Source organism: Haliotis cracherodii, unplaced genomic scaffold, assembly GCF_022045235.1.
Source record: "Haliotis cracherodii isolate W230 unplaced genomic scaffold, xgHalCrac1.p SCAF_8, whole genome shotgun sequence".
Classification (NCBI taxonomy): Eukaryota; Metazoa; Mollusca; class Gastropoda; order Lepetellida; family Haliotidae; genus Haliotis; species Haliotis cracherodii.
In genome coordinates, this window is record NW_027266341.1 from 18,894,737 (window position 1) to 19,038,915 (window position 144,179).

At 40.2% G+C, this 144,179-nt stretch overlaps 5 protein-coding genes across 6 annotated transcripts; 2 read left to right on the forward strand and 3 right to left on the reverse strand.

Annotated features, from left to right (window-relative positions):
- Positions 1 to 209: 209 nt before the first annotated feature.
- LOC139449984 (F-box only protein 8-like) lies at positions 210 to 10,370 on the reverse strand. The gene is made up of 6 exons (XM_071231595.1): positions 10,254 to 10,370; positions 9,494 to 9,773; positions 8,265 to 8,394; positions 7,827 to 7,945; positions 6,595 to 6,779; positions 210 to 5,274 (listed from the first exon to the last, which is right to left on the reverse strand). Exons 2-6 carry the CDS (start codon positions 9,706 to 9,708, stop codon positions 5,069 to 5,071), a joined length of 855 nt encoding a protein of 284 aa, XP_071087696.1. The 5' UTR covers positions 9,709 to 9,773; positions 10,254 to 10,370; the 3' UTR covers positions 210 to 5,068.
- A 4,665-nt stretch (positions 10,371 to 15,035) lies between these two features.
- LOC139450420 (small integral membrane protein 20-like) lies at positions 15,036 to 19,790 on the reverse strand. The gene is made up of 3 exons (XM_071232112.1): positions 19,616 to 19,790; positions 17,903 to 17,959; positions 15,036 to 15,264 (listed from the first exon to the last, which is right to left on the reverse strand). Exons 1-3 carry the CDS (start codon positions 19,773 to 19,775, stop codon positions 15,224 to 15,226), a joined length of 258 nt encoding a protein of 85 aa, XP_071088213.1. The 5' UTR covers positions 19,776 to 19,790; the 3' UTR covers positions 15,036 to 15,223.
- Positions 19,791 to 20,151: 361 nt separating this feature from the next.
- LOC139449353 (probable protein phosphatase 2C T23F11.1) lies at positions 20,152 to 45,582 on the forward strand. The gene is made up of 10 exons (XM_071230683.1): positions 20,152 to 20,219; positions 27,184 to 27,288; positions 29,225 to 29,308; positions 29,770 to 29,835; positions 31,543 to 31,608; positions 32,704 to 32,777; positions 34,832 to 34,973; positions 35,335 to 35,418; positions 36,933 to 37,078; positions 41,985 to 45,582. The coding sequence occupies exons 2-10, from the start codon at positions 27,186 to 27,188 to the stop codon at positions 42,180 to 42,182; spliced, it is 963 nt and encodes a 320-aa protein (XP_071086784.1). The 5' UTR covers positions 20,152 to 20,219; positions 27,184 to 27,185; the 3' UTR covers positions 42,183 to 45,582.
- A 5,445-nt stretch (positions 45,583 to 51,027) lies between these two features.
- LOC139450148 (GH3 domain-containing protein-like) lies at positions 51,028 to 63,762 on the reverse strand. 2 transcript variants are annotated; one of them, XR_011652220.1, is made up of 8 exons: positions 63,681 to 63,762; positions 63,362 to 63,411; positions 59,518 to 60,791; positions 57,572 to 57,699; positions 56,599 to 56,753; positions 55,211 to 55,308; positions 52,322 to 54,150; positions 51,028 to 52,221 (listed from the first exon to the last, which is right to left on the reverse strand). XR_011652220.1 is itself a non-coding variant. In XM_071231813.1 (7 exons), exons 2-7 carry the CDS (start codon positions 63,387 to 63,389, stop codon positions 53,929 to 53,931), a joined length of 1,905 nt encoding a protein of 634 aa, XP_071087914.1. In that variant the 5' UTR covers positions 63,390 to 63,411; positions 63,681 to 63,762; the 3' UTR covers positions 51,028 to 53,928. The 2 variants fall into 2 exon arrangements, 1 of the variants encoding a protein (XP_071087914.1); XM_071231813.1 differs by having other exon boundaries at positions 51,028 to 54,150.
- A 283-nt stretch (positions 63,763 to 64,045) lies between these two features.
- LOC139450425 (fucose-1-phosphate guanylyltransferase-like) lies at positions 64,046 to 75,504 on the forward strand. Its single transcript, XM_071232119.1, has 3 exons — positions 64,046 to 64,134; positions 71,534 to 71,707; positions 73,255 to 75,504. The coding sequence occupies exons 1-3, from the start codon at positions 64,068 to 64,070 to the stop codon at positions 74,829 to 74,831; spliced, it is 1,818 nt and encodes a 605-aa protein (XP_071088220.1). The 5' UTR covers positions 64,046 to 64,067; the 3' UTR covers positions 74,832 to 75,504.
- The last annotated feature ends 68,675 nt before the right edge of the window (positions 75,505 to 144,179 follow it).

Genomic DNA, 144,179 nt, shown 5'->3' on the forward strand with positions numbered 1-144,179 from the left:
TAGTCCGATCAAAATCGTGTAATGAAATCGACATCCAGTTCATAAACATGAATTTCAACGTGTAGATTTCAGTCAACTGCAGGACTGCCAAAGGATGTGAACTGGGCATTGACAGATATTTTCCAAATCTTTTCATGTTTTTAATCAAGGTGCTCATATGATTTGATGCTCTTCACGAGGTAAGACACGTTTTTTTACAATATATAGATCTTGATCATCGATCAGATCGTTATGACTGGGCACCACCATTTTCTTTGAAGCAAATGCAATGATATGAGAGGTGGAATCTGACTGTCAATAGGAGGGGCATAGAAGGGACATCACTCGTAATAGCCACTGGTGATGCTACAATCGAGCCCCGAAATTCCAGCCTAGTTTGGAAAGGGTGGAAACTGGACTTTTAGAGATAACTCCCTTGCCACAGGAAGATGCCCACGAAGGGGAAGGTTGCCAAATTCTCTTTTACTTGAAACTTCATCAATATATTACTAGATGTTCCCTGGACAGTTTCTTGAGGCATGCTTGAAGAAAGATTTTAGTTTTCACCAATGCATGCCATGACAGTGTAACTATAGTAATATGAAAGAATCAGGTGGTCCTTAACTTCTTTTAAATAGTATACAAAGTTTCTGTAGCTGTTGTTATTTTACATGAATAACACTACTTGTTTTGGTATTGTCTCTACACATTGAGTAGTATACATCAGAAAATAGTAATTAATTATCATTTCTATACCACATTGTCCATTTAATATGCATGAATAACTGTGTACCGATGATCTTACCATATGGAAATAGTATCATGGCATAAAGTGCAGATACTTTGGAAATTTCTTACAGCCCCCTAAAAATATTTAAACATTCATAGCCATATTTATTTTTGCTCATGACAGTGTATCATTATCAAGTGAATTGCATACTGTTGCACAAAGCAATGTGATGCTGCGATAGTTCGGTGAATCATTACAGTCGAAGGATAAATTGTGAAATACTGTTAGCCTTATTTTCCCCAGTTCGTTGCAGTAGGGAAACATTGTATGGCAATCTGAGGAACCAAACAGGTGACATAGCTTATAAGCCTTCTTAGAGCTAAAATGGATAGAATTATAATTAAACTGCCTGCATGTTATCAGAAATGAGCGTGCCACTGTAACTTGATAACGCCCTCATATTGCTTGACGACCGGCCCTTGTCACTCCCTTTATTAGGAGATGTCATAGAGAGTCAGCTTTTGACGTCATCTGGTTTGTTCTATGACGTTTCCATGTTAGTAAAACTTTGGCAGTGACATTCGTTGAGTGTTGATTGCAGTAAATGTTTCAAAACCAATATTGTTGTTTAGTTTTATTTGATAACCAATTCTATCCATTTTAGCTATAATAACGGTAACTCTATTTTTGCAGAAACCCTCGGTCTTTTCAACTGCCTTCCTTTGTTGGGCATTCAATGGAAGACCTCAGGCTTTTGCAAATGATAATGCCCTGAAAAATAGTGTTACCCTAATATTATTTCAACAAAACCAGTGCCATAGTGTTAACAAAACAAGAGGATAAAATCCCTGTGTGTACATCTTAAACATACTAGACAACACCTTCTTTTGAAGAAAGCTGTGTCCGAAAACAGCACAAAATGCTAACAACATTTGCAAACATTCCATATAAATTAGTAATCAACAAAAACAAATTATCCACACCGGATAAGGTTTTAGGTTCGCATTTCACAACAATCAGCTGAGCTTATATCAGTATTAAATACATCTGGAATATACACAACTATGGGTGTGATTACGAAAGGTATCTAATGCTAGCATGGTAGCATAAACAACAAAGCAGTACATGAGGTCAAACCTATTAACTTGGGTTACATCAGTTCCGAACTCTTACAATGTACCATTTTCAGCAAAACATTTCATAGAAACATGTGCATTTTCTTACAGAAAACTTATGGTGCCAAATTGCCTGGATTTTCTCTGCATGCATATGACCCAGTACATGAATCTTCAGCTACGTGGTAAAAGAAATAGGTAGAGGAATCAGAAAAAAAACACAGAATTATCAAGGCACAGGACTTATAAGTAAATTCATGCATATTCATCAACCAAACCTATGAGGCCTCGAAGGGTGGTTGGGCCCATGAATATGCATGATTTTCACTAAAGTCTTGTGATCAAGGCAATTTTCATACTTTACATGAAAATGCATTTGAGCCTTGATAACTGTGTCACATGCTCCCAGCATTTTCTAGGGCTGCTAGATTACATCATTAACCCTGTATAAATATGCATATCAAGCAAACATGAGACAAGAAATTGAAAGTCACATCTATTCCTTGGTCCTTCAAGGCTTTCTTTATAAAACAACATATATTAATTAATCATTCATGAAAGGCAAGATTTGACACAGATCCTCAACGAAATGCTTGGAAAGTATCACACGATTACAACACAGGTATGGAGGGCTCTTGACAGAATAAGACAAGATGTTACATCAGTTGCATAGCACAAACTTGTAAGGTGTAGACAAGTAGTATTGACATGTGGTGTTGTGTCAGTATCTCAACATCAGTACCAAAGTGGCTGTTACAGAGGGGGGTGTAAGATTCAAGCCCAGCAAGGGACCAGCCATTTTAAGTTTCGTCACAATAATTCGTCAGTTACACTTTAAATGCAAGCAATAATTGTCCCCTCATATGGGAAGATTGATGGATTATCTTTTACATAAAATGTCATCAACATGTATCTAAATGTTCATTGGACAGTTTCTTAAGGCATGCTTGACACAAAATTACTTTTCACCTATTCATATGCTGGAATATTATTTGCCTGTGAGTATGGTTTTATGCCGCTTTTAGCAATATTCCTGTAATATCACAGCAACGACTGCTACACAGATGACAATAGCATGAAATTTTAGTCTCCAAGCATCTGTGTGAATGGTGCGGACTCATCACATATCCAGGGGCGGTCGGGTAGCCTAGTGGTTAAAGCCTTTGCTCGTCACGCCGAAGGCCCGGGTTCGATTCCCGACATGGGTACAATGTGTGAAGCCCATTTCTGGTGCCCCCCGCCGTGATATTGCTGGAATATTGCTAAAAGCGGCGTAAAACCATATTCACTCACTCACTCATCACATATCCAGGATATACCCAGTAGAAAGGTAGGTCAAAAGCTTGCAATCTATCACTATATCACAGCCTATCACAAAATGTACCATGTGAACACATGACTAGTTGTACTTTTGAAACGCAGGGATCTGTTCGTGTGCCAAATGACAAATCTTAAATGGTAAGGTTTAGTTTCTTCCTATTTGTGATTTCATGCCATATCTGACACAAGTATACCAGACATTTGAATTGAGATACTGTCCAACACAAACACAGTATCAACAAGTGTCTTGTGACCATACTGTCAACATAAAATGATTCTGGTCCTCCAAATTGCATATCTATCTATTTTCAGGGCATTGATGAATAATTCAAGGAATATTCTTCAATCAAACCACTTTGTCCATGATAAATATTTATGTTGTGACCTTCACTGTAAGCGTGTTTGGTTAAAAGCCGCTATGAACAGTATTTCAGTTCAATCGTGATGACCATCACTGTCATGGGACCTGACCATGTTTCCATTATTATGTCCATAAATCTATCACCTATAGCTATATTTTATCACCATCTTGTGAATTCTAATTAATATCTCATTCATGACCAGTATGTACTAACATTTTAATGATGAACTGACAAACAAAATGTTTACTTGACTCTCTACAACTCTAAATCTTACTTTAAGACACATTTGTAATTTTTTACAATATGTTTTTCTATACACCCTAAAGGCAGTAGGCAAAATTTTAAAAAATACCATTTGCTGTCAGGGTTCAATTTAGGTAAATATAAAAAACTCTAAAAATAAAACTTTTAATAATAATAATAGAAAGATGCATTTTCAATCAAACACAGCATTATTATTGTTTTATCGTGTACTTTTGCAAAATGTATCACAGACTTGTCCATGAAACAAGAAAAATCTATAAGCCTGTCCTGAATATCTAATGGTTTGGTTGGTTGTGTAACGCCACATTCAGCAATATTCCAGCTATATGACGGCGGTCTGTAACTAATCGAGTCTGGACCAGACAATCCAGTGATTGACATCAAGACCATCGATGCACGCAATTTGGATCGATGACAGGTATCAACCAAGTCAGCGAGCCTGACCACCCGATCCCGTTCGTCACCTCTTATTTAATGGATGAGACTTGAGTACAAAATCTAAACATAACAAGCACTTTAGTATACAAAATACTTCTTTTCCATAACAATTAAACAAGTATGAAAACCAAAAATACAAACAAAGAGCCACTCAAACAAAAAATGTGGTGGCCAACACAATCAGCAGAAATTAACTACACTAAAGAAATGTAAAATGGCACTGTTAACAGCTGGGTCTCAGCATTAATTGGGTGACACAGCTAGAGAGGGAGGGTTGCCACAACGTATCACAACGATATCGTGGAGGCCAGGAAACAATGGTACAGTTGAACATTATTTAGGGACAGGTCATTTAAAATAGGGAGAGGGAGGGTCATGAAAAAAAGCTCCAACAAGTGCCCCCTGACCACCTTGTTGACCAATCTCTAAGTTGTCTTTATATACGACCTCATATAAGACTGAAAATTTACAAGACAATATTTTCTTGTGTATATTACACATCTCTCACAGAAAACATCAGCCCAGGAGTGCACAAAAGCCAATATAAAAAAAGTTTGTTCTCTACTGCTCGATCGCTGAAGAGATATTTAACTTGTTGTGTATATGGTTTCATAAGCACCTGTGGTGCTTATTAAAGCTTATGTGTTAACTGAATAGCCCAGATTGTCCCGTCAAAATGAAACGTTATTATTAAATTAATTGTAATCAGTGATATTCTAACGTGAAAACACTAAATAATCATCCCTCCAAAAGGAACAGAAACAGAAGAGTAGCGATTCCTCTTGAGGTCCTCACAAACTTGACGAAGGTACCGGTATTTGAAAGCTCTGTTGAGTATGTAGTGTTAGTATAAATCCCATCTATACTTCACAGTGCGAGGAAGGTGCCACATGACCTGCCAGATATATGTTGTCATAGAGATGACCTGCCAAGTCATTACTCACTTCGCCTGCAGCTCGACATGTGTTTTTGATAAACTCACGCTTGGACATCTTGTTCTTGATGTGCGGTGACGCTAAGTCCACAGACAGCATTATGAGAGAGAAACACAACATGAACACCGTGTCTGCAATGAAACATACAAGGATTACAGTGAGTGAGTGAGTTGGGTTTAACACTGCTTTGAATAGTATTCCCGCTATATCATGGTGTGTCAGCTGTAGGAGGAAAGCCAGAAGTGATGCAGGTCTCAGACGTTTACCACTTTGGTGAAACCCACAAGCACACAGGTATAGCGCTGACAAACCTAGAAACATAATCAGAGCCAACATGAATTCAAACCCACGATCATAGGTTTCTGGTGTGCCGAAGGAACGCAACGAAATGTGGCATCTTAGAAAACTGGGCCACCTAGGCCCAACAAGTATTACAAAGGAACAATAAATTAATAAACGTACTGGATGACAAAACTATAAACCATATAAACATTGGTACATATATAAGATTAATGCACTTATATAGTGACGTGCATGCATGTATGTGTGAGTGTGGCTGCTGGTACTACCGGTAGTCCAGACTGATGCCAATTTAAAGTGCTAGTTCACTGAGATACCATGAGGCAGTTTAACATGAATATCCCACTCAGACACAGTATACTGACTCTGAGCCGACCAGTCCTTGGTTTGGCCCCTTAATGCCGAGCGCCAGACAGGGTAACAACAAGTACCATCTTTTAATAACTTTTGGTATCGGGATCGATCCACAGACCTTTTGTTCTCCGGGCGGACGCTCCACTACTAGACTACGGAGGCGGTCAGCTTGAGCAGGGAGTAAAGCCCGAGGTGATGCAGGTCTTAGATGTTTACCACTAGACCATGCTTGTTCAGGTGGTCAGAGTCATAGTGATTTGGTTGATGCATGTCACAGTATCCCAAATGTGTAGATGATAGATGATCATGATGTTAATCACTGGATTGTCTGGCCCAGACTTGATGACTGGTATTTACATAACACTGTCACATAGCTGTGAGAATGCTGAGTTCAGCATTAACAAACAAACATGTATAAGAACTTTGTATTTCTGAAATTCGATTTCTCTGGTCCAAAGGGATGCATGATGAAGTGGTCATTGGGGTCAGAGATGTATTTTGAAATGAAAATCCATCAGAAATACATGGCAAAACAATAATATTGTTATCTGACCTAAAATTTGATAAGTAACACCTAATGAAAACAAAACCTGAAAGTGTTAATGCCACAGTCAACAATATTCCAGCTGTATCCCGGTGGCCTATGGATCATACAAACTAGTGATTGATATTTTGAGCAACATCGCATGCCATCAAGGTATGATGGTACAAAACCCATATAGTCGCCTCTAACAACAGGCAATGTTGCTTGGCACCCACACCAAACCTGACCTCCCACAGAGTAGAGAATTGTTTACCTTGACTGAGACCGATCTGAGGGTTGCAGGCAAGAAACTGTTGGGAGAATTTCTCAATGACTTCTGTCAGGTAGTTCCCACGCTGAGTAGGGGCAGAGAACTCTGTGAAGAACTTCCTCAAAGCATTGGGTAAAAACTGGCCTTGGAAATTCTGTAGTTTTAGTAAATTATCCAGAACATCTCTCCTGAAATATGAGTTGAAGGAAAATATTATGTTAGCTCAGGATCACAAGAACAAATGAATATTTTCTTGAAGCAATTTAAATGCACACACACAAGCACAGGCACCTGTTGAACAATGTAGAATATTATGAAAACAATACATTTCCTGTCTAGACTAAAACCTGTACAAGGCATGAGAATAGATTAACAATTAGTGTCTGAAATGAAAATCTTTTGAAACTTTCCTTTTTTAATAGTCTTTTAATACATAACAGAAAAGAGCCCAGAGAATCTCATCATTTTCTGAGATCAAAGAAATCTAGACTTGCTGAAGGATTGTAGACTTGATGGAGTTTTCGGATATTTTGTTTTTGAGTCTGTACAAGAGATTACCATACAAATAACGTACTTATCTGCAAACCACTCACTCCAAAGAATTTTTACAAAATTCTTTCCAAGTCAGAAGAAACAAATAAGTAAGCTATGATGAAAACAGGAGACAGGATACTCAAAGGCTATTCTCTACCTCATTTCACCAAACTTGTAAGAACAAGATATTAAATTTACATTTAATACATAGAGGATATTATATGAGTGTTCATGTCATACTATGTTCATTACATGAGTGTCTAAATTCCGGTATTTCCCGAGCAAGAGCGAGTGTCATAAACACAGCATGACATGAACACTCATGTAATGTTCTATTTAGTACCGAAGAAGATGTCAACATACAGGGACAAATTTTAGTGTCAACCTATAAGGACAGCAAGTCGCAACAGCAGTGGAACCAATCAATGTCAACAATCTTCAGCTATGACGTCTTTTCTATTGTGACATCATTCCGACCTTATGTCACAATAAGATTCTAATTACGTCAACAGTGACGTCCAGATGACAGAAACGATACACTGATGTCTCGTGACACGATATGACCCTAGGGCACATATGATTTTTATGAACCCTGATATGTTTGCCCTCGTAGGTAACAAATATGTATATTTGTAATTATACACAGTAGTCAGAAGCCGACACTTGCAACTTTTGGGAGCAAACAAGAACATAGTACTGACCTGCCATCGAGAAACTGGCGCTTTCGGACTGGCCATAGTTTCTTTGTGGTGTGAAGGAACCGGGCTATCTCTTCAGGGTCATCATCTAGAATCTCATGCTCAAACAAGTAGTTCATTCCCTGGTAACACAAAACATGAGTAACTTTAACAAGATGGGTCCTATCACATACAGTAATGTCATTCTGCAGTTGGTCAGCCCCCAAATAGGTGTTTTGGAAGCCGATTATGGAGCGTGTGAGTTCAGCACTTTCACTTGGACATTTAAATACTGTCTATGAATATTAGGAATATTTCTCTCTCTCGGATATTGACTTAATGTATTTCGGAATATTGATATTAGCATCAAAATCGCCATCATTTTTTTCACCTGACTTGCCCTTTAACAAACATGAGAAACAACAGTCGTCACAGCTCTGAAGAAATGTTAATATAACTGACCTCATAAGGCTCCCCATTAAAAGTGAGAGAGGCTTCATCCAGCAGAAGAAATAATCTCTTAAATGAAAAGTCTGGAATGTTGCGAGCCCGCCTGTATACACTGGTGTATCCCCACTGACCCTTGCATAGGCTGAAAACATACATTGAAAATGATCATCAGATACCGACATCACTAACTTGAAATCATTACAATATCCAGCACACTGATGATACAGATGTGTCATCCATGACAGCCTGCAACAGAGGGAACATTGAATGGTTTGTCTCATGTGCTCAAACTGAGTCAAAGACGATCATGAAATAACAACAACAATAATACTCCACTTGTTAAGTGCATAGCTCCACATGAAATGTGTGCTCAAAGCACTACATCATGTACATTATTATTACCCCGGGCAACAGGATCAATGTGGACTTGACTTTCACTCTCATCTTCCTGGGGAGCATACAGCCCATGCTGCCTATAACTTATATCATTGATATCTTCATCAAAACAGTGTTCACTTTCATGCTTAAGTTACAACATTTCACCTTCATCTATGTAATATCTTATGCTTGTGTACAGTTTATGTTAAGACAGTTTTATTCAAGCCTGACTCTCTCATCTGTTTTTAATGATGATGTATTGCTTGATTAAAATTGGAAAATCAGATTGGAATTGGATTTCCACACATGTATAATGGCATTTGAAGATCTTAAATTTCCCAGATCAATAAATCAGTTGTGTCATCCATTATGATCCAGTGTCACAAGTTTCTCGTCATTGATGCTTTATGTACAAACTCTGCTACTTGTTAGTGTAACCGTCAATGATGTGAGCCTTGCCTAATTTAACTTATACAATGACAGAGTGCAAACAATATTCACCAGCCAAACACATCAGACATTAACATGATTAAGGCTGAGACAGGTAGAAAAACAAAGTTTAAAAAAGTGATGACTGGTCATCATGGGTCATATTTTGATCTAAACAGCACACAAGAATGAAGTCTTTTCTTTTTAATAGTTATCATTTTTAAGATACACACTGACATTAAACACAAGTAAATGTACAGACTAATCATGAAGCCAATATATGCTCTAGTGAGGTTGCTGATTGGCTATATCACTACATGTACCATACAGTATGCAGTAACATCATGTCTTCATGTTCCAAGTAATCTGGTCGCCTGACCCAGCCCTAGTCATTGCTTGTAAACATTGTAGAAATTATGTAGTTCCATACTTACCCTTGCCATAAGAAATCATCATTTCCAAGGTGTCCCCAAACACAAGAGGCTAAACAGAGATCAGTCGGGTTCAGGTAGGACAGAACAGCCAGCCCCAGCTCAGGAGGTAATGAGGCAAGGTCTGGGAACCCCTCACATTTCAAGATGCTCCGTCTCTTCACCCCGGCACAATCAAACTGATTCACCTCATTCAGGCGCCTGAGCATCTGACCCATGTCGGCTTTCAGTGGACCTGTCTATTTGCCGAGTCAAGAGATTTACACACTTGTTAGGATTCCATCTGAAAATAAGGGCAAAGTTAATGAAGTTGCCACTGAAAGAAACAAAATATAGGGTGGGTAGATTGTACTTTGAGATCCCTAACTTTGTCTATGCCACGTTACGACATGGCCTATATGATATTTTCTTATGGACATTATCAATATATTTGTCTATGACTGGGATGAATGATGTACAGTAATGGGGTATACTAGACTCTAGAGACATGGGGTACACTAGAGACAGGTAACATTTATACTTTTTACACAGTCATAGCGTCATAGTTATCAAGGGCAGAGATCATGATATGCGCACATGAAACTTCATACACAAATAACATTTCTATATAGCAATCTCTAAAATCAATCGATAGAGGTGTGTGGAATTCCAGACAAACTGTCAGACGGTTACAAATATTTTCACGGTTCTTACACCGTTAGTAACCGTTTTTCGGGAAGATAATCTTGGACAAGACACGACAGCGCGTCTGAAGTTTACATACTTTCCTAATCTTTTCGTTCCATGACTGCTAAGAGTAGCTGTGTTTGTAGAAATGCAGACGATTCATGATTTATTTCCAGCTTTTGGTTTGTAAACATTTCCAACAACCTCAAATTGACGTGGAACAGTGCCGAAGTCGTAGGCAATACGTTCTTCCCATTGGTCAAAATTTTCAAGGGAGCAGTCATTGTTACTCCTGGTTTGTTTACATTTTCTTCACATCGTGAGGTAATACCAGTGTCGTTCTGAAGGAAATACTTTCATCATTCTGGTCACAAAATACAATATTCAAACACCGCCCCCCCCACCCCCCAAACAAAAAATGCAACAAAGTATTATTTTATTTAAAACGTGTCTGTAAATATTGTTTTAATTTCTTAATTCTAACTGTGATACAATACTGCAGTATAAATCTTTAGAAAGACCAGATAGCAGTACATAGAGCTAGCTGTTGTAAGTAACTTCCCTGAAATGATCATTTAATACATACATTTCAAATCTTTACTATCTTCCATCGAAAATAACTTTGTCCAGATAATCTGGACATTTGTAGATTGTCTGAAAATATGTTTGATTTAGTTCATTAATTGAATAATTCTAATTGTAGTAACTGGCAACCACAAATGAGATGAGTGTTGCAATGGGTTTATTCTGTCTTGTTATCTTTCTTCATTGTTATTTTGTTTAGGAAGCAATTTGTGATCGAGTTTTGAATAGATCCAATCAGTATGACAAATAACTCAATGACATTTTCAGGCCATTTGTAAAAGACAGTTGAATGTTTAGTTATTGTATGTACAAAAGGACTGAAATGTAAACATCGCACAGAATATTTTCTGAAATGGCGTCTGCCCAACTTTTAAGTCTTTCAGTGAGATTTCATACCTCTACAGCTAATTCCGTCATCTTCTCACCTTTCACTTAATTAAAGTAAACAAAACGTATCTCGAATTTTGTACCAGCCCGATAACTTTAAACTTATTGGTCCTCATAATTGTTTGAACAGGCATTTGTCAAATGGACCAAGGCAATCGAAACTCGTGATCAGTCAGAGCAAAGGGTCGGGGTATGACGAGGTCACAGGTGAGTAGGTTTGTTCATTTGTTGTTTAACGCTGCACCCAGCAATATTGTATATGGTGGCGGTCTGTAAATACTCGAGTTTGGACTAGACAATCCCGTGATTGCCATCATGAGCATCAATCAACACAATTGGGATACGATGACATTCATCAACCAAGTCAGCGAGCCTGACCACCCGATCCCGTTAGTTGCCTCTTACGACCAGCATAATCGGCAAGCATTGGTTGCTGAGGACCTATTCTAAATTATTAATCTGTCAAAATTTACAAGCATTAATTAACATACGTCTTGCAGATAGCTCAATATATATTTGAACTGTCACAAACATATAACAAGTAACGATTTCCAGATTTCTTTTCAGATGGTACCCGATCCCGTTAGTCGCCTCTTACGACAAGCATGGTCTCCTTTAACTACAAGCTTGAGTTGCTGAAGATCTATTCTAACCCGGATCGTCACCCTTGATGAGATTTACAATTATACTGTGTGTTCAATGTAGATCTATAGGTTACCTGTAGAGCCAACCGTTCTAAACTGAAACTGGTACCGAACACACAACGTGAGGTTTGAAATGTTATATCCTCTTTGATGCGGCCACCAACCCGTCTGTTTTAATCATTGGGGGGTTATTGTGGTTTTGATAACCTTTGCCACAGCTCCATATCAAAATACTTGGTGGATGGAGCTTCTGGCCGGCGAGCGTTAGGTCGGTGGTTCGATCCCCCGTCTGCGTCAGACCAAAAGAGATGGTATACTTCTTGTTACCCTCCTTGGCAAGGACTGGTCGGCTTGGGGCCGGTATACTGTGTCTGAGGGATGTACCCACGTTCAAACTGCGTCCTGATATTTCATTGGGCTGGCACACACGTATGCTATTTGCTATATAAGTAATCAGGGACGCGGCATTAAAGCCTTTTTCACCTCACCATATCACATAATATTATTATTGAACAATTCAATATTCAGCATTGGTGTTACAATGTCCCTTATGATGTTCCATACTTGCTCCGCCGTAGATTTAGGGAAAATAGGCAAGTCCATGTGTATTCAGTGTTGCATTATTAATGAAATCATTTGTCGAACCTTTATGATCAACCCCTGACAATGTGCATGGTGCATGCCTCATTCGGAACACGGGTTTCAATAATATGTGCATGATATTCGATATCGCTTCCAAATCTTATGTTCAGGGTTCGTGACGATGTATTTATTTGTACATTAACGTGAACCTTCGGTTAAGGTAATGGAATCAGTGCAAGGTAGCTTACAAACGAAGTTATTTATAAGGAATCATATGCAAGTCGTTTATTAGTCTAAGGCTCACTTTATTAATGAAGCATTCCTCATTCGCTTCAATGAAAACATTTCACTAGTTATTCAAACAGAACAATAGGGCATAAAGAAGATCTCGAACTTTAAAGTCACAATTCTAAAATACCCGGGCGCTCTACAAAGCGGTGTTGGCGCTGCGACTACCAGCAGTGCAAGATATGTACGGGACAGTAGATATATATGATTTGTTTTGTTTGTTTGTTGTTTAACGCCGTACTCCGCAATATTCCGGCTGTAAATAATCGAGTCTGGTCCAGACAATCCAGTGACTGACATTATCAGCGTCGATCTACAAAATAGGGTTACGATGACATGCATCAACAACGTCATCGAGCCTAACCATCCGATACCGTTAGTCGTTTTTTACAAGTATGGGTTGGTGAAAACCCGGAGACCCGGCTTCGTGGAACGAGACCCAGGATTATTGAACTGACGAAAGCGCGGACCGTCAACATAAGGCCTAATGACACTTGTTGGAAAGGTGAGGTGAGGTGAAATTGGGTTTAACGTCGCGTCCAAGATTATTGCACTTATATGGCGACGTGCATGTACGTGTGCGTGTTTGTGTGGCTGCTTGTACTAGTCCGGGCTGATGCCGATTTATTGTGCTAGCTCACTGAGATACCATGCCGCAGTTTAACATGAATATCCCACTCAGACACAGTACACTGACTCCGAGCCGACCAGTCCTTGTTTAAGCCCCTTAATGCCGAGCGCCAGACAGGATAACAACAAGTACCATCTTATAACGTCTTTTGGTATGTCGCGGCCGGGGATCGAACCCCAGACCTTCCGCTCTCCGGGCGGACGCTCTACCACAAGACCACGGAGGCGGTCTTGTTGGAAAGGAGGTGTCCATCGTATATAGACTGTTGGAATATAATTGGCCAAAACTGTATCGTAATAACATCGTGTCAACCCGGAGTCGGGGAAAAGTATTACACGGAGCATGTTTTACAAAAGCACACACACCATCGCTACAGCCGGAAGATTTTACGAGCGCTCTCTTAACTTACCTCTCGTCGAGAAAGCACGAGCAGCAGTGAACTGTCATTATTCTTTGTCACTGTATATATAATATTTGATCGTGATTAACTTTGAGAAAAATACATCGAATTTCAAAAGCAACATCGTTCAATTTTAAGCCTATCACGTAGTACATATATGTCCTTTCCCGGTCATTATAGGTCGGGACTTAAATGACACACTGTTCAAAACAGCGTTAAACCACCCTCACTTGAGAACGTTCAGATTAATGTACATGTCTGGGAATGGTGCGTTTTCGTGTGAAATAAATTAGCACACGCAATGCATTAATATTTTGTTTGTTTTTTCTTGATATCACTTAATCCTCAATAACCTAGTGTGTTATATCTCCATCATATTTGCATGTCATCATTATATACAATAAAATGATATACCCTGGAAAATCCAGGATGCCAAGACTTCAGGGAAAATGCAAAAAGTCACACATATCTAAGTGGTCACTCCACATACTAGTACACTTCTTAAAATATGTTAAAGAGTGAGTGAGTGAGTTGGGTTTAACGCCGCTTTTAACAGTATTACAGTTATATCACGGCGTGTCAGCTTAATGTGGGAGGAAAGCCAGAAGCGATGCAGGTCTCAGACGTTTACCACTTCGGTGAAACCCACGAGCACGGGTATGGTGCTGACAAACCTAGAAACATTATCGGGGCGAACCGGATTCGAACCCACAATCATAGGTTTCTGGCGTGCCCAAGGGACGCAACTCTGCACAGCGAATCGCGGCGCCTTAGACGACTGGGCCACCCGTGCCCCCATATGTTAAAGAACTCCTGATTCTTTCATGACACTATAGTTGATCTGTCATTTAGTGGGTGGGCCTAGTTGTGGCATGTTTAAAGTCCATGTTGAGAACATCCTGTTAGAACATCATAGGAATTGCTGGCATGGTTTAAAAGTCATGTCAGTTAGCAATCTCATTAAAATCAGATCTTAGTTCTCGCTGCCGTGGTTCAGCCATAGTGAGAACCAAGATCTAATCTTAATGAGATTGTGTCAGGTAGTTGGTTCACTTTGGCAATAAACACAAGAGGGTGGCTTTTTTACCTGGAGGTGATGTTTAAGGTCGCTGTCAAGACAATTGCACATATGAAAGTGCATGCACTTGTAGTAGTCCGGACTAATGCCGAATGTATAGTGCTAGCACACTTAGATACCATTCCGCAGAATTGTATGGATAGTATTGGATACCCCACTCAAAGTATGCTTGACTCCGAGCCGACCAGTCCTTGTTTCATCCCCTTAATGTCAGGTGCCAGGCAGGGTAACAAGAAGTACCATCATTTAACGTCTTTTGGCATGGCACTGAACTGAAGACAAGGTTCTCAATTCATGAATAGTTTATTTCATATTTACATAAAGATATAAATGTTCGTACAAAGCTCACACACATATTTTACATCATTGTCACAATGGGGGGGTGGCACACTGAAATACACATCTCACAATAGTGTCCTTCATGTCTGGTGTCTCTTGCTCACAGCCTGAAATCTTGGTACTTGCAAAGCGCTTAATTCTTCTTGTCGAAAGGGTTACTCCATACCTTCATTCCTGTAAATAGAAGATGAAGAATGAGAGAGTAAGTGAGTAGGGTATAAGCAATATTCAAGCCATATCACTGTGGTAGAAACAACAAGTTCCAGTCTACTAGTCCTTATAATGATAACATATAGCAAAACCCTTAAAAATGGCAAATGTCTACTAGTCCTTATGATACCTTAACTATTGGGCAGTTTGGCAAGGACTACAGGACTAGTGCCAATTTCTAAAATTGTATCAGTGCTGGGACACCAGAAAAAGGCTTCACACATTGTACCCATGATAGGAACTGATTCCAGGTTTGGGGCATGACAAGAGGACACTTTGGTTTGGGTTGGTTTGTTGTATAACGCTGCTCTCAGCAATATTCCAGCTATATGAAATAATCCAGTCTGGACCAGACAATCCAGTGATCATGATCATCGATCCACATAACTGGGTTGCGATGACATGCATCAACAAAGTCAGCGAGCCTGACCACCCGATCCCTATAGTTGCCTCTTATGACAAGCATAGTCACCTTTTACAGCAAACATGGGTTGCTGAAGACCTATTCTACCCTTTGACCACTTGGCTACCCAATCACTGCTTTTACACAATACTCCACATTGTGTAGCCTGTTCTATATGTCCTATGTCAAGATTTGATGTTTCCCAATGATTTCCTTGTGCAGGTAGGGTTTATGGCCTCTTTTAACAGTGGTAATTAAAAATCAATGTGGCAGCTAAATAATGTTAATGTAGAATGCCTCAATAATTACTCATAATCAAAGTGTCATAATCAGGGCAATCTAGGGTTCATACCCATTTTCAACATATCCTTGTTTGTCTAAGGGACACAACTCAGCAATGTAAATTGTGGTGCTTTCCTAGTCAAGAACAGTGAGAACATTCTAGTGTTCATACCTATTTTCAACGTATTTCTAAGGGACACAACTTGGCACAGCAAATTGTTGTGCCTTACACCACTTGATGTCCATTGCCTTCCTAGTCGAGAGCAGTGATAAGATTCTAGTGTTCATATCTATTTTCATCTCATCCTGGCATCTCTAAGGGACACAACTTGTCACAGCAAATTGTTGTGCCTTACACTACTAGATGTCCATTGCCTTCCTAGTCGAGAGCAGTGATAAGATTCTAGTGTTCATACCCATGTTCATCTTATCCTGGCATCTCTAAGGGACACAACTTGGCACAGCAAATTGTTGTGCCTTACACTACTGGATGTCCATTGCCTTCCTAGTCGAGAGCAGTGATAAGATTCTAGCATTCATATCTATTTTCATCTTATCCTGGCATCTCTAAGGGACACAACTTGGCACAGCAAATTGTTGTGCCTTACACTACTGGATGTCCATTGCCTTCCTAGTCGAGAGCAGTGATAAGATTCTAGCATTCATATCTATTTTCATCTTATCCTGGCATCTCTAAGGGACACAACTTGGCACAGCAAATTGTTGTGCCTTACACTACTGGATGTCCATTGCCTTCCTAGTCGAGAGCAGTGATAAGATTCTAGCATTCATATCTATTTTCATCTTATCCTGGCATCTCCAAGGGACACAACTTGGCACAGCAAATTGTTGTGCCTTATACTACTGGATGTCCATTGCCTTCCTAGTCGAGAGCAGTGATAAGATTCTAGTGTTCATACATATTTTCATCTTATCCTGGCATCTCTAAGGGACACAACTTGGCACAGCAAATTGTTGTGCCTAACACCAATTGATGTCCATTGCCTTCCTTGTCGAGAGCAGTGATAAGATTCTAGTGTTCATATCTATTTTCATCTTATCCTGGCATCTCTAAGGGACACAACTTGACACAGCAAATTGTTGTGCCTTACACCACTGGGCCTCCAGTGCTCTCCTAGTCATTGGCAGTGAGGGGATCCAACAATTAAAACCCTGTCTAGGTCTTGTTTTGACTGTTGGTCCCCAAAAACGCTCTCCACTAATGCCTCCTTGATTCTACCAACAGCATTTTACATTATATGATATGCCCTTAATTGTCCACACACAAAAAATCAAATTTACTATGCCTAAACATACAGTGACTTGTGTCACATTTTCAAAATTACACATTGCCTGGCAACATAGCTCAGATGAGATATGTTAAAATGGTGATCACCAGGAAGTTGAACAAAAAGAACTTCTTAAAAACATAAAAGCCAACATAACCTGCATATTTGTTTAACTTTGTGACTTAAGCAGTGTTATGGAATTTTTGAAAAATAATGTTAAAATTTTCATTGAACTGCTAAATGAACCTGCATGTTTTTCAATCGGCAAAGACTATTAATACTAGAGAAAGTTTTGGGGTAAACTGTTCCAATTAATAATCATCATATAATGTTTACAAACAAGATGTCTATTTCATTACGAGATTTTGATTTGACTATGCAAAGACTCATTATTTCAGCCTAAATAGTCTCCGGAATTCCAGCCTAGTTCGGCAAGGGTGGAAACTAGACTTTTATATGTAGGATAAAACATGTCAGATGTTTTTTATGAGATTTAAAACCCGAATCCAAGGGAAAACATCGTTAAAATGTTGTTGGTGAAAGTCTCTTGAATTCTGCTTTATCTAAATCCTATGATGTTAACAAAAATCCACCAATGTTACCATGGTAACACGAAACTTATATTCACCTCCAGGCTGTATAGACTCCCGGTCAATACCTGCTCTTGCAGTTTTCTGTATTTTCTCTGTAAAAATGATGATGAAAAATTAATTTACCACAACACTACTGCAGACCTTTAAAATCCTCATAAATTCTCATTAAATTATCACATAAGAAGTATTTTAATAATCACATACATAAGGATGGCTCTAAGCATGTTAAAAGTGAGTGAATGAATTTTGTTTAATGCCAGTCTGCTGATTTCTAGTTATATGCAAGGCTTGAAAAAAATTAAGTTCAGGCCAGACAAAGCAATTGTTGAAGGCATGAGTCACAGATTGTAAGCATATGACCCCGTTTAGTCAAATGTTATGGCAAGCAGGGAGTATTGGGAACCTATTCTAATCACAAATCTCATTGGGACTGATCAATAACAACAATCCAATAAAAAATTAATTAAATTACACATACTACATATATTGCTTCATGAACTCAAACTTCATTAATTACCATCAATACTGAAAGATGGCAGCCAAAATATATTAATTATTACATTTTCATTCACATTTTCAAAAAACTGTAAGGCCTAAGGCATTAAATTTTTCACATTTTACTTTCCAAAAAAAGGCAAATGAGCACATATACTTTTGACTAATGTGATACACATCAACAAGTCTATTCAAAATGCGGGGCGGTCGGGTAGCCTCGTGGTCAAAGCGTTCGCTCGTCATGCCGAAGACCCGGGTTCGATTCCCGACATGGGTACAATGTGTGAAGCCCATTTCTGGTGTCCCCCGCTGTGATATTGCTGGAATATTGCTAAAAGCGGTGTAAAACCATACTCACTCACTCACTATTCCAAATGCAAACACAATTTTGAAATGAGGATTGAGGAACAATGACTTGTCCGATGTTTAGGGTACCGGGTATCTTTTTGTATTTTGATTTTGGCTAGGGTAAATTTCTGTATACAGACACGTACCTGGGGTACATATCTGTAGTACTTGTGCCAACAATGACCCCTTAAGCACAAATAGACCATGAATGTTTGTTTGGACTACCTATTCTGTATTGTGTTTCTTTAAGAGAGAAGGAAACACACCTAGTGACTTTCTTCGTCTAGAGGTACTTTGGGGCAGTACAACAGTGTACAAGGAGTTCAGGTCCGAGTGATTCTCACACAAATTGGTTGCTTGCCTCAGTGACATGTAAGATATAGCACAGATCGTTTTCACGAAACATGTGGTGCTGGATTTAAATTGAAAGAGCTAGTATCCTTAAAAAAACTTAGTTATTTTAATAAAAAAAATTATGAAAGTGAAAGCGATTACGAATAAAAAATGGTCTGTGTTATTGATATGCTTTGGTGCATACATTCAAACCGTGAAGATCAAGGTTAGTATATCGCTCTTTAGAAGCCCATGCTTGCCGTAAGGGGCCACTAATTATAAAGGAATCGGAGGTCAGACTCGCTGACTTTGTTGATGCATGTCATCGTTATGCTTAGATCGATCTCATGATGTCAATAACTGGATTGTCTAGTCCAGACTCGATATATTTACAGACCGCTGTCATATACCCGAAATATTGCCAAGCGAGGCGTTAAACAATAAAGAAACCATACGTTAAACCAAGGACACGGACAAAACAGTAACAGGTGCGCGAAATCCGAAGTAATTATGGCTTTCCACATCATTTTGCAAAAAAAAGGCACATCACTTTGGTTATATAAGACACGTACGCCATTCTTCCGGGTGCATGAATGGTTGAACCATGATTGGATAAAGCGTAACACAAATTCCGCCAACAAGGGCCCCCAGAACCAGGACATTTCGCACACGATATTTTAGAGTCATTTTGACTGACCCTCGTAGACCGGAAGGAAGTGGCCTAGATGACATTTCGAAGTAAATGAATGTTGTCAGGCACAAACCTACAGACGTTTTTCACTTCAAAGTTTAGGGACTAAACCCATATGTATCTTTTAATTCAGTTCAAGTTGACTAAATCATTTCATATGAATTGATGTCAACATCTCAAACCAAAACGGCTCGGAAGTGAATTTTTATTCATGCCTCTGTATATCCCTACGCAAAAGCTATTTTCCCGAAATAGTGTATTGGTGTATGATCAAGTAATTTATAGTTATAAACTATTAAATGTATGATACATAATGTGTGTGTATACCATGGAGACTATACATGGCTTCCACAGATTTTACTTGGGTTAATGTGTGAAGAACTATTTGTTTTTGCGTATTAGTATCAATGTTTTGGAAGTGCTGTTAGGTCATGTAATCAATCGGCAAAGCAGAAGACGCAGTGTACGGTGCCAAATTGAATGAGGTATACATTGTTGTTACGCCTTGAATTGTATCTGAATAGAGTATACATAGGCCAGTATTCGTATACAACTATCGTATTTATGGTTTAATGTTATTTTTATTTATTGACAAAACCTGATCGCAAAGGAATAGCCTTATTCAGCTAACCACCTGCCTCCTGAAGTCAATGTCATGAAATCTGTATATGGTGTTCACTTCTTGTCATTATATCACACGGATTTTATTAATGATCATTAGCATTTGTGGTAAGTTTGCGTGATTATGCTTGATACAGTTCACAAGTCTTCATGTAAAACAGCAATCAACAGTAAGTGGTATGTTTTGTTTGCAAGGGAACAATTCTTTCAAGTATTTGTCAAACACAAACACAGAAATGGATAGCATCATCGCAAGGGCAGTGGGCTGAGTGGTTTATTCAGATATCAAAGATGTGTAAGATTAAGTTGTTATATTTAGATATCATGTGTATGAGCGAAACATATTGTTCATGTTACTTTTTTTTTAACATGTTCAGCACATGTCAGCGGTTTGGCAGAACACTGATCCTAGACATGTTTCTTTCTTTGGTAAGAATGCATTTTACCCCCTACCGATATCATTTCCACAATGTGCAACCTTTTTCCAGCCACAAGATTTGGATGGCTTGCTTAAGTTTTGTCGGGGCATGTCGCCCTCACGACAACTTCTAAGTGCTTTCTAAATAAATGAAAATTACTAAATTGTCGGGTCATAGGTTTTCAGACATCATACGTTTTCGGACAGCAGTGTTTAATGCGACTTCACATGCTATAACAAAGGGTGTGGCGTCACACAGATATTGTAATTCCTCAGATGATGACCCGTTTTTAAGATAAAGTCGTCTTTTATAACTGAGTGAGATGTTTTACAGTTGTTCTTGTGATTAGCGAGAAAATTACAAATGTTTCTTAAGTGTCCCAAAACCCATAATACTGGGATATGTTCGTGTAAAGGGACAGGATGTAGACCATTCTGAAGCTTTGTTTGTAAACAATAGCCGACAACCCCCAAGCATACTAGGCTTCGTTCGCCTTATGCCATGACAGTATATTTCTACTCCACTGTCCCCAACGCGGGTGTACCTGATTTGCAGAATAGCACATTCATAACATACCATGTACATTTTTTCATATATCAGGGTCTGAGAGCAATGCTATCCTGTTTGCCCGAGGTTAAACTTTTAGCGGTCCTTGTGCATGTGTGCAAAAATCTTACCTAACTATCCAATTGAAAGTAATTTACTTTAATAAACTTAAAATCTGAAAGCTAGGCTAGTAAATTGTCTTCAGGGCTAGTTAATTAAGTGAGTGAGTATAGTTTTACATGGCTTTAAGCAATATTCCTGCAATAACACGGCATGGGACACCAGAAAGGGGCTTTAAAAATTGTACCTGTCTGGGAAATTGAACCCGGGTCTTCAGCATGACAAACGATCGCTTCAACCACTTAGTTACCCCACCGCCCCCAGTTAATTAAGAGTGATCACTAGTGTTTGAGTCTTGTGCAAGAAATATCAAGCTGTCATTTCTTGTATTTTGATTTCTAATTCAGCTTAAGATTTTTACATTCTTGATCACATGGCTACCAAGGTGAGGGGCGGTCGGGTAGCCTAGTGGCTAAAGCATTTGCTCATCACGCCAAAGACCCAGGTTTGATTCTCCACAAAGGTACAATATGTGAAGCCCACTTCTTATGTCCCCCGTCGTGATACTGCAGCAATATTGCTAAAAGCAGCGTAAAAACATACTCACTCACTACCATGGTGAACTACATCTACTTTTGGTTTAATAGTTTAAGAAAAGATTGATCATGTCATATACATGTATGTCATTTTTAAAAACTCAGCGTTAGAAATTGGCACTAGTCCTATAGTCCTTGCCAAACTGCCCAATAATTAAGGTATCATAAGGAGTAGTAGAAATTGGCCATTTTTAAGGGTTTTGCTAAATGTTATCATTATAAAGACTTGTAGACTAAAAGTGTTACTTTCTACTGCTGCATACTGTACAGAAATGACTTTTACTAGAGATGGGTTTTGAAGGTATTCACTCATCACCATATTTTACCATGCACAAGGCCGTATTTTGATACGAATCACAATATATTACATAATTCTAAATTTTGAATTCAGAAGACATTTGAAACACTATTGTGAATTGAAGTTCTTAAATGGAACAAAATTTAAGATGCTGGAACAACATAATGTTTACTAATTCAATAAACATGCACAAATGCACTATCGGGATACACGCTCTGGGTATTTGGCAAGGTCTTAACATGAAACACATGATAAAAACTGGTATTTGAAATAACCCAATGTACCGAGCATTGAAAAATGATGTTGTGATACAGTTGAAAGAGTGAACCTCAATATAAGGATATACTGGTAATACCTCCCACCCTTTACTTTTATCCAATCCATTTCGCTTTTGTGAATAAAGTATGTTAAGAACACAACTAAAATGACTATCCTTAGCATTCACATGAATATATGGTTGCTGATTATGTTCCCCTTACTGAATTTTGCCAACTACAGACTGTTCCAAGTACTTTTTAGAGGTTTTATTATATACTGGGGACACACAATACATGTTGCAATATGCACGAGAGCTTGGTCACAATTGTCCAGATTCACAATATGCCAGCTATCTTCTCGTCTTTCAGGGTAACTGGGTTAGTCCACTAACATTTCTGTATCTCTGTGTCAATCAGTGTTTGATATTAACAATAGACAGACAGTTTGATATGAAACTGACATCTTTATGATTTATGCATTAGTTTATTATAATTATTGGTTCCATAACTTGATATGGGCAACAGAATGATGTTAAAGCGCAGTTTCTGTCCAATATGACAGCACGTTGCACAGTGAAACACAATCATAGGGTGTCATGGTTCACCGGTCAGGGATTTATCAAGATTCTAAACTAAGTGCCCTTGGGAGACAAACTGGGGAAAAAACTTGCTAAACATTAAAGCCTCTTCTTGGCTATTGTCCCTGGTATCTGTGAAATGCACCTCTGCAGCACAATAAAATGAGTTTACAAATTTATAATTCTAATCTGGGAATTGTTACTGAGATTTGAACAGCCTTAGTGCTAAATTTTTGCCTCTGAACAGGTCTAGATAAATCCCTGCCTGTACATTTGTGAAACTATTAATGATCATTAATTTGTATGTATGACAGTATGATATGTGATATGCTTTTCTATGTATTCATTCATATTACAATTCTTTACTCCTACATGATATAAACTGCTGATAAGCAGTAATGACTGTTGACAAATACAGTGACCTTTCACCTCCACATTGTGTCCTGCTCCATCTTCCGGAGGCAAGTGAGTTAACTGACTATAAAAGTCCAGTTTCCACCCTTGCCTAACTAGGCTGGTATTATGGAGTTACATTTTGGCTGGACTAACGAGTCTATGCATAGTCCAATCAAAATTTGCGCTCTGAAATTGAAACCCGGTTCGTAAACTGTCATACATATTTCGGTAGATTGCAGGATTTGCTAAGCAAACTCGCTGACTCTTTGTCAACAGATATCTTCTAAATCTTTTCATGTTTTTAATCAAGGTGCTCACATGATTTGATGCACTTAACAGTGTAACAGTGTCACAATATATAGATCTTTATTATCGATCAGATCGTCTTGACTGGGCGTCACAGTTTTGTTTGAAGTAAATGCAAGTGATATGAGCGGTGGAATCTGATTGGTCCATAGGAGAGGCATAGAAGGGACCCATGTCCTACAAGGGGTACATAAGTTATCATGTTTATGAAAATTGATATTTTATGGGCATTCCTTGTGGGCTTAGCTTGCTTTGAGACTTTCTAAATATGTGTGTTCCACACTGACACAAAATCCTGTCTCAAACACTGATGTTGAGATCAACTTGATCAAGTCATGAATATTTGTTTGTAGTTATTATGGTTATCATAGTTATGGTCACATTTCAGTGAGTCCAGTGGATGCTATTACAAATATGACATATAAAAGAAAATGAAATTCAATTTATCATGTTACCCCAATTTGATAATCAAGATCATACATCATGACTCGACTTACAAATGCTAACAATTCTCATTATATATGATCATATTACTGCTAGTGCTTTTCAGTGAACACTGACATAGACGTTTCCTTCTTTTCAAACACTGAAACTCATTCCCTCACAGAATGTTTGGGCCCCCAACACAAATGCCCACGGTACCCCTTTTTCTTACAACCACAGACAACTGACTTTTGAGTTACACAGTAGCTTTATTGTGCAAATTAATTTACTAAAATCCATTATCATCAGGACTTAGAGTTTGATATTCTGATTTAACGTGAGTCAATTCTTGTTGCCTTCAGCAAGTTCAGCAGATCACATGAAATGTTACCATTAGCAGCATGATAAAGAACCTAAGGGTACAATAATGGGTTTGTATGTAGTGTTCATGTAAACACCATAAGGCACTACCCACTGTTACTGTAGTCATAGCTGGGCCGCTGTGTGCCGAGCAAATTACATGAATCATATATAACTTCTACTAGCTGCCTGGTTCTATTCAGCATGCAGCAATTATTTGTGACCTTTCTCCTGTTTGATTTAATGAATAGCGATAATCATTCCATTGAGCAACAAGTTTCTGGATGACACATTCATGCATTTGTCTGCTTGAAGAAGACTATGTGGCATCAACTTATTGTGATATATCATTTGTGAATTGGATATATTGCAACAACAATGGGACAGTTTCTTGGTATGTTGTTTTATTCCTCTTGATCAGATCACATAGTGTTTGGCCTGGTGTTCCACATATTTCTTGTATGTCATGTGTCGTCATGTTTTATTTGATAATGGTAGTGTAATCATGGTAATGGTGATATTGACATAATTTGTAGATGGGCTGTTTCAGTGCTTTGTAATATTCCATCTTTGTTAAGTTTTAAAAGTTACTCTGATTATACACAATATTGTTTGTTCATTTACTTGCTTTTCTGTTCAAAATAATTTTGTTTATGTTAGCATATTGTTAGCAGTTAGATTTATAACCATATATGAGACTTGCATTGATGTAGTGAAATCACATTATCCTCAAACTTGAAAACTTCACTACACATGGAATTAATGGTCCTGTTATATAAGTAGTCCCTTTCAAAATTGTGTCTCCCTGTAATAGCTTGTTTGTCTGAATTTGACCACCACATTTGGCTGCCTCACTTGGAGTTGAGCCATGTGCCATGAGCTCACTACACATACTTTATATCAATTATCATACTTCATACTCAATATACTTTCTGAGTACCTGTGACAGTTCTCTAAATTAATTTTGAAAAGCATGGATCCTCAACATCATCATCATAAGCCTAATAATCCTACGCTTAAATTTATGGGGTTGCTAGATTCAGATATTACCCCCATTTATCAAGGAAACATGGATTCTTTGTGGTGACTAGGCTAGGGAAAATTAACAGTTCTTCATGCAAGCCATTCAAACACCACTTTATTTGTGTGACACTTAATGTTTGTCTTACATCAATCTCACCGTTAATGGTAATCCTAAATTCCTGATCATGCTAATTATGCTGAGACAGTATCTCAGTTACACAAAGGTACTTAGTGTGACAAATTACAATGCCTAGACATATGGGCTGGAAATAGAAAACATGCCGTGGAACAAAACCTGTATAATATTTCAGACCAGACCTGTTGACTGGAAATTGGATAGGGAGGTCAGGCTCTGTGACTGGGTTGATTGAATATCATCCTTACCTGTAGGTGTGGGTAATTACTCATTCTATCAGTCACAAAATGCCTTGTTTACCTGGCTGAGACACAGATTTTTCATTGGCTGCTGTGATAGATGGAATATAGCTGATTTAGGCATAACAGAATAAACAGCATGGTTTTGCTTCTTTACAAATTACCTGATGTATTCATATAAGTATGTGTTCATTTGCTGACACAACAAACTGTCATTTGTCTGAAGTTGTGGATCTGCAATGTACCTGATAACTATTTGCAGTAGAAATTGCTGAAAAAAGCTCAGACTGATGAATAACTGTGGGCTTATTTTATGTAAAAAGGCAGAATATAAGAAAGTATTACGTTTACATACCCCCGAAAAATGTACACTGCGTTAATTTTACCCTTTTTGACATGTTACACTGTTGACTTGTAATTTGATAGATTGTTTTGAACAGATGTTGTTTTGGGGTTGGTTAGGCAGTGATAATGAATATGTTCATTTTTTTATGACAATAACTGGCATGAAATAATGACATGCAAACAAATTAAAGTTTATTCAAATAATGATGCTTGCTATTGAAGTCTGATTTCTGAAAATACCCCACTGGCATCAGTGTTCTCCATCCCAATTGTGGGGTAATGGATTACTGTGATTATACTTGTCATGAGCTCAATCGTTAAAAGTGAATTAATTAATCAATACAAACTAGCTTGAAACTAGGTAAACTGGAGCTGATTGTAATGAGAGAATTCCATCAGAGTATGAAAAACGCTCAGTGTTCTGCATTCTGATCATTGTCCTAATCAATAAGGCATGATAAGCCACTATTTGCAGTCATTTGCAGGTTTGTTTTTACTATTTAATCTATAATCTCATTATTTCAACATGGTATGTTGATCAGTTGGAGCTGATTTTCACACTGTAATCTTGCATTGGAAATATTTAACACTTTCCTAATTCTGACTACCGTAGTAATAACATCTGAGATTTATTTCTGATTGTGTTTGTTTACGATCACAAACATTGACGTGTTGACTTGATCATGCTCATGGGTAAGTCAAACTACTTTAAGCTTGTCATCATCATATTGGAATATATCTATACACTATTCATGTTTTATTTTTCATGTCAATAATGAGAGACATATATTGTATTAGCCACCAAACCAAGTATCATTTGGACTAACAGGACATATTTTCTTGCAGGCATGGGTCAAACGTTATCAGAACCAGTGACTACCAAAGAAACATCTAAATGTGAAAACAGTTATGCCAAAGTCGCCTCATCATGCATGCAGGGATGGCGGATCAGTATCCTTTATAATGCACCGATTATTATTGGGCACAAATTGGCTCCTGAGGTACTGTTCGCTTATCAATACACAGTCATGTAGTGCAATTAACAACAGTGACCAGGAGGCACAATCTCACATCTATTTATTTGCACTTATTGATTTTCTCTGTCATATTGGTTTCGTGGAGCTAGAGGACACCATCTCTGAATATTCTTGTTTGTTAAATGTATGAAAGTTTTACTGGGTTTTTTTTTGTATTGTGTTTACTTAACCTAGCATAATCACTCTAATAAGCACCCACAGCGATATTTGCTAATATATTGGCAAGTGAACAATCCCAATTAGCACCCCTTCCGATTGATCAATGTACACAAGACTTATTTTTTCGCATATAATACACACTCATGTGTTATGTGCACAGTTAATTATGGGCAATTAAATTCTGGAAAATATATCTGTCGTACATAAACATTTCAGGCTGTCAGCATAAACCATGATATTTATCTTTCAACTCTGTTTTTTTCACTAAAATGATATTCCAATAAGCATGATAAGAGCCCCCTATTTCTAATTTTGAGAGCACCCTAGGCGCTTATTACGTTGAATATGGTATTTAGAATTTTATATCATAGGATGGCTTTTAGTACATGTATATGCTGATAATTAAATTATTCATACACAGAGCTGTAGATTGATTTGAATACCTGGGGGAAAATTATGGGCCTTATTAAGGAAATATAAGACAAGAAAAATCAGAAATGAGGTGTCATGTGTTGTTTTTCTGGGGTGGATGACCCAGCATGACATGTAATCTGAAGCAATTCATTATCACCCATGAAAAGTATGAACACTGTGAACAAAATGTAACCTCTTACATATTTTTAACAATTGCCAGTGCTTATCATGTTTATGGACAGAGACAAGTAGACATGCTTGTACTTTTGAATTCATACTTATACAACTAGTCATGGTTGTCACTGTTGTGGTATGTTGAGTGTGAAAGACTGTTCTACCAACAATTTAGATGATGTTTGTACTTCTCAAGTTGATCAAGATCTAGATACAATGTCCCCACAGAAACCATAACTAAACAAAAGTGAGAAATCAGATGAGTGACTGAAAATTGTTTTTAACTGTAGTCCACAATAACACAGTTGTCATGTCAACCAATGAAGTAATCAAGTCTTGGGCTGACAAACCAGTGATCAAGAGTTGTAAGTGGTTGTGCTGTTGAGTAGCATGTGGGAGCACAACGAAACACAGTCATGCAGATCACAGTTGAGAGTCTGTCCCAGTAACCACCAATGGAGCTTGGGTCATACGCATCAACAATTGACCCTTTTGGGATTCTGGGTTAGAATTGGTCCCAGCTACCTATTCTGGTCAGATGATGATCAAACTCGCTGACGAAGTTGCTTGCATGTATGGGAGTGGATCATTGCTCATAATATCAATCACTGAATTGTCTGGTCCACACTTGCTTATTTACCAGCTACCGTTATGGGAATGTTGCTTAGTGTGGCTTCAAACAACAGACAAACATGAACCGCAGTCACTGTTCTAGAACACAATCTTTAGGCATACCCATATTGGTAAGAACAGACTAAAACGGGACAAGCTGTGACCTGACTAGAGTGTGTCATTGTCATTGGTTTGATTCATTGTTCATGCTGTCAACCACTGTATTGATCAATTACTTTTAAGTCTATGTTAGTGTGGTAAAGCTGAAATATTGCTGACAGATCAAATAAGCATTCACTCACCAAATCAAGGCTTAGGCTTTGCATGTTTCACAATAATATATGTTTAAGATGCTGTGTTTAGCATGTTTTTGAGATGGCTCATGCAGAGATGCCAAGGTGCCTGATTTAATTGAATAATGCCTCAGTGTAAATCTTTAGATAGGAGCACAAGCATGATGTGTTAAAGGTTGTTGACTTTAACTGTGTAAGACATGGAAGATGCCCACGTCCATCTCTTGTCACTGCCAGGAGACAAGGATTCCTGCTTCTTTGGGGTGTTCGATGGACATGGAGGTAAGATCTGAAATCATGAAACACTAGATGATGCAAACTGGTCTTGCACTATAACATGGTTTAGTACATATTAAATACCCACAATCCAAACCTGTATGCCTCCTGTACACAACACAAAAAAGTGGTACCATAAACCATTTCAGTCAGTTTTATTAGGTAGTATGTCAGTTAAATATATGAGTGCGTTGGCTGTAGATATTAAATTCTGATTTTGTAACTTGAAATAGATAACTGGTTGTATTGCTTTGACCATGTTGACAAAGATGTTTTTGTGAAGATTTGACAATGATATACTTTTATTCGTGTTAATAAGTTATATCTGTCAATTTTTCCATTCACACTGACCACATTGAATTTTTTCATGCTTTGGTTATTGTGAAGTATTTTTTTATTTATGTTTAATCTGTGTCAATTTTTCCATTCAAACTGACCCCATTGAATGTTTGTACTTGTGTTGGTAGGAGTGAAAGTGGCTCAGTATGCAGGCATAAACCTCCACAAGAAGATAGTAGCACAATCAACATATGGTGAGTTCATTATCCTTACATACACAATGGATCTTCTGTAGCGAGGGAAGCATTTTGTAGATAAGCTGTCAATTGACAGCCATTTTTTATCATATATGTTCTGTCATGACTACTGGTTGTACTTTATTCATGATTCAGCTGATATTGTATATCATACTGGTAATTGATAAAAGGAAGGATTTCCGCACCACTAGTTATTCATTCCATTGGTTGATCATATACCATGGTGGATGTATGAATCACTTCATAATACTTCATAGTCTATCATATTTGCATAATCAAGTCCAACAGTTTATATTTGAATAGAGTATACACATGATACAGGTAAATTTTAGCAATGTATTGATTCCAGGCAGCAGTATGTGTGAAAAGGGGTTAAGTAAGCAAAAGATCAGTTTACTGTTACATGTACTGTACTTCTGAATCTTCTGAATAATGCAGATCCATGTCTGAGAAGCTTTTAAAAGATAGTTCTGCGATAAATCGCAAAGAACAATAAAAAACTAGGCATGGTTTATTTCACAATTAAAAAACCATTGTTGTTTACATAAGATGATTCATAATCGTATATCTGACAATAAACATCAACAAAAAGTCATATGTTTCTTAGATGGAGATGATGCAGATTAAAATAGTAATACTCATACACCAAAGATGTAAGGAACCGTCACATGATCATGGTAAACCATGATTGCTTCATATAGGGCAAAAGAATATCATATTTAACATTTATATGTGACTGATAGGTATGAATAATATATGTGAATAATTAACTTCTTTAGATGTCATAGTTGGGTGATGTTTTACTGCTTCAGTGATCCAACGAATGACACATGTGGAGGAGGTTATTCCCATTTAATTAATAGAATCAAGTAATTTCTGCTACTAGTACCTGTACACAATGTATGAAGTTCCTCAACCCTATCTCGGACCATTATGCAGAAAGGTGTTTTGAGACTCATTGAATATATGTTTCGTGTACAGGGTAGTCTTCAGTTGGTGAGCCTGGAGGGTATCAAACTGATGTACATAGATTTGCTCACACAGTCTGCCCTTGATAACATGCACACTGGAGGCTGCTGTTACTGAATGCTGGATTTAGGTATATGATTTTTGTTGTGACAGTTACAACTGTGTGCAGTGTCTGATCAGTACAATCTTATTGAAATCAGATATGATACCTCTCTGCATGAAGATGTGAGGATACCCCCATAGGTGGTCACGTCAGGTGAACTTTTCATCACTGATGAGGCTTCTAAATTCTTAGTTCGAACCAATTATTCAGGCAAGCATATCTTACTTGTCTCTCAAAATCAAAAATAATTGTGGATTTCCGAATGCAAAAACATAGAGCCGTGCAGTTATATATTGTTGTGGATAGTTTGTGTATCCTGTCATTTCTGAACAGTTTGCTATACCAAAGGTATATTTGTGTTCTGTGGTAGTTTCTTGAAATTTCAAGATCAAGGTGGTCAAGAAATGAAGCCAAATCATTTTAGAAAGGTGACATCTGATTGGCTGAAGAACCCACACATCCTCCGGTTAGATTGGGGTGGTCAAAGTTTTCCTTGGGTTCACCTGAGCTCTGAGGTGACCTTCTATGGAGATGCCATCAGATCTTGATGAAGAGGGGTATCTGTTAGGGAGTAAGAGATCTGACTTAAATGAGGTAGTTATTATCAGATGTTGAATCGTTGAAATTTTCAGCTCAGGGTAATGTAGCAGAAGCTTTGCGGTCAGGCTTCCTCTCACTAGATGAAGAAATGATGAAAGGTAACTTCCACTAATTTGTGCTTGGACATCACTGTCATTCATAAGAAAAGTAATGTGTAGATGATGTACTTACAGCCTTAGAAATTGGCACTAGTCCTGTAGTCTTTGTCAAACTGGGGGGCACGGGTGGCCCAGTCGTCTTAGGCGCTGTGATGCACTGTGCAGAGTTGCATCCCTTGGGCACGCCAGAAACCTCTGATTGTGGGTTCGAATCCTGGGTCACCCCAATTATGTTTCTAGGTTTGTCAGCGCCATACCCGTGCTCGTGGGTTTCACCGAAGTGGTAAACGTCCGAGACCTGCATCAATTGGGGCTTTCCTCCCACACACAGCTGACACGCCGTGATATAACTGGAATAATGTTAAAAGCGGCGTTAAATCCAATTCACTCACTCACTCACTTGCCAAACTGCCCAATAGTTAAGGTATCATAAGGACTAGTAAACATTTCCCATTTTTAAGGGTTTTGCTATATGTTATTATTAGTCTAAGGACTAGTGGGCTAAAACTGTTAGTTTCTACTTTGTTTCCACAGTATAACTCTAAGACCATTCAGCATTATGGACCAAACTTTGCACAGATATCAGTCAGGCCATGAACTTGTGCCTTTTGCTATTTACTTTTCCAGTTTCCATGACAAATTCCAATCAATGATTGGAGGGTTCATTTCCGGAGCATAACTCATGAAACATGTATACTTCCTCACTTATTTATCATATGGTCAACTGCTGATGTGTATGGTTTTTTAAAATATTTTTTATCTTTTATATTGTTTCTCAAATTCCAAATGGAATATCCCATGTATGCAATGATAGCCACCGCTCCCAGTGATCTCATAGTAACACCACCCTACTGAGATGATGAAAAGTACTAGTAAGATGGCAGCATATTCATCAATGTCATTGACTCAAGAACAAGTCTCAGGCTGCTTTTTGGGTCAGGTTCTTGAGTCTTGTACTCAATACAACATAGATGAGAGTATTTATGCTTGGTTTGCAATCCTCTGCATGCATATTAAATAAATTGCACTAACGTCATTTTCAGTGTTACACACATGCAAAGATTCATGGGCTGTTTTCTGTTTCTACTTTTACAGATGAAACTATGAAAGATGAGCTAGCTGGGACCACAGCTGTTGTAGCTTTGATAAAGAACAACAAGATCTATTGTGTAAGTTAAACAGCTTTCATTTTCAGATATATGCCATATGAAGGAGGAACAGCTACATGTGTATTGATGTGATACTTTCATAAGTTCATGTAGTTTACTTGGTAATACGGTGACAACTTTATCTTGACCTTCTCCAAAACTGATGATGAATTGATGGAACATATTTCCAATAGTGTGCCAACACATTTGGATCCTACTAGTATGAACTAGTTTTTGCGTTAATTGATATTGATTAGCTGAGCATGACTAAAATCAGTTTTATTAGGCTAAAAAAAAATATTCTTGGTTCTCAGGCACAGCTGTATCATCACAAAGTTTGCCTCACGTTTCGTTTTTATTTCCATTTTCAAAAAAACAAAACCTCCTTAAATATTCTGCGTCCAAAACACACGACCCCAAAAGTGAAATGCTACAATACGTAAAAACAATGTGATCCAATATAACATGCAGTTACGTCCCTTTCCATGAGCACTGCTTCACTGGGCATATAGTGTGTTATGGTCATGGCGGCAATAGGAGTTTGTGTGCTTGTTTTGCTGCAAATTTGGTCAATGAAAACATTAAATTTGCGATAAAAGATCTCCAGACATGATGATTTACAAAAATTCAATGGTATTTGTGTACTGTATGCAGGACTATGTTTCATGCGCAGAGGTTAAGATTTACAATTACATGTGTATTTGTCTCGTAAAATAAGCAGGAAATTGATGCTAATTTATATACTTTGTCTACAAAGCGAATCGGAATGAAGCACATCACCAGTGCATACAAAGTCCCTACATTTGCAATAAAAATTGTGAAAGTACATGTATTACCCAATGGCAGAAGTGGTATTTTTTGTAATTTAGGAATTTAATTAAAAAAAATAAAAAAAATTCTGTTTCCATGGCAACAAGTTTGACTTGGACTCTGTTCATAGTGGTGTGTTTGTCCAGAGTCTGGACTCCAGACCATATCTCTAAATAGGTATTCCTTCATGACACTTTGCACACACAAAGACCGGGTTGTGAAATGGTGCCTTTGCTACTTAGGGGTGTTTAGAATTTATATTTTTTTCAGTTTCCATGGCAACAAGTTCTACTCTGACTCTGTTCATAGTGGTGTGTACCTGACACAAAAATACAAAGTTCTGAATCCCAATTCCATGGTATAGTTTTGATAGCTCAATTATTACTCTTGTATACGGACACAGATAGATTAGATCAAGTTGGACTTAAAGTAACAGTCAGATGATTTGTTCTTTCGAATTTGTGGGGCCCGGGGGAATTTGTCATGTTTTGATGACTTGTGTAAATGATAAGGTTATGTCCAATTATTTTGCATCCTTTTACTCAGATAGCTTGTTACTGGTATTTGTCACTGTTGAACTTGAAGGGTGCTTATTCAACCAGTTGAATTATAATGCATATTAATTAAGTCATCTGACACCTGATTGGATGAACCTCAATATATTTAGTGTCTAAGCATGGGAAGTATTCTTCTGCTGGCACATCTATTTCAGTCTGTGTGTGTGTCAATAAGGTCCGCTGGCACATGACATGTATAAATTAATTCCTATTTGTCAGCGTGTATGAAGCTGAACCTTTGACATTTATCTAGTATCCAATTTCCTTTATGCTAGTATAGTGTTTTCAGTTACTATACAAGCCTCTTTCTCTGTCTGTAATGGTTGCAAGACATTAGCAATAGGTCAACTGCCATCTGAAATGTGTCTCCCTTGTTTCTATTTCATGTAAGTCTAATAGGAAAAACAGTTGTGAGAATTCTGTAAAGAAGTCAGTGCATATCAGCTGAACAGCAGCCATGGTATTTCTTCATATGCAGAAAAAGTGAAATAGTGTTAAATAGTGATTTGCAGGTGGGCATATATCCCCTTGGCTTTCCACCTCTTGCTATCTTCATGTTGAAACACGCTCAAGTAGTGATTAGTTTGTATCTCACATGTCAACATTCTTTCATTGCATATGTACTTTTGTCTTTCAAGTTTTGATTTGTTGTCCATTCATAAATGTGTATTATAACATATTTGCCATGCTGACACTCTCTACATTCAGGCCAATGTTGGGGATTCCCGAGCAGTTGCTAGTGTTGGTGGGGAGGTGGAACAACTGTCTTTTGATCACAAGCCAGGGAATGAACAAGAAACTCGCAGGATCATTGCAGCTGGAGGATGGGTAGAATTTAACAGAGTCAATGGTAATACTTTTACGTAGTAAATCACTATATGTTACACTGGATTTGTGTAGTTCAGATTATGCCAACATTTTTATAATTCTCAATATTCTCAACAATAAATTTGAAATGTAGGAACATGTTTAAAGGGTTTTTAAATACTTCTATGCTATTTGTACTGTTGGAATTGGTTATACTCCATGACATTGATTAAACTGCAGCAGATGTGAGGCTTAGCAGGGTTTTTATAGACCTATCATTTGGTCAATAGTGAGCCATTTGTCCTTTGTTTCGGTCTATAGGTAACCAGATCTAGAAGTAGAATTAATACAGTTCTTAATTATCATTTTGTAAAGTGGTGTTTTATATTTCTTATACTTCACAGGGAATTTAGCTTTGTCAAGAGCACTGGGTGATTTTGTGTTTAAGAAGAATGACAAGAAGCGTGCAGAAGAACAGATAGTCACAGGCAAGATTGCATTATTGTTTTCTCATGTAAATTGGGAACATTGGTTGCATTCCCTTGTTGTGCCAGGATCCGCTGGGTTCAAATGCCTGATGCTTCTGGTTATGATTGTTGTTTGTGAGTACCATTCAGTGGCTTCACCAAAGTGGTCAGCGATCATGACACAATCATATCTTTGAAAAACAATACAATGTGGAGAACTGTGTTTCCTAGATTAAACGATGGGGCTCGTATAAACGCTGGGTAGCTTTTGCAAACCAGTTGGATATAGTGATCACCATATCCGCCTGTCCATCATCCGTCTGTTTTCCATTTCAGGGCTAGAACTCAAAAACATTAGATATTTCTTATTGAAACTTGCTATATAGATCAGTCTAGTGGTGAACTGGTGCCATTGGTGATTTTTTATTTTTTATTTTTTTCATTTTATGTTTTCATGATGACAAGTATGACTCATTATGAAAATGAGGGTAGTGCTCGTTTCCGGAACAGAACTCCCAAACCATTGAATATTTCCAGATGAAACTTGCTATATAGATCAGTCTGGTGGTGAAATGGTGCTTTTGATGATTTGGGATTTTTTGTGTGTGTATATTTTTAATGTTTTCATGACCAGTTGGACTTGACTGAAAATGAGGGTAGACATTGTTTCCAGAGCAGTACTCCAAAATTGTTAAATGCCGAACTCCATTTCCGAATTGCACCAGATTGGGGAGGATATGTCATCTCCTGATGACTCTTGTTATGCACAGAATTCTCCTCATTGTTTTTTCTGCAATTAAGTGCCAGGGTAAAGAGTGTCTGGAAGAAATATATGTCTGGCATTTAATCAAGGAAATGTGGTAATCTTAACTCCCACATTCACATACGTGTAATCATTACATAAGTGTAATGTTACCATAATCTGTGAATGAAACCTCTTATCCACACACAAAAGTGTTAAAAGAAAGATATTTGGTTTCAGACACTGATATTAGTAAATATTGGTCACAGAAGGTTAAGTTATGGTTCAAAGTATGCATAGCATACAGTTTAAATAGAAAATACAATAAAAAACAGATCAAGGACTGTGTAACATCATCATTACATGTCATGGTAATATATATAAGATAGCCTACAGGGATGTCATCTCAATGCTTTGAGACCTTTAAATAAAATACCAAGTTTGATCTTGATTACAAATTTGTCTCAGAGCAATGATACATACCTGGAATTGAAAACACGTTGTTTTTGTAATTCCTTGTTCTTACACTTAGGGATATAATAACATGGCAGTAATTGAGAATAATTTGTCATTTGGTGGACGACCAAGTTAAGTGTACCATTAACTTAACTTCTGTCTGCCATCAAGTTGTTGAACCAAATTAAACTTTTTGTCAGTTTAATGAAAAGATGGATAATTAAAGTTCTATACAATGCTATAGTCATCCATTCAGTTATTAACATGTTTTTTCATGTTGGAGGTCAATTAGTCAATAAACAGAGGCATTTTCATGTGCTGTTTTGTTTAATTTCAGCCAATCCCGATATCATAGAGAAGATGATTACCAAAGATCATGAATTCCTTGTATTGGCCTGTGATGGCATCTGGGACGTACTGACAAATCAGGAAGTTGTTGATTTTGTACGCGGCAGGATAGCACAGGGAATGGAGCCAGAAATTGTGAGTTTCAAATATCCCTTAATATTATGTGGTCCATATTTCTATTAATGATAATAACACAATGTTCGCTGCCTTCGAATTAACTGTGAAAAGTACAATCAACTCCAAATGAAACGTGAAGTTTTCTCTGAGACTTCAGTGTGGTAACAGTAAAATGCAATAGAAATATATAGAAACCTTATTCCAGTGCTTGTTCTGCCAATACCAAAGTCATTATGTCATATCTGATGTGTGCGGAGATGATGTTAAGTTAAATGTAGACTAACATACGGTTGATTGCAGTTGTGATTGGCTCACTGATTGATCTGTTGTGAGCCCTATACTTCAGTCGAGCAGTTGTGGTTGCATGTAGTAATCTATTGCGTAGATGTGACATCACCATGTACCAAACTTGTCTCCCAAAGCTGTCAGCCACTTGGTGGCGATCACCTGCAAGGTTGAGCCTGGACGTTTGCGTAATGATGAACACCAAGGCAACTTGTGGCATGCTTCATCTAGCTTCAATAAGACCTATTGCCCTCAACCAGTTTTCCCGAGTTAGACAGGTCATGATGTTTTTGTGTCACAATTAATCTACAAAGCCAACGGCTGTGCCAAGTAGGGCCGTTACGATTCACTCGCGTATTCGGTGAATCGAACCGTATCCATTCATGAATTGAATTCGTTATTCATGGCCACTAGAATCGAATATTTATGAATATGCAATCATGTCCATTTACATACCCTGTACCTAAAACATCCATAAGAACATGTGATATGCATAGATTTCTTTAAAGACAACACTCTGATGATATTTAATTTGGCTGGTCATTGTAGCATTTGAGCAGATACTAAGACTATAAGTACCTGGACAAGTGCAGTATATAAATGTATAATATAGATAATTAACAAACCATGTCAAATAATTTATGTTGTTAATCTTTCACTGAATATAACAAATAATACATCAACTACTGACTTATTATTGTATTCATGAATTAATATTCGTATTCATTACCCTATATTCGTGATACAAATCGCATTCGCCTCATAGGTTATTTGTTGCAGCCCTAGTGCCCATTGAATCAACTGAAACATTCTCAAACCTTCTGGTAATTTAGAGCAGCATTAGAAATTTGCACTAGTCCTGTAGTCCTTGCCAAACTGCCCAATAGTTAAGGTATCATAAGGACTAGTAGGAATTTGCCTTTTTAAGGGTTTCGCTTAATGTTATCATTATAACATTATAACTAGTGGACTAAAAATGTTAGTTTCTACAGGTGTAGAGTGTCCCAATTTTTAGGCATTTTCAAGACAGGTTTGTGTAATTATTGAAACTTTTTATGAATGTTGTCATGAGAAATAAAATGGAATAAATTATGAAATCAGTGTATAATTTTACGTCACTTCAGTTGAATGATATCACCCATCAAACATCTTCAAGTTTCTTTTGGTGTTGAGTATACTTACAATTCCATAAAATGCCTTGAAACAGCCTTGATTTTGGCAACCATAGTAAACTCTGCTTGTTAAACAAATATGTTACAGTTTTATTCTCTAAAATGCATGGTGACATCATGAAGAAAACGAATGTTGTCATAGTCTTGAAAAGGCCTTAAAATGCATTAAATATGGTAGCTCAACCAGGTCTTTCCATTTTACTGTCAAAGATAATGAAATGAAAAGGAAATAGCCATAGGTCAGTGGGGAAGGCAAATTGTATGTGTGTTAGCTCATTGTACTAATAGTCCTTGTTTGATTCCCCACATGTACAATCTGAAGGCTGTTATGGTGTCCTTTTCTATTTATATGTGACACTTACTAGCCAAATTTCATACTGACCTTTTGTGTCCAGCTACAATTATAAAGGACATGAATTACACTGATCTTCTACGACATCTACACATCTCTATCCAATGATTGGGAAGGATATTTTGTTCATGCGCCTATGGCGCCTATGACAGAGAAATACAAAAGAAATGGTAATCATAATAATTCCTGCAAATATCCTACCTCTTTTACATCATTGCCACAAATTCCCATTTTGGCAATAATCACACTATAAAATCTTTAGATTTTTTGGACAGACGTCCTCTTCACTGCCAATTATCCCATAGTCTTGAGGTAAACCCTATCTCTTGTCAAACTGCATCTGTGCATGTGCAAGGAGGGAAAAATCACTTCTTTCCCGTGTGTGTTGGATCAACAAGCAAAGTTTTTTGCTGATCAATCCAAACATGTTTTTCGGTTAATAATTCACAGCTAGTATAAATCTAAAAACAATTACAATAGTCAACCAACGATCATCACAGGATATAGCAGACAATCTACGATCGTCAAGTTTTGCTGCAGACGACCTTCGTCAGTCAAGATTGTTGAAACTGGTATAAGAAGCAAGATCGTTGACGTAAGTAGGTAGATTTAGTTTACGTACTGTGGGGTATGGATGCCTCCCCACTACCGTCATCGGGAGTCTGCTCGGGGTGTGGAATTGATCAAGCGATCGGGGACCCTCACCCTAGATGTAGTACGTGTAGAAAGAGCACGTGCACGATGCACGTACTGCTAGGACTTGTCAAAAGAAAAATTTGACAAGCTTTATAAAGCCTTAAATTGTCCCATATCAAAATCCAAGGAGGAAGACAAGATCATCGGACAAAAAATATGTCACATTCTCTCCCAAAACCAAACTAAATCAAAATCAAATGTGGAAAAGTGTTGTGTCTCAGGTTGACTTCCTTAGAGAAACACACGAGCTCAAAAGAGGTGATGAATAAAGAGAACCCGTTTTTTTGCTTTTGAGGGAAAATCACGCTGCTCAACCCACCCGCCCAAAACTAAGGAGCAGGCATCCAGCTCTGGTCTTGGGGCCGCAGCCTTATGCCCGGGTGCTACGGGTAGTTTGGTCACTCATGGGTTTAAAGAAACATTGAGCCCAAATCTATTCCGTTCTCCCCCTTGAGTATGATTGAATGGCCTTAATCGCTGACAACATCCATGTCCAAAATGTTTGACAAACGTTTCCAAGCGATATCACAGGATATAAATAAACTAAAACAACATGCAGATCTGAAAAATACGACAAGATCTAGTTCACATGATTCAGATAGCAAACAAAAGTCCTATTTACATCGTCACAGGTCACACAGGTCACAGAAAGTTCACAGGACAAAAGACACGTATCTAGGGAAAGTAGTCACGATAGCACTATCTCATCCCGTGCTACTCGGGAAAAGAAACATGTAGCACGAGAATCTCACAGAAATAAACACCATTCTTCCAGGCGGACATATCAATCTTACACGCCCTACAGTGAGGAAAATCGTGCTAAGAGTTCCTTTTATACAAAGCGTGCTCCTTCAGCTACAGTCACACGCGAGAATCGCGTCTATAGCTCGGACAGATATGCATCACCTAGCTATGCTAGTTATACAGCAAAAACCTTGTGCAGCTCGAGCCAGAAATCGCAGCAGAGAGATAGCCATACACCGCTTGATGCCGTTTCACCCCAGTGGCAAGAGCCCGGGGGGTACAACCGAGAGGATATTACTGGCGCTTCTCAATATTGTACGTACGCTTCGCAGGGGGATACGAATAGTACGCTCACGCTCAAACCAAAAGACTACTCGTTTAGAGATATCATCTATGAAATCCATCAATTGATCCCATCTGTAAAGCCCCCTAGCAAGGACTAAGGGTTATTACATTGTTAGTCGCTCGGCGTAACATGTATAACTACCGGAGGTGTTGTTGGGGAAGACTTCAGAACCGAAATTACCTAAAATGCTGCCAATTATCCAGGGGTACTAGATGATGTAATAGAGGTAGGATATTCGCAGGAATTATCAAACAATAGTTATCATTGTGTATAATTCTAAGAATACTACCTCTATTTTTATCAGGATATAGTCCCTCCCACCTCCCCAATATATCTTACATCTAGTTGATGAAGGTTATTGGAAAGAAGTGATGTAGGGATAGGGTTTACCTCAAGACTATGGGATAATTGGCAGTGAAGAGGACGTCTGTTGAAAAAATCTAAAGATTTTATAGTGTGATTATTGCCAAAATGGGAATTTGTGGCTATGATGTAATAGAGGTAGTATTCTTAGAATTATACACAATGATAACTATTGTTTGATGGCTAGTAATGTTTTATGGCAAAATTGGCAAAGTTTGTTACCTCCTGTATGTTCATGCACCTGAAGCTATATGAAGTACTTTTGACAGCACAATGATTGAAGTAGCAAATGTACTCAAATGCACTCCAGACACAAGAAAGTACGGTATCACCCAACCTACATTATATATTGGGTAGGAATAGTGCTGAGCAGATGCATGATGTGACCATTTCAAATCCCACATAAGGAAATAAAAAAAATAAAAAGATTTTGTGTGAATGAGTGTGATGTGTAAACAAAGCTGGCAGCAAATCGGCGATTCATTGCTCATGATGATGAAATTAAATTGTGATATGTCAGTAAACGTAAACTTGGTGGCACAGGTAAAAAAACTACTGTGCATGCAGGCGCCTTACTGTTTTTTGTGATACACCCTTTTATAAAAATAGATGTGAATTGTGCATGCTGCATGGATTTCCCAATCACTGTGAATCGCATAGAAATACAATCAGTCGTCCTCGGGCCTGTGTGAAATGTGTGGTCACAGCTGCCCACAATCACAGAACAGATATGGGGCTCTGATTTGTATTGCCTGATATAAATTAATCCATACAAACCCTGTTTATTTTCTTCTCCCATTGTGTTCTCTGTATGTGTATATTTTTGTTTCTTCCTGCCCCCTCACTGTAATAATATATGTGTACATATGCTGTGATGCACTTTTAGCAGGTCCCACAGCGATGTGGAATTTAGCACTATAGAAATGGCATTATTATTATATGTGTGTGTTTCTCCTTTTGCTACAGATATGTGAAGAATTGATGACACGCTGCCTGGCCCCAGACTGTCAGATGGGTGGGCTTGGATGTGACAATATGACTGTTGTGTTGGTGTGTTTCCTCATGGGAGGAACATACGAGGACTTGGTGAGGAAATGTAATCAACCAAGTAGGAACGGTCCAGCATCACATCTCAGGGACTATCATGGAGTAGATCTTAAATAGTGTTGTCCACAGCATGCTGCCATGACAAGGACCTGATGGTCTGGATGTTTGCCTGGTTCACACGAAGTCCTGCTGATCATACACAACATTGTGGACACAGTAAAGACGTGATGCCTCTATACCCTCAACCCTTTCTACCTGTTGTGCCAGTGCTCTACACTTCAAGGTTTCTCATGCCTACCATGTTAATTGTTACAGTAAATATGTATAGGAACCATTAATGATATGTCAGTTCAAAATAAGCTTTTCTGTTTCATTATGCTTCCAATATTTCACATTTGAACAAGCATATTTATGGATGATAAGTGCTGATTTATTTTGTCAGTTTTTTTCTGTTGACAACTACAACCAAAGAATTTTGTCACAATCTGACTTAAGGTCAATAGTGGCTACAATTAAATCAGTTTTATACAAAATCTATTTTCAGGAATATTTCCAAAGCATTTGAATTAGAAATTAGTAGTTATTATTGGATAGCAAATGTTGGAATGTCAGTATTTCTAAGTTGTATAACTACAAATGATGTGATGCAAGATTAGAAGAAACACTGACAGATCAGTAATATCTTTGAAAGTCCAAATAGCGAAATGACAATGACTTTGATGATCAAGTTTCAGTTTTACATTGTACAATTTGTAACAGTAGTATATACTGTAATTATTTTTAAAATCAAAAATGAAAAAGGTAGTATGGCATCATGTTGATGCTATTTAGCATTGGTACAAAAGGTATAAGAACATTGCAGGCAATCTCCCTTGGTACATGTTAAAGATGTGACAATGGCTGGAATCAGCCATATTTTTTGTTTAAATTAGTGTTCCTTTAAACAAAACAAAACACACACATCAATATTGAAAGAATTTCAAGTTTAGTATTGATGTCATTTAGCAAAACGTAAGAAGAAAAATCTTTGTCTTCAATATGGACTATTCTAATGCTTAATTTCAAGTATTGACAAGTCCTTTTTATGTGCTCATATTTGAAACCTATACATACATCATTTAACTTTGTTTGGTCTATGTATTTTGTGCAGTATTGTTACATTGTCCTGTTACCTCTTCACAATGTCACATGGTGTTACATTTGTTCAAAGAGGGATCTCCTGTTTCTTGAATTCAGAAGAGTAAGAACCAATTCATAAATCTGTTGCATTGCAGTTTATCAAAAACAGTTTACATAAGTTCTGGTTTTGTTTCTGTTTTAGTGTACAACAATTTTAGTGTCACTTTTAACAGCTGTCAAATGCTGGATGTTACTGGTATAGCTGGAGTCTGCATACACTACATCAGTGAAGAGAAACAAACCCTCTTTGTGTGGCCTTATAGAGAACGTCTCATTACCAATATACTCTAAGTATTTATATGTTAAGTTTCTCTATAACTTCCACATTGTATATACCCTGCTCTAGATATCTATCTTGTCACGGTCTTTTCACAGCCTTTGGATGTGTCATGACAGTAAAAAAACTTTTTTGGTGTACAGTTCATCATCATCACCATCTTCATCATCGTATGATGTATCATGTCATTCTTTGTGGTTTTGTTATCAGATTGTAAAAATGTGTGTGGTATTTCATTGAACAAGGATATTACTTGTATAAAACATATTTTACTTATAAAGATGAACTCAACCTTGAATTAAGGTTCTTAGATTACCATTATGAAACATGTCAAATACATGAAGCAAACTATAGGGAATTATAACATTTTTGAAGTCACAGTTTCTTTTAGAAAAAATTCAATTGGAGCTTATGTTCTGCTTTAGGCAGTGTTAAAGTGGTGATGTTGCATCGACTTTTGTCTTTGGAGTTAAGAGATCAGATCTAACCAACATGTATACAAAAACGAATATACATGACAGAGGCATTCATTTAATGTAGATTATTTTTTAGAAAAAGAAGACCTTAAAATGATGCATTTATTTCTTTTCACGTTGAGTTAGATAGGCTACTGCAACGGTATGTATGTCTCTTTTCATGTCAGAGAGCAAGCATGTACACATGCATGTTTGAAAGGACAATATATATTCAGCAATATAAAGTTATTTCACTGGTTAATAAATGAATACAAAGCAAGACAAAAATTCAAATGTAAATGTTTTGATTATTTATTTGTGCTTTTAAATCACCATTATCACAATATTTACTATGATAAATAAAGTTAAGAACTGTTGCAAATTTAAGGCTTTCTTCACAACTAAAATCTGTGCATGGTGATGATGCCTTGTTCCTGCTCTAAATCCATACTGTCATATGATTACCACATGTGAATATCCATAAGTATAGGTGTTGATGCATCACCACATTTTCTGTGAGAATTTCAGTATCATATGTCCATATTGTATCAGGCAGCTATTTATAAGGCAATAACAAATATAATTCTCATGTCCAATGCATAGATTCCACTCTATATGCTACTTGACTTATTCAGAGGAATAGTCCCAGCCATTGATTCAATGAATGCTGACTTCACTGTATGCATTCAAAATGTTTTAAAAAATATTGTTTTCTTTAAGTTATTATGCATTTTAACATAAGGCCATGCCAGACATTTGCTTGGACATGTTTCAAGTTTTAGATTTTTCAAGAACAGATAGAGTAAGTCAAACTCATTCATATTTTCATTTCATTTGTTGATTATGTCAATTAAACAAAACCATTGACACTGACATGCAGCTGAAATTGTTATTCTCAGGTGACTTTCATTTTCAGAAAAAGATAAGTTTATGTATATTCTTATCTTATGACCATTTTGACTCAACATCATGAAATTCTGGTGTTGACAAATCCTGCTGTTCTGTATATGTGCAACTGGGACATAAACTACGGTGGAAGCTTGTTCATATTGCAGAACTTTTCTCTTATAAAAGTCACATTGTTAGTGCTTTTAGTCACCAAAACTTGCAGTGTATTTGTAATGTGTTCAATGATTCTTATTTATAGCAATATGAATTGGGAGTACTCAATGATCAATATAGATGGACTGTCATGTTCAGGATCAGTTTTGCAACTGTAATTGAGGTGATACTGGTAGCCTGAACTGCACACTGATCATGATTCATAGACAAGAGAAATTTGACAATGAATCCTTGATATGTTGTAACAATTTGGATGAGCAATGAAAATAAGATTGTATCATACCTGTGGCTTAGTGCTTCCTTCTGTATTTGCAATATCAAAATACAGTGGAACCTTGGTGACTCAAACTCATTACTCTCTTTAGTGCTTCAAAGGATGCTGACTCATGGTACCAGCACAATTGTTCTATATCAATATTATCCTGATGAAGTCACAATTGCATGAATTATTAATCAAAACAGCCAATATGTAGTACCATGTTTTCTGGTCCTCTGTATCAATATACATGGTAATTTAACCTCACTACCCCAAAGGATCCACTCTGACAGCGAGTACTTGCAGCAGTGATAGGGCCACTTGGAGACTGCCCCTTGCCAGCTTCCTTCATTCAGTTGAGATTGCTGTGTGATTTCAGTTTCAGTAAAGTTGCTAATCAGTTCAGGGGATTTGATACAAATCTAACTGGACCCAACAAGTTAGTTCCCCTTGTAGTTTGAATACCTATGATTATTTTTCTGAATAATATCAGTTGTTAGTGCATTATGAAATGATACCACATTCCTTACATATTTTAGAATATCTGTGGGTGGTTATTTTGGGATTGTCATGCTTTGATTATGGTCTCTTTGGGAGAATTGATAATCAAGTCAAACATTGTTATATTAGGGTCAGGGTGTGGCCCAGTCATCTGAGGTATAGCAATTTGCTGTGCACTGTTTGTTTAAGCATGTGCCATGATCCTATAATAATGGTTTCAAATCTCAGATTCATTGTGATTATGATCCTAGGTTTTACCATACATGTGCTCGTGGTAGACCAAAGTGGTCCAAGATCAGCATCCCACAGAGCCATCCTCATATAAAGCTGACATGTCATGATATAACTGACATCCTGTTCAAAGCAGTGTTAGAACCAACTAACACATTGTTATTTGGTTGTTCACATACTTGAGTCAGTGAGTTGGAGTTCATGTCGCTGTTAGCAGTATTCCAGCAATATCACCTGACATAGGCTTCACACATTGTACCCATGTGGGGAATCGAACCAGGGTCTTCAGCGTATTTAACCACTAGTCTATCCCACATACTTGACCCCACATACTTTGACAACCAATCTCTCCTTCTAAATAACTGGATGTATCTCCAACTGCCCCCAGAAAGTGGAGTTACCAAGTTTTCACTGTACATGGTCCTTATGAATATGGTACATCTACAAATGTCAGATACAACACATAAAGAGCCATTTCTAGAAATGCCACCCACTATCAGTATTCTGTTTATGAAATATTAGTTGTAAGAATTGATGGTCAATTTTGTTTGTATATGCGCCGTTAGACATGTCTATATGGAGTTTGAAGTAGAACATGCTTTGTAATATGCAACTGTATCATAAATGTTTTTAGAGGTCAGAAAAAGTGATTAGAATGTTTTGCTAGTCAAGTATATTGTTATGCAAGTTGTTTCCTGAAGAATCTCTGTCATAGAGAATATATCCAGAAATACTAGTCCCTTATGAGTATATTTTCAAGAATTCCTATTCCATGCTGTATGCCAGTCCCCACATTATTTTGGCTTCACTGGTATACAGTAGATATTCTCTGCTATGTGAAACAATGGTTATTCTTACATTATGTTAGTAATTCTCTTCAATTCTAACCAAGCGTATTTATGTACATGTCACTAAGCGAACCATCATCTACTAAGTGGCATGTAGAAACTGTAGTATAACAGAACACAGGATTTACTTGTGGATTTCAGCGTCTTTATTCTTTTAATGCTGTTTCGGTACAGATGCTAGTACCTTTATCAGGCAAGATATTCCTGTATCGAGACATCACCCAGATAGAATAAAGAAGTCTAAATTCATGGATCAATCCTGTCTTTAAAGTACTATTAAACATCAATAAGATTTTGTTCAGAGCTCATGTAAGTCTTGTTGTCTTTTTTGTTATGTGTGTGTTAATGTTTAGCTTAACTAGATGCAAGGTCTATGGAAGCTGATGTGAAGGGTGTTGTCTATCAATCCATCTGCAGTCAATCTTTTTTCTGAACTACAAAGTCAGAGGTGCTGAAAAGTAGTAGACATGATGTCATCCTGCTTATCACTGAACAAGCCCGAACTGAGAGAAATAAGCTAAAAGGAATTTTTGTTTTCATATTATAGACAGGTGTTGTGATGATGTCGACATTCCCCAGATCCATGCGAGGTAGAAATTAGTTGATAGTGAACAAGAAAGTCTTAATTTTGATTATGGCAGCATTATTTCAATTTAGTGGTCATGAAAAGCATTATGAAAAATGTGTTGCATGTATGAAGGAATCTCAAATCCATATATTTTTGGTGAGCTACATAACCGTATAGCCATTTCCTTGCTACCATAGAACATATGATCATGACTTGTGTATGTCATTTATAGTTAACCTATAATCAATCCAATTATTCAAAGAGACGATGTCTTCCTTTCAATGGAATTGTGATACTGAAATATTTGCATTGCAGTATTTAACCTTTCTGCAGCCAGTATTGTATTCACTTCACTTATTTACTTATGAAAATTTCTGTTGATATCATTAACGTTTGATAATAGGGTAGTCTTTCCTTGTTTTAATGTCAAGTTATACCCACTGAAGATTGTTAGTGTCATCGTTGCAACTAGCTTGTAGCAATATGTACTTTACAACTGACAGAAAATCAGGGAATTGACCACTGTAATCCTCTATATCACATTGGTTCATCCAGTCTCAAGATCATGTGTGACCCATGGTCTGAGGTGCAAATACTTCCTGTGCAAAGTTGAGACCTTTGCTTGTCATGTGTTTGAATCCCAGGTTAACTGGATATGGGTCCTTGGTTTGTTAGCACCGAAACATGCTGTGCACATGGCAAGGCTTGTCGATTTGGCTTAATCCAACATTAAGCTGACATGACTGAAGCTGTGTTTAGCCATTTGACTCTTTCAGCTTCAGAACTACTTTGCCAGTCAATGTTGAGTATGCATGTTGTTGCGTGCATGGCATGTTAAAGGCATAATTATGGTCAAGTGAAAAATTGGTCTCCCTTGGAATAGAGGCATCTCTGTTGATAAGATGCTGTTGCAGACATATTTTAACACAGCCAGTTTGCCATCATCATATGCTACTCAACACACCTTTTGACTCAAGATAACTATTTTGACCGTAGCTAATGTTGAATAGTGTAGATTTAAAGCCATTAATGGGAAAGTACCTGTGTGATTTTTTTACTTTGGACATTGTGTTTGATAACCTTTTCTTGACATTAGGGATATGAAATCTCCGCGGAAATGTGGAAAATCACACTTTTTAAAACAGTAACAAAACAGCGTAAAAATATAATCGAAGATTTATATATTTATTTTAAATTATTAGTTGTAGATATATCTACAAATATATGTGTTAGTGAAGTTAATAGGATACAGTCAACTGGAAGATAAGCAATCCCTAATTATCTGTCACTTGTATACTGTTTGTTATCTTTGTGTGGTTCGAAACATTGTTCAAACTGGAAAATATCTAAATAGTACAACTACCATGACAAATTCCATCTTGGGTTCAAGTGCCTTCACATGAGAACTATTTTATGAAAGTAATGACACTTGTTTATCCAATTCTGAAATTTTTGTTTGTATATTTGGCAGATATCGTGAACATGGTTCATGTTTTCATCTTTTCTGAACCAAAGGCCCAAACAAAGTTATGATATTGTCTGTTTGCCTTGTTGTGCTTGAGGAAAGCAACAGCATCATTCATCGAACAGGACAAATATTTGTCACCAAAGATCACACTTGGTTTTTTTAGTGGGTTCAGTAATAAATTTTTAATATGACACTGTTGAATTAGACTTTGGTAAGTTGGGTTTATTTTGTTGTCACTATTTCTTTCAAGCCAAAATATGAAAGGCTCCAAATCTTTAAATATTATTGGATTTAAGATCTGCATGATGTATTCAAGAATGGTTAGCTGGAAGAATCTTTAGTTAAAATTTCTAATTAGATTAGGACAGGTCATAAAACTTGTTACATGGAATTCTATTTTATTTCGATTTTAGTTTTTAATTAAATTTAATTTATATCCCAAGTCTAAACAGCTAAGAATCAAATATAATTTATGTGAAATTTTACCTATTGCAATTACCTATTTTCTGTTATATGTATACCGCTAAGAAAAACATAAGGGCAGACAGTCAGATTCTTTGAATGAATCGGGTGGGCCATAACGTTTTTTGACTATTGTATGAAGAGAGATAGTCTTTGGATAATGCATCAGTGTGCAGATAATGAAACTTCATAAAATATTTTTACATCACCATCTCCAAACTCCTATGTTTATATTATGTGTATTGCAAAACAACTGTGCTCTATTTAACTATGATGTATTTATTGGCTTTCTGTGGTTCAACATCTAAGGGTTTGTTTACGTTTTTGTTTACCTATGTCATATAAAGTATGTAGGCATTGGACTCTACCTTGTAGACAACATTATTTTTCATTCTACATAATTTTAATATTGCGAGAGCAGTATTATGGGTCAAATGTTAAACATGTATTCACTATGTAAATGATATAACAGCAGACATGTTCTCACAATGTGGAACTTTGGTACAGGATAAGATGGAGCTACAGACAACACTCTAATCATGCTCCCAGGTAAACAGACATCATAGACAGTTTGTTATCAGTGAGAAACAATGTTTAGTAGGGCAAAGGACTCAGGTCACATATATTGTTTTACACAGCAGAAAATCAGTTTTGTTTGATTGAAAATCCCCATACATCCATCGGTTATAGAATCTAAGAAATATAGAATAAACCAATATATGTATATATGTTAATTTCCATGTACTGTACATTAGATGAGCTAAATATGAACATATTACTTGTTATGGTTGTTGATTACCAGTTACACATTATGCATAGTTTGTGCTAATTTATGCTAGAGATAAGGAGATAAGTGCTGGAGGTACCTCATGCAACCATATGGTACACAGCAACTTATTTTCACATGGGGTTTATTCCAAGTTGAGTGATAATAAATTGTTTTATAAAAATAAATCTGTTGCCTTTTCTTATTTGTGATATTTCCATTATATGCCAACTATTGTTGTGACTTCAGTTGTTTTTATTGCGCTTTTTGTTGCCTATGCAGAAGATTATTCTGGACTGTACATGACTGGCAAGGACCTCTTGAGATGATATCATCCTCTCAAGGCTATGTAGTTTTGAGATGTCTTCCTGAATTAGTCATCTTGTGCAAACCAATTTGTTTCAGTGATAATGCTAAGCGTAATCCAATTTGTTTCAGTGATAATGCTAAGCGGTCCACCATATCGAAAATTTGTTTCAGCTATTAACTTTATAGATAGCAGTAGGGATAACCTCTGTAATAATATGTGTTCACGTCAGATGTATCTAAAGACAATGCCACACTCCGCAATATCCCAACTACATCACAAGGACCAGTAACTAACCGATTCTGGGTATAACAAACCAGTGACTGAAACCATAAGGAAAGATCAGCGCCATATGGGGCACCATGACATGCACTCGGCCAGCTCACCGAGCCTTTCACCCAAAGCCTGCTATGACAATATGTATGGATCAATGGGGACCTTGCTTCCCTGGAATCCCACTGGAACGAAAGTCTGAAGTGCTGTCTTGGATGTATGTATGTAAATTATTCACAGGTGTCCAAGAACATATATTTAAAAAACCAACAGAAAATCAAACACTGAAAAATACATTTATATCCCAAACATAAGTAGAAAACTATACAGTTGCAGCCTTAGAAATTTGCCTTTTCAAAAGCCAGTCATCAACGGTTGTAGTTAGTTCTGCTTGAACAAGGCAAAAATGTTTATTCTGTTATTATTTCTGTCAGTTTTATTCAGCTTCTAGCAAAATTGAAGTACAGAAGTGGTTCAGAATTATGGGCCTCAAATGCTGCTAGTCAACGAGGACTACCATCACTGGAGTTTTGGGCAAGCAGACAAGCTTGAATTTCAAAGGCTGCACTTATATAAACTGATTCACATTCTTCAATAACAAAAAAGTATCTCAAACAAGATATGACACCTGAGATTAAGCTGAAATATGAGACTGGTCATATAAAAATTGTCTGTCAATGAAATGGCAGCAGAATACACAAACAAGATCTTTGTGTTTTATAGAAGAAATCCTGGAATGCAATTTGTGGGCACATTGCTCCAAGGATGGGTCTACATTGGTTAGGCCAGTCAAAACAACTCAAGACCTATAATCCCCACAGGGAGACAAGCATGGGATACTGGGGACCTACTTTGACCTATATTCCCCACATGGAGATAAGCAAGGGGTACATGGGACCTACTCTGACCTTTAATCCCAACAGAGAGACAAGAATGAGGTATTGGCCCTGGGGACAACCGACTCTGACCTACACTTCCCCTAGGGAGACAGAATGGGATACTTGAGACCTACTCTGCATTCCCCACAGGGAAACAGCCTGGGATACTGGGGACCTACTCTGACCTACATTCCCCACAGGGAGACAGCATGGGATACCGGGGACATACTCTGACCTACATTCCCCACAGGGAGACAGCATGGGATACTGGGGACCTACTCTGACCCACATTCCCCACAAGCAGACAGCATGGGATACTGGGGACCTACTCTGACCCACATTCCCCACAAGCAGACAGCATGGGATACTGGGGACCTACTCTGGCCTACATTCCCCACAGGGAGACAGCATGGGATACTGGGGACCTACTCTGACCCACATTCCCCACAAGCAGACAGCATGGGATACTGGGGACCTGCTCTGACCTACATTCCCCACAGGGAGACAGCATGGGATACCTGAGACCTACTCTGACCCACATTCCCCACAGGGAGACAGCATGGGATACTGGGGACCTACTCTGACCTACATTCCCCACAGGGAGACAGCATGGGATACTGGGGACCTACTCTGACCTACATTCCCCACAGGGAGACAGCATGGGATACCTGAGACCTACTCTGACCCACATTCCCCACAGGTAGACAGCATGGGATACCTGAGACCTACTCTGACCCACATTCCCCACAGGGAGACAGCATGGGATACTGGGGACCTACTCTGACCTACATTCCCCACAGGGAGACAGCATGGGATACTGGGGACCTACTCTGACCTACATTCCCCACAGGGAGACAGCATGGGATACCTGAGACCTACTCTGACCCACATTCCCCACAGGGAGACAGCATGGGATACCTGAGACCTACTCTGACCCACATTCCCCACAGGTAGACAGCATGGGATACCTGAGACCTACTCTGACCCACATTCCCCACAGGGAGACAGCATGGGATACTGGGGACCTACTCTGACCTACATTCCCCACAGGGAGACAGCATGGGACACTGGTGATCTTTCTGAGTAGCTAAGGATCATCTTGTGACCTAAAGAACTTTACACATTCAATAATCTTTCCCTCAAATTACAGGTTCGTTAAGTACAAGAGACCAGATTAGCCCCAAAGGCAATGAACATGGTTAATAGCAGCGAGGCAAATCAGACAATTCACCTCAAGTACAGGTTTGTATAGACGCAAAAGTTGTATGAATAAAATATAATAAACAACATTTCCTACAACTTAATGTGGCCCTTTTTCCAAATTTTAACATAAGTATGAGACAAAATTAATATTATATTGCTTGTGTTCCACAGCATTAGAAAATAGTTATTTTTACATGAATTATTATTTATAAACTGATTGACCATGAGAATGTTAAATAAAACTATACTACTCTACTTTGGATAGGGATATATTATATCTGATTATCTGATTATCCCTATTTAAAGTTGAGTAATATACATGCTGATCCAGCAAGATCATACCTTCTTAAAAAGATAGAACATCCAACTGCCTGCACACCATGACAGATAAACAATAGCAATATGAAAGAATAGGGTGTTCTGGAACTTCTTTCGAGCAGTATAGCTCTAGGCCGCATATCACTCATGTCACATGACTGTACCATGGAACATTGATACTCATGTTATTGTATTTAACCTCACAAGTGTCACAGACGCAAAATGAAGTACAAGACAAGGGGGTACATATAAACATGCCACAGATGATGTGATAGGGTCAGTCTTGAGTCACAATCGAACAGTCATTTACAAAGATGTTCTCCTATATACTCTACTGTCCCTAAAAAAACATGAATGTTGGAAGTATTCTTAATTTGGGTGAGGTGAGGTGAAATTGGGTTAGACATCGCGTTCAAGATTATTGCATTTATACAGCGACGGTGAGTGTGCATGCCACTCAGACACAGTATACAGACTCTAAGCTGACAGGTGCTTGTTTTACCCCCTTGCACGGGCAGTAACAACAAGTACCATATTTTAATGTCTTTTAGTATGAAGCGAAAATGGGGTTAGAACCATCGACTTTCAGGTCTCTGGTGAGACGCTCTGTTCACAAGATCACAGAGCTGGTATAGTCTTTGATGGAACCTTTGCTTTTGATTGAATGTCTAACAAATAGAGTTGTATCAGTCGAACCAGTCTCAGAATGAAGCTATGATTGTGAATAGGCCCAGGGTGCATATCATAATAGAATGTAGATCTCTGAGATGGAGACCACATGTACTATGATGTAACAGTGGTTGTAGACGCACTAGCTGATGACGCGATCCATCATGAACTTGACTGCCTCCTTCTTCTTGAGGACTCGGGGCACTTTGTACTGCACAGAGGAGGCTGTGGTGTTCTGGATCATGAAATGCCGAAGGTCGGCAAATGAGCCTGGCCTGACAAGATGGACTTTCATTGGTCCGATGCTTCCCTTCTTTCGGAAGGAAAAGTAAACATAAGACTGGCTACTCAAAGTCTCATCAATCTGAAATGAGATGTGTTTGAATATTTGACATGCATCAAGTCTGGATCTTCACACACACAAAATATAAATTTTGTTTGCAGGATTGGAATGGATGTAAACAGGTTTGGATTTTCAGCATAGATACCAAACAAGTTCCGATGTTGGCATGAAGACGGAACTGGTAGGCAACTAAAGTAAGTGAGTGGATGGTTTTACGTCGCTTTTAGCAATATTCCAGCAATATCAGGACAAAAACACCACAAATTGGCTTCACACATTGTACCCATGGTGAAAATCGAATCCTGGCTTCGGGTACACGAGTGAATGCTTTAACCACTAGGCTAACCAGTTGCCCGAAACCAAAGTTCAGGTACTGGATATGAATCATGTTAGGGTATATTGACTCAAATAAGTTGGGATTTTTCATCATGGGTGTTTGTTTTGTTTGTTGTTTAACGCCACACACAGCAATATTCCAGCTATATGACGGTGGTCTGTAAATAATCAAATCTGAACTAGATTATCCAGTGATTAATATAATGCGCATCGATCAAAAAATTGGGATACGATGATATGAATCAACCAAGTCAGTGAACCTGACCACCTGATCCCGTTAGTCGCCTCTTACAACAAGCATGGGTTGTTGAACCTATTTGTAAGTATCAAATATTTGAGACGGTTTAATGGGACAAAGATAAATAGGCCCTCTACAAATCCTAAACATGAACTCATCCTTAGATACAAGTGAGTGAGTGAGTGAGTTGGGTTTAACGCCGCTGTTAACAGTATTCCAGTCATATCCCGGCGTGTCAGCTTAATGTAGGAGGAAAGCCCGAAGTGATGCAGGTCTCAGACATTTACCACTTCGGTGAAACCCAAGAGCACGGGTATGGTGCTAACAAACCTAGAAACATAATCGGGGCGAACCGGGATTCGAACCCACAATCATAGGTTTCTGGCATGCCCAAGGGACGCAACTCTTCACAGCGAATCTCGGCGCCTTAGACGACTGGGCCACCCGTGCCCCTCTTAGATACAAGTAATCCATGATGCTGATGATGAAGTAGGCAGCCAGTAGTACCTTGTTCCTGTCTGTGTTAGTAACCGTGGCTGCTCCGCCCGACTTGGATGGCTCCACCTCCAGAAACACGTGATAACACGGTGTGCTGCCAACTATACCTACACAGAACATATACACTGCAGTCTCGCAAACTCCTCAAATCGTCATTATGATCATGCCAGCTGCAAGTATTATCAGAACATTGCATACTATTATTTTCAGAACAACTGCCAACATGTACTATTATCATTACAACTGCTCGCTTTTCTTTTGTTTGTTTGTTAACGCTGCACTCAGCAATATTCCAGCTATATGACGGCGGTCTGTAAATAATCGAGTCTAGACCAGACAATCCAGTGATTAAAATCAGCAGCATCAATCTAGGCATTTGGGATACAATGACATGCATCAACCAAGTCAGCGAGTCTGACCACTCGATCCCGTTAGTTGCCTCTTATGGGTTGCAGAAAACCGATTCTTACCCTGATTCTTCACGTGACCCAACTGCTCACTAATATCAGGTCAATTGAAGACTATTATCAAAAAACTGCCTTTTATTATCAGAACAGAGAGAGAGGCTGAGACAGAGAGACACAGAGACCAGTATGAGTAACAGGAGAGTAAGAAATGTGTTATTTGCTCTTTGTGTCCCTCAACTCAAGCAAGCCAAGGTAAGCAGGCTAAATCGAAACTCATCCCTATGATATTTATGAAACAAAAATTACAAATTCATCAAAGACTTTTATTTTATTATTAATCTCACCATCCAACTAGCCACATGTTGTAACAGCCAACATACAATAAAGACATCATGTTAGGTGGCTACAACTACTAAATAGCATCAATTAGGAGATAAACCTACTGTGTTTTGAAATTTGATGTAGTCCAACTGTAGTGTAGATACCTCTTTATTTTAATTTTGAACCGAGTGCTTTATCTGGTCGCCATAGAACATTTCCCTAACAGTTTCATAAACATTTCATTTGTATCCAAAAGATATGCCTTCATAAATCTTTTAATGCCATCATTGAAGCAGTCAGGGTTGTGGCCTAGAACGCCCCAAACATCCGATATCAAACTACCGTTTTTCCTCTATTTGACGCTACGCTGTCTATTAATTTCACGAGAGCCCTTGACTCGGCGTGTATTAGAGACTTGGCTGGTATTAGAAACCCTGCATATATTAGAGGAAATAAAGATTTGTTTTACAGTTTATATGGGGGTGATCGATCAACAGCCATTTTTTTAAAATCGATATGTAGGCTTTCTATGTATTCATGCTCACGTTTTTTTGTGTGAAAAAGCTTAATATATTTGAATGGGGTTTCTGTAGTAAAAAGGAAACTTCATTTTAACCAATCAGAAACAAGCATTCATCAATGTCATGGTAGAATGCTGATTGAACATACTTGAGAGTATCCCAGCATCGTCGACATGGATGCTTTCAGCACAGCAGTAGTCCGTGAGGCGGACATCAGACCAGCATGGCACTGTCTCACTAAGAGCAGAGTAGAAGGACGATTCTGAGGTCTTCTCCCCACGAACATTCAGGAACTGGCCTTGTCTGGAGGTTATATAACACGTAAATGAAATTAAGGTAATTTTAAGCATTAATTTTGTTTATATTTTGATACATTTAATAACTCAGACAATCAAATGAATATTTTTAAAATACATTGATTTTACATCAAGGGTTTCCTTATTGAATGAGGTGTCTAGTTCATAAAAAAAATAACATTCTTGAAATATACACATGGCTCTGAAGCTCACCTGAATTATGGCGGTCATGTTTAAAATCAGATCAGATCAGAGCGATAAATAGTGACCCCATAGTTGGATTATAGCTTCATATGCCTTGTTTCCCATGATATGTCTGTAAATGATGGATGGACTACAGACAATGCCACAACTAAGCTGACATAACAAAGTTAGAATTCTGGGGTCTTCATTTAGGTTCTATTCTAATTTCGTAACCTCAGTCGAGAGAATAAAGTTCAAATCAGACAAGGATACATGGGATGCTGATGAGTGAGTGAGTGATTATGGTTTTACTCCGCTTTTAGCAATATTCCAAACATTTCATGGCAGGATACACCAGAAATGGGCTTCACACATTGTACCCATTGGGAAATCAAACACAGGTCTTCAGCTTGATGGAGTGAATGCTTTAACCACTAGGCTACCCCACTGCCCAGATGCTGATGAATTTGTATTTCAATAGTCATGATTATACAACATGTACAAGGTATCATTTTGGGTTCGTTCAGGTCCGTATGCGACTTCCAAGAGAGTTTGTCAGAGCCCATGAACCAGCAATCCCCAGGACCCACCACTGGTATTGCCAACTGATACATAACACTGACAGTTATTGCACATTCCCACCTGTATTTAAACTCGATGATTGGACACTGATTGTAGAAGCCAGTCACCTTGACAACATCTCCGAACCTGTATCTGTAGACGCAGCTGAGGTTGGTGATGGCCAGCTCATACTCCTGACCTGCTTCAACCTGGCAACAAATGTTCAACATCACACAGTTCCAATAATGAGCAAATATCTTATGACTGCTTCAAAGGTTTTGGTTTGGTTTATTGTTTAACGCCACACTCAGCAATATTCCAGCTATATGACGGCGGTCTGTAAATAATCGAGTCTGGACAAGACAATCCAGTGATTGATATCATGAGCATTGATCCACGCTATTGGGATCGATGACATGAATCAACCAAGTCAGCGAGCCTGACCACCCGATCCTGCTAGTCGCCTTTTACAACAAGCATAGTCGCCTTTTACGGCAAGCATGGGTTGCTGAAGACCTATTCTACCCCGGAATCTTCACGGGTTGACTGCTTCAAAGGATATTGTCAGCCATTTGTTTCTTGGAATGTTGCATCCTCTGCATCTCACGGGCTCGCATTTCGGTAAACCTACACTAGCCACCGGATCCATTGTTGTGGGTCTCGCGATCTCAAATTGCACAACCCTGATTAACATTAGCCAGTTTGATTTGCGACGATACTCAGTCAAATGGACCAATCAGAATGCGAGTTACAAACCAGCCTCAATGTTGGGTTAGTGATATCAACACCATGACAACCAGTCCCATTGATTATGTCAGAGTTTTTGAGAAATTAAACATAAATAAACTGATTCACATGCAAAAGAATGCCCTCTTATTAATCATTTTGATGGAAAGGATGTCTTCATGTCCACTAAAACTGGTGGTGACAAGTCCTGCCTTACCCATTTCTTTTTACTTACCTTGACATTTGATAGAAAAATGTTGAGGGGTTTGTGCAGGCCCTGGAGATATGCAAGATAGAAATGTTGTTTTCTCGGGAATAAGTGTGGTACTGGCAAGGTCAACGAACATGTTGGTTTACTTGACAAATGTCATTCGATGTTCATTAGGACCAGAAATTTTAAAATTCATGCATGAGTCCAATATTGACCAAGTTCAAAATGTCAGAAGAAAAGGACAGACATTGGTGTAAGAGAAGTAATTTTCTCTGGCAGTGGTCCTGTCTACATGACAAATAAAATACGTCTAACCCTGACTGGGTAGTGTTAGGAATGACTTATTTGTCATGATCCCTCTTCTCCCTCCTCTTCTTCCCTCACTCACTCACCTGATGTATAAGCAGTGGAACAGGCTGAGGCTCTCTCCTCCCTCACCCCTACTTCCCTCACTCACTCACCTGATGTATAAGCAGTGTAGCTGGCTGAGGCTCTCTCCTCCCTCACCCCTACTTCCCTCACTCACTCACCTGATGTATAAGCAGTGTAGCTGGCTGAGGCTCTCTCCTCCCTCACCCCTACTCCCCTCACTCACTCACCTGATGCATGAGCAGTGTAGCTGGCTGTGGCTCTCTCCTCCCTCACCCCTACTCCCCTCACTCACTCACCTGATGCATGAGCAGTGTAGCTGGCTGAGGCTCTCTCCTCCCTCACCCCTACTTCCCTCACTCACTCACCTGATGCATAAGCAGTGGAACAGGCTGAGGCTCTCTCCTCCCCCACCCCTACTTCCCTCACTCAATCACCTGATGCATGAGCAGTGGAACAGGCTGAGGCTCTCTCCTCCCTCACCCCTACTTCCCTCACTCACTCACCTGATGCATGAGCAGAGTAGCTGGCTAAGGCTCTCTCCTCCCTCACCCCTACTTCCCTCACTCACTCACCTGATGCATGAGCAGTGTAGCTGGCTGTGGCTCTCTCCTCCCTCACCCCTACTCGCCTCACACACTCACTCACTCACCTGATGCATGAGCAGTGGAACAGGCTGAGGCTCTCTCCTCCCTCACCCCTACTTCCCTCACTCACTCACCTGATGCATGAGCAGTGTAGCCGGCTGTGGCTCCTCTGCCCTGTCAACCGGAATGAACTCAAAGAACTGTGATGTGGGAACCAGGAGGTATCGGCTGGGGTGCTGCTTTGGCCAGACATTCACACCAAGAAGTCCCTCAGAAGCTGCATAGATGGGTGAATACAGTGGAATGCCCTTCAGATACGTCTCACGCAACTTTGTCCCATAAAACTCAAATGTTCCTGTGTCTGCCCCAATCACCACTGAAGCATCCGGCCATATTCGTCTTCCTAAGCCAACAATACCTTCCTTGTAAGCATCTCGAAGTTCTGAGGCACGTTCTGGGTCTGGCTTCATTAATGAGTTTAACTCCTTACAAATATGTTCCTCAATATTCAAGTCTGGATTGATTCTGCCTTTTTCAATATCATCAACCAAAAGGTTCCATTTGTCTTCCATAGTCCTAAATGAATTGAATATAAGGGAGGAGAAATTTGCCTCCAGCATCCCTAGCTTCTTCTCCTTAAGAGCAAACAGCAGATGGAGGTACAGAGCCTCGGGTTCACTGAGAACGTCATATGCTATTTTCGGTGTGGTATAGATATGCAAGAGACTCTTTGACCTCGCTGGCGTTGATGAATTTGGCCCAATCTTTATACCCGATGCTGATTCCCTCCATTTAGGATTGTAAAACAGTTTTAAATTTTTCTGAAGGTACCTTGACTCTGGAAATGCTTCAGTCATACAATTATACAGCACTGCTACTCCATCAGTCAAAAACAACATCGCCTGTCTTTTAACCATTGGCAGAATGTTACTTTTGCCTGAAGTTCCTGATGTGACACCAAATATGATTGGCTGATCAGCTGTCAGTACGTTTGTCTCGCCTTTCACCATTCGATCAATGTATGGTTCAAAATGACTGTAACGAGTTAGCGGATGAGCGTTAATGAATTCTTCAACAGAATGAATTGCTGAGAAGTCATATCTCTTCCCATATTCCGTCTCGGCATTAATTTTCACTTGCTTCAGAAGAGTTTCCTCCTGAACTTTTTGAATATTTTTGGTTGACTTTTCAAGTTTTCGGCGCATAAAGAATCCCAGCCATGACAGACTGGATACTGTGAGGTAATGATGCAAGGCGGCGCCAAAGGACTGGTTTTCAAGTTTCCGTTTCCGCTGAACATCAACAACAAGTATTCCTGTCCATCCAGCAACTACTCCCACCAGACCTGTGTAGGAATACCAGTATAGGGTGAGCAGTGACACCACCATCCCAATCAACAACATCAAACCTGAAACAAACATGCAGTTGTGTTTACTTCAAACAAAAAAAGGCAAACAAAATTCAATGCCCTTTTGGTTGGCCTTGTAGTGAGTGAGTGAGTATGGTTTTATGCCACTTTTAGTAATATTCCAGCAATATTACAGCGGAGGATACCAGAAATGGGCTTCACACATTGTACCCATGTCAGGATTCGAACCCGGGTTTTCGGTGTGACGAGCGAACGCTTTAACCACTAGTGTACCCCTTGGTTGGCCTTGTAGCCGTACATGGTCTGTTATTTATACCATACCATGTGTGTGTACTTCCAGCATGTCCATGGATTAAGTCTGTGCTAAAACCTTTCAGCCTTCTAGCCCAAACCTGTATCTTAACATTGTTTTCATTTTATTAGCAAAGCTTACTTGGCCGAAAGGCATTTTACTGAGTCGTCTCAAACTAGAGGCTACAGTCACAGACTGTTGATATCACAGTAGTTGGTTGTAAGTTTACCTAACATACTTAAATATAAGATAGCTACGCGATAAATCACAAAAAGTACAATGCACAAAGAACAAGAACAATCAAGTGTGGTTTATTTCACGATAAAACATTGTTCTATCATGTCATTTCTGGAGGCTGTACATTATGTTGATATCTCATATAAGAAATAACGAGGGGAAGTTGTTTATTTCTTAAATATAACTCATACATAATTAAGTCAAGGCCTATTAAGAATTATCATACATTTCAGACCTTTTCAAAGAAGTGTAAACTACGGTTATAACGAACTTACTTTTTGGTCCCGACTAGTTGCTGTAGTTATGCTGTATATATGCGGTTATAACGAACTAAAATTAGTAGTCCCTTTGAGTTCGTTATAACCGTACTTTACTGTACTTTAAAAATCTTTAACAGTGTCCCCGCTGGTTTTTGACTATGAAAATTACCTGTCCTACCCATTTTTTGTCGGTCCTAACTTTGAAAATTACCTGGTTTTAATTCTTTCAACATCAATTTCAATGCACTGTACTTTCATGGCGGACTTTCAGTGATGACAGTAGAAACGTATGTAGATCTACACATCATTCACATAAAGTTCAATCACAATTTTCTCTTTTTCTCTCAATATTTTACTTTAATTTCAGACTAAGTCACTACAAATAGATATTTAACATCATCGCAAAGCAAAATATTATTTCCTTGCACTAACTATAGTCAACAGGAAATCCTGATGATAACAGACAGGCTGACTTTCTTTGAAAAATATACTTTTTGGACTATAAATGATGTTTTGTTCAACAACAAAGACATACAAGATACCTTATTTGCCAGTCAACAGGTTGGGACCTGAGTAGGTGAGTGAGTGAGTTGGGTTTAACGCTGCTTTTAACAGTATTCCAGTCATATCCCGGCGTGTCAGCTTAATATGGGAAGGAAGCCCGAGGTGATGCAGGTCTTAGACATTTACCACTTCTGTGAAACCCACGAGCACGGGTATGGTGCTGACAAACCTAGAAACATAATCGTGGCAAACCTGGATTCCAACCCACAATCATAGGTTTCTGGCATGCCCAAGGGACGCAACTCTGCACAGCGAAATTGTGGCGCCTTAGACGACTGGGCCACCCGTGCCCCCGACCTGAGTAGGACCCCGATACCTACAGGACTATCCGGACCCGTGGTTAGTCATGTCATATATTGTGTAATGATAATAAAACTCAATGGTTACACTAGAAGTCACTAATGTCTGCTTCTCCTTCTGATTATGTACGCATTCCTTCTGACTTTTATATGACTGAGTTAATACATAGCCTCAGTCAACTTCAATGTGTGCATGATCTAAATAGTTTTTGCCAGGCCTGTGGTAAACAATTCCCATTCGGACATTTTGTACATGACTCTTGAGACCTATAGCAGCTACTCGGGAAGGGCCGGGTGATAGGGTCTCGGGTTGGGCTGGGACGGGTAACCTGGGTACCCAGGTGGGGTGGGTACTGAGAAGGACCTGGGTACCCACAGGACTACCCAGACCTGTGGTTGGTCATGTTATATATTGTTTTAATGAAAAAAATGATCTAGATCTATAAGGTTACACTACAAGTCACTAATGTTCGCACTTCAACCAAGTCAGCGAGTCTGACCACCCGATCTAGTTAGTCATCTTTTACGACAAGCATAGTCACCTTTTACTGCAAGCATGGGTTGCTGAAGACCTATTCTACCCTGGATCTTCACGGGTCATTTGGACTCGTCCCAGCGTCAGTGTCAGAAGGTGTAGTAAATTCAGACTCGTCCCAGCCCTTTGTAATTATACATCTACCAGTGTCACAGAAAAGTGTTTCACTGCTTGTAACATTAGTCCAGCCCTTACACTGCCGGTTGCAGGTAAAAGCTTCAAATAATTTGTATCAATGTCAGGAATTGAATCTGGGTCTTCAAAGTGACGAGGCAACAATTAAACCACTAGCTTGCCTACGCCCAGCCATGTCTGACATAAACCAATGTATTACAGATTGTACGCATCATAAGTACATAATGGAATACTGAATACAGAATAACTTGGAATATATATTTTGAAAATATAATCATTTAACTTACCTTTAATGGCAACTTTGAACAAACCCATAATAGAATTCCAGCAACACGACCTGCAATGATTTTAACACCATACAGATAATACAGCGATACAAACATGAGGATAATCTGTAGCACACATACATGTAATACATTCTTATGTATATTCATCATGTTAAATTTAGCCTTCTAATCCTCAGTGCACTGTGTCGGGATAAATTTGTACTCGACATTTGAATCTAGATTTAAACATGATACTTTGGATTTGAAAATTTTATTCTTTGTAAAATGTGTTTATAATGGAGACATCCTCTTAATCTGGTGAAATTACAATTGCAAATACCTAAAATTTATTAAATAAAGACATTCATCTGAACGAATATCCTTGAAGCTTCCACCTGCCTCTACCAAGCAAATCGACAAGATATAGAGTTACCTCCCTTATCAAGGGGGGGTCCAAGAGGTAAGTTGATTATTTCTTTCATGTGTTTCTCAAATAACAGGAAAATAATCTACTTTCTTAATACTAAAAGTTATGTTTATTCAGTATGAAAGACTAAAATTCACAGACAAAAGGTAAATTTGGCAAAATATGTTATTGTATTGTTCATTTAACCCCAAATAGGCCCATAGCTGTAAGGACGGTAACTCCAAATTTTCTAAGAAGGGCGGGTAACTCTCGCACTTAACTTCCTTCTTCCTTCAGAGGCCAAGCTTGTTGCTATCCACGATGTCAGTCACGGGGGGAATGATCGGTTTCATGAAACGGATGTTAGAAGAATACAAAAGTTTAAGAGGTAGTATAAATTAGATTTCATCTGTGCATGTCAGTCCTTTCCAATGTATTTTAAAACTAGCCGAAGTGAGGAGGTTAGACGTACAAAGCAAAACGTAGATTGTTAGACTCAGGTCGGGGATATAACATAATCGCAAACATCTAAGATCGACCTATCGTCAATCGAAGTGTAGGCTACCACACAGCCGTCTGTGGTTGATACGGTCGGTGTATTATACAATGACAAATTGGTTTGACTGAAAATGCAAACTGGAAATTATTGATTGCACCTATGAGGTTTACACTGTGTTAATCAGCGTTTAATAAAGTAGGAGCATATTGTTTACTTTCAGGATAAGGTTTGAGTAAACAGATCTGTTCCTCAACCTGAATAGAAACGACTCCAGTTGTGGTACTTTTCTTGTTGCACTTACCCACTCCAGATGGCACAAGCAACCATGTCGTCACAGGCAATGTGTGGGTGTACATAGTAACAAAATGAGACAAATTATGGGTGTATATTGTAAAAAAATGAGACAAATTATGGGTGTATATTGTAACAAAATGAGACAAATTATGGGTGTATATTGTAACAAAATGAGACAAATTATGGGTGTATATTGTAACAAAATGAGACAAATTATGGGTGTATATTGTAACAAAATGACACAAATTATGGGTGTATATTGTAACAAAATGACACAAATTATGGGTGTATATTATAACAAAATGACACAAATTATGGTATTACGTATCCCCTTTTCACCTGTTTTCAGCATGACTTATACCCGGTAAGATTATACACATTCTAATAAAATCATTTCTTTTTTATCCTCCCGCATGTCACATATGTTAATCAGGTGTTCAAATGATGCCTTTTGCTGTTTAAAATAGGAATATTAAAAAAACAAGTTTGACATTGACTCTGTTCATAGTGTTGTGTTTGTCCGGAACACATATCTGAAACTAATAAGTACTCTTTCTTGAAACTGCACACACAAAGACCAGGTTTTCAACTGGTGCCTTTTGCTATTTTGGAATTTTTAGAATTTATATTGTTTTTGTGGATCCTGTTAGTCGCCTTTTACGACAAGCATAGTCGCCTTTTACGACAAGCATAGTCACCTTTTACGGCAAGCATGGGCTGGGCCAGGAGTCAGGTGGGTCCTGAGTAGGACCCGGTACTCGTTTCACGTCTGACATTCCTGTCCAAGTTATATTTTCTGCTCAAAGACAAAACTAATTGTATATGGAAACACTGCATGCATATTTTCCATGTCACAGAATGTAATGAAAGCTATCTTTTAAAAGTTAGCATGTTAACAAATGGTTAATGTTTTTATTTCAAATGATCTGGACACCTAAGATTACTCGTGGTGAGCTAGACAGTCTCTTCACCTTATTCTTGCTATTTTAGGATAACTGTCTTAGTCTTAACTTCAGTGTATTATTTAGGCCTGTAGCCATGGTAGCAGTACACTTGGTCACCATGGTCACGGTGCATATCTTGATGAGATCTGTGATACACAGAAGTGCTTTATTTAATAACAAATGGCATAACAATATTTTTATGATTTTGTCAGTTGTTTGAGGGACATGCTTTATCATCAACAAATTGGATTTTCTGGACGACAGTCAGTCAGTGTCCTAGAAAATGAACAATGTGAAACCCTTGATACACAAGAAAAACCTGACACTTTTCATGATAATTTCACGGACGGCCTGCATGGTCTAGTGGTAGAGAGTCTGCCTGGAGAGCGAAGGTCTGGGCTGCGTCATACCAAAAGACTTTAAAAGATTGTACTTGTTGCTGCCCAGTCTTGTTGCTACCCGCTCAGCATTAAGGGGCTAAACAAGGACTGGTCAGGTCGGAGTCAGTATGCTGTGTCTGAGTGGGGTATTCATGTTGAAGTGCGGCATCGTATCTCAATGGGCTAGCACTATAAATTGGCATCAGTCTGGACTAGTACAAGCAGCCACACACACAAGTGCATGCACATCGCTATATATGCGCAATAATCTTGAACGCGATGTTAAACCCCATTTCACAACACCCAATAATGTGGATGTGACTGCGAGCCAGGTTGGACAACCAGTGGACAGTGGACACAAGCTGAACATATTCTGCAAATTGGATTCAATTGAAATAAGAGTAATTTGAGGTCTAGGCACATTCATGTCCCACATGATAGAAGAACACTTTTTTACTAATCACACACCTACGCACGCATGCAATTTAGTGTTTTGCTGTTAAGTTAGACATCAATAGACCTTTGTTTGTACAGGAGACCTCATGCATGCACACCATGCATACACGCACCTTCGCACGCAGCCACACTTGGGAGGAGATTGACTTAGAAAACTATGTAGATATTTCCCTTTGAGGTAAATGTCCACTTCCTAGGAGGCATTGTACTACAGAGCTCCAGATAACTTTTTGAGCAATTGAGTTTTTACTCTAGGGTTTCTTTTTTAATTCGGTTATAACATTTTTCATTGGGTAACCAATATTTTTTCAGTCATCTATTCATAACACTATCAAGTTTTTCCCACAAAAAGTGAACATTTAAAAAAATGAAATAATGTTTTAGATATATATATATAATCATGATAAGTGTTCTAAGTATATGGGCTTGACTCGGAAAGTCAAATAGCTCATAATTGTGTTTCGGAAATTTGTTCCTTTGTACGCATACTGAAAAATCTTCATTGGGTATCTACACGTGCTGTTTTTATACATTTGAATTTTTCATTTAATGCATGCGTTTCTGTACGCAAATTAATTGAAAGAAATTGGGTTTTGAATAGTTTTGGGAATATTTTACGCAAATATGCTGCTTATCTGTAGCTCTGGTACTAGAATTCCTTAAGAGACATTTTTTCAGTACAGCACTGTGCGAATTTAGTTAACATGGCTAGTGAGTGTACCTCAGAAAATGCTGGAACAGATAAATTTGATTTTAACATATTAAGGAATGTTTTGGGGCACTCAAATGCATTTATAACCATTTCCTTAGGACTTTTAAACAGGGCTTTTATCTCCTAATTTTTTTAAACTGCCATAAATCACAAAGAACAATGAAGAACGAAGTGTGGTCCATTATGTGACGTTTTATAATAGACGTTATTTTTTAGAGGAGAGTGTCTCGTGCGTTGTTCCCCAAACTTGTAGCTTGGCAATGCAAATAAATGCAATGGCCTAACTATCGCTTCCAAAATCTGGGAGATATGACAATAGTTATTTGGAGAAAAGGTACAGGTAATCAACATGATGATTGTGTGAATATATGGAAAATACCCATCTAAGCGTTAAGTGGACTTGTCTGACATTTCCACGGTCTGAGTCTATTCAGGGAGTCATTATTATTTAAATACGGGTAAATATTGTATGTACTTTTTACTAACATCCTTAAAGAGGTGAGGTGAAATTGGGTTTAACGTTGCGTCCAAGATTATTGCACTTATATAGCGACGTGCATGCATGTGTGTGTGTGGGGCTGCTTGTACTAGTCCGGACTGATGCCGATTTATAGTACTAGCCCACTGAGATACCATGCCGCAGTTTAACATGAATACCCCACTCAGACACAGTATAATGACTCCGAGCCGACCAGTCCTTGTTTTAGCCCCTTAATACTGAGCGCCAGACAGGGTAACAACAAGTACCATCTTTTAACGTCTTTTGGTATGACGCGGCCGGGGATCGAATCCCGGACCTTCCGCTCTCCAGGCGGACGCTCTACCGCTAGACCACGTAGGCGGTACATCCTTAAAGAGGCTGTACATGATGTTGATATCTCATATAAGAAATAAATGACTCATGGTCTTTGTTTATCTTAGAATAAATCACTGCAGGGCGAATAAACCCTGTGGGGTGCAGTCTCCCCTGCAGTGTTTATTGTACATCCCTCGTGGTTTATTCTCCCTGCAGTGTTTTATTGTCTGCCCCTCATGGTTTATTCTCCCTGCAGTGTTTTATTGTATGCCCCTCATGGTTTATTCTCCCTGCAGTGTTTTATTGTCCACCCATCATGGTTTATTCTCCCTGCAGTGTTTTATTGTATGCCCCTCATGGTTTATTCTCCCTGCAGTGTTTTATTGTAAGCCCCTCATGGTTTATTCTCCATGCAGTGTTTTATTGTCTGCCCCTCATGGTTTATTCTCCCTGCAGTGTTTTATTGTACATCCCTCATGGTTTATTCTCCCTGCAGTGTTTTATTGTACACCCATCATGGTTTATTCTCCCTTCAGTGTTTTATTGTATGACCCTCATGGTTTATTCTCCCTTCAGTGTTTTATTGTATGCCCCTCATGGTTTATTCTCCCTGCAGTGTTTTATTGTATGCCCCTCATGGTTTATTCTCCATGCAGTGTTTTATTGTCTGCCCCTCATGGTTTATTCTCCCTGCAGTGTTTTATTGTATGCCCCTCATGGTTTATTCTCCATGCAGTGTTTTATTGTACATCCCACATGGTTTATTCTCCATGCAGTGTTTTATTGTACATCCCTCATGGTTTATTCTCCCTGCAGTGTTTTATTGTCTGCCCCTCATGGTTTATTCTCCCTGCAGTGTTTTATTGTATGCCCCTCATGGTTTATTCTCCATGCAGTGTTTTATTGTCTGCCCCTCATGGTTTATTCTCCCTGCAGTGTTTTATTGTATGCCCCTCATGGTTTATTCTCTATGCAGTGTTTTATTGTACATCCCACATGGTTTATTCTCCATGCACTGTTTTATTGTACACCCATCATGGTTTATTCTCCCTGCAGTGTTTTATTGTCTGCCCCTCATGGTTTATTCTCCCTGCAGTGTTTTATTGTATGCCCCTCATGGTTTATTCTCCATGCAGTGTTTTATTGTATGCCCCTCATGGTTTATTCTCCATGCAGTGTTTTATTGTACGATAAACGACTTCAGACATCCTCTCCCCTCCCAAATACACACAAAGTTCCCGTCACATTGTGACCTGTCACTGAAATTTCCTTCTGCTTGATTGCTGCAGATGTGCATCAGGTGTGATTCACAATTGATTCAACTATATCACAGTTATTTCAGTGTTTTTGTCCAGCATGTGACCACTGCACGGTGGGATGTCTGATTAGAATCTAGACACATGGTGATCCTAATGTTTAATGTTTGACTTGATTAATGCAAAATTTTTGCTAAATCTCCTGAAATGTCATCCTTGCAACACCTGCCTCAAAATCAATTGCTAAATTGACTGTCAGAAATTTTTATTTGACATGTGTGAGACTAGCGTAAGGGATGGAAGTTTAGATACCAGGTGTGTTTTCCTCATGTCTAGTATGTACAATAAGCAATTGTTGAGGATTTACTTCCATGAAATTCTTGGAAAGGTCAAGGCCATGAGAGAAAAACTGATTACATCTGCGGTTACATTTTCTCTGAAAGAAATATTAATGCAATGTTATATGTGTTAAGATATACATTCCAAAGAGGTTGGGTTCTTTAATAAGGTTTTGTCATTTAATCGAAGGGCAAGGTCAGTGTTCTGACTTTTGTAAAACCTTGTTAAATCGTTGCTAGTTTCCAAGGCATGCATTACTCTACAGGTGTGGGTTTTACCAGAAAAGATGTAGATAGATCGGTGGTTTCTTTTGTGTCCTATCACTATCAAAACTAGACATGGTACTTTCTGGTTTGAGTTTTAGCAGGGCGTGATGTCAACACTAGACATGGTACTTTCTGGTTTGAGTTTTAGCAGGGCGTGGTGTCAACACTAGACATGGTACTTTCTGGTTTGAGTTTTAGCAGGGCGTGGTGTCAAGACTAGACATGGTACTTTCTGGTTTGAGTTTTAGCAGGGCGTGGTGTCAACACTAGACATGGTACTTTCTGGTTTGAGTTTTAGCAAGGCGTGGTGTCAACACTAGACATGGCACTTTCTGGTTTGAGTTTTAGCAGGGCGTGGAGTCAACAGTATCAACACTAGACATGGTACTTTCTGGTTTGAGTTTTAGCAGGGCGTTGAGTCAACACTATCAACACTAGACATGGTACTTTCTGGTTTGAGTTTTAGCAGGGCGTGGAGTCAACACTATCAACACTAGACATGGTACTTTCTGGTTTGAGTTTTAGCAGGGCATGGATGACTTCCTTTCCTTGTCAGCTTGCTGACGGGTCAATCTCTTTGGTCATGTGGACAAGTTGTCCGACCATGGATCAGAAGGTCTATGGTTCGAATCACATCACAGGATTCGGGATGTAGCAGGGCGTAGAGTCATCCCACAGATGACATCCTCACCTTGTCAGCTTGCTCTTTTGGGCCATTAATTAATTGGTCCTCCGTTTAATGGTGCACATTGCAAACTGCGATAACATTTGAGTCACGTTGCAGATTGCCATTACAAATTTTTCATGTTGCCATTATAACTGATTCACATTGCAGACTGCCACTACAACTGATTCACATTGCAGACTGACATTACAACTGATTCACATTGCACACTGCCACTACAACTGATTCACATTGCACACTGCCACTACAACTGATTCACATTGCAGACTGACATTACAACTGATTCACATTGCACACTGACACTACAACTGATTCACATTGCACACTGCCACTACAACTGATTCACATTGCAGACTGACATTACAACTGATTCACATTGCACACTGACACTACAACTGATTCACATTGCACACTGACACTACAACTGATTCACATGGCAGACTGACATTACAACTGATTCACATTGCACACTGACACTACAACTGATTCACATTGCACACTGACACTACAACTGATTCACATGGCAGACTGACATTACAACTGATTCACATTGCACACTGACACTACAACTGATTCACATTGCACACTGACACTACAACTGATTCACATGGCAGACTGACATTACAACTGATTCACATTGCACACTGACACTACAACTGATTCACATTGCACACTGACACTACAACTGATTCACATTGCACACTGACATTACAACTGATTCACATTGCACACTGACACTACAACTGATTCACATGGCAGACTGACACTACAACTGATTCACATTGCAGACGGACATTACAACTGATTCACATTGCAGACTGCCACTACAACTGATTCACATTGCAGACTGTCACTATAACCGATTCACATTGCAGACTGCCACTACAACTGTTTCACATTGCAGACTGCCACTGCAACTGATTCACATTGCTGACTGCCATTAAAACTGATTCACATTGCAGACTGCCATTAAAACTGATTCACATTGCAGACTGCCACTACAACTGATTCACATTGTAGACTGATTTTAAAACTGATTCACATAGCAGACTGACATTACAACTTTTCACATTCCAGAATGACATCACAACTGATTCAAATTGCAGAAAACCTTTACACGTGATTGACATTGCCACTGTTACAAATTATTCACATTGCAGGGAGGACGAAGGACAGCGGTGTCAGGCCCTTCTGGGATGTGGTTGTCATCACGACGGCCGATGAAGATCAAAGGAAGGCCTTCCAGCTGCAGATTGATGACAAGGCAGGACGGAGGGAGCTACCCTTGGATCTACCCATACATGTCGTCACAGACCCACCTGGCACCAGGATCGGTGAGCCATTTGCAATACTGACTTAGTGAATACACCACAGGTACTGGGTGTCACTGGTGAGATGGCTTCTAGTGAGCAGTGTCCCATATAACTACTAGTGAGACATGGTTGCTGGTGAGACATAACTGCAGGTGAGACATGGGTACTGGTGAGACATGGGTACTGGTGAGACATGGCAACTGGTGAGACATGGATACTGGTGAGACATGGCTACTGGTGAGACATGGCTACTGGTGAGACATGGCTACAGGTGAGACATGGCTACTGGTGAGACATGGCTACTGGTGAGAAATGGCTACTGGTGAGACATGGCTACAGGTGAGACATGGGTACTGGTGAGACATGGCTACTGGTGAGAAATGGCTACTGGTGAGACATGGCTACAGGTGAGACATGGGTACTGGTGAGAAATGGGTACTGGTGAGACATGGCTACAGATGAGACATGGCTACTGGTGAGACATGGGTACTGGTGAGACATGGGTACTGGTGAGACATGGCTACTGGTGAGACATGGGTACTGGTGAGACATGGGTACAGGTGAGACATGGCTACTGGTGAGACATGGGTACTGGTGAGACAGGGCTACTGGTGAGACATGGGTACTGGTGAAATATGGCTACTGGTGAGACATGGCTACAGGTGAGACATGGCAACTGGTGAAATATGGCTACTGGTGAGACATGGCTACAGGTGAGACATGGGTATTGCTGAGACATGGCTACTGGTGAGACATGACTACTGGTGAGACATGGGTACTGGTGAAATATGGCTACTGGTGAGACATGGCTACAGGTGAGACATGGGTATTGGTGAGACATGGCTACAGGTGAGACATGGCTACTGGTAAGACATGGGTATTGGTGAGACAAGGCTACTGGTGAGACATGGCTACTGGTGAAATATGGCTACTGGTGAGACATGGCTACATGTGAGACATGGGTATTGGTGAGACATGGCTACTGGTGAGACATGGCTACTGGTGAGACATGACTACTGGTGAAACATGGCTACTGGTGAAACATGGCTACTGGTGAGACATGGGTACTGGTGAAATATGGGTACTGGTGAGACATGGCTACAGGTGAGACATGGCTACAGGTGAGACATGACTACTGGTGAGACATGGCTACTGGTGAGACATGGCTACAGGTGAGACATGGGTATTGGTGAGACATGGCTACTGGTGAAATATGGCTACTGGTGAGACATGGCTACAGGTGAGATATGGCTACAGGTGAGACATGGGTATTGGTGAGACATGGCTACTGGTGAGACATGACTACTGGTGAAACATGGCTACTGGTGAGACATGGCTACTGGTGAGACTTGACTACTGGTGAAACATGGCTACTGTTGATACATGACTACTGATGAGACATGGTCACTGAAAATAGATGTACACTGTTGATACAGCATTACTGATGTGAGATTTATTCATATAATTATACACTATATCAGTTTAAATTAAAATATTGTATGTTTCTATTTTTATTCCAAAGAATCATTTGTTTATTAAATAGTTATAATACCTTGGTCCTTTTTTAGGTAATGGGGGTTCTACCCTGACTGCCTTAGAGCACCTGCATAATGAATACGGGGCAGAGATGTACCAGATGAAGACCCTCCTGATACATGCCGGAGGCTGGAGCCAGAGGATGCCCAGCGCCAGTGTCCTGGGAAAGGTGTTTTCGGCCCTCCCCCACGGGGAGCCTCTGTACCAGATGCTGGACCTCAAGCTGGCCATGTACTGGTCACTCGTGGACAAGATGAAGCCTGGGGTACTGCTTGTCTGTGCTGATGACTTCCTGGTGTATAATCTGGGATCTGATTCGGATTGGTCTATTCCCGACACTGGGTTCACTGCATTTGCTCATCCTTCATCCATTGAGATGGGCCGCACACATGGTGTCTATGTCATTGCAGATCAGGACAAGATCAACAGACAGAGGCATGTTTCTATTGAGGAGTGTCTTGAGGTGTTGCAGAAACCGACGGATGAGAGGATGGAGAAACAGGGAGCTATACTTGAAGGTCAAGGTCCTTTTGTATTTGCGGATGATTTGACTCTTGAGGGCAAGGTCGTGTATACAGACAGCAGTTTCTACTTCGGGACTGACGTCATGAAGAGCCTCCTGGATTTGAAGAAGAAGATTGGCCATATCACCTGTGAGATTGATGCTTATGGCGACTTCTTACAAGCTCTCGGTCCCAGGGCAACAGCTGAATATATTGACATGACGGGGAATATTAGTCTCATGACCTCTGACCTCAAGGACACCAGGATGAAGGTGTTCAATCATCTGAAAGGAACAGATATCCATCTTCTTGTGATGAATGCTTCAAAGTTCATCCACATTGGAACCACAAAGGAGTATATATACCATTTATGTGAAGACAAAGAATTCCAACAGCAGCTTTCATTCTCAAAAGATGTCTTTAATGTTTGGACTGACAGCTTTAACCATAATAATCACAAAAGGCCTAAAATGGAACATGAATCGTTTGGCTGTGTGATGCACTCGTTATTGCCAAAAACATCATCAACCCCAGTTAGGTCTGTGATGGAATACTGCCACTTTGACGTCCCAGTGTCAGTTCAGCACAACACCATCGTCAGCAACTGTCAGTTTCTGTTGGCCAAAGTGTCCAATCCTCCCATGGTCCTCACTGTACCCAAGGGCTGCTTCCTCCATACTGTGCCCATCTGTGTCGACGACAGCACAGAGTTTGTTACAATTTTCCTGGATATTTTTGACAACATCAAGAAGTCATGTTCCTCAGAAGACGTGACTTCTTTGTCCTTTCTTGGTAAAACGATTGAGGACTTTTGCTCGTCTTCAGACTTGACTGTGAAAGAACTCATCCCCAAAGACTCGTCTGGAAATGCAGCTGACAAAATTAGCCTGTGGACTCTGAAACTCTTTGCTGCTCAATCATCTATGACAGAATCATTTTACTTTTCCCTCACCGAAATGAAACATCTCATCAGTGGGAAGAAGACAGCAGAACCTTCAAGCCGCAGACGCCTCTCAATGGCTGATCTTCTCAAGGTGAAGGATGTGGCAGCCATGTTGAAATATCGGAGGAATCTCTTTCAAGCCATCACAGCTGCCAAGAACTGATCTAGTTTATTGCTTTAGACATGGGGAATGTATAAAGATCTTGATTTCAGTCATGTTTTTAGGTTTATGCAAATACTGTGGTTCTTTCAGGGTGAATGTTATGGTACACATTTTATCAGCTTTTTGTGCAAAAAATGTTTTTGCAAACTTTGCGCATATCATCATGATCATGTTCACTGGTGACCTATATTTTGTGTCCAAATAGATCAGGCCACAATATTTTATGGTTTAGCCTTTCTCTGTGGGATATATGTTTATCATCATGATCATGTTCACTGGTGACCTATATTTTGTGTCCAATAAATCAGGACACAGTATTTTAAGGTTTAGCCTTTCTCTGTGGGATACATGTTTACTGAGTATTTACCTAATATTATGAGGTTTAATATGCATCTGCTGCCAATTGTGCCTTCAGCTGATCACTTGGGGGATTTCATTGATTTGTACATGAATAATTTTACCTCGGGTCCGAGGAATGAGGGTTTTACTTCCACCATTTGTTTTTAGTTGTTGCCTTGGTTATGGGCCATTAACCAAGCAATGATAAATGGAGGAATATATGCAGCAGGATCAACTAAGTGAGGTGAGCTACAATGGCCTAGTTTAAAGCATAGCGGAGTTATGTCCCTTTCGTTTGTTTACCTGTATCATCTCACTGCCATCTTTTGATGTCATTTAACATGTCTAAGAAAATCATTTTCTTCATATATTACAAGCTATTTTTCATATCGAATGTATAATGTTATACATAAGCTTACAAATACTTTTGTCGTTCAGATATTAGGCAGTGTTTTGTTCACTCACAGTTTCCATAAAGCTGTTAGATAACAAGATGGTATTACAGCAATTTTATTGGTGTACGATAAAAAATCGGCAGAATTTATTGTTTTTTTACCAGTGACAAAATCTTAGACAACACTAAGCAATATCTATTTTTCAAACCAGTTTAATATTTAAGGTATATTTTACACCTTCTGATAGGAAATTTATTATTGTACATCTCTTTCAAAAGTTTATAGTCAGAGGTAAACCCAGTGCCGGGCGACCGCAATTCTCTCGGTATATTCAATTTTCAGAACTTGTAACAATATTCGCCACTAAAATAACTTGGCAGCCAGGGCATTAAAGTTGTGACTTCTTCTCTGAAGTGGCCGATGAATTGAACTTTTTGGAAGATGTCTTGGAATAGGGATTAGATTTGTTCATGACAATATAATCAACATGATTTTTGTTTTGTACGTGTATGGCTTAATTAAGGAATTGGTGCATGTTGACATGAAAACCAAGTTGCACCAAATAAACCTAGGTTGCACCCTGGTCACATCAACTCAACAAGGTTGAAACACAGGCTGGTCTGCTGCCAGTGTCACCTATATTTGTGATGCATTGCGGTAAAACGTAATAGGACCCTTGAAGTACCCAGTCTGATTGACATCAAGCTTACAAATGACATGTAACACAGGGTTTTGTGATGCAGTATGGTGAAGAACCATTTGAGTATTGAATGTGTTCAAATATTGATTTTGTTGGACAAGTAAGGGTTGCCCTCGCACAAATATAACATTTTTGACATGCACTTGGTGCATGTAGACATAAATATTAGGTTTCATTTTTCAATAATAGGATGTTTGTGGGTTGGTTGGTTGGTTGGTTTGTTGTTTAACGCCATACTCAGCAATATTCCAGCTATATGATGGCGGTCTGTAAATAATCGAGTCTGGACCAGACAATCCAGTGATTAAATTTCATGAGCATGGATCCACACAATTTGGATAGATGACATGCATCAACCAAGTTAGCGAGCCTGACCACCCGATCTCATTAGTCGCCTCTTGGGTACAATGTGTGAAGCCCATTTCTGGTGTCCCCTACCGTGATATTGCTGGAATATTGCTAAAAGCGGCGTTAAACCATACTCACGCACGCACGTACACACGCACGCACGCACGCACACCATCCATCCATCCATCCATCATCCATCCATCCATCCATGGTTCTTGTCAAATTGAGGCTGTGTTAATATGTGAAGCATGTATATGGCACTTCATCAAGCTGTGCGCAGAGTTGCATCCCTTAGTCCGTTTCAGAACCCCAATTCACCCTTATGATAATCACTGGTGTTGTTTATTAGGATCATTGGTTTTGATATAACTGCAATACTGTTCAAAGTGGCATCTAATCCAACTCACCCTCTGTCAAAATTCCCAAAATGTATCCACAGTATTCAGGTTGTTGTATGGAAGAGTTTTTAAAGTTGTTGTATGACAATCTCACTTTCAACTATTTCTGAAAGCCTGGTAGAGGAGAGTCCATTGGTTATTCTAATAACCCTTTTGGAAGATCAGTTGTGTGGAAGATAGTGTTGTTAAAGTCGTTGTATGGGAGAAAGTGTTATGTATGATGAAGGTGGCAAAGTTGGGGAGGGGTCATGGCTTGGACTTGTTCTATAAACTGACCATTGGGACATGTTGAAATAATCAATATTCATTATTATCATGATTGTGAGCAATATAAATTATTATCATGATTGTGATTAATATTCATTGTAATCATGATTGTTATTAATATTCATTATGATCATGACTGTGATTAATATTCATTATTATCATGATTGTGATCAATATTCATTATTATCATGATTGTGGTCAATATTCATTGTAATCATGATTGTGATCAATATTCATGATTATCATGGCTGTGATCAATATTCATTATTATCATGGTTGTGATCAATATTCATTATTATCATGATTGTGGTCAATATTCATTGTAATCATGATTGTGATCAATATTCATTATTATCATGATTGTGATCAATATTCATTATTATCATGGTTGTGATCAATATTCATTATTATCATGGTTGTGATCAATATGCATTATTATCATGATTGTGATGAATATTCATTATTATCATGATTGTGATAGTGATAATTCTTGTTTTCAAATATGTTGGTATTTAATACAACTTATGCAAATCCACATATTTTATATGTAAAATGATAATCATTTGACTATTTTATTATGCATTTTATTTAATATCAAGTGCAATATGATTGTAAATTGTTTGCTTGGTGTTCCTGTCTTGGTTATTCCGGAGACAGGGAGGGGGCTGATATTCCAGGGATGACCGCCTCCGTGTTCTAGTGGTAGAGCGTCCACCCAGTGAGCGGAAGGTTTGGAGTTCGATTCCCAGTCGTGTCATACCAAAAGACGTTAAAAGATGGAACTTGTTGTTACCTTGGCATTACGCTCAGCATTAAGGGACACACACACACACACATACACACACACACACACTTCTTTTTAAGCCTACACTATAGTATGGGAGTAATTTACCTTTTATCGCTTCAACTATCGTAAGCCTACGTTATAGCATTGGAGTAATGATCATCTTAGTACTATTATTATTGTAAGTGTACGTTATAGTATTGGAGTCGTGAGTGAGTGAGTGAGTATGGTTTTACGCCGTTTTTAGCAATATTCCAGCAATACCACGGCGGGGGACACCAGAAATGGGCTTCACACATTGTACCCATGTCGGGAATCGAACCCGGGTCTTCGGCGTGACGAGCGAACGCTTTAACCACTAGACTACCGACTGCCCCTAGTATTGGAGTAATGATCATCTTAGCACTATGACTATCGTAAGTCTATGTTAAAGTATGGGAGTCATATGATCTTAGCGCTACAACTATCGTAAGTCTACGTTATAGTATTGGAGTAATGATCATCTTCGCACTATGAATATCATAAGTCTATGTTAAAGTATGGGAGTCATGATCTTAGCGCTACAACTATCCTAAATCTAGTTTATAGTATTGGACTAATGATCATCTTAGCACTATGACTATCGTAAGTCTATGTTAAAGTATGGGAGTCATATGATCTTAGCGCTACAACTATCGTAAGTCTACGTTATAGTATTGGAGTAATGATCATCTTAGCACTATGAATATCATAAGTCTACGTTAAAGTATGGGAGTCATGATCTTAGCGCTACAACTATCCTAAATCTAGGTTATAGTATTGGAGTAATGATCATCTTAGCGCTAAGATCACTTTGAGGAATGGTCCCAAGCTGAGGGCTTCAAATAATTTGTATCAATGTCAGGAATTGAAGTTGGGTCTTAAATGTGATGAGCCAACAATTATACCACAAGCTAGGCAACGTCCAACCATCTCTGACATATACCAGAGTATTACAGAACATACACATCACAAGTACATAATTGAATATTGCCTTCCACTAACCAGACAGATGCTTACTCACCCAATTCTATGGTCTCACATGTGATAATACTTGAGATTTTGAATCCCCTTTCTTTATACCTGTACACATATTATTTAATCTACAAAGAATGGGTTCTCCGTCCCAGGTGCATTGAAATGGGACTGTGCTTCTGTATATACTGGTAATTAAGTTAATTTAAAGTGGGTGAAAACTTATCTTGACTATCAACATTAATTGGGAGGGCAGAGGAAGGGAGAGGTGATCCATAATTATGAGTAGCAAGTGGGATGTTGTCCTTTGTTTAACTCATTTTTTTGGTAAAAAAATGTAGAAAAAACTTGGTTTGCTCTGTTGTTGTTTTTAAGACTGGTGACCTTTACTGGAAGATGAGTGAGTGAGTATGGTTTTACGCCACTTTTAGCAATTTTCGGCAATATCACGGCGGGGCACAGAAGAATAGGGCTTCACCCATGTCGGGAATCGAACCCGGGTCTTCGGCGTGACGAGCGAACGCTTTAACAAGTTAACCCGACCGCCCAACTGGAAGATGAATGGTACCTTTCCATAACTGGTGGGGATGTTACAGAAAGATATACATGTGTATGATGATGATAATAATCATCATAGGCATATCACTTATGTGTTGTATTAAATTTCATTAAATTGTGTTATTTCATTGTTATGTTTAACAATGACTGGGTTTAAATAAATATATTTTTGGTACAAAAATCTCGTGTTAGTATATTTTACGACCGCTTCTAACTCCAAGTCAGTGGGATCATCGGGACACCGTGCCTGGTTGTTGTTTAACGTCGCACTCAGCAATATTTCAGCTGCATGGCTGTTGCCTGGGTGTGGACCAAACAAACCAGTGATTGATATTATGCGCAACCATCCACGCGGCCCAGGTACATGGACACATTATCAACCAAGTGAATGAGATGTTGACTGCCATTTAGAAGTGATACACATATTAAGAGAATTTATGAATGCCAACTTCTGTATTAAGAGAAAACACAGCGTTTTCGGAGTATATACTTACTCCATTCACCATTCACCACGGGGTACTGAAGTATCACCTGCTTTAGCCATGCTTGTTATAACAGACACAAATGGATCAGGGGGTACGGGGGGCCCCAGTCGTCTAAGGCTCCGCGATTAGCTGTGCAGAGTTACGTCCCTTGTGGACGCCAGAAATCTATGATTGTGGGTTCGAATCCCGGTTCGCCCCGTATGTTTCTAGTTTTGTCAGCACCATACCCTTGCTCGTGGGTTTCGCCGGAGTGGTAAACGTCTGAGACATGCATCACTTCGGGCTTTCCTCCCACATTAAGCTGACACGCCGTGATATAACTGGAATACTGTTAAAAGCGGCGTTAAACTCATCTCACTCACTCACAAATGGATAGGGTGATCGGGCTTTGTGTGACATGGTTCATTGAGTACACAGGGGCTTGTAACGCAAGAAATAGCAGGTACAAGATATATGGTCAAACCCAGTGTCAGTATACTATATGAAAGGATCAAATATATAGTATACTGACACCGGGTGGGACCATATATCTTGTAGCTGCCATTTATATGTAACATGGCCCTGTGATTGAGTGTGCAGGTCCCAAAATCGCGACGGTCATGCTCCCAGTTCCATGTTGTCTGGTCAAGTCTCGATGCTTCACAGTACAGTTCGCTGTGATATAGTACAGTACTGTGTTCAATAACCCACAACAGTCGCCTGAGGCGTCTCAATTCACTGTGCAGAGTTGCGTCTCTTGGGCGTTCCAGAGACCTTGTTCGTGGTTCGAATCCTAGCTTCGGCCTGATTATGTTTCTGAGTTTGGCTTCACCATGCCCATGTTCCTGGGTATCACCAAAAGTTATAAACGTCTAAGACCTGCATCACTTCGGGTTTTTCTCCCACATGAAGCTGACACAGTATTTTCGGATGCGTCATACCAAAAGACGTTACAATATGGTACTTGGTGTTGCCCTGCCTGGCGCTCGGCATAAGGGGCTAAAACAAGGAATGGTCGGCTCGGAGTCGTCTGTGTCTGAGTGGGTTTTCATGATTAAACTGTTGCATGGTATCTCAGTGGGCTAGCACAATAAAATCGGCACTGGTTCGGACTAGTACAAGCAGCCACACACGCGCACAAGCTGCAGGCACGAAACTATATAAGTACAATAATCTGAACGCGACGTTAAATCTCATTTCACATTATCTGACTGGCAGTGCATTAACTGAAATGCTATTACCCGTTACACGCACGCACGCACGCACGCGCACACACGCGCAAACACGCACACCACCGACGGTGCGTGAATTCCAGATGTCACGACACTATTCACGCCAAGAATACGTCACACATACAGTTATATCTCGTTAAGTGGCAAATTATGGGACTGAGCCAAAAATATCTGTTACCCATTTTGCCCTTCATTCGACAAGGGTTTCGACCTTTTGGGTCACATGCCACTCTTGTAATGTCCCTCTAATACACAACGTGAAAATACGACACTTATAATAGATACATAGTAAGTGTACATGTCCAAAAACAAGTTATCTTATTGTGGTATTTATTGAGCTGTAACAATTGATGAGGGAGGTGACAAATATATGTTCCAGATGAACGTCGGGAAGATACAAATGTGGCAGCCATTTAACTACACGGATCATAGTCCCTTACGGATTTGGAAACGCCATTCACTTCAAACCATCTTAAGGGGTATGAGGTGTGTGCGTGCGTGCGTGCATGCGTACGCGTCCTTGGCTGCCTATACTAGTCCGAACTAATGTCGGTGCTATAGGCCTACACTGAGATGCAATAGCGCAGTTTTAACAGAGACATCCCTCTTTGGTACAATATACTGACTCCGAGCCAACCAATCCTTGTTTTATCCTATTCATGCTGAGTGCCAGGCAGGGTAACAACAATAATCATATCCTACCGTCTTATTTAGCGACGTGCATACACGTGTGCACCCACGCTCCAATAGTGTGAGACATAATGATGGTGGCAACTAAGTGAGTGGGTGAGTGAGGTTTTAAACACCGTGCCTAATTGACTCTGCCCAAACGCTTCAACGTTGTACACACATGGGAATCAAACACGAATATTCGAAGTCCCCAGAAAACGCTAACCTTTAGACCACGTCACTGTCCCTAATTGACTCTGCCCATGAGATGGGTATTGCAGTTGATTTTTGCAATTTCGCATTTTCATATTAGCTCTGACATCGTCTGGACATTTTGCGTCTAGGCCTTGTCGGCAGTGAAAAAGCTGATTCCATTATCGGTTGGAACAAGGCCATACATAGATATCAGAGATTATTTCCATAAAGTGTCAGAACATGTTCTATCTGGGTGGCAAAGTCACGGGACAACGACAATAAAGGCAGAGGTCGGCGTCTTGTTCCGCGTCAGCCAGGGTGATTCAAAAAGTGCGTAAACGCAAATGAAGAGATGAGGTAGTGCTTATTTTTTGTTCGTCGCACTCAGCAATATTCCCACTATATGACTGAGGTCTGTAACTTATCAAGTCTTGACCAGACAATCCAGTGATTGGCATCATGTAGTTCGGTTCCATTTTTTGCTGGGTGCAAACAGGCCTTGACTGACCCAAGTCGTCAAAAATATATATTGCTGCTGCTGCTGCTACTACTTCTTCCACTACCGCTACTACTAGACAACCGCCACCACTACCACTACTAGTAGACACCGCCACTACCACTACCACAACTACGACGACCACCAGTACTGCTAGACACCGCAACTACCACTACCACCACCACTAATACTAGACACTGCCACTACTACAGCTACGACTTTTGGGTATTTATTCTCACAAACATACATACATACATACATACGCGCAATATAGTTTATTTGTTTGTATGTTTTTCAAGTGTGTTTTTTTATATTCCATTTAGACGTACAGAGTCACATTATAGTGTACATGGACAGTGATATTTCAGTTAAGATTTGTTATTTTTATCAGAGCTTCTTTTGTAGTCAGGGCTGAAAAATTAAGATTTGACATAACTTCCTTGGATCATGGCCTACATGTATATGTGGGGAATTAAAGAACATCCTTAACTTTGTCAGACAGTAATATGGCAAAAAACACGATTAAAATATCCCTATTTAGAAGTGATCCAGCCTTGTAAATTAGTATGTACAAAATATTGATTTAATCACGAAAGCTCAAATATGTTGTTTGACTTTGTAATGCTACTTTACGAATAACGAAATGACAATGTTTGCTCAAAATATCGAATTCTTCTTAAATATAAAGTGCAAAAAGAATTTACAGTTCATTCAAAGCTGGGCAACAGCACACAGAGTTTCGAACCCAGCACTTTTCTATCGGCTTGTATTTCTACCTATCGACGCGTAACATAATAGAGTTATGTCCCTTTGATCTCATCTCAACACATTCAAGCTCGGTTTAGCACTGGGGACGTTCGCGGGAAGCACAGCTGATGCAAGATTAATTATAACAGACAAAACTATAACCCGTTCTATGTCTGACAAATATTTACAAGCAAGCTGAATGAATGGCTTGTTTTGTGAAATGGGATGACCTTGATCAGCTGTTGCGCTTGATCTACTATTGTAGTTACTCTGCAATTAATGCCGGTAAAATATTGCTAGCCAAGTGAGATACCATACCGCAGTTTAACATGAATACCCTACTCAGACACAGTATACTGACCCCGAACCGACCAGTCCTTGTTTTAGCCCCTTAATGCCGAGCGCCAGACAGGGTAACAACACCCACCATCTGTTAACGTCATTTGGTATGACGCAGCGGGGAATCGAACCCCGGACCTTCCGCTCCCCACTACACCACTGAGGTCTTACTCAGGTATGAATTCTACGGTGGCCCATAAAGGACATGTTTTTCAATATTTTGATATTTCACTTACTTTTATCGTAACCTTTTGCAAATGAACACGATTTGTCATACAAATATGTGATAAATCATGTATAAAGAAGATATTGAATCGCTGAAAAGTGAAGCGAAAATGTCAAAAACTAAAATGAAAATGTCAAAAACAAAAACGAAAATGTCAAAAACTAAAATCAAAATGTCAAAAACAAAAGCGGGCCATCGTAGAATTCACATGATAATACACATTCTTGGGGAACATGCAAATGACATACCTTTGTCTCGACACTTGAAACATGATGCAAAATTAACCACTGTTAACGGGCAATGGAGAGTATTTTCGTTTCGTGATTTCTAAACTTAATACTCAAATTATGTAACATAACTTCATAGAGTGATAAGCATTGCTGAGTAAATAATGAGACAGTAATTTACACCTGTCCGTAGCCCTGCTTTATATTTTAAGACCTGGCCATGGGACCCGTGAAGATCCGGGGTAGAATAGGTCTTCAGCAACCCATACTTGCCGTAAAAGGCAAGTATGCTTGTCGTAAGACTAGGTTGATGCATGTCAGACTCGATTATTTACAAACCGCCATCATACAGCTGGAATATTGTTGAGAGCGGCGTTAAACAACAAACAAACAAACCTGGCCATGGCACACATAGTGTGAGAATGGTTATACGCCGCTTTTAGGAAAAAACATATTCCAGCAATATCACAGCGGTGAATGGAAACCAGAAATGGGCATCACACATTACACTCATGGGAATCGAACTCGTACCTTCGGCATGACGAGCGAACGTTTCAAGCATAAAGCTATCCACCGCCCCTTAATTTATATAATGACACCTGCATTCTTTAAAATAGCAAAATTGCAAGCACCTGTTTTTATTGATACGAAGTATATTTGTCTTATGAATGTCAACAGCACCTCTACAAACAACACGTAGCTAGTTTGAACCAGCCGGAGCTGTTTGGCAATGATAAGGGAGTACATTTATAGATATATTGTAGGTTACATGGCTGTATCATTTCCTTATCTATTTGAGTTGGGACTAATGTCTTATATACATGAACAGTATATGCTATCAAAGCTATTATTAAACATATATATATGAATATATTCCATTAAGGAAACAGGAAAACATCTATTGGCGTCAGTCGGGTTCCGGCGTTCGAATAAAAGGGAAAGAAGCAGTGACTGATAAAGACGAATTATCGGTTCCTTTTCAAACATAGCTTGAAGACAAAAGACGTAGCTCAACAGAACCAACTTTACAGCGTCAAACCCAGAGTACTGTAATTGATAAAAGGTATTGTCAGTTGTATCAGTATCTACTAAAGTGATTCTTCTAAAATGGACAATGGAATAAAGAGCCGATAGGGCCGCTGTACTGCCACCATTGAACCAGTTTAAGAGCGAATGTTGTGTAATGGCGCAGCCTATATGCTGTAATACGGTGGCATGTAAATAAGCGAGTCCCGGACCACGCTAGCCAAGTAGGATCCTAGCAATGTGTGTGTGTGCGTGTGCGTGCGTGCGTGCGTGCGTGCGTGTGTGTGTGTGTGTGGAGGGGTCGATTCCCCACAATGCTGGACTAACACTTAGTCCATAAAAACATATAATATTGTTAGAAACAAGCAGCTACATATAAATTATAAAGGAGTCTCCTACCGAGAAGGTACCTTGAGTTAATCTAGACTTGCTCTATTTAGGGCTTTAGCACTACAGTTAGGGCTGGTCGAAAAGGAAAATAATATGGTTCAGGGACTGTGAGACAAAGTATTGCGTATTGGTACAATTTGTGAAACAAATTTCGGTTATCCCCGAAAGTGATATTACTGAAATATTACTAAACCGTCTTAAAACCACTTTCACTCACTCACCCCTCTCCGACAAGTGCCAAGTGCTTATGGCGTCCATTATAGCAAATGACTTCCGTTCCGTTATACTTTACGATGCCACTAGATTTACGACAACCGCTTGATTGAACGAGATTATGTTCGTTGATTGTCAGTAATACAACTTTGACGCACTTAAAAGCTTAAAAAACAATCTATCATAAATTGTGCGCTGACACCAAGACAGAGGGTTCTCAGAGACAGTGCATCTCTTGTGTAGCTGGCTGTCACACAATGGCAATAACTCTACAGACATGATAATGTTAGATTTAAAATGAGACGTGTAATGTGACCGACGACTTTATCACAGATCTATTAACGTAAACCTGAAACAGTTGTCAGACGCTACAACTACACCCTTTGTTCACATTATACTGCCCGTGCTCCAAAATGACTCTACAAAAACTATTTTCAAACAAACGCTTGATTTATCATCATCGACTTGTTGCCTTAAATAAATGACAATACAGTAATTATACATCGTCATCACCGCTGTCGCCGCAACACTAACGCCACCAACAGTAACGTTAACGGCCTTGGACACGCAACACCAATGTTAAGCAATAACAGCTGATGGGATACTCTGATTGCACCTGTGTCCGACAACAACGGCGTAATGTGACATGGCGTAATGTTGACAACGGTGATGTTACCATCATCAACATGACTACAACACCGTTACGACATGAACGCAACGACGTGCTGCATCGAGCATATTATCTCCTTAAACGTTAACGTTATTCGACGGTAAATGCATTCATTAAGTTCAAAGCAATAAAATGTATTTGCAGCCTGCATGATGAATCCTGCTCTGTTTACCTGTCTCACCTGGAGCTATGTTTAGAACTTACCTGACAGGTAATATTACCTGTACGTTACAAAACTTGGGGTCAGTGAGTGCACGTACATATTCTGGCCTACGAACTAACGTATGTGTGCGCTGTGGAAACGCCTCGCTTAAACACACACAGAGAAAACAGTTTTATTTACCAGTAACTCAAGCTAGGGAACGTGCTAGAAATTAAATGTACCCTTCTCGGTAACGACCCGCTGTTTGATAGGGAAACAAACTCCACACAAAACAGAGAGTATTTATGTGTCGCCCTGAAAGTGTATCAACAATTTTGCGGTTTATTTGCTTTTTAAAGAGAACATTTCTGATTCAGACGTTGTGAAATATGTAAATGATTTTAGTGCTAACACACCGAGTTTTCACCGAGAGCTTTCTATTTTTACTGAATACACAACCTTTGTGTATTTTAATGCATTTGTACTATGTAAACACTGTTGGTCATTCATTGCTACAGGCACGAATATTAGTTGTGTATGATGTCACGTATACGGCTCGGAATAGACTCTGTTGATATTGGAACATATTTATGACATTAAAAATATATTTCCATGAGATATGCGTGACCACATGCGGAGCCTTCGCCGACACAAAGAATAAGGCAAAAGAATTTTTTTAAACGACTTTGAAACGGAAAGGTTTAAGAGAAATTCACGATCATTTTGTAATCAATGAAAATCGTTTATTTTAAATACAAAGAAAATATTCTTTAGCGGAGAATTATTTATGATATATACTGACGGCCAAATACAGCTTTACCATAGTTATAAATCACTCTAGTTAAAAAAACCTCAAAAGATGACATGACGTAAACTGGATTGAAAAGATAAAAATCTCAACCACGTCAACATTTACAATTACAGTCATACGGCATCCGATATCGGTATGACAGTTGCTCGTATTGAGGTGGGGTAGCCCACACAAACTTAGGGCCCACACATCTAAAACCGCTGAAGCGCAATAACACGTCACGTTAATAGTGTGTATGACCACCCCCTGCTACAGGACACGCAAAAACTCTCCGCCGAACAGAAAAAAATCAGCCGTCTGATGTCGTCACGTGGGATACGTCGCCATTCTTCTTGGAGGGCCTGGATTAATTATTGTCGGTTGGCTTGATGATATGGTCGCTGTCGACACGACGAACCAAGACATCCCAGAGGTGTTCTATTGCGCGTACAGGCCACGGCAACACGTTGACGTTGTTGGCTGCTATGAAGTTCTTTACGATTCGGGCAGTATGGGGTTGCCATGCTTATAAAGGGCGTGACAGCTGATGGTAGGACAATCGGACGAAGCATGTCATCCATATAACGCTAAGCTGTCAAATGTCAGTTAACGTTGACCAGTGGCATTCTCTCTTACCCAAAAATTCCTCCCCACACCATCCCCATCCATCTCCAGAACGCACCATGCCGCCTTTCGTTCTCCCTTTCGGCGGTAAACACGCTGTCTTCCATCTGCTCTGAACAGACAGAAGTAGCTTTCATAAGTGCAGACGACCCTCTGCCAGTCACGTCGCTGCCAACGACGTACAGTCCAGCAATGTGGGCGTAGGTCTCCTGTCTGTATCATACCCGGGGCCCGCTCGAGTTGTTTGGGTGTTTCTTTTTTTTATCAGTATGAGTGTCTGACATGTCGTCTGTATCATTTACATACCCTTATTTCACTTCGGGTGCTTTTTTTTGCATCTCGTGTTTGTCTGTTTATTCCTTTTTTTGGCATTTTCTACAAAAACGTGTATCACTTTCTGCATAGAGCATTATTGTGTTTGAACGATGTATTTTGAAATTATTTAGTTTGAACTTGTATTTTTGAATTTTTGCAATTTTCATTTTTAAAGATGTAAAGTTTCTTTTGGCCCTTCAGTTTTACTTAGTTAAAAAGGAATCATTAAAACATCAGTGGGAATGTACTTGTAGTACCTTATCAATTGAACATTTCCTTTCCAGGTTTCGATCCACTTTCACACTAATGACTGATTCGTATAATTAATCATTTACGAGTATATAAGTTTTAAATCCGACTAATTACTTGGGTCAGTTTTTATAACTTGTGACTCATCTGGCCACACTGACCCAGCGTTATAACGGATACTCACAATTAACCGACATTAACAGTGTGTGAGACGCAGTACGGCAGTAGGTCGTGGCGGTAGCGTTGCCATTACACCGCGCCAACTGACTGCCAGTTGATGCGGCGCGTGCGGGGCTGCATCAAGTATACGGTTTATATATGCTTATGTAATTATGCTTATCTTTGTTGTGGTTTTCACTGTGTTGAAAAGCTTACTCTGTGTCGACCCGGGGGCCTGGGTGGCCCAGTGGTCTAAAGCGCCGCGATTCGCTGTGCAGAGTTGCGTCCCTTGGGCACGCCAGAAACCTATGATTGTGGGTTCGAATTCCGGTTCCGATTATGTTTCTAGGTTTGTCAGCACCATACCCGTGCTCGTGGGTTTCAACGAACTGGTAAACGTCTAAGACCTGCATCACTTTTATCGTGTTTCATCCCACATTAAGCTGACACGCCGCGATATAACTGTAATACTGTTAAAAGCGGCGTTAAACCCAACGCACTCACTCACTCACTCACTGTGTCGACCTATGGGGATCCCGGGTAACAATAGGTCCCAAGCAGCCCATGGTTGTCGTAAGAGGCGATTGAAGGGATCGGGGGACCAGGCTCGGGGACTTGTTTGATTGCATGTCATCCTAATTATTTGTTTGTTTGTTTGTTTAACGCCGCACTCAGCAATATTTCAGCTATTTGACGACGGTCTGTAAAATAATCGAGTCTGGACCAGACAATACAGTGATTGACATCGTGAGCATCGATCCACGCAATTGGGATCGATGACATGCATCAACCAAGTCAGCAAGCCTGACCATCCGATCCCGTTAGTCGCCTCTTACGACAAGCATAGTCGCCTTTTACGGCAAGTATGGGTTGCTGAAGACCTATTCTATCCCGGAATCTTCACGGGTCTCATCCTATTTGCGTGAATTGAAGTTCTTGATGTCTATCACTGGAATTTAAAACAAACAAACAAAACATTACCCTGTGTCATCGCTGATATGACCTAATTTAAATGATATACATAGAATACATACCATTCTTTATTCGTGTTACAAATTGCGTTTTACTTGTATGAAAATTATCATACTCGCGGGTCACATGTTAATACAGATAACAGAAGAAACGGAAGAAGAAGAAGAACATAAAACAAAAGCGACAGAACCATTTCCATAATCAGAAAACAAATCTGTTGAAAGCAGAGTCTATTGTAAGGATTCCGACTATGTCATAAGCATGTGTTTATGACTATCAAAAAGTGACACATTTTCAACATTGAAGGGAGCGAATAAGTACATGACAGGTCTTTATGTAATATAAAAAAGCCACAGAAAAAGGGCAATGGAAACATCCGTTTCAGAAGGTGAAAGAAAGAAAATAGGAGCGGCAAAACCATTTCATTGTATGATTCCGACCATATCATGATCATGTGTTTATGAATCACTTTAAATCAAGATGATACGAGGTGTTCACGAAAAGGACAGCGTATCCTGCCCCACAGGTGGCACCCACAGTAAGCTCCAAGACAGGCGCATGGGAAATCTAAAACTTTAGAACCACTGTACTTCAAATATGTATATACCTAGAAACTAATTAAGCACCACTGACTGTATATTTCACATATACAGTTATGTTTAAAAACCGTATCCTGTTTCTGATGAAATCAGTTTTATTTGGTTTGGAAGGCGATATCCTCATATTGAAATACAGGAATCAATTATGTAATTAATGTTTATGTAATTATTCAACGGCAATAGTTAATAGACCACCCTTTCCATTGCTTCCTCTGTTTCATATCACAGAATATGGCCCAGTCCTTGTGCCGATCTGGAGAAAGATACAGGGTTTGGTACCTACTTCTCATCAGGTATCTAACATTTTTTGGAAAACGAGGCCAACGTAGATGCACGGAAGTTCGGAATATAAAAAAAACACAGGAACCTTTTCAATGTACATGTATAGAAATGTTATAATGAAGTACTTGCCTTAGCATTTTATAACATGAGTCCACGTTTTGTTTTGTTTGTTTGTTGTTTAACGTCACACTCAGCAATATTCTTGCTATATGACGGCGGTCTGTAAATCATGCAGTCTGGACCAGAAAATCCAGTGATTGACAACGTGAGCATCGATCCTCACAATTGGGATACGATGACATGCATCAACCAAGTCAGCGAGCCTGACCACCCGATCCGGTTAGTCGCCTCTTACGACAAGCATAGTCGCCTTTTACGGCAAGTATTGGTTGCTGAAGACCCTATTCTACCCCGGATCAGTCCACGTTTTGACAACATCGAAAACATTGGTAATACTCAGTACATGTTAATGTACATATTGCACCTGAGGCTTGATCGCCGTAAAGCAGGTTTTATCAACCCTAAAAATAGACATAAATATTCGAACTTTTCGAATAATTCAGTGTTTAAATAGCAGTACTAAATGTCAGTTTCACCTGTCATCCGGGCACATGCGTTAAGTTTACGGATGTCGGTATCACCGGGCGGTACCGTGACATTTGTATGCGCAAACACGCATGCATACTCACTGCGGGGGCAACACAGTGCATGGCGTATATAGTAACATGGGTGGGGGAGTATATGGACAGGGGTGCATTTAATCAGCGTTATATTTTTTCCTGCTCATACGTGCTGTGAAACTGTCATGTCTTCTGGCACTGCTGTGAGTGGTGGGGCCATATGCCAGTAAGCACGCAACCTGATAGAGCGATCCGGTTGTTCCGTGTTTTAGTTACCGGTATTGCCCAATTCTAATATTCTATATCGCCCAAGAGGTGACTCGCGTTCCGTGCCCGGGGTTGTAGGGGAACGATTAATGGTCAGTAACAACGCAATTAATAGTCATGGGCAAGACACTAACAGCGGTGATCGTCGCGTATGACTGCTTATCGATGCGACCATCACTCTGGAGGAAGTTCCTGTGGTTGAAAACATGCAGAATGAAAGCACCACGGGGCCTTTGTTCACGGGGATGTTCCTGTTGTCGGCGGGTCGCAGACATGGGTTTATACATCACGCAAGGGTAGACTCTTGATTCTGTTGCTACATGTAAGATAATGAGCTGAAACGTGGCTTGTGGTCTTTGAATAGCTGAGGAAAGCATGATCCAAACGATAGACCAGGTAAATCTTTTACCAGCCTGTCCCTGTGTTTGGTTATCACTTGTTTGGGTGGTAGATATATTGGCTGCATCAAACCGGGATCTCTCTTGTTTGGGTGGTAGATACATTGGCTGCATCCAACTGGGATATCTCTTGTTTGGGTGGTAGATATATTGGCTGCATCAAACCGGGATCTCTCTTGTTTGGCTGCATCAAACAATCACTTGTTTGGGTGGTAGATATATTGGCTGTATCAAACAGGGTTATTCCTTGTTTGGGTGGGAGATATATTGGCTGCATCAAACAATCACTTGTTTGGGTGGTAGATATATTGGCTGTATCAAACAGGGTTATTCCTTGTTTGGGTGGTAGATATATTGGCTGCATCAAACAATCACTTGTTTGGGTGGGAGATATATTGGCTGTATCAAACAGGGTTATTCCTTGTTTGGGTGGTAGATATATTGGCTGCATCAAACAGGGTTATTCCTTGTTTGGGTGGTAGATATATTGGCTGCATCAAACAGGGTTATTCCTTGTTTGGGTGGTAGATATATTGGCTGCATCAAACAGGGTTATTCCTTGTTTGGGTGGTAGATATATTGGCTGTATCAAACAGGGTTATTCCTTGTTTGGGTGGGAGATATATTGGCTGTATCAAACAGTGTTATTACTTGTTTGGGTGGTATCGTAACGAGATTGTCCATGACCGTATTACTGATTGCTGATAATGCTGATGGTGGTGATGATGATGGTGGTGGTGGTGGTAGTTTTGGTGGTGGTGATGATGATGATAATGATGGTGGTGGTGGTGGTGGTGGTGATGATGGTGGTGGTGGTGGTGATGGTGGTGGTGGTGGTGGTGGTGGTGGTGATGATGGTGGTGATGATGGTGATGGTGGTGGTGGTGGTGGTGGTGATGATGGTGGTGGTGGTGGTGATGATGATGGTGGTGGTGGTGATGGTGGTGGTGGTGGTGGTGATGATGATGATGATGGTGGTGGTGTTGGTGGTGATGATGATGATAATGATGGTGGTGGTGGTGGTGGTGGTGGTGGTGATGATGGTGGTGATGATGGTGATGGTGGTGGTGGTGGTGGTGGTGGTGATGATGGTGGTGGTGGTGGTGATGATGATGGTGGTGGTGGTGATGGTGGTGGTGATGGTGGTGGTGGTGGTGATGATGATGATGATGGTGGTGGTGGTGGTGGTGGTGATGATGATAATGATGGTGGTGGTGGCGGTGGTGGTGGTGATGATGGTGGTGGTGGTGGTGATGATGATGGTGATGGTGGTGGTGGTGGTGATGATGGTGGTGGTGGTGGTGATGATGATGGTGGTGGTGGTGGTGATGATGATGATGGTGGTGGTGGTGGTGATGATGATGATGGTGGTGGTGGTTGGGGTGATGATGGTGATGGTCATGATGATGATGATGGTTGGTGATGATGGTGATGGTTATGATGATGATGATGGTTGATGATGATGATGGTGGTGGTGGTGGTAGTGATGATGATGATGATGGTGGTTGATGATGATGGTGGTGGTGGTAGTGATGATGATGATGATGATGGTTGATGATGATGATGGTGGTGGTGGTGGTAGTGATGATGATGATGGTGGTGGTGGTGGTGGTGATTATGATAATGATGGTGGTGGTGGTGGTGATGATGATAATGATGGTGGTGGTGGTGGTGGTGATGATAATAATGATGGTGGTGGTGGTGGTGGTGGTGGTGATGATGATAATGATCGTGGTGGTGGTTATGAAGATGATGATGATGATGATGATGGTGGCGGTGGTGGTGAAGATGATGGTGGTGGTGGTGGTGATGATAGTGGTGGTGGTTATGATGATGATGATGATGATGATGATGATGATGGTGGTGGTGGTGGTGATGATGATGGTGGTGGTGATGGTGATGATGATGATGGTGGTGGTGGTGGTGGTGGTGGTGGTGATGATGATGATAATGATGATGGTGGTGGTTATGATGATGATGATGGTGGTGGTGGTGGTGGTGATGATGATGATGATGGTGGTGGTGGTGGTGGTGGTGGTGATGATGATGATGGTGGTGGTGGTGGTGATGATGATGATGATGGTGATGGTGGTGGTGATGATGATGGTGGTGGTGGTGGTATTGATATTGCGAGAAAGATGGTAAGGTAATGGCGATAATGATCTGCTGATGGTTGTCAATGTCGGCGGTAGTAATGATACACATCGAAGACCTGTGTCCTAGTGGATTATAACTTACTAATTACATATACATCTGATTAATTAGTCTGTTGTTATATACAATACTGAAATATCAAACATAGACCAATACACTTGTTTTTTTTCGATAGAGAGGTTATACTTTTCTGGGCGCCATCAAGCTCTACTAAAGGCGCGAGGGAATCACTTTTTGTTTTACGTAATGCACTTGAAATGAACACGTTTTTAGTTATAAGTTCAGACAGGATCTGTCACATCAAACGTCAATGCAGTTTGAGTGACAAATGTGTCAAGTATTTTGCCCTCTCGATTCTTAACTACAGAACTCCAAATTCTCGCATCAGCGATATTACACATGGATCACGTTACACATTTATCAAAAGGTCAAACTGCGCAGTTTCGCGCGTGCGTGACGTCACTCCGACAGCTGGTTCACGTGCAGGGTAGTATAGAGCTGTCAAATGGACTCTTGAAATTTATTCCAAAAGATCTCGGTCATGCGGTCACGTGATGTCTGCACCGAGTAACACGGAAATGGCGTATGGGTTGAGGTTGGAAAATGCTAATCCGATCACTACATCCATTAAAGCGTTATACGGGGAGAGCGCAATACTCATGATGAAGAGATCTGTGTACTTTTGTTCATTCAGTTGTCTACATGCTTCATTGATTTGTTTATTTATTGAACATTTTATGTTATCAATTATTTATTTAATGTCATCAGGGAAACGTTATTTGTTTGTTATTTAATCATTTATAAATGTATATTCCATTATTTTGAGACGTTTCTCCTGACCGAACCACATGTTGACTATTTATTTATTTATTTATTTATTTATTTAGCTATTTTCATTCCATTATTTTGAGACACTTCTCTTGATTGAACCACATGTCGTGTGTGCCTTTTTATTTCACCGACCCACGCAAAGTACGTCGGTCGGCCACTAACTGGGTAAAGACTTGGGACATCATCTTAAAACTCCCATCTACAAGCTTGTGCTGTTGAAGTAACATATGTTCTACCATTAAATGCAACTCTCTAATAAACAAACTTCAAAATAAACTGGTCGATACCCAATTGTGGCACAATAGGACACACAAATCACTACCGCCACGGGATGCCCGGCGCCATCTTGCAAGCCGCCACTTATCATTCAAGGTCATTTTTATATGTTCACTACAGCAGAAATCGCCACATTTGTTTAATTCAATGACCCCATAACGCCCGCCCCCTTTCTTAGTCCCCAGGAGTTTGCGTGGGTGGGGTGGTCGCCTTGGTGTCTGTCTACCTCCTTCTTACCTGGCCGTACAGGTAATTAGCGTTTACCTGTATCCACTACAGGTGATTAATGCCCAAACAGTAATCCACTTGACCCTTGAAGGAGAAAAGGTCATCTTCTGACCGGAAGGGGGCTTAAATGTAGCGAGGTAGTTCCACAAGAACACCAGAATAGTCGTAAAGTTATACCTCAATTATTGCCCGCTCTCGTTTTGGAATTACGACTGCTATAATCCCAAAACAAACAAAACCATAAATGTCGTGATAGATGATTAAATATTTAAAATGTAAACTATTTTTAAATACTGGCAAAACGTAATAAGCGGCTTTGTAATATTAGGATTGACATTTTTGCCTGTTCCCTTTCGGATACTCGGGGAGTGTATATACATGTAGGTGTTACACGCAGACACCATGTACTACTGTTGTGTGACACAGCCTGTATTCTGCATAGAGCGTATATTACTGGATCAGAAATTTATACTTAGAAAACTTCATGCAATTTACCTGTCATTTGAAGTGAAAACATGGTACGCTTGATGTGCCCGTGAAGGTAAGAAACGTCTGTTAGTATATAGACGGTGAAACAGATGTTTATGCCACAGAGAGACAGAGAGAGAGAGAGACAGAGCGAGCGAGAGACAGAGAGAGAGACAGACAGAGAGACAGAGCGAGCGAGACAGACAGAGACAGAGCAAGCGAGAGCCACAGAGAGAGAGACAGACAGACACAGAGAGACAGAGCGAGCGAGACAGACAGAGAGACAGAGCAAACGAGAGACAGAGAGAGACACAGAGAGAGAGAGAGAGCGAGCGAGAGACACAGAGAGAGAGACAGACAGAGAGACAGAGCGAGCGAGAGACACAGAGAGAGAGACAGACAGACACAGAGAGAGACAGACAGACAGTGAGAGACAGGCAGAGAGACAGAGCGAGCGAGAGAGGCAGAGCGAGCGAGAGACACAGAGAGCGAGACAGACAGACACAGAGAGAGACAGAGCGAGCGAGACAGACAGAGAGACAGAGCGAGCGAGAGACACACAGAGAGAGACAGACAGAGAGACAGAGCGAGCGAGAGACACAGAGAGAGAGACAGACAGAGAGACAGAGCGAGCGAGACAGAGCGAGAGAGAGACACACAGAGAGACAGACACAGAGAGAGACAGACAGAGAGACAGAGCGAGACAGACAGAGAGACAGAGCGAGCGAGAGACACAGAGAGAGAGACAGACAGACACAGAGAGAGACAGACAGACAGAGAGAGACAGACAGACACAGTGAGAGACAGACAGAGACAGAGCGAGCGAGACAGACAGAGAGGCAGAGCGAGCGAGAGACACAGAGAGCGAGACAGACAGACACAGAGAGAGACAGAGCGAGAGAGAGAGACAGAGCGAGCGAGAGACAGAGAGAGGGACTGACAGAGAGACAGAGCGAGCGAGACAGACAGAGAGACAGAGCGAGCGAGAGACACAGAGAGAGAGACAGAGCGAGCGAGGCAGACAGAGAGACAGAGCGAGCGAGAGACAGAGCGAGCGAGAGAGAAGAGAGACAGAGCGAGCGAGGCAGACAGAGAGACAGCGAGCGAGAGACACAGAGAGAGAGACAGACAGACACACAGAGAGACAGACACAGAGAGAGAGAGAGAATTTATTGTCTCACTTTACGTACAGAGATATAAAACAGCTAATTTGAGATGATAAACACATCAAAATTACAATGAAATACTGAAATGTACAAAAACTATCAGGAGTTATGAGAGTGAGTGAGTTAGATTTAACGCCGCTTTCAACAGTATTCCAGTTATATCACGGCGTGTCAGCTTAATGTGGGAGGAAAGCCCGAAGTGATGCAGGTCTCAGACGTTTACCACTTCGGTGAAACCCACGAGCACGGGTATGGTGCTGACAAACCTAGAAACATAATCGGGGCAAACCGGGATTCGAACCCACAATCATAGGTTTCTGGCGTCCCCGAAGGACTCAACTCTGCACAGCGAATCGCGGCGCCTTAGACGACTGGGCCACCCGTGCCCCAGAAAGAGGGTTCTGGTTGAATTTCTATGTTAACAAAGCCGATGATGTCCGGTTCGACTTATATGTCACTCAAAGGAAGAGTTATTGTTCGAATTAAAATTTCAATAAAGCCGCTCCTTTATTCAAAATCAGTGTTACGGCTTGTAAATATTAACGACTTATTTGGTAAGGAATGCTAACCGGCTACAATACTGCGTATTACATCCGCCAACTATCATAGCAGTAGATAATTGGTCAGGTTAGCTACACCTTGAGTAAAATCGGACGTATTTATTTCCGTTCTGTCGAAACCTGCGAATCCGGCAATTAAAACACCTTCTTATATTTTCTGATTGGTAGAATAGCACGTGTATGTAAATACGTCTACAAACTATCCATTGCAGTTGAACAAACACGCCACAGTTTTTTTTCCTCTGCCGGCGGTAGTATTGGGTAACCGGTCTTACGTCGCTTCACAAATACCTACGTCGAACATGATGTTGATCACGTTGGCGGGAGTTGATGCGCATGTGCAGTGTTACGTCACAAAGACGGGTCAGCAGGAGATCCACGCAAGCCGCCCACGTGATATATTTGTGATGTCATGGTAAATAACAAGCTCGGCAAGAGTCCCCCTTGCTGTACCCCTGCTTTAAGCATAACGGGTGGCGAGAGGTCGCTGGGTGGAATCGCGTGGATGTCAGGAAGAGACGGGTAAACAAGATTAAAGATTGCGTTAGGTTTATTTCTGTCTTCAAGATCTACGTCTCTTCGAGAAAGATAACGACTCCGTGAGCTAAAGACTATATATATAAAGCAGGTTTTATCCGCCTGCTTTTTAATACGACAACGTGCAATGATATAATGGCCTATTGGTTGTCTTGACAATCTTTATGAGACACTGTTTGGTTTCAGGGCCGGCGGGGTAGCTTGATGGTTCAGTCGTTCGCTCGTAACACCGAAGACCCCGGTTCGACTTCCCGCACGGGTTCATGAGTAGCCCTTCTTTGGTTTACCCAGCCGCAATTTTCATGGAACATTGATAAAAGCGGCGTACCAAACTCACTCACTCACTGATTTGTGAAGACGACATGTGTATATTTCTCCAGATCTGATATGGCCTCCAAAGTTCAAATTACAGCGTGAATTAGTTTCGATATCTCACAGACCCCATTCATTAAAACAATCACTCCCTTTCTTCTCATCCTTCAACCCTACTCAACCCTATCACAACTCTATCATACAGACAGACAAATTATAACAGTAAGTCATTATTATATCTACTCGGCATGCAAATACATATACAGTATATTTCCATAGTATTATGGGCCGGTGGCCAGAAGTACCGAATACATTTGTCTGTCTGACAACTCTATCAGCTTATACTGAACACATTCTCAGCTCTTAGTCTGTCTCCCAGATCCTTGAGAAAAAATGTAAAAGAAGTCCAACTCAAGACAAGAATATTTTGGCAACTCTAGATTGTTCTGGTTTCCACTTAGATATTTTCATTTTTTTATTTTAGATATATATATAATATATATACATATTTAATAACGATAACTGTATATGGGACTAAATGTCAGTCGACTCTGCTCTGTCAGCCCCTTCTCAGCTCTACCAGCCTATACTCAACCCATTCTCACCTCTATCAGTCTATGGGGGCGGTTGGGTAGCCTAGTGGTTAAAGCGTTCACTCGTCACGCCGAAGACCCGGGTTCGAATCCCGACTTGCGTACAATATGTGAAGCCCATTTCTGGTGTCCCCCGTCGTGATATTGCTGGAATATTGCTAAAAGCGGCGTAAAACCAGACTCACTCACTCTATCAGCCCATACTCATCCCATTCTCACCTCTACCAGCCTATACTCATCCCATTCCCACCTCTACCAGCCTATACTCAACCCATTCCCACCTCTACCAGCCTATACTCATCCCTTTCTCAGCTCTATCAGCCTAAACTCAACCCATTCTCACCTCTACCAGCCTATACTCAACCCATTCTCAGCTCTACCAGCCTAAACTCAACCCATTCTCACCTCTACCAGCCTATACTCATCCCATTCTCACCTCTATCAGCCTATACTCATCCCATTCCCACCTCTACCAGCCTATACTCAACCCATTCTCACCTCTACCAGCCTATACTCAACCCATTCTCACCTCTACCAGCCTATACTCAACCCATTCCCACCTCTACCAGCCTATACTCAACCCATTCTCACCTCTACCAGCCTATACTCATCCCATTCCCACCTCTATCAGCCTATACTCAACCCATTCCCACCTCTACCAGCCTATACTCATCCCATTCTCACCTCTACCAGCCTATACTCAACCCATTCTCACCTCTACCAGCCTAAACTCAACCCATTCTCACCTCTACCAGCCTATACTCAACCCATTCTCAGCTCTACCAGCCTAAACTCAACCCATTCTCACCTCTACCAGCCTATACTCATCCCATTCTCAGCTCTACCAGCCTAAACTCAACCCATTCTCACCTCTACCAGCCTATACTCAACCCATTCTCACCTCTACCAGCCTATACTCATCCCATTCCCACCTCTACCAGCCTATACTCAACCCATTCCCACCTCTACCAGCCTATACTCATCCCATTCTCAGCTCTACCAGCCTAAACTCAACCCATTCTCACCTCTACCAGCCTATACTCAACCCATTCCCACCTCTACCAGCCTATACTCAACCCATTCTCACCTCTACCAGCCTAAACTCAACCCATTCTCACCTCTACCAGCCTATACTCAACCCATTCCCACCTCTACCAGCCTATACTCAACCCATTCTCACCTCTACCAGCCTATACTCAACCCATTCCCACCTCTACCAGCCTATACTCAACCCATTCTCACCTCTATCAGCCTATACTCAACCAATCTAACCTCTATCAGCCTATACTCAACCCATTCTCACCTCTACCAGCCTATACTCAACCCATTCTCAGCTCTACCAGCCTATACTCAACCCATTCCCACCTCTACCAGCCTATACTCAACCCATTCCCACCTCTACCAGCCTATACTCAACCCATTCTCACCTCTATCAGTCTATGGGGGCGGTTGGGTAGCCTAGTGGTTAAAGCGTTCACTCGTCACGCCGAAGACCCGGGTTCGAATCCCGACTTGCGTACAATATGTGAAGCCCATTTCTGGTGTCCCCCGTCGTGATATTGCTGGAATATTGCTAAAAGCGGCGTAAAACCAGACTCACTCACTCTATCAGCCCATACTCATCCCATTCTCACCTCTACCAGCCTATACTCATCCCATTCCCACCTCTACCAGCCTATACTCAACCCATTCCCACCTCTACCAGCCTATACTCATCCCATTCTCAGCTCTATCAGCCTAAACTCAACCCATTCTCACCTCTACCAGCCTATACTCAACCCATTCTCAGCTCTACCAGCCTAAACTCAACCCATTCTCACCTCTACCAGCCTATACTCATCCCATTCTCACCTCTATCAGCCTATACTCATCCCATTCCCACCTCTACCAGCCTATACTCAACCCATTCTCACCTCTACCAGCCTATACTCAACCCATTCTCACCTCTACCAGCCTATACTCAACCCATTCCCACCTCTACCAGCCTATACTCAACCCATTCTCACCTCTACCAGCCTATACTCATCCCATTCCCACCTCTATCAGCCTATACTCAACCCATTCCCACCTCTACCAGCCTATACTCATCCCATTCTCACCTCTACCAGCCTATACTCAACCCATTCTCACCTCTACCAGCCTAAACTCAACCCATTCTCACCTCTACCAGCCTATACTCAACCCATTCTCAGCTCTACCAGCCTAAACTCAACCCATTCTCACCTCTACCAGCCTATACTCATCCCATTCTCAGCTCTACCAGCCTAAACTCAACCCATTCTCACCTCTACCAGCCTATACTCAACCCATTCTCACCTCTACCAGCCTATACTCATCCCATTCCCACCTCTACCAGCCTATACTCAACCCATTCCCACCTCTACCAGCCTATACTCATCCCATTCTCAGCTCTACCAGCCTAAACTCAACCCATTCTCACCTCTACCAGCCTATACTCAACCCATTCCCACCTCTACCAGCCTATACTCAACCCATTCTCACCTCTACCAGCCTAAACTCAACCCATTCTCACCTCTACCAGCCTATACTCAACCCATTCCCACCTGTACCAGCCTATACTCAACCCATTCTCACCTCTACCAGCCTATACTCAACCCATTCCCACCTCTACCAGCCTATACTCAACCCATTCTCACCTCTATCAGCCTATACTCAACCAATCTAACCTCTATCAGCCTATACTCAACCCATTCTCACCTCTACCAGCCTATACTCAACCCATTCTCAGCTCTACCAGCCTATACTCAACCCATTCCCACCTCTACCAGCCTATACTCAACCCATTCCCACCTCTACCAGCCTATACTCAACCCATTCCCACCTCTACCAGCCTATACTCAACCCATTCTCACCTCTACCAGCCTATACTCATCCCATTCCCACCTCTACCAGCCTATACTCAACCCATTCTCACCTCTACCAGCCTATACTCAACCCATTCCCACCTCTACCAGCCTATACTCAACCCATTCTCACCTCTATCAGCCTATACTCAACCAATCTAACCTCTATCAGCCTATACTCAACCCATTCTCACCTCTACCAGCCTATACTCATCCCATTCCCACCTCTACCAGCCTATACTCAACCCATTCTCACCTCTACCAGCCTATACTCAACCCATTCCCACCTCTACCAGCCTATACTCAACCCATTCTCACCTCTATCAGCCTATACTCAACCAATCTAACCTCTACCAGCCTATACTCATCCCATTCTCACCTCTATCAGCCTATACTCATCCCATTCTCACCTCTACCAGCCTATACTCATCCCATTCTCAGCTCTACCAGCCTATACTCATCCCATTCTCAGCTCTACCAGCCTATACTCATCCCATTCTCACCTCTACCAGCCTATACTCATCCCATTCTCACCTCTATCAGCCTATACTCATCCCATTCTCACCTCTATCAGCCTATACTCATCCCATTCTCACCTCTACCAGCCTATACTCATCCCATTCTCAGCTCTACCAGCCTATACTCATCCCATTCTCAGCTCTACCAGCCTATACTCATCCCATTCTCACCTCTATCAGCCTATACTCATCCCATTCTCACCTCTATCAGCCTATACTCATCCATTTTCACCTCTACCAGCCTATACTCATCCCATTCTCAGCTCTACCAGCCTATACTCATCCCATTCTCAGCTCTACCAGCCTATACTCATCCCATTCTCACCTCTATCAGCCTATACTCATCCCATTCTCACCTCTATCAGCCTATACTCATCCCATTCTCACCTCTACCAGCCTATACTCATCCCATTCTCACCTCTACCAGCCTATACTCAACCCATTCTCACCTCTACCAGCCTATACTCAACCCAATCTAACCTCTATCAGCCTATACTCATCCCATTCTCACCTTTACCAGCCTATACTCATCCCATTCTCACCTCTGCCAGCCTATACTCAACCAATCTAACCTCTACCAGCCTATACTCAACCAATCTAACCTCTATCAGCCTATACTCAACCCATTCTCACCTCTGCCAGCCTATACTCAACCAATCTAACCTCTATCAGCCTATACTCAACCCATTCCCACCTCTACCAGCCTATACTCAACCAATCTAACCTCTACCAGCCTATACTCAACCCATTCCCACCTCTACCAGCCTATACTCAACCAATCTAACCTCTATCAGCCTATACTCAACCCATTCTCACCTCTATCAGCCTATACTCAACCCATTCTCACCTCTACCAGCCTATACTCAACCAATCTAACCTCTATCAGCCTATACTCAACCAATCTAACCTCTATCAGCCTATACTCAACCCATTCTCACCTCTATCAGCCTATACTCAACCCATTCTCACCTCTACCAGCCTATACTCAACCCATTCCCACCTCTACCAGCCTATACTCAACCCATTCCCACCTCTATCAGCCTATACTCAACCAATCTAACCTCTATCAGCCTATACTCAACCAATCTAACCTCTATCAGCCTATACTCAACCCATTCTCACCTCTATCAGCCTAAACTCAACCAATCTAACCTCTATCAGCCTATACTCAACCCATTCTCACCTCTATCAGCCTAAACTCAACCAATCTAACCTCTATCAGCCTAAACTCAACCCATTCCCACCTCTATCAGCCTATACTCAACCAATCTAACCTCTATCAGCCTAAACTCAACCCATTCCCACCTCTATCAGCCTATACTCAACCCATTTTCTGCTGCTGAAATTAAGAGTTTATATTTTGATTAACTTTAGTAACATTATTTCAAGGAATACATGCATATGTTAGTTTTGGCATGGATCTTTATATATCCAAACCGTAGTTAACTATGGCCTTTCTACCTTGACTGAACTAAAACCCGGCTTACAAACCAGGGCCAGTCCAAGTTTAGACGGAAGATGTATCTGAGTAGAAACAAGTTTAGGTTATTGTACACCCTAATTACAAACACTGTTCCTGTATGATCACATCAGCGGATAATGCAACACTTAGCGTATTATGATTATATCGGGGGCACGGGTGGCCCAGTAGTCTAAGGCGCCGCGATTCGCTGTGCAGAGTTGCGTCCCCTGGACACGCCAGAAACCTATGATTGTGGGTTCGAATCACGGTTCACCCCGATTATGTTTCTAGCTTTGTCAGCACCATACCCGTGCTCGTGGGTTTCACCGAAGTGGTAAACGTCTGAGACCTGCATCACTTCGGGCTTTCCTCCCACATTAAGCTGACACGCCGTGATATAACTGGAATAATGTTAAAAGCGGCGTTAAACCCAACTCACTCACTATAATTATATCATGACTTCTCAGATGACTGACATTTACGGTACCATCCATGCATGAATCACTTAATATAATCCCATCGTTGTATTGCTGCAACGCATCTCCTGACTGTTAAATGCGACGCGACAGTCTCTTTACGACCTGTTTTCTTCACAACTGACTTCAGATTCCACATCTTGTAGCTTCGCGCATCCTCGCACTGACCTAGGAAATCGGAATGTGATAGGCTAGCTGGTCTGTCAGAAACAGAACTTTATTCATCCGCCAACAATCGGCCTACTGCCTCGAATTACTCGAATACATTAATCAAACCATAAAGCACTCAGAAACATACATACATTTCCGTCACATGTGACTGACATTGTCCTGAAGTGAGGATATGATGCAGCTAATGATTTCTTAAACTCGGCTATGTGCTCCGGGCCCTGACAGTCATAGCCTCCTCGATCTGTCTACGCTAGCATAACATTATCCTGCGACAATGTACTCGTCTGTGTGGAATAAACGTGGCTGGTAGACAAGCGAGTGAATGTTGTTTTACGCCACAGTTAGCAATATCCAAGGTAAATCACCTAGGGGTGTTCTGGGAATTTTGTGAAATAAATAATTAGTTAAAGAAAATATTTTAAAAAATAAGTATGCCTCATGTGTTAATAGAATTGGTCGCTGTATATGTCAGATGTGTCCGGGAAACAAGGGTATGCCTCCACTCAGAGAAAGAATTGTATGTTTTCAACCTGGTAGACACAAGTTTATGGATAACAACTTCTTTAATACTGTAAAAAGCGACATTTCGCTATAGATCCTTATAGACTTGCATGACAACCGTATAAGGATCTATACAGAAACGTCGCTTTTACAGTATTAAAGAAGTTGTTGTCCGTAAAGTTGTGTCTACCTTGTCATCCGTCAACTTCTAAGCAATGCCGATCAAACAATTTGTTTTCAACCTGTAACCGAAATGATGAAATGGAGTTTCACCCCTTCAAGATTATTGCACTTATATAGTGACGTGCCTGCAAGTGTGTGTGCGTGCGGGTGTGCAAGTGTGCGTTAACATCTGTGTGATACTATCCCGGAGTAATGCCGGTTTTATAGTCTTTCCCCACTGAAATATCATACCACAGTTTAACACGGAAACCCCACTCAGACACAGTATACTGACTCCGAGCCGAGCGTCAGGTAGAGTAATAACAAGTACAATCTGTCAACGTCTTTTATGTGAGCTGGGATCGAACCACCGACCTTCCGCACTGCGGACAGATGCTCTATCCACTAGACCACGGAGGCGATCCGTCGCCAACAAAAACCCTGTCCCGCTGTGTCCGTATGTCTTCCATGGGAACGGACACCAACAAAATAAACAGAACAAATTCGTGAACTCACAGTAATTGTAGAGTGTAGGTGATGACACCAGATGATCGCGACGGAGCATGTCCTCCCAGAAACATGAGTGAAGGTCAAGGTCGAGAATATACTCCATTAGTAGGTGTCCATGCTGATCGGATATCTTTTACTTGTTTCGTATACATGCATATATATGTTTGTGTTTTGTTGATGTGTTTTGCGATCGTCATTCAAATGGATATGTTATATTACTGGGGTTTAACTACTAAACGATCAGATCCTGTGATTATTAACGATGTTATACTTTCCTTTAGAAAAGGTGTTTGAAAATATATATTGTGCATGATATAATTGCTATGTAAAACAATTATGGTTATGTTTGCAACAACTAATTAAATCGGTATCTATCATTAACGAAGCTTTAAGGCATCGTGAATGTGTCAGTGAATAGTTTCGTTCACTATACATGAAACCGATTCTGTCTACATGAGTTCTGTTGTTATTACTAAAATAGTCTCGCGTCTGTCTCTCGCATGTGCGAAACCACGAGACTCAGTGTCAACAGATCTCGCCAGGTCTCATTTGTTCACGGCATTAGGCGTGGATTAGTGCTAATGCTGGATAATCTATGCCACAAAGCTATGTGAACAATATGAAATTCGTTGGTCTTCTCCAATTGTGGAATTAATCTACAGGAAAACAGTATCCGTGGCCAACGCGTATGAATTCCTTTGTACCAAAGAATGCCAGTGCACACGTCTGTCTGCTAGTACGTTACACGGGCAAAATGTTTCTCGGAAAATAGTTCTAAGAAAATCGGTTTTGTGAAGATTGTGTTTTGTTTGTCTGCACTTGAACTTCACTTGGGCTTCTCTGCAATCCTCGGGTCAAAGATGCCAGGGATGACAGTAGGGTGATGCCAACTCTCCTCTGAATGTTAATGATCTATCGGTGTACTAACAACGGGTAGAAAAGGTCGTGAAATGTTCCCGGTTTACTCAAGTTTGTTTGTCCAGGGAAAACGTACCAGAAATATACCCGTGTTATTTGGACATGGGTCTAGTGATGACATTCGAGATGTTATTTTGTACATATGTAGACCGTTGCACAGTTTAGCCTTTTAGAGTCGGAGTATATCTCCTTGCCCCCGTCACGCTGTTGTTTGGGTTAGTTTGACTACCGCATAGTCTCTAAAATATATAATCTTGAAAGAAAGAAATAACTGCGTTTGAATTCAAAAGGAGCCCAAGTGAGATGGGATGGAGATTCCTGAACCTGGGGAAAATCTAGACTTGCTTTATTTAGGACAACGGCATTACGGTATGGGCTGGGGAAAGGGGGAAATAATACGGTTCAGAGACTGTGAGACAGACTAAGTGTTAGTCAGTGTTAACGTCTGAGACCTGCATCACTTCGGGCTTTCCTCCCACATTAAGTTGCCACGCAGTGATATAACTGGTATACTGTTCAATGCTGCTCACTCACTCTTAACTTAACTACTTACTAATTGTATAGTTATAAAATCTCTACTTCCCATAGTCACAGAAGAAATCTATGCTTTCGATAGTCAAACTAGAAATCGATACTTACCATAGTCAAACTAGAAATCGATACTTACCACAGTCACACTAGAAATCGATACTTACCATAGTCACACTAGAAATCGATACTTACCATAGTCACACTAGAAATCGATACTTACCACAGTCACACTAGAAATCTATACTTACCACAGTCACACTAGAAATCGATACTTATCATAGTCAAAGTAGAAGTCTATGCTTACGATAGTCACTAGAAATCTATACTTACCACAGTCACAGTAGAAATCGATACTTACCACAGTCACAGTAGAAATCTATACTTACCACAGTCACAGTAGAAATCTGTATTTACCATGGTCACTGTAAAAATCTATACTTACCACAGTCACAGTAGAAATCTGTATTTACCATGGTCACAGAAGAAATCTATGCTTACGATAGTCACTGTAGAAATCTATACTTACCACAGTCACAGTAGAAATCTGTATTTACCATGGTCACTGTAAAAATCTATACTTACCACAGTCACAGTAGAAATCTGTATTTACCATGGTCACAGAAGAAATCTATACTTTCCATAGTCAAAGTAGAAATCTGTATTTACCATTGTCACAGTCGAAATCTATACTTTCCATAGTCAAAGTAGAAATCTGAATTGACAATAGTCAAAGTAGAAATCTGTATTTACCATGGTCACAGAAGAAATCTATACTTACCATAGTCAAAGTAGAAATCTGAATTGACAATAGTCACAGTAGAAATCTGTATTTACCATAGTCAAAGTAGAAATCGATACTTACCATAGTCAAACTAGAAATCTATACTTACCACAGTCACAGTAGAAATCTGTATTTACCACAGTCACAGTAGAAATCTATACTTACCATTGTCAAGTAGAAATCTATACTTACCACAGTCACAGTAGAAATCTATACTTACCACAGTCACAGTAGAAATCTATACTTACCATAGTCTCAGTAGAAATCTATACTTACCATAGTCACTGTAGAAATCTATACTTACCACAGTCACAGTAGAAATCTGTATTTACCACAGTCAAAGTAGAAATCTGCATTTTGCATGGTCACAGAAGAAATCTATACTTTCCATAGTCAAAGTAGAAATATGTATTTACCATTGTCACAGTCGAAATCTATTCTTTCCATAGTCAAAGTAGAAATCTGAATTGACAATAGTCAAAGTAGAAATCTATATTTACAATGGTCACAGAAGAAATCTGTACTTACCATAGTCAAAGTAGAAATCTGCATTGACCATAGTCAAAGTAGAAATCTGCATTGACCATATTCAAAGGAGAAATCTGTACTTTCAATATTCAAAGTAGAAATCTGCATTTACCATAGTCAAAGTAAGAATCTATACTAACTATAGTAATCGTAGAAATCTATACTTGCCATATTCATAGCAGAAAACATTTTACCGCGGTGCTCTTTCTAATTATGAAAGATTGTATACCTTTTATTTATTCTATATAGCTTAAATACTAGTATTACTTTAATTTTCCTAAATAACATATGATAAATACGTTGTCGATAATAAGGGACGTCAATGGTCGTGTTGGTGTGTTTCACAAGATGAATATATCAGTCAGTTTGTATATATTCTGTTAAGGTGCGCTGAAGGTGATGATAAACAAAGACAAGAATATGACAAAGGTCTATTTCGGAGTTAACAAGTAACTACTTGTGATAAACATATACCAAAATATATCCGCGATGCATGCAGATAAAACAGGATATTAGTGCGTAAACAGATAAGTCCGCGCCTTCAAAATAAATTTATTTTAAACATGTCTAACAAAACAAAAAAATTGAAAATAAAGTTCAAACGAAAGATATCCAGTTTTGAGAATATTCAACACTGTTAACTGACCGTTTGACATCCCGAATTAAGATAAACTGCAGGGCAAGAGAAAGTAAACACCCATATCTGATGGTAGCGAACACTGAAACAAACATGGTTATTCGATGGTGATGTACATGTATTTGATTCCGGTATCATAATTGTGTTTTTGGACCTTAATTTTGCAATGTTTCGGCGATCGTTTTCAGCCTAGTAACGGACCGCCTCCGTGGTCTAGTGGTAGAGCGTCCGCCTGGAGAGCGGAAGGTCTGGGGTTCGATCCCCGACCGCGTCATACCAACAGACGTTAAAAGATGGTACTTGATGTTACCCTGTCTGGCGCTCGGCATTAAGGAGTTAAAACAAGGACTGGTCGGCTCGGAGTCAGTATACTTACTGTGTCTGAGTGGGGTATTCATGTTAAACTGCGGCATGGTATCTCAGTGAGCTAGCACTATAAATCGGCATCAGTCCGGACTAGTACAAGCAGCCACACAAACACACACACACGTACATGCAAGTCTCTATATAAGTGTAATACTCTTGGACGCGACGTTAAACCCCATTTCACCTCACCTCACCTCACCTCACCAAGTAACGTTTGGCCAAATCCAGTTTTCAAATGTATACTTTCTGTTGCCTGGTAGTTTATCCCCAGTTGGTCGCTCAGTATAGTGGTAGTATATCCCCGGTTGGTCGCCCAGTATAGTGGCAGTTTATCCCCAGTTGGTCGCCCAGTATAGCTGCTATACTCAACTGTATTCAGCACAACTACACCTGGTTTCGTGACATTCGAATTTCGGAATTTTATCTGCCAAGTCAATTTTCATCCCTCAATTTTATGCCCTAGATAGTTAATACTTAAACAGCCATTATAAAGGGACTCGACCAGTCTAGTTATCAGTCTCACAGTCCCAATAATTCCTACTCAGCCTATAAATGGAAAATTGTGCCGGAACCAAACAAACTCCATAAAAAAAAACACTTCACAAAGAAAATGACTTTGATTACAAATTGCTTGAGTGTTGCTGAAAGCGGCGTCCCAACCACAATCACTCACTAGAAATACAAGCGTCCGAGGTTGTCCATTGATCCCCTGCTAACTCGACATCAGGCACCAGTTGTCCAACATGGACAGTTACGTACACATATACAGTTATATTAATATATTGCAGACGTGAAATGATTCTTTGAAATTAAACTGTCAGAGACGTCAATCTATTTGACACATGCTTTTGACAGAGTTTTTTTTAATGAATATGGAAAGGGTTTTGTCGCGTTTGTTTTTAAGATTTCAAAGAGCGTCTTATGACTCTTTATCCCAAAGTTGTGTGCCGTTACACATACCAGGTGTACTTAAACAATGACGTCATGTCAAACTTAAAGTGACCATTTCGGCTAACGTTTTAAATGAGAAATAAGAACTTAATTATCCCTATATTTTTTTGAAAAGCAAGACGAGTATTTTCGGTATTGCATGCTATAAATAATACGTGAGAATTTATTTGTTGACTAAGCCGAAAATATTGCAATCAACGCCACAACCCCCACCCCCTTATACACACACGGAGATCGTGATATAGACATGAAATTAAGAGAATATTCATAGAAAAACAGTGTTGTTTGCATGGTGCTGAAGACAAACTGTAGGTTTAAATGTCTACGCGACGCCAGACAGGTATATACCCCCTACCTCCTGGCGAGAAAAGCCCGCATCGCGCAGGAAATCGTTTATTCAAAATAGATATATTTGGTATATATCATTTGGAATTTAATAAACAATGTTTTTAGGACTGTTAAGTAACAGTTTTACTATTCCGGTTCTGGTAACCTGTTTCTGTTTATTGATCCCCTGCTAACTCGACATCAGGCACCAGTTGTCCAACATGGACAGTTACGTACATATATACAGTTATATTAATATATTGCAAACGTAAAATGATTCTTTGAAATTAAACTGTAAGATACGTCAATCTATTTAACTCTGTTATAAATATGAATATTACCCTGTGACCCAGCTGTGAATAGGTTCCCTATTTTGAGTTGTGCCATATGTTACCGTGTTTTTTCAGGTGAACAATTGACTTGCCTTTGCATGTGTTTGTGACGATTCGATGGTTGGGGCAAGATACGCCCACCTTTTCGCACCTGTTACTATTACTATATGATTGTTATTCATAAACACATGTTCATGATATAGTCGGAATTATACATCGACTCTGCTTTTGACAGAGGTTTCCTATGAATATGGAAAGGGTTTTGTCGCGTTTGTTTTTAAGATTTCAAAGAGCGCCTTATGTTTCTTTTTCCCAAAGTTGTATCTCCAAGATTACACCATTCAAGACCTAAGCCTTTTGGTGGACACGTGGGGGACATTTCCAAATTTGACGCATCCGTGTCCAAACTGATTTCCAAAGCATTTCCAGATAATTCCCAATTGACATGCCTTTGCGTGTGTTAGTGAAGAGTGGGGCAGGATACGCTCACCTTTTTGTGAACACCTGGCACCATCAAGATTTGAAATTGATTCATACACACATGATGATGACATAGTCGAAATCGTACAACAAACCAATGCCTTCAGCCTTCAGCAGCGATTTTTAATGAAAATGGGTATGGTTTCTATTTATTTCACCTTCTCAGACGGATGTCATTCTTGCTGAAAATGCGGTTTCCATTTCCAAACATTTTTTATGTTTCTTTGATTGTATAAACATTTGTCTCTCTCACATACTTGTTGCTCACTCTTGAAAATATGTCCATAATTTGAATATTTGAAGCAAATTCAACAAATATTACCAACAAAAAACTAAACTAAAATTTAAGAATATGAACTTTAGTAAACGTAAACAAAGCCCTGTCACCGTGACTTCAACACAGACAACCCGGAAGAAGACCTGCCCTGTAGTAGTCATGGCAACCAAGGTGCTAGAACAACACGGAACACATTTCCTGGACGCTTTGACAATAAACCACGTTCCATCAACTGCCTAACGAGAAATCCCAATACAAAGTAACTTGGCGTGTACTCTTTCAATTTGTGGGGCAACATCGCCATGTTGACCCTGTCGATGGCGTTACCTGGACATTGTCGTAACTTTGTGTCGCTATGCTGGCAAGAGTTTCGCAAATTGGAAAAACAATTAAACTCATGTGAACCTTTCTCTGTTAGCATTGCGGGCCAATTAATATTCTGGGGTGAATAAGTTTTCACGCTCAAAGTAAATCTTGGAATTTGATAAAGTTTACTTGTTTACAGAAAAAGATACATTTTGTGGGTATTTTGGTAGATATGGTTTGTTAGTTTTCTCGTTTGAAACTTTCGTTTGCAAAGACTACTAACAACATAAATAGGTATTACTAATTAAGTTATTTTATGACGAATTTCCGGCTTTGTATACCCATTCGCTGCATTACGTATTTACATTATTATAATCTATAATTTTACAACAATAACATCTTGACATGATACTTTCCTCAAAACAGTAAATTACACTCAAACAAACCCAGACACAGCAACACTGACGTTCCCTAATCATCAACCAGTATGGGTGGTGGATATGTCCTATATTGACATACACAAGTTGTCATAATATTTAGCAATTAAAACACATATATATGTGACTTAATAACGTAAAAAGAGCTATCTATAACATCCAAGTAAACGATATAGACACGCATGTGAAGGATGGGTCACTGTGTCGGAAATGATCAGGTCTCCCAGGAACAATAACTTGTTGGACCGATAAACCCAGCCAAGCGAAATGAAATGTCTTTCAATTGGTGATGAAATATACATGCAATTGACAATGACCAATGGGCATTTCGTTTCGACTGAAACTAACACCGGCTGAAAACCAATACCAGCTCCATTAAAGGGAATTGGATATTATTGTTCAATGAAGCTGTGTACGCGTTAATGGTCAGCGTATAGAATTAAAAAAATAATCTTAAGGCAAGCAAGTGACGTGAGCAACTGTCAGTGACAGTTGATGACGGCTGCACCTGTCTCTGTGGGACCAATATTTGTTATGACATTAATTTACTTTTTATTATTCGCCGATCTCGCTAGCATGTTGATGTCTGACGAAACATAATGTCAACGTCTGTTTAGGCGATTATTCATGGAACAAAATGTCAGTGTATTTTTAGGAGTCTATTACTGTGATGGTTATCTCTCATATCGCCGTGGTCCGTTTATTTATATACGCTGTTTCGGTTATATGTCAATCGCTGTTATTTTTCAGTTTGTTTGAAATTAGTTTGTGCTAGACGCCCTCTGAATCAGAGAAAAGTTCAAATGCAAATGTAACCTCTTCCTTACGCGTTAAAGATATTTCATCTCACTTTAGCATGACAGTGACGTTTTAGTGTTGTTGTGATTTCAACATGCCGCACAGAGAATTGCGTCACCTTCGCCAACTTGGATATAAAAGATTTTGTTTGTTTTGTTGTTTAACGCCGCACTCAGCAACTTGCCAACTATATGATGACAGTCTGTAAACATTATGTCTCGTAAATGTCAGCCATGTGGGTTCGAATCCCGGACGGGACTCAATAAAAAAAGAACGAGAATCTGTACTTTACTAAGAAAGTGTTTACCGAAATATGGCATTTGTTGCATTTGACCACTCTCTAAATGGCAGTGTGTGCTCAACATTAGCATCGATTCGCGCAAGTCGGTTACGATGACATGCATCAACTAAGTCAGCGAGCCTGACCGCCCGATCCCGTTAGTCGCCTCATTGGACAAACACGGGTTGCTGAAGACCAATTTGAACCGGATCTTCACAGGGTACAAGCGTGGGTTGCTGAAGATCAACTGTAACACGGATCTTCACCAGTTTGAACCTAAAAGAACTCTAAAAGAATTGAATAACAGCTGGGAACGTATACCTAAACAATAAATGACTTGTTAATCCACTGGTTGTGTTGAAATGAAGCTGTCTCAAAGGATCTCAGGCGGCATACGGTGAGATCACGTCAGTAGACCAGTATTGGCTTGCTCACAGCCAGATGTCGAATCAAGATTTGTTGTTTTTTAACACCTTAATGTTAACATTAAATCCAATAAATAGTAAATTACAATTACTTTATTATTCAATTTTCAATCACCGTGAAGTCTATTTCAATATTGCTGGAATAATCCGAATTGTTTATTTTGGCCCAGTGTACATCTCGATGTGATGGCGTGCGAGAATCTCGTGCCACGTGCAGCGCTACACGACGCTTGCAGACATCGACTTTAATCAAAGTCTTGGGTGAATGTTGCAAGTACTTACTGGCAAGTCCCATAGTGGGATACCTCACGCGATATTTTCACAACTACTGTTTCAAGAAATGTTTAAATATTTACGACATCTTCGCGGGAGGTGTTCGCTTCAATGCAGATAGCATCGTCTGCTTCATGGTCGAGTGTGCAGACGGATATTGTACGAAGGGGGGTGGTCTGCGGGAGGAGGGGGGTGGGTGTGGAGGTGGTACGTTGTCGTCCTAAGATGGCGTGTGTACCCATGTGTACCTGTTATGTTCCTTGACCGTTGCTATGGTAACATACCATCTTGACATTGGTTGGCAAGGGTTCGAAGATTTAATTATGATGTCTTTGCGTATAGTGAGTGAATGGGGTGAATACCGCGTTGAACAGTATTTCAGTTATATCACGGAGTGTCAGCTTAATGTGGGTGGTTAGCCCTAAGTGATGCAGTTCTTCTTCAGTTCTTTCTTAAACCCACGAACACGATTATGGGGCCGATAAACTGAGAAGCTAAATCATGATGAATCTGGGATTCTAACACAGTCCACGGCACCTCACAGGCTGGGCCACCCGTGTCCCCGTACTTCTAACAGACATTCATTTCATATGGTCCCTGCTATTAACGAGAAACCTATTTATATTACCATATGTTCCGGTTGCAGATATTACAACTGACAATCCAAAGACATTATTTCCCCATAGCTGACATCGAAGATACTTTTATAGTCGGCCCTACAGACCATGATACAAATATATCCAATACAGCCTATGCAAGTCTATAATGTCTGGCAAGTCTAGTATCTGAAAATGAAGAGACTCTCTGGGCTCGTGTGTTTTATAATTTTATTAAGATAATTTAACAACTGTTTGTTTCTGTAAAATATGTTCATTCCAGAGACTAGATGTTAGTTTTAGTACCCTCTGAGAAACTGTTCTTTCGAACATAATACCATGTGTTGCTATTTGGCCATATCGTCCAGAGATAGTTTAAATACAGATGTTTTAGCAATGCATTGAATATTCAACAGCGTTATTATTATGGAAATGGCAATGCAGCCCCAATGATGTGCCATACGTATAATTATGATGGAGCTGAAGATAAATACTTCCCTTTAAAATGGCTATATTGTACAAATAGCAGTGAACTTCTCGTGTATCCATCTGAAACCAAAAACCATCAACTACTATCAACCCATAATGCAAAATAAATAACGTGTCTTGCTCTATACTTTAAAAAACGACATCTGCCCGTATAAGGACTATTCAAATGTTATGTGATATTGTACATATTTGTTCAACCTGACCCAGTGCACGTAACAGTTGTACTCTTGGCCATGGGGCCACTGATACCAAATAAACACCATGTCCTATCTATGTGACCTCTCATTGGATGTAACCTAATAGTGAGTGAGTTGGGTTTAACGCTGCTTTTAACATTATTCCAGTTATATCGCCGCGTGTCAGCTTAAAGTGGGAGGAAAGCCCGAAGTGATGCAGGTCTCAGACGTTTACCACTTCGGTGAAACCCACGAGCACGGGCATGGTGCTGACAAACCTAGAAACATAATCGGGCCGACCGGGATTCGAAATCAGAAATCATAGGTTTCTCAAGGGACGCAACTCTGCACAGCGAATCGCGGCGCCTTAGACGACTGGGCCACCCGTGCCCCCTGCAACCCTTAGGAACACAAACGAGCCCATTACAACCAATGGGATCCATCTATATATTGTTATAGCACAGGAACTTTCAAATTAAACTCGGGTGCACACTGATACATTGCCCTGCAGATAAATAATGTAGCACCATGAGCATTAACGTTGTGAATAGAATTGGACGTATTATAGAGGGACTTATCACAAATATTTCTTGTACGGACAATACGGAATTCAAACGCTCTTGGCGTGGAACAAAGGTTAAGTCAGCTGCAATCACGGACAACTTGGATCTGACATAACTGCTAGTGAACCTGTGTTCAATAGTTACGCTATTATACGCTGCAGATGTTAGATTGAACAGTCAACTGTGTTACAAAATGGACCTACAAGTGAAGATCCGGGTTAGAATAGGTCTTCAGCAACCCGTGCTTTTCAAAAAAGACGACTATGGTCGTCGGAAAAGGCGACTATGCTTGTCCTAAAAGGCGACAAATGGGAACGGGTGGCCAGACACCTGGTTGGTGCATGTCATCGTATCCCAACTGCGTGGGTCGATGCTCATGGTATCAATCACTGGATTGTCTGGTCCCGACTCGATTATTTACAGACCGTGGGTCACAGAGCTCACATAACCCTGAGTGCGGCGTTAAACAACAAACAAACAAACAAGCCAAAATGAACCAACGCATCCAAGATGGATAGATTTAAAAAGGGATATTTCAAAATATCCCATTTCTTGTAATTTCCCAATCGGTCTAAACATACTGTGTCAAAATCACACAAATGGTCTTCAAAAGGTTGTACTCGCAAGTAAGCATCACAGTTAACGCTTGCACGTACGCCAGTACCAACCCTTGAATGGACACGAGGCTCGAATCAATTGACAAGTTTGATTTTAGTCTTTCAAAAAACACTCCATTTGTCTGCAAATTTAATGGTTGTTATGTTTATCAATCGACCAATAATGGTTGCCATAACGACACATAGGTATTGTCTCAGTCTCACGTGCTACAACACACACGGTCCAGACCACAGGAGAGAAGCACGCTCCCACTTTAACAATTATTTTTATTGCTTATGATCAAAATTAAGTTATTGGGTTCATGTTTCAAGAAATAAATAACTGTTTTGTTTTTAACATATGTTATATTTGTATTCGGTCGGGTAGCATAGTGGTTAAAGCGTTCGCTCGTCACGACGAAGACCCGGGTTCGATTCCCGACTTGGATAAAGCCCATTTCTGGTGTCCCCCGCCGTGACATTGCTGGAATATTGCTAAAAGCGGCGTAAAACCATACTCACTCACTCACTCTTAGTAAAGTTCAACCCCCCAAAGTACCAGAATTTGTACCTATACAGTGTGAGTGAGTGAGTATGGTTTTACGCCGCTTTTAGCAATATTCCAGCAATATCTCGGCAAGGGGCAAGAGAAATGGGCTTCACACATAGTACCCATGTAGGGAATCGACCCCGGGTCTTCGGCATGACGAGCGACCTTTAACCACTAGGCTACCCCACCGCCCCACTTTATTAAGAACGCGTAATCCCAAAGATCACATAATAATTTTACATTTAACCACATTCTAAAAGGCATTGTCGATTCACATTTTGTGTTTATTTTTCTTGTTTTACTTTAAATCAGCAGTTGGTGACTGGTTCCTGCTCTAAACACACTCGTTGTCAGCCCGTGGTCTCCACACTGTAGACCCCTGCTCTGTCAGTTTGTGAAAGCCTTGTGAATGTAACAAATCAAAATCTTTCCAAATCCTCTGGGACTTGAGCTGTTTACCCTCTCCTCGGCTTGTGTGTGATCTTACTGACTCGTGAAGTGTGGCCAGCGTGTTTGCACAATAATTGCCACTGTTGACAAATTTTCTTTTTTTGTGCAGAGACAATGGAAGCCATGTTTACATCGCCATTAGGGAGTTTGCCCAGTCAACACCAACATGGCCGAATTGACCCGCGTGTAGCGGGCACGAGACGTGAACTGCCGGTTCCACGAGACCGCTGCGATACGCAACCTCGCTGAAGTGCAGTACTCGGGCACAATTGAAATAGTTAACAATTTCTGACATTGTGAAGATTTGTTTTTAAGGTCTTTGTCAATTGTAGATGTGATTACGTTTTCTTTCAAGGCGTTGTATTTTTTTAAAAAGCAGAGGGAATCTGCTGTAGAATAGGTTGTCATAATTTATCTCCAATAAGTTCTTGAATGTGAGTCAATGTTTCTTACGCTGCAGTAACCAGTATCAAGCCGGCGGGTGCGACGCCATCGGGTTAGTGTGGGGGATCTCCTCCCGTGAAGATCCGGGGTAGAATAGGTCTTCAACAACCCATGCTTGCCGTAAAAGGCGACTGTGCTTGTCGTAAAAGGCGACTAACGTGATCGGGTGGTCAGGCTCGCTGACTTGGTTAATGCATGTCATCGATCCCAATTGCGTGGATCGATGCTCATGATATCAATCACTGGATTATCAGGTCCAGAATCGATTACTTACTGATCTCCGTGATATTGCTGGAATATTGTTGAGTGTGGCGTTAAACAACAAACAAACAAACCTGGCCATGAAATACATAGTGTGAGTATGGTTATACGCCGCTTTTAACAAAAACATATTCCAGCCATATCACAGCGGTGATTGCAGAAATTTGCATGACACATTACACTCATGGGGAATCGAAATCGTACCTTCGGCATGACGAGCGAACGTTTCAAGCATAAAGCTATCCACCGAGCCAATATACATATAGACACCTGCATTCTTTAAAAAAGACAAAAATGGAAGCACCTGTTTTTAGTGATACGAAGTATATTTGTCTTATGAACGTCAGCAGCACCCCTACAAACAACACGTTGCTAGTTTGAACCAACCGGGGCTGTTTAGCAATGATACGGGAGTACATTTATAGATATATTGTAGGTTACAAGGCTGTATCATTTCCTTATCTATTTGAAATATTGCTGAGTGCGGCGTAAAAAACCAACCAACTAATCCTGTCACTTCTACACAATCCTTTAACCCAAATCACAGGTCTCAGAGCAAATTAAACTCAGCCAACAAATTAAACTTTAAAGTAGCATTAAAAACTTCAAAATGCCTCCTCCTTATTCCTAAGCTGGCACTTGCGTGCATGGTGTGTTGTTTTAGAGAACCCGGAAGCCTTTGGAACACGAAAGACAATGGTTTGTTTTCGAGAGGGACAAAACATAAACACAGTTCCGCGGCTGCTCCAGTCTGAAGGAATGGGAAGGTTCTTTTTGACAACAAATTAATAAAATATCCACACCTCTTACAGACCGACCATTCCATATTCTTGGAGGGACTGTGATGAGAAGTCGGTTTTTTATGATTTCGGGTCACAACAGTAAGAATATTGCCAGCCCACCCACCCCAACCCCTCCATTCCACACGCTTAAATACACACACGTACACATATGACACACACACACACACACACACACACACACACACACACACACACACACACACACACACACACACACAAAATAAAATTACATATTACCTAAAGTTATATATAACGAAGAGAATGTATGGATGTCAACTTCTTTAATATGTGGAACACAACTCCTTCATCAGGTGAATGGGTAAAGCCCCTATCTCACATACACGATTTAAGAAAAGTTGAAAAATCGTGTTGATTCGTGCTCGACCTTGTGGTTTATGCAACTTTCTTAACCAAACACGGCCCTCATACGACAAAAAACGACCCTCATACGACCATCATACAACCTTCATACGGCTGAGCACGACACTCATACGACCGTCATAAGATATTCATACGATACAACACGATTTAACCTCTTTTAACACGACCCCAATACGACTGTCATACGACCAAACACGACTGTCATACGACGCCCATACGACTTAACACGAATCAACACGACCGCCAAACGATTAAACCCGAATCATTACGATGTCCATACGACTGAAAAAATAAACACGATCTCCATACGACTGAGCAAGACCTTCATACGACATATTTTTGTTTATTTTGGTCACGTGGGTCATGTAGTATATAGGTTGCATTGCAACAGCATTTCTGTGTCAGTCTTCACCATGTTCAACAATGAACAAGACCCGCAAGAAGCAGCTTTGGAGGAGGAACTACTTCTGGTAGCTATGGTTTTGATGGTGAGGGGTAGGAGCCAGCGTAGGCGTCGCAGAGTGAGGAACAGGAAGAGATTCTGGGTTCGACCATGGTTGTTGAGCTTCCGTTTCGGCCGCCTGGGGTGTGGCATGGCTGTAGAATGAGCTTTCACTTTCAGGGGGTTTCCCACGTTCTCACTCAGTCACGTGATGGGCTCTGCCGGTCGTATGGCAAACGCATGGACTGAACGCGACTGAACACGATCTTCATACGATTGAACACGACAGTCATATGACCTTCATAAGACCTTCATACGACTGAACACGGCTTTTCAGCTCTGCTTAAATCGTGTTATAATTTTTTGCAAAAAATTAACACGAATGAACACGAATGAGTGCGCGACATTCATAGGTTCTAACACGATTAAAGGAAAAACGTTAAATCGTGTTCATTCAGATTCGTGAATGTGAGATAGGGGCTTAAACGTTGTGTTCCTCATAATAAAGAAGTTAACATCCATAAATTCTCTTTCTAATGTGTCTCACTTCTAAATGCCTTTCAAAAACCTAAAGTTATATGCTTCAGAAAAACTAACAAGTACGGCTGTGTTTTCGACGAACCAGGTTCAAACAGGGAGATTCGGGATTTGAACCGAGGACCACCTGTTCTGTATAACCAACTCATATCCCGGAGGGGGCGGTCGGGTAGCCTAGTGGTTGAAGCGTTCGCTCGTCACGCCGAAGACCCGGGTTCGATTCCCGACATGGGTACAATGTGTGAAGCCCATTTCGGGTGTCCCCCGCCTTGATATTGCTGGAATATTGCTAAAAGCGGCGTTAAACCATACTCACTCACTCACTCATATCCTGGAGGAAAACCCCGCAGACGTGTTATAAACCACGTGTCGGCATCCCTTTACTGGATGGTGGCAAACCAGGCCACAAAACGAAGTACCCGGATGGTGACACGCTGTAATCAAATGTACTATAAATGATTTAGCACGGATCATACCGGGTTTAGGTTCATGTCTCCTCTGAATGTGTATAATTGATCCACGTGCGTGGCACACTTAACTAGTGTCCATCCTCACTGACCGGTCTACACTTTCCTCTGTCATGCAACCAGTACACGTGTACTCTACTGCGAAGTAAGGTCGATCTGACAGACATGGCGTGCTGGCTGCATGGCTACTGGTATCACAGATGTTTTGAAGTCTTTTATTTTAGCGACTGTTCTCCATATTTGTGTGACCTAACTCATCAGCCTTTAGTCACGGTGGTAGACTGTCTCACAGTCCCCGAACCATATTACCCACCCACCCCACCCCACCACCCCACCACCCCACCACCCCAAGTCCTTACTGTAACGCTACAGCTTTTAATAAAGCATGTCTAGATTTTCCGCAAGTTCTGAATCTCCAATCTCACTGGGGTTCCTTGTAAATTTTAAATGGAGTTGTTTGTTTCTATCTAAATTATTTATCTTCAGAGACTTAGCCTTAGTCTGGTCATCGTGGCTTCAGTTCAGCCTTCTGGGTGAGTGAGTGAGTGACGTAACGTAACGTAAATATCAAGCTATATCACGGCGGGTTTGTTTTTTGTAACCTTATTAATTCGGTTTTCGAAGTTGTATGTTTATGTAACCCGGCCAGTGATGTGGGAATTCTTGATTGAATTAAAAAGTGTGTGAGCAGTATTGATAAGATGAGCATACATCCACATAGAATTGGGTTTGTGGAAGCTTTGAACAGTATTTTAGTTACATCACGGAGTGTCAGCTTAACTTAAGATGAAGCTCGGAGTAATGCAGGTCTTAACATTTAGTACTTAGGTGAACGTAACCAAAGAGAGTCGGCATGCCTTCTACATTACTGAGGTATACATGCATATTTTATTCTCGTTTTCTTAACAAGATAAGATGAATTAATCACGGCAAGTCTAGACATGAAATCAGCATAGGTTAAAAAAAACAGTTTAAATTTTTCAGTTAGGGGAATTCATTGTGAAGAAAGATTCTTAGACTACAATTTGTACAGTCAATGCTGTCGCACACTTCTTCACGACGGTTAATAGTCTGCATGATTGTTTCTGATCTGAGTCATTGAAGCCTAGCCTTGCTCCAAGGCTGTACTGAAAGAAGTCCATGGATGTGTAGTAATTCTATCCTCCTAATAGGTAAGTCTCGATAGGAGGACAGTCTAGTCTCTTATAGGGACAACTTGTTTTTATTACATAGTTTAGAAAATTTGATTTGAACTAATAATTATTGCCCCAGAGACCTCTGCAAGTCTACGTGAAATCATACGCGGATCTACACAGCATAAAGCTTTTGTAACAACATTCAGGTCAAAGTAAGAGGATGTGTCTGTGAGATTCATTCACACATGACACACGTGACTACAAAACCAAGTATTTGATAATGCATTACAAGGAAATGTAGGCTTTGGGTAATTTGTATCTGTGGCGTTCACGGCAATGCATTATTTCCCCGGGATATCCTAAAGGATATATAGAAATGCTGTCCAACGCATAAATAGCAACAGTACAAACATTTCCTTATCAAACGCCAAATCTAATGATACATTTAAGCATCCTAAACTATGTCGTAACAAGGAAAAGGCATGGACAGCCTCTTTATCCGCCGTTTATACCTTTGTCATTTGTGTTCCTCTTTGTCTGCGATACTTCTCTTTGTCTGCTATGTCCCTCTTTGTCTGCGATACTGCTCTTTCTCCTCAATGTTCTTCTTTCTCAGTGATATTCCTCTTTGTCTGCGATACGCAATGCTATTCTTTCCACGCAACGTTCCTCTTTGTCTGCTATGTCCCTCTTTGTCCGCGATGTCCCTCATTGTCTGCGATGTCCCTCTTTGCCTGCGATGTCCCTCTTTGTCTGCTATGTCTCTATTTGTCTGCGATGATCCCTTTGTCTGCTATGGCCCTCTTTGTCTGCGATGTCCCTCTTTGCCTGCTATGTCTCTCTTTGTCTGCTATATTCCTTTTTGTCTGCGATGTCCCTCACTGTCTGCGATGTTCCTCTTTGTCTCGATGTCCCACTTTGTCTGTAATGTTCTTCCTTCTCAGCGATGTCCCTCTTTGTCTGCCATGTCCCACTTTGCCTGCTATGTCCCCCTTTGTCTGCTATGTTCCTCTTTGTCTTCGATGTTCCTCTTTGTCTGCGATGTCCCCCTTTGTCTCCGATGTCCCTCTTTGTCTGCTATGTCCCTCTTTGTCTGCGATGTTCTTCTTTCTCAGCGATGTCCCCCTTTGTCTCCGATGTCCCTCTTTGTCTGCGATGTCCCTCTTTGCCTGCGATGTCCCAATGTGCCTGCTATGTCCCTCACTGTCTGCTATGTTCCTCTTTGTCTTCGATGTTCCTCTTTGTCTGCGATGTCCCTCTTTGTCTGGGGTGTTCCTCTTTGTTTTGATGTCCCACTTTGTCTGCGATGTTCTTCTTTCTCAGCGATGTCCCCCTTTGTCTGCGATGTCCCTCTTTATCTGCTATGTCCCACTTTGCCTGCGATGTCCCTCTGTGCCTGCTATGTCCCTCACTGTCTGCTATGTTCCTCTTTGTCTCCGATGTTCCTCTTTGTCTGCTATGTCCCTCTTTGTCTGCGATGTTCCTCTTTGTCTGCGATGTTCCTCTTTTTGCGCGATGTTCCTCTTTGTTTTCGATATTCATCTTTCTCTTTTCTCTCCTTTGCCTGTGTACCCCTTTTGCTGGACATACTGAAGAAACACTGCAAACTTAAGGTCTAAATTATACCTACTATACCCGTATCAAATACATCACAATCGATTAACTATTTTTTCTTCTATTTTATCCGCCTTCAAACATGATTGTATGCTTTCTTTTACCGGGCAGATCAGTAAAAACTATGCAATCATGGAGAAACCAACTGTTTCACATTTGCAGCAAGTGTCAGCGGTATGGCATGCGATAAGGTGGGTTTGCAAAATTCCCAACATTCTTTGAATCAAACACATGTTGACATCGTTCGTCTTTCATATTTAGATTATTAATATGCCAACTATTTAAAGACGTGACTGTCTATTGTGCATTGACAGCACTTCAGTTCTCGAGAATGTGGGACTCGGGTATTTCCGGGTGGGTGTACCTGCAGTAACCCTGAGATTCCCCCAACACGCCCCCACCCCCCCCCCCCCCCCCCCCCTCACTAACGCTAAGTGACATCTGGAGACATCAACTTTGTCTATTTGCACAATATAAAAAATGACAATAATATTCAGTTCCCAACTCAAAGCTAATTAAAATCAATTCTCTCTCCATAGACTCAAACGAGGGAAGACTCAACTCTCAGTAAAAGATCTGTATAAATTCTCGATAATACTTCCTGTGGTTTTAAATACAGTGAACTCCCATTAATCCGGAAACCCCGCTTTCCGGCCGATTACTCTTATACAAAGTATACATAATTCGTTTGCCCGCAATTAAAGTGAGTGCAGTACTGTTCGAAATAATGCCGTTTCACTGTAAGCTATATTATATTCTTACATTATTCTGGGAGATGTAGTTTTGATCTTTACATTTCTTTTTATGTTCCAAAATACCAAATGTTAAACGGCACATATCGTATTAATTCTTAGTCATTAATAAATGAGTTTCATTCATTCAAAGCTTGGGTTCTCTTTCGCTTACAACAAGCGTGATCACCTTTCAAGTTGGTGCTGAGTTATTGTTTTCGTTACCGAAACAAAGAACATAATCCTGTTTGGAATAATATTATTTCGTTCTCTTTCGAGCAACACGGAAATATATTAGGTTTGGATTACCCGTATGCTTCACTTTCAGAGGTCGAACGGAATGTAGCCAAGTCATGTTATATGCTTTCTTTGCGTCGATATGTCATGCACATACGGGGCATTTCAGCGGACGTAGCTCCCGATAATAGAACGTTTTCCAGTAAGCCTACATGTCCGTTGAACTGGGTAATGACGCGACGACCCAGGAAACAGATGGGATTTCCCAACAAGTGCTACAACACTATCGAAACTCAGGTGTGACGGTTCACGATTGTTTGCTCCTGTCTGTCTGACAATGACAATACTTATCACTTGCAAGGGAATTCTCTCTGTCTTTTGGTATCAATGCGTCTGTGTATTGGCATCAATGTGTCTGTGTCTCTGTGTGTATTGATCTCAATGCGCCTGTGTCTCTCTTCATATTTTCATCAATGCGTATGTGTCTCTCTGTGTATATTGTTATCATTTCCTCTTTGTCTCTCTCTCTCTGTATATTGGCATTAATGCGTCTGTGTCTCTGTGTGTATTGGTATTAATGCGTCTGTGTATCTTTGTGTGTATTGGCATCAATGCGTCTGTGTCTCTTTGTGTGTATTGGTATCAATGCGTCTGTGTCTCTGTGTGTATTGGTATCAATGCGTCTGTGTCTCTTTGTGTGTATTGGCATCAATGCGTCTGTGTCTCTTTGTGTGTATTGGTATCAATGCGTCTGTGTCTCTTTGTGTGTATTGGCATCAATGCGTCTGTGTCTGTTTGTGTGTATTGGCATCAATGCGTCTGTGTCCCTGTGTGTATTGGCATCAATGCGTCTGTGTATCTGTGAGTATTGGCATCAATGCGTCTGTGTCTCTGTGTGTATTGGTATCAATGCGTCTGTGTCTCTTTGTGTGTATTGGCATCAATGCGTCTGTGTCTGTTTGTGTGTATTGGCATCAATGCGTCTGTGTCCCTGTGTGTATTGGCATCAATGCGTCTGTGTATCTGTGAGTATTGGCATCAATGCGTCTGTGTCTCTGTGTGTATTGGTATTAATGCGTCTGTGTATCTCTGTGTGTATTGGCATCAATGCGTCTGTGTCTCTTTGTGTGTATTGGCATCAATGCGTCTGTGTCTGTTTGTGTGTATTGGCATCAATGCGTCTGTGTCCCTGTGTGTATTGGCATCAATGCGTCTGTGTATCTGTGAGTATTGGCATCAATGCGTCTGTGTCTCTGTGTGTATTGGTATCAATGCGTCTGTGTCTCTGTGTGTATTGGTATCAATGCGTCTGTGTCTTTGTGTGTATTGGCATCAATGCGTCTGTGTCTCTGTGTGTATTGGTATCAATGCGTCTGTGTCTCTGTGTGTATTGGCATCAATGCGTCTGTGTCTCTTTGTGTGTATTGGCATCAATGCGTCTGTGTCTCTGTGTGTATTGGTATCGATGCGTCTGTGTCTTTGTTAGTATTGGCATCAATGCGTCTCTGTCTCTGTGTGTATTGGCATCAATGCGTCTGTGTCTCTGTGTGTATTGGTATCAATGCGTCTGTGTCTCTGTGTGTATTGGCATCAATGCGTCTGTATCTCTGTGTGTATTGGTATCAATGCGTCTGTGTCTCTGTGTGTATTGGCATCAATGCGTCTGTGTCTCTGTGAGTATTGGCATCAATGCGTATGTGTCTCTGTGTGTATTGGTATCAATGCGTCTGTGTCTCTGTGTGTATTGGCATCAATGCGTCTGTGTCTCTGTGTGTATTGGTATTAATGCGTCTGTGTATCTTTGTGTGTATTGACATCAATGCGTCTGTGTCTCTTTGTGTGTATTGGTATCAATGCGTCTGTGTCTCTGTGTGTATTGGTATTAATGCGTCTGTGTATCTTTGTGTGTATTGGCATCAATGCGTCTGTCTCTTTGTGTGTATTGGTATCAATGCGTCTGTGTCCATGTGTGTATTGGTATCAATGCGTCTGTGTCTCTTTGTGTGTATTGGCATCAATGCGTCTGTGTCTCTTTGTGTGTATTGGTATCAATGCGTCTGTGTCTCTTTGTGTGTATTGGCATCAATGCGTCTGTGTCTCTGTGTATATTGGTATCAATGTGTCTGTGTCTCTTTGTGTGTATTGGCATCAATGCGTCTGTGTCTCTTTGTGTGTATTGGCATCAATGCGTCTGTGTCCCTGTGTGTATTGGTATCAATGCGTCTGTGTCTCTGTGTGTATTGGTATCAATGCGTCTGTGTCTCTGTGTGTATTGGCATCAATGCGTCTGTGTCTTTGTGTGTATTGGTATCAATGCGTCTGTGTCTCTGTGTGTATTGGCATCAATGCGTCTGTGTCTCTGTGTGTATTGGCATCAATGCGTCTGTGTCTCTGTGTGTATTGGCATCAATGCGTCTGTCTTTGTGTGTATTGGTATCAATGCGTCTGTGTCTCTGTGTGTATTGGCATCAATGCGTCTGTGTCTCTGTGTGTATTGGCATCAATGCGTCTGTGTCTCTTTGTGTATTGGTATCAAAGTATCTCTCTGTCTCTCCCTCTCTCTCTTTGTATTGGCATCAATGCGCCTGTTTGCGTGTCTCTCTTTATGTCAGTTGGTATCAGTGTCTGTGTGTGTATGCCTCCTCTCTCTCTCTCTCTCTCTCTCTCTCTCTCTCTCTCTCTCTCTCTCTCTCTCGCGTTTGTGTGTTTATCCCTTTGTATTGGTATCTAGTTCAATTACTAACAGGGGCACAGGTTTGGTATACCCGGTGTTGATACCGTTAAATATTGAGTTGAACTATCAATTGCATTTATTGTGATATTTCATTCAATAACATTTATTTGAAATTAGGTAAGTAAAACAAATTGGTCATATTTTTCAGTGTTCTATTGCAAATATATGGATGTTGAGAAAACAAGCACACTTTTTCACATCTTTATGTATTCATTATATATTTAATGAACAAAGCGCTTGCTTTTGAACACGACACGAAACACCACCACACAAGAACTGGTAAGGAGTGTATTTCTGACTGAAGGTGTCACATACAAGAAGCTTACTCGCAGCTGCTATCCAATGACTAACAATCGATAGTTTATTCACCTCAATAATAATATTCGGATACAAAAAGCGATACCGAATCCCCCGTCAAGAATACACGTTTATCTATATATCTAAGTATCTTCACTGCTTCCGGTAAACATTATATAAATAAAATATATCCATATACATTTGATCATCCGTAATCCATGTATTTCTATCCCTGGAAGGGCGGGAGGGTTGCCTAGTGGTTAAAGGGTTCGCTCGTCATGCCGAAGATCCGGGGTCGATTCCCCACATGGGTACAATGTGTGAAGCCCATTTCTGGTGTTCCCTGTATTGATATTGCTGGAATATTGATAAAAGCGGCGTGAATTTACAGTCGCTTACTCGATCTCTGGGTATTCTTATTCGTTTATTTTATTGATCTATTGACGCCTTGTTGGATATATTTCGATGAGTGAGTGGGGTTTTGCGCGGCTTGTAACAAATTGGTAGAATCACTACTGAAAAAACCCAACTCACTTTCGATTAGATGTTTATTCTAACCGAGGATTGAATGTAATCAAGTTCGGTGAGTCTTTAAAACCAACCGTCTTGATTTAAAAAGCTTACACTTTTGACTGAGTTTAATTCCTGGTTGACAGTAGAACGGCTGTTCGTTGTTAATTGCAATCTTCTACTTGTCAGCTCATGAGTCAGACACCCGATTTTGATGTGCATTTCATGTTGACGCTCGTTGACGTCCGTTTGATGTGTCACGTGACTATTGTCATATGTCAGCACGTCAGTCAGAGACGAGCGAAGTGGGTATCAAAGGCACACGCGCCAACGATCCGTCTTTGTCACGTGATCAGTGTCCGGTTGACATATGCAGTTATCTCCCTTGTTTTGGATGATCGTGATTACAAACCCGTGATCAAAGAAAAAGGGATTATGCGAGATTACATTTCTGACATAAACATATTAGTCGTAGGTGGAGATAGCGGGACTGAAACTGAAGGAGGTATTTGACATGTACATATCACGACAGACGAAGCACGTGGCACGAGCCAATGATGTACTGGACGATCTAATTACAATTAAATCTCTTTCTTGTGTCAGCTGGTCAAAACAATAAAAACGTGCATGTCCGAATCGGTTCAGACCCAATCAAATACAACCCGATTAACAGGTTCGAATAATAAAATGAAGTAATAGATACATTGTAAATTATTTGTTTCTCAAAATGCATTTGACATCGTCGTTTGGTAAAGTTAAAAACAGTAACACGGTTAAAGTCTTTGAAATGATAGGAAGAGAAGTTATTGATGTCAACTTCTTTATTATGAGGAACACCACACAAAGTAGCTGCTTACTCCTTCATCAGGTGAACGAATTCTATGAGGCAGAGAATATATACATGTACATTTAACAACACAAGTAATAAGAAAACAAAAGGTGTAAACTAACAATGGAAGCCAACAGATAATCGGCGCTGATAGGTGATTAGCAATAAACAATGGAAGCCAACAAGGCCTTTTAATGATCACCACAACTCATCATGTGATAACCTCACTACCCGAACGGCCATGCTTCATTTCTAGAGATTCGGACTAACATATTGTCTAACTACGGAACTTGAGTGAGAGTGAGTGAGTGAGGTTTTTTCCCTGCATTTATCGAAATGTGGCGACAACCTGCGGTACTGACGTTTGCTTGGATTAATTTAAATAAAAAGAAGTTTCTTAATAATTAATTATTCATGAGGCGGTGATTCAAAATAAAGACAAATGCGTTTCTGATCTATGTTGGGTTCTCTTCTATATATGTCTTCGGATTAAACAACTGAACCATAAGAAAAGCGTTTAAAAGATACTATCTGTGTTGCACTTTCCTCTTTTATAACAGAATTCAATCGCGGACAGTTTATAGACGTAAAACGTGTTCTGACAATAACAATGACCGGGGATGAGGCGTGGGTGGTACTAAACACATATAATGTGTTATCACTACAGGAATCGTCCCACCATGTCGCACCATACTGGGCCTACTGCGCAGTAGCTGGTGCCATTAGCCACTGAACACGACACTCAATGGCCTCAAGGCTCACATATCATTCATGGTCTGTGTACATGGGGTAAATCACATTGAGAAAATCACACGAGAGCCTATGTTATAGCATGGTATTAACCCCGTGCATCAGACCATAACATGGATATGTCCTTGTGTTGGTATTATCAACAATACACACGTGTCCCATGTGCACACTTAAAACCGAGCTGGCTCCCTGGGATGTTTGCACTTGTGTACACGGATACCAAACGTGATTTGCAAAACGGCTTTGTTTACTTTGGATTCGACACCGAAATACAATTCGAGTCAAGGTCATGGAAGCATAGCAACATTAAGAACCGTTGTCAGTTGTAAGGACCTGTTGTATTCTATGGTAAGCATAGCAACATTAAGAACCGTTGTCAGTTGTAAGGACCTGTTGTATTCTATGGTAAGCATAGCAACATTAAGAACCGTTGTCAGTTGTAAGGACCTGTTGTATTCTATGGTAAGCATTGCAACTTTAAGAACCGTTGTCAGTTGTAAGGACCTGTTGTATTCTATGGTAAGCATAGCAACATTAAGAACCGTTGTCGGCTGTAAGGACCTGTTGTATTCTATGGTAAGCATAGCAACATTAAGAACCGTTGTCAGTTGTAAGGACCTGTTGTATTCTATGGTAAGCATAGCAACATTAAGAACCGTTGTCGGTTGTAAGGACCTGTTGTATTCTATGGTAAGCATAGCAACATTAAGAACCGTTGTCAGTTGTAAGGACCTGTTGTATTCTATGGTAAGCATAGCAACATTAAGAACCGTTGTCGGTTGTAAGGACCTGTTGTATTCTATGGTAAGCATAGCAACATTAAGAACCGTTGTCAGTTGTAAGGACCTGTTGTATTCTATGGTAAGCATAGCAACATTAAGAACCGTTGTCGGTTGTAAGGACCTGTTGTATTCTATGGTAAGCATAGCAACATTAAGAACCGTTGTCGGTTGTAAGGACCTGTTGTATTCTATGGTAAGCATAGCAACTTTAAGAACCGTTGTCAGTTGTAAGGACCTGTTGTATTCTATGTAAATCATATATTTTCAGAGCCTAGGCGTAAGTCTAGGTTCGGGGTCTGGGAGACAGGCTGTCATTTGTACAATGAGTCGACATGAAGTAAGACCATTTAATTATAACAATTTATTAGGACACCAGGTGTCCAAATTATGGTATATGGTGTTATAATCACTTGCAGCAAAGGTTGTATCAACAGATTCAATATAACGCCTTGTCCGCAGGACAGACGCGTCCGAGCTTCAGCCCTGATCATGCTGTATACATCACACACACACACACACACACACGCACGCACGCACGCATGCACGCACGCACAAACACACACACACACACGACCCCCCACCCCACCCCACCCCACGACAGCACCAGTGCTGTATCTCCCAAAGATATCTCTCCGCAGGAAGTATAGTCCTTGGACTAATCTCTTGCTATAAACACCCTTAAGCAAGCACTGCATGGGAGCTTTCTGCAGTCTAATTATAGGAGAAATACGCCCTGTGTGAGACATTACCATGAGCCGCGTGCATGGACAACACGATTTTGTTGTCATTCTCACAGTTGGTAATAATAGAATCTGTCAAAGAACTCTTTCTACTGAGTAAACGATTTTATTAGTTGTGATCTAGACTAACATATAGTCTCTGAAATGAACATATCATACAGAAAATAAAAATCTAATAAAAAGGGAGCCCAGTGATTCTCTTCATTTTCAGATACTGCAGTAATCTAGACTTGCCAAACATTATAGACTTGCATGGGCTGTAGTTGATATAAATGTATCAGGGTCTGTAAGACAGACTAGTTGTGATCGTGCATAGCACGTTAAGTAGTATGTAATTGTGTGTCTATTTGTTCAGCGCGCTCAACAACATTCCAGCTATATGACGGCGGTCTTTAGATAATCGAGTCTGGACCAGACAATCCAGTGATTGACATCATGAGCATCGATCCACGCAATTGGGATACGATGACATGCATCAACAAAGTCAGCGAGCCTCACCACCCGATCCCGTTAGTCGCCTCTAACGACAAGGGTATATGTGTATATGTATGTATATACAGTAAACTACGGTTATAACGAACTCAAAGGAAGCTCTAATTCTAGTTCGTTATAACCGTAGTTCGTAATAAACATATATACAGTATATATACAGCCGTTTGCCGAGACAAAAACTTAGTTCGTTATATCCGTCAGTTCGTTATAAGCGTGTTCCTTATAAACGTAGTGTACTTTTATTGTGTATTTAAAAAATGCTGTACCAAACAATAATGTTGTACTGGAGGATAGAGTAAATAGGCATGGGCTTGTTGACCAATCCATTTTCTTCTTTAACCCACATTGCCCTTCACAACTGACATGGAAATATAGAACCTGACCTGATCATATTATATCCATCTTGTCATTAATATTTCCTTTCCTAAAACCAGACAATATGTCATGGGTTGGTGTGTCGTATTGATTTGACGGAACGAGTATATTTCATCGCACTTATGTTAGGATGCATTAAAAAACACTGTTTATCAAAAGGTCAGTGAGACAGGACATTACTTGGGTGATACTCGGAGAGTGTTACATAAATCACAAAGTCTGATATAAGAAGAAATAAGGAATAAAGATATCATACTACAGTTTCAGAGGGTATATGAATAGTGTGTTCCACGCCGCAATCACCGGTTTTTCATCTAGAATGAGTACGAGTGAGTGAGTTTGGTTTTACGCCGCTTTTAGCAATATTCCAGAAAGCGCTTCACACATTGTACCCATGTGGGGAATCGAACCCGGGTCTTCGACTTGATGAGGGAACGCTGTAACCACGAGACTACCCCACCGCCCCGACAACGCAAGACCATGAAGGCAGGTAAATAATCCAGTCTGACCAAAGAGCAAATGATTGCACAAAACGATAACAGATTAGCCTTGTGAACATGAACACATGACACATGTTCTATGGATAGCAACTTCTTTTATTCTCTGTAACGACGTTTCGGAGATACGTCTTGCCCCTTCATCGGGTGTCATGTATTCTTGTTCTTCCAACCTCTAAATGCATATCAAAGACTGCCTCTTAGCGTTCTGTCTACCTACTACTGCCCGCCCACCCCAACCCTTGACTCCCCTTTACTACAGGGTTCAATTGCCAACTGGGTTAACAAAGTGCAGTCAATTGTTGGTATACCCCTGATATTGCTACAGACGTAAACTCTCACTCACTCACTCACTCACTCACTCACTCACTCATTGCTGGGTTCATGAAGTGTGTGAATATAGAGAATCCGGACCCTGATAGTTCACACAAACTTACGAGTGAGTGAGTTTGGTTTAATGCCGCTCTGAAAAAACCGTTCAGTTATATCACGGTATGGTGTCAGCTTAAGCTCATAAGTTCACCACATTGGTGAAGCCCTCGCGCTCGGTTATGGTGCTGACAAACCTAGAAACATAATCAGAGAGAACAAGGATTCGAACCCACAACTATTGGTTTCCAGTGCATCTAAGGGACGCAACTCTGCACAGCGACCTGCATTGCTTAGACGACTGGGCCACCCGTTCCCCCGCCTTCCGTGCGATTCTTTTGAAGATGTATTTGTTTTAACCAAATAAACATTACGTAACTTGAACTTATCTGAACTCGTACTTTTTCACTGAACGGATTAACAAGGTCTAACTGTTAGTCCATATGTTAATATGTCCGGTTTGACCGGTTTGTCCGGTCCATCTGCACTAACACACAGCAAACCTGCCTCACAAACTGTGCCATGTGTGATGTCGAACCTTGCTACCTGTGTCCAGTAAACACAGGACCACAGAGCTACCTCAACGTTTAAATAGCCCGCTCCGTTCCCACCTGTGACAGTTGGACTTGACTTTCAACCTTAATCTGAGTTGAGGTGAGGTGAAATTGGGTTTAACGTCGCGTCCAAGATTATTGCACTTATATAGCGACGTGCATGTACGTGTGTGTGTTTGTGTGGCTGCTTGTGCTAGTCCGGACTGATGCCGATTTATAGTGCTAGCTCACTGAGACACCATGCTGAGGTTTAACATGGATACCCCTCTCAGATACAGTATACTGACTCCAGTCCTTGTTTTAGCCCCTTAATGCCGAGCGCCAGATCGGGAAATAACAAGTACCATCTTTTAACGTCCTTTGGTATGACGTGGCCGGGAATCGAACCCCGGACCTTCCACTCTCCGGGCGGACGCTCTACCACTAGACCATTGAGGCGGTCCAACTCAATCTGAAACAAGTGTTTACTTGTTCTGTGATTGAAATGAATGTGTTTTTACACCGAGCATTATCTGTCAGTAATGCTATCCTGTACAGCTATGATCACTCGCTATAATCTTGGCTATGATCGACATGCTATTGTGTACTGTTGATGCGTGGTATGTGTTTTAGACACATTTAGTTTTCCACGTAGCCCTTCACTGAATTTGAACCTCAGGTGTCCCCCCTCAACGACATGTTTGCAATTGCCTGTTGGTTACGTGTGTCTCCCCACGCTTACCATGTTGAATTACATAATACCCCCCCCCCCCCCCCCAGGTTCAGAATCAAAACAATGAATCCTGACTTCAAGTGTGATAAGAAATGGTCTACATGTTGTTTTGTCAAATCTGTATGTAAATGTTACTTCTGTTTCGAATTGTTAAGAATATATTCTTACCCACCGACCTGTATCGACATACTTACCTACCTACCTGTTCATGAATCTACATACTTTCCTACCTACTTGTCCATGTATCTACATACTTACCTGTCAATCTATCTACATACTTACTTCCTACATGTCTATGTACCTACATACATACTGCCTACCTGTCCACGTATCTCCATACTTACTACCTACCTGTCCATGCATCTATATACTTACTACCTGCCTGTCCATGTATCTACATACTTACCTACCTACCTGTCCATGTATCTACATACTTACTACCTACCTGTCCATGTATCTGCGTACTTACTACCTACCTGTCCATGTATCTACATACTTACTACCTACCTGTCCATGTATCTACATACTTACCTACCTACCTGTCCATGTATCTACATACTTACTACCCACTTGTCCATGTATATCCATACTTACCTACCTACCTGTCCATGTATCTGCATACTTACTACCTACCTGTCCATGTATCTACATACTTACCTACCTACCTGTCCATGTATCTACATACTTACCTACCTACCTGTCCATGTATCTACATACTTACTACCTACCTGTCTATGTATCTACATACTTACCTACCTACCTGTCCATGTATCTGCGTACTTACTACCTACCTGTCCATGTATCTACATACTTACTACCTACCTGTCCATGTATCTACATACTTACTACCTACCTGTCCATGTATCTACATACTTACCTACCTACCTGTCCATGTATCTACATACTTACTACCTACCTGTCCATGTATCTACATACTTACCTACCTACCTGTCCATGTATCTACATACTTACTACCTACCTGTCTATGTATCTACATACTTACCTACCTACCTGTCCATGTATCTGCGTACTTACTACCTACCTGTCCATGTATCTACATACTTACTACCTACCTGTCCATGTATCTACATACTTACTACCCACTTGTCCATGTATCTACATACTTACTACCTACCTGTCCATGTATCTACATACTTACTACCTACCTGTCCATGTATCTACATACTTACTACCTACCTGTCTATGTATCTACATACTTACCTACCTACCTGTCCATGTATCTGCGTACTTACTACCTACCTGTCCATGTATCTACATACTTACTACCTACCTGTCCATGTATCTACATACTTACTACCCACTTGTCCATGTATCTACATACTTACTACCTACCTGTCCATGTATCTACATACTTACTACCTACCTGTCCATGTATCTACATACTTACTACCTACCTGTCTATGTATCTACATACTTACCTACCTACCTGTCCATGTATCTGCGTACTTACTACCTACCTGTCCATGTATCTACATACTTACTACCTACCTGTCCATGTATCTACATACTTACCTACCTACCTGTCCATGTATCTACATACTTACTACCTACCTGTCTATGTATCTACATACTTACCTACCTACCTGTCCATGTATCTGCGTACTTACTACCTACCTGTCCATGTATCTACATACTTACTACCTACCTGTCCATGTATCTACATACTTACTACCTACCTGTCCATGTATCTACATACTTACTACCTACCTGTCTATGTATCTACATACTTACCTACCTACCTGTCCATGTATCTACATACTTACTACCTACCTGTCTATGTATCTGCATACTTACTACCTACCTGTCCATGTATCTGCATACTTACCTACCTACCTGTCCATGTATCTACATACTTACTACCTACCTGTCTATGTATCTACATACTTACCTACCTACCTGTCCATGTATCTACATACTTACTACCTACCTGTCTATGTATCTGCATACTTACTACCTACCTGTCCATGTATCTGCATACTTACCTACCTACCTGTCTATGTATCTACATACTTACTACCTACCTGTCCATGCATCTACATACTTACTACCTACCTGTCTATGTATCTACATGCTTACTACCTACCTGTCCATGCATCTATATACTTACTACCTACCTGCCTATGTATCTACATACTTACTACCTACCTTCCCATGTATCTACATACGTACCTACCTACCTGTCCATGTATCTATATACTTACTACCTACCTGTCTATGTATCTACATACTTACTACCCACTTGTCCATGTATCTGCATACTTACTACCCACTTGTCCATGTATCTATATACTTACCTACCTACCTGCCTATGTATCTACATACTTACTACCTACCTTCCCATGTATCTACATACTTACTACCTACCTGTCCATGTATCTATATACTTACTACCTACCTGTCCATGTATCTACATACTTACTACCTATCTTCCCATGTATCTACATACTTACCTACCTACCTTCCCATGTGCTTGCTCACCTCAATTTTTCTGTCTACCCAGGGTATCTGCTCTCCTTTTCGCCATCTTGAACTAGCAAATTAAATAATTAAAAAGGCACAAATCAGCGTTTTAGGTACGGAAATGTGCTCCTTTGCCTATATATTTATATGTATATTATTGTATATATGTTTAATACTGTATGCACCTATCAATTTGCAAACACGGTAACTGTATTTAGTCACCATGCATGTCAGTGTTCATCTTCCTGAGGCAAGGTAGTTATCTGACTTTAAAAGTCCAGTTTCCACCCTTGCCGAACTAGACCATCTTCGCGAGGCAAGCGAGTTAACTGACTTTAAAAGTCCAGTTTCCACCCTTGCCGAACTAGACCATCTTCGCGAGGCAAGCGAGTTAACTGACTTTAAAAGTCCAGTTTCCACCCTTGCCGAACTAGGCTGGAATTACTGGGCTCGATCGTTGCGTATATAGACTCGTTAGTCCAGACAAAACGTAACTCCATAATACCAGCCTAGTTCGGCAAGGGTGGAAACTGGACTTTTATAGTCAGTTAACTCCTTTGCCTCGGGAAGATGAACTAGACTGGAATTTCTGGGCTCGATTGGGGCGCCACCAGTGACGAGTTATGCCCCTTCTATGTTCTCCCCTAGTGACCCAATCAGATTCCACCTCTCATATCGCTTGAATTTGCTTTAAATAAAATAGCGGCGCCCAGTCGAGACGATCTCATCAATAATAAAGGTCTTTATTGTAATAAAACGGGTTTTACATAGCGAAGTGAATCATATCACTTGAACACCTTGACTGAAAACATGAAAAGATTAGTAAAATGTCTGTCGACGCTCAATTGACGGTACACATGTTCTGCAAATTCTGCAGTCGAACGAATTCGACACGGCAGGTGTCATGCTGTTAATAAACCAGATATCGATTTAGTTACGAGATTTTGATTGGACTATGCATATACTCGTTAGTCCAGCCAAATTATAACTCCCTAATTCCAGCCCAGGTCGGCAAAGGTGGAAACTGGACTTTTAAAGTCAGTAACTCCCTTGCCTCGGGAAGATGGTCAGTGTTGTGGGTTTCTTATTGGTCAGCTACAAACCGATCCCCACCTACGTCTGATACGGTTTGCTAAGCCTTGGAGTTATATTTTTTTTAAAACAAACTCACAACATATTTTAAGAACAAACCAAAAGCATATAAGAATGGTACCTCCAATTTAAAGTAGAACCACTATCAAATCATCAAGATTTTCGTTTTGATCATCCATCAGAAGCAAGCTAGGATCCAAAGAAGAATTTGCCTGTCTACTAAGTCTATCTAGCGGGTGAGCCATAAAGAATTATCTAATGAAATATACACAATGTCTCTGTTTCACACAAGGCACAAATCACAGCCGTGTGGCCTGTTCTTGGGTCTCAGCAGCTCATAACACACATTCTGCACAGTTTACTACGGAAGTCTTTAAGGGCCATTTGAAATTTTGAAGATACTAAGTTGAAATTTCAAGAAGAAAAATAAAAAACAAATGGCTCTTAAACTCTTCCGAACTTTAATATAGACAATCCTCGCTTTTAGAAGACGTCATTTGGAAAACAATCTACGGAGAACCTGCAGTAGAGACATTTACCGAGGGAATTGTATCTGGTATGATACGACGTTTAGCTTATGGTTTATTGTTGCTCCTTATCAACGTGCTAGCCACATATACACAATGAAAGCGACAGAACCCAGTTCATAATGTTATAAGAAATACCTGCTGAGAGCAATTTCCATTGTACGCTTCCGACTAAGTTAGATTTTGTATAGCTATTGAGGAGCACATTTACGCCACATCAGAATTTTACATGGTTATTGAATATAATAACGAGATTTGTACATGTACAGTAATCGTCTCCTCAAAAATTAAAAAAATTAAAGATAATTTTTTTCAAAATTGTTAATCAAAATTAGTATACCATCTTTACTCTTTCTTGTCTTTACTGTTGCCTCAAATGAAAGCTAGTTTTGAAAATCATGAATAACCTTGAATATTAGTATTACATAAGAAACATTTTTATTGTGTTTTTGTTTATCATGTTCGGGGAAAAATTTCGAAATTATCAATGACGCGGCTCAAGCTACAACGTGCCCAAATATGGAATCGTGGTGATACCTATTCATGTGCAACCAAGCGTAAGACCCAGCGGGTGAACTGATATAAAACCAATCCAACAGTTATTTGTCAGAAATTGACGATAATACAGAAGCTATAGCACTGCGGTATTCCTCTATACAATATATATGTTTAACCCAATCCATATGGGACGGCACCCAGACAAAACACTCATCGAGACAAGCATTACGTGATGTTTACGTCATTATCATACACAGTGTAGCACGTGATCATTACGTGTTCCGCGCACGCTCAGACGGCAACTGACCGATTTTTTCTGCACATGCGCATACGCCTAGTTACAAAGAAAGCTGATATGGTTGGCTAAATCAGACCCCCCTGAGCGACAACGAGACAAACATGTTTACGATTTACTCGTCTTCTGATTACGGAGATTTCATGCTCTGCTGACGATAAAGTCTGCAAACAAATGTGTTGAATACCTTGTGAATATTTTCTGGACTATGGGCCCTGTTGATAGCTGACGGTTTTATTGTATTGCTTTCTGATATTGTGTTTTCGTCGTCTCTTCGAGACGCGACTGGTGAGATCGATGCCCACTGCAATTACACGGTATAATGAATGATCTCACTAACCCACCCACACCACTATGAGTAACCGCAACTAGAGAGTTTGAATATTTACCCTATTTTGATCCATAATCAATACAAAGGAACATGTAAAACAGAAATTGATAGATCTGGGAATGACAAACGAGGTTGCACCGAATCCACTTTCCTGGTTCACGGTCGGATTTGGCTGTGAGGTATTTCTGCACCGAGTGACACCCGCGAATATGGCGCTGTGTTTTTTTCTGCGTGGGGGAACTGAGACACTTAGACAACTTCGACATACGTAATACCGATATATGTAGAGTAATTGCTCAACTCTCGTTATGTAGAGGTGTTAATTAGTGTAATTGTAATGAAATTTGAACTGATTGACTTGTTGCGTAAACCACTTATTGTACATAAAAAATATGCCGGGGTAAAGTTACCGTTAAGTTGTTCGTACTGGCCGCTTTTCTCGAGTTTAGCATCTGTGGAGTGTTCAGACGTTTAATTCTCACAATCATTTTTCAACTGAAGTGAAACTCAATGTCGAGTTAATGCACTTTTTTAGGGAAATGTACTTGAATTACCCAACTGATGTTTCTCTAACCATTCAGCGTGGTTCCTTTCATACAAAACATTAAAATACTTGTATAATGACCGACTTGTTATATGAAGTTTGCACCATTACTGTTATAGTCATCTTTACTTTTTTGGACCATTCTAGACCCCTGCACTAACAAAGAAAAATGATCAGTCTGTTGTTGTTTTTACGTTTATTCAAAGTACAAACGTACATTTTGACTCCCGTGAAGATCCCGTTAGAGTTGGCCTCCACAACCCAAGCTTGCCGTTAGAGTCAAACGGGACTCTTGGTCGGGCTCGTTGATGTATAACATCATATCCCAATTCTATGGATCGATGCTCATGATATCAATCTCTAGAGCACTCAATGAAAGTCTTGTGTAAGTGTTTAATGAGTAAGTTGGGTTTAACGCAGCTTTGAACAGTATTTCAGTTATAACACGGCGTGTCAGTTTGATGAGGGAGGAAACCCCAAAGTGATGCAGGTCTCAGACGTTTACCACTTTGGTAAAACCCACGACAAACCTAGAAACATTGTCACTATAAAATGAAACAAGTAATTTGAGAAAAAGTGTCAATAACTTCCCTGGAAGATAGTGGTATGTACATTGTTGCGTAAAATGTTGCCTGATCAACGTATAACCTGCTTTGAACACACAATGCCATTTAGAAAGTGGTCAAATGTAACAAATGTTATATTTGGGATGACACTTTCGTAGTAAAGTACAGATTCTTGTCCTGTTTACATTTGATCACTATCTAAATGGCATTATGTATTCATAGCTTTCGATCATGGGAGCCGTGCCAATTTACACTTGTCAGATGCGTACACAAAGTTCGTGATCTCGACCACCAGTTGTCGGACTTGTGGAAGCCTAGGTAGCTGAGTGGGTTAGATCGCTGACTTTATGTGCTGGCGATTAGGTGCGTCACTCTGGGAGTCTGGGTTTGAATCCCGGATTGGAATGGACCCCCAAAGTACTAGAATCTGTATTTTTTTCTAAGAAAGTGTTATCCCAAATATAACATTCGTATATCACCTGCAATGCCGTAGTTAACTTTTTTTTTTACAAGGGGGGCAAATAAGATTATGCATTTCTTATTCAAGTTAATGTTTTCTATAAAAAATCCGGGGGGGGTCACTGACCTGCTTTGTTATGACGATAATATATATCAATATAGATAACAAAATAGCACATTCACAGCTGTCGATGTTCACAATATAAACACGAATACTGATCGATGAAACAACTATACGTCATAAAAACACGTAAATAACGCTTTTCACTGCGCATGGGGTAGACATGAACAGGTGACAATAAATTAGAGGAAAATCCTTGGGTGGCAAGGAAAACGGTATTTCCGTTTCCGGTCAGGCTGGTTTGAACCAACCCTGACATGTCGTATATATGTACAGTTATATAATAAAATAGGCGGGATGCATGTACCCGTTGAATAAGGTTATTACCGAAACGTATCACCGGAAGCATTATAACCAAATATGGGTAGAGGGAATATCGTTCAAGTATATTGCCCAAAGAGCACTCGATGCACCAAACACCCTTTGTGCAAGGTCTAAGTAAATCATTCCTCTGTTATTCGCAGTATAAGTATCTATATGCGTGTGTACAGACATATTCATTCAGTGGTGAATACATGTGCGCACTGAGTTGTTCTTGACGGAAAGGCTACAATGCCGGGGACACACGAGTGGCCAGGCGGAAGAATTGTACACTGTTTACATGCGTAGGTGTACACAGATTCCATACAAAACCGCTGAAGCTTGAAGAGAGACTATGTAATTCAATATAACGTTTATGCTTTAGCGCAGACTGACGTTAAAAGACAACAGTTTGAATATTTGTTGTTTACAGAAATGTTTGTTGCTATTTTGGTGTTTACGCCTGGATTGATGTTTACGATTCAACAGGGGAATGACTTAGAAAAACAGACTGAAAAACTATATTAATTATTGTGATATTCACGCCGATGCCGAGACTCGATTCCCCACATGGGTACAATGTGTGAAGCCCCCTTTCTGGTGTCCCATGCCGTTATATTGCTGGAATATTGCTAAAAGCGGCCCCAAACTATAGTCACTCACTCACCATTAAATGTGATTATTGAGAAACTCACATGACTTATGCATGTACATATCATATCAGGTCTCAGCAAGTTTATGTGAGCGTTGAAAATACAAAGGCACTGCGTTATTTAATACGCAATAGTTCGATATGTATATATCTCAAAAAGTTCCAAAATATATCATTAAATGATCTGTTGAATAAGAGCAAACAGAATACATAATTTGATTATCCATATTAAACCTTCTATTAAAATAGAATGGACAAATGAACACTGGATAACCGAGACTGGAACGTCAGTGAGTGGGGTTAGCAATATTCCACCAATATCACGACAGGAGACACAAGGATAGGCTTCGCACCTTGTACCCACGTGGGAAATCAAACCCGGGTCTTCGGCGAGACGGGCGACCGCTTAACCACTAGGCCACCTTACCACCCGAGATATGTACCCGACGCCGTGTCAAATATCTGCGTAATTAGCCTTAATAAACCTTCACCCAAATGAACGTGATACAAGGAAACTACACCTTCCTGCTGCCCCTTAACTGATGAGGCCATGTACTCCCATTGCATCGAGTCATATGACACACAGTCACAATCACAGGCGGAAGACACATTAAGCCCTATAAGTACACACTTCACACCCTCCCGTCACGCTCCACGCCACAATATACCCAGCCCACTGATATTAACCCACTATCATCATCTAAACAGGCATAGTGATGATTCAACGACTTCAATATTGCTGGTATGACACTACCATAGTACTCCGGGAATGCGGTCAGGCTCCGCCGTTTGGAACATAAAGACACATGTTGCCATGCTGCTATATTTATCATACAGAAAAAAGTGCACTAGTGTAAGAGCTATGAATATCATACACGAGAGCGTGTGGGTTCGAATAAGTGATGTGGTGCAGTAGGAATATATAGTACCGAGTTGAGGTGTACTAAGTTGAGACTAACTGTACTCACTGATCCTCTATTGGCGAACTGTTGCGCCATTGAGACAATCTTGTTAAGGAACTGGTTGTCGATTGATAATCTCTATTGTGTTGTTGTACGCGTGATTGCGAAAACAAGGACATATTTGTGATATAATCGATGTGATTATACTGTTTTTCTCTTGTGTTAGTCCCTGAATCGTTTGTAAATACGTCGCGGAAATAATTATGTTGATAACGACGTGTTACATTATCGATCGGAGTAATTTCCCAATTCTAAATGTGTTGATTTTTAAAGATGATTGTAACTGATTACAAAACAAGCAATTTTACGAATGCTGATAAATATCATGAACCAGAAGCCTTTTGCAGCATACCTCGTGTGTCTCAAACAGTTTTATTCCGTATGTGACTTGTGTCGATTGTGTTCTGAACATTGTGGTTTCGTTATTAATCTCTTTATTACTCAATACCTATGTTTATATATGGAATAGTTTTAAAAAGGTAATTCTGCACAGCAGAATGTCAGCATTTGCGTTGATCGATGTTCATGATGTCAATCGCTGGGTTATCTTGCCCTGGGCACTGTTCCACAAAGCGATCTTAGCGCTACGACTATCGTAAGCCAGTGTTAAAGTATGGGAGTTACGATCACCTTAGCGGTAAGATGGCTTTGTGGAACGGGGCCCAGACTTGATTATTAACAGACCGCCATCATAAAGAGGGAATATTGCTGATGCGGCATTAAACAACAAACAAATCAAACAAACATACCCCGTACATCTTTTGTCATGTAATAAATATAGTCATGTAAATGTATGTGTGTATTCTATGGGATCCAGAATAGAATGGGTTAGAATAGGTCCCCAGCAAACGATACTGGTCGTTCGAGGCGACTTAAT

Excerpts from the sequence above, each read along its gene's own strand:
- LOC139450148 (XM_071231813.1), bottom strand. The coding sequence starts at position 63,389 with ATGGGTTTGTTCAAAGTTGCCATTAAAG. Across the intron at positions 60,792-63,361 it reads GTTCAAAGTTGCCATTAAAG|GTTTGATGTTGTTGATTGGG; the intron begins GTAAGTTAAATG and ends TGTTTGTTTCAG. Across the intron at positions 55,309-56,598 it reads CGATGCTGGGATACTCTCAA|GTATAGTTGGCAGCACACCG; the intron begins GTATGTTCAATC and ends TGTTCTGTGTAG.
- LOC139450425 (XM_071232119.1), top strand. The coding sequence starts at position 64,068 with ATGTCAGTCACGGGGGGAATGATCGGTTTCATGAAACGGATGTTAGAA. Across the intron at positions 64,135-71,533 it reads AGAATACAAAAGTTTAAGAG|GGAGGACGAAGGACAGCGGT; the intron begins GTAGTATAAATT and ends TTCACATTGCAG. Across the intron at positions 71,708-73,254 it reads CCCACCTGGCACCAGGATCG|GTAATGGGGGTTCTACCCTG; the intron begins GTGAGCCATTTG and ends GTCCTTTTTTAG.
- LOC139449984 (XM_071231595.1), bottom strand. The coding sequence starts at position 9,708 with ATGGGTCAGATGCTCAGGCGCCTGAATGAGGTGAATCAGTTTGATTGT. Across the intron at positions 8,395-9,493 it reads GATGATTTCTTATGGCAAGG|CCTATGCAAGGGTCAGTGGG; the intron begins GTAAGTATGGAA and ends GTATGTTTTCAG. Across the intron at positions 5,275-6,594 it reads TCAGATCGGTCTCAGTCAAG|ACACGGTGTTCATGTTGTGT; the intron begins GTAAACAATTCT and ends GTTTCATTGCAG.
- LOC139449353 (XM_071230683.1), top strand. The coding sequence starts at position 27,186 with ATGGGTCAAACGTTATCAGAACCAGTGACTACCAAAGAAACATCTAAA. Across the intron at positions 32,778-34,831 it reads AGAACAACAAGATCTATTGT|GCCAATGTTGGGGATTCCCG; the intron begins GTAAGTTAAACA and ends CTCTACATTCAG. Across the intron at positions 37,079-41,984 it reads AGGGAATGGAGCCAGAAATT|ATATGTGAAGAATTGATGAC; the intron begins GTGAGTTTCAAA and ends CTTTTGCTACAG.
- LOC139450420 (XM_071232112.1), bottom strand. The coding sequence starts at position 19,775 with ATGTCATCTAGGCCACTTCCTTCCGGTCTACGAGGGTCAGTCAAAATG. Across the intron at positions 17,960-19,615 it reads CATGCACCCGGAAGAATGGC|AGAAAATACAGAAAACTGCA; the intron begins GTACGTGTCTTA and ends TCATTTTTACAG. Across the intron at positions 15,265-17,902 it reads GGAGTCTATACAGCCTGGAG|GAATGAAGGTATGGAGTAAC; the intron begins GTGAATATAAGT and ends TTCTATTTACAG.